This window comes from Convolutriloba macropyga, chromosome 1, assembly GCF_964194025.1.
Source record: "Convolutriloba macropyga chromosome 1, txConMacr16.3, whole genome shotgun sequence".
Classification (NCBI taxonomy): domain Eukaryota; kingdom Metazoa; phylum Xenacoelomorpha; order Acoela; family Convolutidae; genus Convolutriloba; species Convolutriloba macropyga.
This window is the reverse complement of record NC_134468.1, coordinates 7,006,032-7,120,782: the sequence shown is the minus strand read 5'-3', so window position 1 is coordinate 7,120,782 and position 114,751 is coordinate 7,006,032. Positions and strand designations below refer to the sequence as shown.

The 114,751-nt window shown below is 34.8% G+C and overlaps 1 protein-coding gene across 1 annotated transcript; it reads left to right on the top strand.

Moving 5' to 3' along the window:
- Positions 1–14,867: 14,867 nt before the first annotated feature.
- LOC142344519 (uncharacterized) lies at positions 14,868–76,190 on the top strand. Its single transcript, XM_075396244.1, has 4 exons — positions 14,868–15,071; positions 15,488–15,666; positions 52,755–52,948; positions 75,972–76,190. The coding sequence occupies exons 1-4, from the start codon at positions 14,947–14,949 to the stop codon at positions 76,188–76,190; spliced, it is 717 nt and encodes a 238-aa protein (XP_075252359.1). The 5' UTR covers positions 14,868–14,946.
- The last annotated feature ends 38,561 nt before the right edge of the window (positions 76,191–114,751 follow it).

Sequence of the window (114,751 nt, the reverse complement as noted above, 5' to 3'; positions counted from 1 at the left end):
AGAGAGAGAGAGAGAGAGAGGGAGGGAGAGAGAGAGAGAGAGAGAGAGAGACAGAGAGAGAGAGAGAGAGAGAGAGAGAGAGAGAGAGAGAGAGAGAGAGAGAGCGAGAGAACGAGAAAGGGGAGAGAGATAGAGAACGAGAGAACGAGAGAGAGAGAGAGAGAGAGAGAGAGAGAGAAGAATTTCTTAAGAAAAATATGATATTACCCAAAGATAATTGTTTAAAAAGAAAAAATACAAGAAATAACTATTTCATCAGAAGCTTTATTAGTTATAGAGTTCCGCAAAATTAACCAATAAGGTCTCTATAACTGTAATATATTCATTTTAATTACATTTTTTGTTAAAAACATTGTAAAACAAGACACTTTTCAAAAAAAATGTTTTAGTAAAACAATATTTTTTTTCAAAAAACATAAGTCAATTGAAACTTTTACATAGAAAAATTTCAAAAATTGAAAAACGGAAAACTAGAAAAAAAGGACAACAAAAATTGCATTTTTTGTTTAAAACCCCTCAACAACATTTTTGAAAGAAAAACAATTGTAGTAAAACATTTTATTTTTTGAAAAAATCAACAAATGGGCAATTTCACAAGAAAAAAGTTCAAAATCTGAAAATTGGAATAACAGAAAAATAAAAAACATAAAAAATTCTACATTTTTTGTTGAAAATATTATTAAAAAACTACAGTTTTGAAAAAAAAATTTAATTTAGTAAAACAACACTTTTTCTAAAAAAAATTAATTCAATTGAAAATATTACATAAAAAACTTCAAAAATTGAAGAATGAAAAAACCGAGAAATAAAAAAAACAACAAAAAGTGCATTTTTTGTAAAAAACTTTTTGTAAAAAACGGCATTTTTTTGGAATAAAAATTAATCAAGACAATTTTTTTTTCAAAAAAAGTAATAAATTAAAAATTGTACATAAAAAAACTTCAGAACCTGAAAAACGGACAAATAGAATAACAACACAAATAGCATTTTTTGTTAAAAACCCTATGTTAAAAACGACATCTTTGAACGAAAATTTATTCTAGAAAAATATTTTTTTTCAGAGAAAAAAAATTGAAAAATTTTTTGCTGAAAACCTTATGAGAAAAGCGAAAATTTTTAAGAAAAGAATTTTTTTAGAAAAAGAAAATTTTCCAAAGAAAATTACTATCGTCAAAATTTAACATTAAAAATTTTTAAAAGCTGACAAATGGAAAAATGAAAAATAAAAAATATCAAAATCTACATCTTATATAAAAAAAACCTTATGTAAAAAAACAACGCTTAAAAAAATTAGTTTAGTAAATCAACATTTTTTTCAAAACAATAAAAAATGATGTAAACGTTTTTAACTTTTTAAAAAACATTGTATATTTTATTCTTAATGATTTTTATGTGTATCATTATCTAAAAAATCTTAACCAGAAATTCTTCGTCAAAAGACCAGGTAATCTCTTTTCAAAGGCAGCTTGCTTTTTGCAACGTTCTCGTGCAGGATGGTAAAACAGAAATGTGTTGCTCATTTCTACCGAATAAATGTACTCTGGCAACTCATTCAGGGACCTGAGAAACCTGTTGTTAACAAACTTATCCACATGAGAACCTTTCACATATTTTGTGTTCGTATGTCGATTGTAGTCTTTTATCTGATTACCAGATGAACTATTTCCAATCAATTTTATGGTCTCTGCAGCGACAGTTGACTCTGTTCTGATCTCCTTCATGGCAAGCCTCAACAGCATTCTGAAAAAACGATTCAAAGCAGCGGTGGGGAGTGTATCGCAGAAGCCAAAAAAACGGTATCTTTGAAAAAAAACAGATATTTCAAAAACAAGCATTTTTCGACGTTAATCGGCATTTTTGAAAAGAATCAGACATTACAAAAACAAAAATTATTATAAAAACAAACAAAAATGATTTCGAAAATGCATTTTTAAAACTCAATTAAAAATTAGTATCAAAGTATCAATTCTTAAGCATACGTGAAATTCAGCTTCTTCTAAGCTTAAAAACAACAAAATGCAAATTAACCAATCAGTTAGTCATCTCAGAAAAACAAGCTTTAGATTTGAAATTAAACCGGAAACATAAACAAATAATTAGTCACAGGAATAAATTCTCAGCTTGCTTGTTTTTGTTACTATATAACTCAGCTGCTCGTCTCCATTTGCACGATGGAGGACACAATTTGTTTTCGTTTTCATCACCATTTGTAGTTTTTTTATTGACAACAGAAGCCCTTCTCTTGACAGTCTTTTGTGAACAAAACGCCGGAAGAATATGATCTTGGATATGATCAATATACGGAGAAAATATGATCTTGATAACCTACAAATTCATTGACTACTGTACTAAGGACGTTTTTGGCAGACATGAGTGAAGTATTTTCACAGTCGATGCTCCCTGTACTTCTTTCATGGTACCTTGTCCAGTTTCTTTAGAAAAACTCAAAAAGAGTGTTGCCTTGTCAATTTTTTCATTGACAACATTGGGTTCAAGTGCGTTCTCTTCTTTTATACTTGCAATAATACTCTCCGTCAATAATCCGTTTTCCCATTCGTCACAATCCCGATCAGGCTTCTGCTCCTGCAATTTTCGAAACTCTTCAGACACACATCTTATCAATTTAAGTTGCCTCTCCTCCTCAAAAAATGCCAGTTGAATTTCATACATTAGTCTGTGAGACAAATCATAATCACAGAATTGAGCACGGACTGATCTGCTTAGTTCCATGTTTTTCGTAGACGTGTAAAGTTGTGCTTTCGTTAGGTTCTTGTAAGAAGTGTACGGATGTTTGTTTGTATGGTACAGAGACCGCAGGCGAAGCACGTTTGTCTCTCCTTTATAATTGCTACATCGTCATTTAAATCGGGGAAGAAGCAGTGGACCTTGAGATTTTTGTTCAATTTCACATATTTGATATTAATTACTCCAGCCGTTTTTGGATGAAGACGGTTGAACTCCTAAATGAACAAAAGTTAAAGGTATTGCAAGATCTTTCTCTCTGAAGAATTAATATGCATTTCCGAATGAGTACGATTATTATTATAGCCATTTATCAGTTTTTTTCTGGTTTGTTTTTATATTTGACAACAGAGGTGACTTACCTGGAATGGAAAATAGAAAAATGTCTTGGAGATGTAAAATCTTCACGGAAAATTTATAGTTGACAATTTACTTTTGTAGCAAAAGGAGATTGAAACTGTCTCCGGAAAGAATGAAAAAGCTAACTATAGCTGATTTGTTGAAAATAAGGAAAAGAGGCACAATAAGTTGGACTTTTGTTTGCCCACTATATTAAAAAAGACGTCATTATGATGCAATAGTGACGTAATTATTACAATTTTAGGAGTCAGACTCAATCACGTGAGCTGTGCATGTTTTCAAAAAGTAAGAGTAATCATATCGTAAGTAGTATGGATTATTTTTTGTTTACATGAGTTGAGTGAGCCCATACAATACCTAGATATCCGTAAATGTAGGAATCATATGACGTAGGTGGACTAAAAACTTTTGTTCCAAAGAGGTCAGTGGCCCTCCTACAAGGATGAGATCACCTAATTGTTCGTAATTGTGAAGATAGTAGGACGTAACTATTAAATTAATATGATTAAACTGCTACATATAAAGAGTATTTATGGACAATAGTGAAAAATTCGTGACAATTTTGAGCCTATTAAACGTATATCAATCACCTGAAAAGATTCGTCTTCACAAAAGATGATGTCAAAAGTTGATGTTTGTAAGGTCACTAAAGAATTGGATGGTCAGAAAGAACTTAGATGAATACAGATGATGGCATGGTTGTCCAATTTTTGATATATTATGAATAAAAATTTCGTAATTTTTTTTGCTTACAATTTTGGGTGTTTTTTGACAATCCTAAAGAAAACTGGGTAGAATTTGTGTATTTTTTGACAAAGTTTAGCTACTTTGTGGTAAAAATGGGTATTTGTTGGCAAGATTTGTATGTTTTTGTGTGGCAAGTAGCTGGAAGTTTTTACTAGAACTGCGTTCTTTTTTGGCAAGAATCAGGTATTTTAGCCAAATGTAGAAGATTTTCGTAAGAATTTGTTAATGTTTGCTAGAAATTGTGTAATTCTGGTCTAGAAACGGATTTTTGTGGGCTAGAATTGATTCGGTTTGGCAAGAGTTTGGCAATTTCTGGTTTTTTTTGGGTACTTTTGGTAATATTTAAATGTATTGTGTCAAGAATTGGGTGTTTTTTAACCAAGAACTGGGCTTTGTTGGCAATAGTTGGGCACTTTTGCAATAATGATGTTTTTTTTCCAAGAATTGGGAAACTTCTGGCGATAATTGGGTAATTTTTTGTTAATAATAGGGCATTTTGGACAAAAAAGGTTATTTATTAGCAAGAACTAGATACATTGTGTCAAGAATTGGGTATTTTTTGTCAAGAATTGTGAACTTTTTGGCAATAATTGGGTATTTTTGGCCAAAGATTGGGTATTTTTTTGGAAATGAAATGGTTTTTTTTGCAAGATTTGGGTTTTTTTTTACAAGAATTGAGTTTTTTTTGCCAAAAACTTTTTTTGGTTGCGGGTTTCAGAATCTAAAACTTGATTAAATTTGTCTTTTTTTCACGACTTTTAAATTATTTCCAGTGGATTCTGCGTAAAATTTACGCTATAAAGATGTACTGTAGCACAACTTTTCAGAAAAGTAGGTTGAGGTTTAAAGTTTCGAAAACTGAAACTTCGGAAAACCAAAAAGTGTAACTTCATAGGGTTAAGAAAATCACCATCAATTGTTTTGTTTAAAATCAACATATAGACAGTTGATATAGCATACCATTCTCGAAAAAAATATTTTGTACTTTGAGATTTCACAAACTAAAACAACAAAAAACCCAAACCTATAATCTATAACTGACCGTGAAATTACCACCATTAAATTCCATTTTGAAATATACCCTCTAAAGTTGTACTGTAACGTACAATTTCAAACATAAAACTTTTTGAAACTAAAACTACCGAGAATCAAACCAGAATTTACCTAAAAAACTACGCAAAAATTGGTTTCTTGCATACTTTCACATCTTCAGGAGTAAAAAAAATTAAAAAAAATTGAAATATTAAGAAAAAATTCAAAGAACTTTTTTGTGAAAGACTTCCGATAATTTGAAAGTATTCGGAACAAAACTTCCTTAATAATCAAAAATATAAAATTTTTTTGATAATTGAAAAAAGCTATCCTTAAATGAAATGTTTGAAAGTAAACGCTCTGCAGATTGATTTTATTAAGTAGATAAGATTAGACGAAGTGCATTAGAGCTGATAATCTATCTGGATGCATTCCCCTGGGGTAATTAAGATAATTACACCTGGGTAATTACGACAAGATGACAGGTCTATTATTGGCCTCTACTACTTACTTACTTGAGCTATGCGTATGAGTGAACTATTTTGACTGGTCAAATTATCGTCATTAGCTTTTATTTTGCATCTCAAGTTTTCATTGTTTTCGCGCAGCGAATACTTAAAATCATAATCAATGAATTTCTCGTTGATGACATGGCGCAATCAGATGGCTAACATATGCGGAAAAAATCTCTATCGATGAAATATTTTCCGGAAGAAGCTTCAATAGACTGCCTAAAGGACAGCTGCAGAAAAAAATCTGGGAAATTTGACAGCTGCAGGTGAAATTAGCAATCCTCGTCGACATGAAAACAAGCGTTGATAGATTTTTTGCTTTTGAGCGCAAAAACACACAAGAACAAGAAAAAGATATTGAAAAAGACCAAATCAAGCTTCTGTCGGAACGGAAGTAGCAAACGTTGACCAAAACTGGCGTTCTCTGTTTTGATTGATCTTGGTCCTAATATGGCCACGAGTGCGTGTCCTTGATATGTCTTATTGAATTGGCACGGACGAACGCCGAAGTGTTAATCAGAAAAATCCTCACGACATAGTTAACAAAACAAATCACAAGGAAAAATTGGGGAATGTTGGGAGCAACATCCATTTGTCCTCGGAATATGACTTTCGATAGAAAAATTTTCTTCTCCCCAAAACAAAAGACTGGTGAAAGTGTAGGCGCAGTTTTGCAGTACAACTGAAGAGTTAGCTGACAATTTTTGTGGTGAAGTATTTCGGGTAGCAAAATCGACGAAAGATAACAGCCAGCAATATTAAATCGAAAATTTCAAAGGCAATTCAAACATGACAGAAAAGTTTCGGCGAGACAATCAAATGAGACGAGCGGACAAGTAGAAATTGTGGACAGAAAGACAAATCTGGACCGCGGATTACAATCCCTGCTTATAGCGAATAGCAAGAAATGTGATCATTTTGGTTTAACAAAGTATTTCCCTAAAGTATGCGGAAAAAGACTTTGTCTCAACAAACAAAATATATAAAAACCCTAAAAACATCAGTCGAGGTTTCAATGCATTATATCGAGATTTGCAATCAGGAGTACTTTTACAACTACTGTCCATCCAAACATAACTGCGTGGACATTTTAACTAGTCCATTCGAGCACGAAAATGTGACTATAAGAGTTGGAAATACCAATTGCACATTACTTCTGGATTCCGGTATCGGCTGTTCCATAGTAAATTGGTTACTAGCACAAGACAGTCGAACACCTAAATTTTGTGGCTATACAAGACGGTTTCAGATCTCAGATCGGATGCATTATTTTCGACAAATTGGGTAAATGAATAACAAAACAGCAATTTGTGATGTCAGCCGTGGAATGCACCGCAAAACAGTGCCCAATTAAACATCAAATTGATGCCCTAGATGCTCCCTCACCCATCAGTAGAATTTGTAAATCCAATTATTATATAGTCGAACCATCGTCAAAATTTAGCAAAATGAAAGTTAATCTTAATGATGAATTTAAAATTGAATAAGAAAAACTTTGAGCATAGAGGGACAATTTGAAAACTGTGATCGGTCAAAACAAAACTGTCAAATTAAAATTTATTTCAATTTGTTATCACTGTGAAAAAGACAAGTCAAAAATATTTGCTTTAGATTCTAATGTTTTAAATAAATCAATGTGAGAAATAAATAAAAAATGCCGAACATTGAAATCATAAAATAGATTTCACTAAATTTAAATCTTAAAGAACCACCAGAGACAGCATTTTTTTTCACATTTATTGATTTGTAGTACGCATTTGACCAACCTAAATTGCGTTCAGAAAAGGCTTCCCCTTGTAGCATCAACATAATAAGTGTTTGAAGTTACTGGCACATAAAAGTGCAAAACAGGCTGACACTGGCTATCAGATATGCTGAACCGCTAAGAAATAAAACTGATGCCGTTCTTGCAATCAAGCTCCAAAAACCCAAAGACATTGAAAAAGTTAGCTCTTTTTCAGGATCTGTTCACTATTTAGGAAAAGTGATGGAAAATTTAACCCATTTAAGTCTTCCTCTGAGACCAATTTTGAAAATGTTGTTGTAAAACAAGATTTGTTTTTAAAGTGTTTGCAAGTATCCTCTCAAACACGAGTAACTACTAATTGATGCAGTAAATATTTTTCTACGTCACATTTGGTTCTGACCCCTAAATTTGCTAGACTCTTTTCGGACGCCATTTCTATTTTCTCTTTTTATTTACTTTCCGCAAGGTTGAAACAATTGTCTGGTCAGCTCTTCAGTTGAGTTTGTAAATCATGTAATATGCAATCTTTTTGTTGCTGCTTCTTGCGTTCAGTTGCTCATTTTTAAATTTGATCCAGCTCTGCGTTTTTTCCAAGACAAATCTAATGAAAGTAAGTTTCAATCTGATAGCAGTTCTTGCTGACAAAGTCCAAAAAGTTGTTTGACACCGCAAAATACAGCGAAAAATAAAAATTCACAACATAGCTTAGCCAACAGACAACAAAAGAACACCTCGGAGGGTAGACGCTTTCTGGGATAAACCTAGAGGACTGAACCCGATCGGGGAAAATAGAGAACAATTCAAACTTTCCCTAGCCAATGAAATTATCAACTTAGATGCTCTACTTAGTCCAAAATACAAAAATGAGCAATTGCCTTTGGGAGCTTCCTATGAGTAGACAACTAAAGGATCTTCCAGCTCAATCAGATCCTGAACGCAATGCTAGAAACGCGTCAAAAAAGATGAAATGAAGAAAATTTTCAATAAATTGGTGAAGCAGAACTTTTTGTGGGGACAAGCTTTGGGCATTCTTGGAGCGAAAATCAGTCTCATTACTACTCTTAAGTATCCGACTAGAAGAGAGACGCATTTTCAACTGCTGAACCCTCTTACCGAGGTGGAAACTCACCACACTGGATTTATGGAATCCCTTGAACAAAATATCACGTTCGACAGACACGTACTCTTGGTCACTAAGCAACTGAAAGGCAAAGCAGATGGAAATGTGTTTAGGAAGCCCGCGGGTTGTCAGAAAACTTTGATTTTGAAAACAAAGAGGAAACGCTGATCAGGGGCGTGCTTAGAAAAAATAGATAGACCCTGACATTCAAAAAGAACATCTGAAAGAAACTTTTGAACCTCGCATTTTATTAGAACTGGCAAAAAAATATAGCATCGGGAATGAGAGAAAAATCAGCACCACAATCAGTTTTAGTAAAAATTTACTTTCAACTATGGTCAACGCTATCAATTTTCAGAAAAATTAACGCCCATCTGAAAAGCTTTCAGAGAACTTCATACATAAGCCAGGTTTTCGTTGTCCGGCATCACAATATCCGAACTGTGGCTGAAAGTGATGTCCTGGTCATATAGCACAAAACTTTGCAAGAGGCAAATAGTGCAACAATTGCTTCTTGTCAGATCGTTTCATTAATTTGTGTAGAAAATTAATTTTCAAAAGTTCAACTCTACGTTCAATTAGATATGCTCGTTAGAGAACATGTTAGTTGTAATTAAAGAAAGTGTCAAAAGGAGAATCTTTTGATATGACACTCACAATTGGAAACAAAGCAGTCACATTACTTGTAGACTTCGTTTGTGCATGCAGTATTCTGAACGCGTCACCTAACAAGTTTTCGGTGCTGAAAAACTGAGCCAACATCTGTTAATGACGCTCTTAATCGACCCAATTGAGACCCTGGGAGAGCGCCATATATCCTTATGGAGCAATGGATAAAATCTGTAGTAGTGGACGGATTGATCGGGCGGGATTTCTTTGACCAAATAGTCCGGGCTATCAACAAAGCAACCTCTCGAACTTTAAGAGACGAAGAAACTCTGAAATGAGAACCCACACTGCCAGAGAAAGAATTGAAATGGGTTAAAGGAGTGACATTGAGATTGAAAAGGGTATGACAAGAGCTACACGCGAAGCAAATGGCTTAGTAGAACAAACAACAGACTGCAATTTACAATTCATCCGAGCAATAAAAGTTTGCCACCGGAACGCTCTTTCAATCTGGTAAGGAAAACTAAATCTAACGAAAAAACAGGTACAAAAACGCACCAAAAAGAACTAGGAATGCTTATACGGTGTTTTCGCTGTAGGTGAGACTATTATTAAAACGATCCGAACAACTTCGCAGATCAATGAATCGGTCAAATTACCGGTCACAAGGCGCAATAAAGATTTCGAAAATTTTGGTTCGACATATAGAAAAAGACGACATATTTCACTAAAAATCAGGGGTGATAGACGAGGCCCCAGAACAAACGAAAAGATTTTATAGAATAGATCAATGCTGATATAAACAATTACACTTAAAAAGAAGGTTGACAAACGTGTAAAACACAAGAAACGATACCTGGCTGGCGGATTATCGTTTATAACAGGTCAAAACTATCTCGCCCAATGCAAAATGTGTGACGAAAAAGTTTTATTTCTCCACTCTGCCAATAACAATAGAGGAAATTGCAGTTCCTCCGGCCCCGCAAGTAACAAAAATCCCTGCATCTGAAAACTCATATTAACCATCTCCTCAATAAATAGACGCTCAATGTTAACTTCTCGTTCAGGCGACAATGAAAAAGAACCCCCCCCCCCTTATTAAAGAATTTATGAAAATGCTTCCGGTTCTCCAGTGTCTGGCAAACAACTTGAAAACGTCAAGGAGGTAGTGATGTAGAAAACTTTCAACATCAAACAACTCCGCCTTTTACGGTAATTGAGGTAATCTAGGCAACGGATGAAAACTTCTCAAAGTGGAAATCAGTGTAGTACCGGACGGATTGATATCATTGATCGGACGTGAACGCATTGACCAAATAGGTCTCGCCATCACCCATGCAGCCTCTCAAAATTTAACAGACAAAGAAATTGTGACACTTGAACCCATAGGAGTTACATTGAGGTCGAAAAGGGCATGAAAAGAGCTGCTCGGGACGCGAAAGACAGAAAAAAGACAAGCAACAGACGGCAATTAACGATTCTTCAACCAAAGCTGGCAGGAAGAATAAGGGACATAAGCGCGCCAAATTGAAGGTTGGTTTATACAAGGTTTTTGCTGCAGGCTCGCCAATCATTAAAACGAGCCGAACTACTTCGCAGATCAATGAGCTGGATAAATTACAGGTCACTATCAGCAACAGTTTTTGGCACATTTTGGTACGCGAAAGGAACGCCAGAGTTCACTAAACATCTTGGCGATAGACGAGGCCCCATATAGTATAAAAGAACCATAGAAGAATAAATCAATGCTCATGTAAAATGTAAATGTAAACAGAAGGTTGAAAAGGTGTAAATCACAAGAAGGGAAAACCGACAGGAGGATTATCGTTTAACACGTTGAATATATCCCACCCAATTCCAAAATTGGCCGACAAAAAAACCTTATTTCTCCGCTCTAACAATCTCAATATAGGAAAATGAAGAAACTACTGACCCATAAATAACAAAAAATTTTAGCATCTGAGCACGCATTTAAATCAGCTCTTCAGTAAGTAGGCCCTTCATCAGTGAATCCCGCGTTATTGTCTCGCTCTAGGGGACGAAAAGACGAAGCCCTGATTATTATGGAAACCACGAAAATCCTTCCAGTTGCCATATCTTGGACTAATCACTTTAAAAAATTTCTAGCAGCCAGTGATATAGAGAACTTTCAACCCCAAACAACCCTGCCTCTACGGCAATCGAGGTTACTCAGGACACATTAACACAGGTTTCAGTACATGCCAACATTTCTTCGACCATAGGTTTGGTATCTCCTGCTAACGCGCAAATTAAACACCAGAGCGACTAACGTCACCCAACACCAGAGGACCAGAGGTGATACTACCTCTCTTTGTCTGCGAAGATAGACTAAATGGCGAATTTTACTGAAACTCTTACCAAATCTGCAAAAAACGTTTTAAACTGTGACATGTCGCTACCCGTAGCTACTGCTAAGGCAAATTCAGTACTGAGTCAGAGTCTAATTCAGGTCACATTTTGCACTGAATTTGTCTGATTCAATTCTATTTACGTGATTCATTCTGAATTATCTTCTGATTCAGAATAAAACTGAATATTTTGTCTGAATTTTGCTCTGATTTAGAGAAGATCGGAATTCACTTGAGAGTTGGTTCTGAAATCTTTCTGAATCAACACTCAAATTTGAAGTTTCTCTGAAATTGTTCTGAATCAGTACTGATTGTCGCTGAAACTTAGGTACGGGTAGCTAAGAATACTGTTGATACTATATATACGAGATAGAAGTTTTCTTTAAATCCTCGATTAATAAAATTTCAATTCTGTTCACTTTTAGTAAACAACTAGGGGTATGTCATGAATGAGTCATTAAAATTTGACGCAGTAAATCTTAAATTATCATATCGTAATCTGTCATATATATAGTTCACACCCCTAAATTCAGTAGACATATTTCACTTATTTGGTATGCTTTTTTTCTGTTTCTTTAATTTGTTTACTTCACGTATGGCTGTGACGTTTGTCTGCTTAGTTATTTAATTGATTTTGTAGATCAAATAATTTTCCTTCTTTTTGTTTTTGCATCTCGTTTTCAATTGTTCAGTTTTGACTTTGATCTAGCTCAGCAGTCCCACCAAAGAGAATCTAGAGGAAGTAAGTTTCATTCTGATAGCAGTTAGTGGTCCGCAAAGATCGCTGACAAAATTCAAGAAGTGATTTTGCACGGAAAATAACAAGGCAAAGTAATAACCCACGATATATCCGAAAAAGTATTTTGTAAAGAAGTGAATGAATTGAAAAAGAATTTTTTGTGAAGATTGTTCTTTTATATTGGAGGCAGTTAGGCAAAGAAAAAGGCGGCTGATAGAAAAAAAACAAAATAATGCGATTTAGGATATTCTAAAACATGGTTTTACAGTTCCGTGAAAACTTTTGAACCGACTCTTAGCAGAATTTTTTTCCACAATCAAAATGATAAAACGAGCCCATAATTCAGAAAAAAATTTTTGCCAAAGTTTGTCATAATTGAAACATATATTTGTAACTTGAAAGGCACCATTAACCAATCTTGACCACCGTACTTTTTTATACCATATTTAATAATAAAATTATTCAAGTGCAAAATATACTTGATTCCGGACTAGTTTTTGAAAAATTTTGTGGGCAAACAGAGTATTCAGTAGATAAAAAATCTCTTGTTTGCACGAGGTTCACCTGGAAATCAGCAAGCTCAAAAAAACAACGAGTCGAAAGAAAAAACGTGGCTCGAGTCAAAAGCAGCTATTGTTCAACGTACAAGAAGCAGTAACAATTCAGAAAATTGGTGTACCATGAAATTGTTTTTGAAAGGATTTAATCTTCCTTCTTTTTTGTTTTCCATACAAAAGACAGCGAGGTTTTTTAGAGAATGCAATCAAAAATATCAAACTAAAATTCAAAATAATGGTTTATATCTGACACCATTACGTAAATGTAGTGATGATGGTATGTTTTAACTTGTTTTCTCTCTGTAAACACTAGTATAAGTTTGAAAGGTCATACTAAATCCACTGAGTCCGCTTTCAATTGCTGTTCATTTGTTGAGATATGATTTTTTTGTCAAAATTTTATGGTGCTTCGACTTTTCAAATCGGTAACAAGAAGGTGCATTTGTGATTTAACATTGTGCCTGTGAAGAAGTGCGGCTGCGGCCAAGAAAGGCGTGGCTATATATCATCTTAGTAGTTATGTCCCTACTTAGGGCCGTAATTGATAATTTATACGTCTTGTGTTCTCGGATGCCTTTCAAGTAGCAAAATGACGTTTGGTGAGAGTGTGCGTGCTTTTTGTCAGAATTGTGGAGTACAACCAAAATCACCCTCAAAGTTTTATCTAGCGACATCGAAAAAGTTATCAGCAATGTTGAACGCAATTTTTACAAAAAAACCTACAAAGAAGAGGTACCTAATAAACAAACACACCAATATGTAATAATTAAGATATAAAAACCATAATTAATAATTAAAAATCTAACAACAACAATTAATAATTAAAAAACTGTCAGCAAAACTGAATTTATAAAATTAACGGCAAAAATGCTCATACATTTTCATCCACTGTCTTTTACTGCCCGTTTAAAAATCAAATCAAAGTAATTATTATAAGTCAGCGCACGATACGACCTTTCCGATATAAAGAAAAGATTTTGGTGAACCAGAAAAAAACAAATTGCAAAAATTTTGAAACTGTAAGCATTTCTGGAAGTCAAAGCTGGAGGTGATTCTCAAATAGTTGAAATTTTTTTTTGCAAATTTTAGGTATAACATTTTTTAACCACAAAGCAGCTGTTTTGAGCATTTGGAAAATCAGATCACAAAATTTTGCGCACAAACTTGAAAAGTTTCCATAGAGTTGTTTGTTTATACATCGTATACGAATACGTTGGCAGCTTTACTGCTTAATGGCTGTGTTCAAGTAAAAAAAATCAAAAGACTAAATTAATGGTTGTGTTCAAGTAGATACTTTTCAAATCAGAAAACAGTTTGACTCGAAGCCGAAGGGTAGGGTCTTGAGATTATTGTTAAAAAACTGCGCCCTTGCACAAACGTTCAACAACTATAATAGCAGAGTTGGGGGAAAGTTGGTCTTTTTATTCCACTACTCAGGATCCAAAAATTTGGTCTTGCTGGATTCACTATTCTTGTTTTTGGCTTTCATAATCTTTTATGTTTTCAATTTATAACTTTTTCGAACAATTTGAGAAAATCGGATTTTCTGGGGAACTAATTAATTTTAATTGATTGGTTTTGAGTTTAGCTAGCTGCTGTTTTCAAAACTGGATATGAATAATCTGTCAGGTTACACTTAAATAACTTGTAAATTTTGTTTTTTAAAACATAAGCTTTTCAAATTCAACCAAATACTCAAAAATGACCGTTATGCCGAAATTCAATTGAGAGCATTTTAAAGCCTGCAAACTGATCAAAAATTCGCAATTCACAAATTTTTCTGAATTAATTGAGTAAATTTATTCTAAAAAATCCAAAAAAAACCCACTGGGACTAATCAAATTGACCAATTGCTTCCAAATAGTTTGGGGGCTTTCTATTTTGAGCATAAAAATGGTAAAATAGATCAACAAAGTGAGCGCTAAATTTTGATTTCTTATCTGCTGGAGCGTTCTTACTCTTTCACGTGTTTTGATCGCTTGCTGAACGTGAAAAGTTTTTATAAAACCTACTTTTTTCTCAAAACGTCCCGTGATTGTATGGAAATAGTCAAAATTGGATTTTGTTATCAAAAACCCAATTTTTCGGCTAGAAAATACAGAGCATCAGATGGTCAACACAGATGCTCTTGACGTTACTTTTTCACACTATTCGATGGTTGGTGAATGTGGTAAATGTGATGTAAAGTTCTACTTCATTTTCCTCAAAATATCCTATAATTGAATGGAAAGTGAACACTTATAGAAGCGGAGCATGCTGACCGGGTTTAAGTCATGACCGGGTTTAAGTCATGCTATCCATAAAAATATCCTTACTGAAAACTTGAAATTGGTTCTTCGCTGTAACAGGTAATACCAAATAGTTGAGATTTCTCTAAAACAAAAGTTGTTGGTTAATTTTTACGAAATTAACATGTTGATTTCCATTCCGCATTTTGTTTTTCTGGGAATATTTGTTGTCTTTGAAGTTCAAGGTGAACTGAAGTACAGCAGTGAAACATGCCAAAGCGCTTTTGACAACGAAGGAAGCTACACAAGGTAAAAATCAATTCTAAATATGGTCAAAGATTTGTGGTACAACAGAAAGATAACAATAATAATTCATCTCTCAGATTGAGATACTCATTTATTATCAAGTAATAATAACCCTTTGATCTGCCAACTACGAGATCCAAAAGCGAGTGATACCCGAATTTTTATTAATCATTTTGAATTACTCAAATTGTTTAAGATCAGACTTAAAATTGCTTAGGGACGATTGATAAGACTTCAGCTGGTTCAAATGATTTTGTGACCAGATATTACTTAGTTCAAATGACGTTAAAATAAGAGGATTTTTGAGTGCACCCCACTACACTAAGTGCGCGTTTTGATGGTCTTTTGATGGCGTTTTCGATTAGCAATTGTTATGAACGAAGGCCTCAACTTGGGCAATTTTGCAACAACTGTTTTAGCAAAGCTGGGCAGGAACTTGAGGAAAATGATCCGTTCTCCATTGTGGCTCTTTGCTTCCACAACTGGTACAGGGAAGCAGCTAATCTGGATCTGGTTTCATGGAACAGCAATTTGGCTAGGTCTGCTGCTAAGTGGGCTGCTGAATTGCAAAAGGACAAAGGCTGTGCCTACACGCGCTGTAAATTAACAAGTTTCTTTATACTTTCTCTCTCTCCCACACACACACACACACACACACACACACAACACACACATACACATTTTCCTCCCCCAACATACGTTTCCGTCCTCCAAAAAACCTTTTTATTTCCTGATTTCCATTCCGCCAAACCTATTACCATTGAAGATGTTTATGTTTGTTGATTTAATTGAAGAAGTCAGAAGTGGTTGACCTTAAAGTTTGTGTGCCAATGGCGCGAATTGTAATGTATATATAGAGCTTGACTTTCTACCATGGTGGCGTCTTTCAGAAATACAAATATTATTGAAAAGTTGTCTTGGTATGCAAGACTCAGGCCGAAGAGCATCAACAATTTTGGCGTATCCTAGGTTCACAACGGACCCTGAGCCTTGCTCGACTCAGACTGTAGAATTTTTGATTTTATGTAGGGGGAACTTAGACATTTGACACTTTAGCATGTCTTAGCTCTGGTTCAGATAAATTCACAAATTTTTAACCAAAACATCACTATCACAAATGGATCAAATTTATTTTTAGTCTGTCCCTACAAGTGAGCATGAGATGAGAGTTCTCCTGAGAAGGATGCTTGCGTGGGATGCCTAGTCACGGCAGATGAGCTAGCCCTACTTGCAGATTTGAATGTCTCATTTTGAATGCTGGATTTTGATAGGCGTCTAGGTATCTTTGGAACAATATATTTATCTTTCCGCATTAAATTTGAAAGGAGAAGGTCCTCCTCTAGGTGAAATATAAAGCACCACTAACACACACTCACTGACTTAGGATTAGTTGCAAGTTCAGCTTTGCCATTGCTACATTAATGTTTATAGGAACGTGAAGTTATCCCCCATCAGTGTCAATAGACACAGACATTAATCAAAAGTTAGGCACCACAGGTTAGGGTTCTTTCTGCTCAAGAAAATAGGCAACCATATAAACATCACAGTTATCTAAATTTGTACGAACTTCCTTGATTAATGAAAAAGTTTAACTTCATACAACTTCTGATTAGTGAAGCATCACACCTGTAGCAAACAACAGTGATTAGTGATAGCGACAAGCACAAAATTAGCAAAAAATCATTAATAAAAAACATTAAGTAATCACAATAAGCAACAGCCTCATTTGAACAATAAGTTTATTATAACGAAATCAAGAAAAGGGTTGTTATAAGGAAACATTGTGCAGTAACAGTGCAAAATAATCTTGAAACTATGATTGCAAAATAAGACTGTCTTGAAACCCAGTCAACATGTCAAACAAGTTCAAAGCATCATCAACTGCAAAAAACAGCCTCAAGCAACAACTTCACTAGAAAGTGATAGAGTGGAACGCAGTAAAAGGCCTCTTTGAACAAAAAGCAATAGTAACGAAGGTCTACGCATACTACGTGAAACTTTGGAAATCTTGAGGTCACAGACAGAGCACATAGACATAAGTTGCGGTGAACTAATAAAGCTACACATAACATCGAAGAGTTGACACTCTCTAATGAATCTGCAAAGAGAAATATAATCCTGCTGAAAGTTAAACAGAAAGCAAAATCATACAGAACGGATACAGAGACACACAATCTGCGTTTAACACATCAGCAGCGTCTTTCCCTAATATTTCGAGAAAACAGTACCCTTTACGCACGAGAGCACTGAAATATCTGTTTCCAATCTGCAACAATCAGGAAACTAACACCGCTGTCTCGTACGACTCAGAAGACCCTGAGAATTCCTAAACCATTCTGAACATGACCTGCCCTCAAAACTCTGTAACGCATAAAGCAAGAGATTTCATAAGTGGATACTCTTACAATGGGGACTACTACCACGAAACCAACGCTGAACTGACCAGGAAATTCGGCAAACCACAGCTTATTGTTGCTGCATAACTTGATCAGTTAGGAGAAGTCGCCTAAACTCAGATTAGACGCACCAAACACTTTTGTGAGCTTCTCATTTTTCTTGTGGAGGCTGGTACAAACATACCTGCTTTACAACCTCGAAGCTGATCTGATTTATTTAACTGTCTGGAGAATGACCAGAGACAAACTGAACGCTACCATGATAATCAGATGGAATCAACGTACAAGAAGCCAATCTTTGCTGCAGCCTATCCTTGCCCACATTGTTGATTGGATTTACTCCTACGCAGAAGCATGCGAGGACATCTCAACATAACGTAACCAGATAACCAGAGTGAACAAATCTTCTAAACGGGGGCTATTGGATGTGTCATTTCAACTCTGCTCACAAAACCAAAAATTTGGCCGTTTTCCCGAATACTTGAAAAATTCAGTGTTTGACCAACAGGAAGGAGCAGGTTCACTCTCTGTGCCCTAAATCAAAAACAATGTGCTTAGTGGAAAAAAGCAATGGCGTTTATCACTTAAAACTCCATAGGACAGATGCAAGGCAGAAGCAATAATATGCGAAACCAAGGCGGAACTGGAATCAAATCACACAAAACATTATCTTCACAAAACAAACAAACTAAAACCAGTCAAATTATGGAAGTATTTTTAATAATGAAAACCAAAGGCAGCAGACGAGTTCAAGCTAAAACCAACAGCATAGAAACCAAAACAGACAAGGTGGTTCTAACAGCAGCACTTCACAAAGTGGCAGCTGGAATCAAAATGGTTTTCAATCTCAGCCAATGAACACGCTGAACAACAATATCAGACAGCAGAACAACAATCAGAGCACTGTAGCCCAACAGCTGGCAACTACTCCTCAACAAATCTACACCTGCAGCAACCAACAGGAAACTTGTTGAACAGACCGCAGATAAAGCAAGCGATACCAGTAACACTTTTCAAAAACAATGTCTGCATTGAAACCTAAGAACCGCTGGACATGACACTGACAACACTCAAATAACGCGGAAGGTTGCCGATGCACTTCAAGTTCAACAAACCAAAAACACGAACATACCACTAGATTAACTCCATGGAGAACACTTAGTTAAAACAGCAGATGTCATGATCGGCATAGGAGCTTTGTACAGCAGATGACCTGTGATCAAAATCTCCGTGTACACAACAGCAAAGAAGGAGATTCGGATGCCAAGAGTTCAAATTGGAATGTTGAGCGAGATCCAGCAGAGACCATTCTCAGCTCCGGAACATAGGTTTCCCAACAATCAGGGCCAACCGCTAGGAACACTGATTGGAGCAGATGCATTCACAGCAACATTTCCCAGACATTTCACAATTGGACCCATTGGCAACCCATACGGAGTCAACACTCAGAGATACACACAGAAAGTGGGCCGGCCATACTTGTTGTCTTCCTCATTACCCAGTTATTAACACACAGCAGCCGGACAAATTCCGCAGAGTCAAAAACGCTCTTTCAAATTATAAGGGAATCTCACTCAAGCATGCATTGACTGGTCTGGATCTACTTTGCAAGCTGCTTGGCCTTCTCCTCCACTTCAGACAGTATTCAGTAGCAGTCACAGCGGAAATCGAGACATTGTTCATGCAGATTGGCTTCCAACCACAAAACCATGTCTGTCTACGTTTTCTTTGGACAGAGGATGACAATGAAAAGACCTTGAAATACAATTGATTCATTTGTGGACAGAGGTTGACAATGAGAAGACCCATGGACAGAGGATGACAATGAGAAGACTTTGAAATACAATTGATTCATTTGTGGAGCCACATGTTCACCTTCTTGTGCGATCTTTGTTCTGCAGAAGTGTGCAGATGACCACAAAAAAGAGCATCCACAGGCGTACACAGTAATCATGCATCAATTTTAAACGGATTCTTTCACGCAGACCTACCCTTCGGAAGAGGAGGCCCTCAGAAAAGCAGAAGAGATCAAAACTGTTTTGCAGACAGGTTTTATATCTGACAAAGTTCCTATGCAACAAACAACAACATTAGGAAGCCTACACGAAAAAAGATAAGGCAGAAATGAAAACCCAAAGACTCCTTGGTGAAATGCGGACCCAAAAACTGACAACTTCATGTTCACAAAACCAAAGCTTCGCTACACTGGTCAACAGCTGACTCAAAGAAAGGTGCTATCAATGGCGGCTTCGCTGTTCGATCCAGTTGGACTAGTTCCACCCCTTGTCATCCAAATTAGATGCATTCTCCAAAAAATATCAAAAACGGAAATAACTGGGACCAATCAGTGTCAGAATGCTACCAACAGGAATACACGAGTGCATGGAAGAGTTCCACAGCTTGATTTCAACTCTAATTCCTAGATGCCTGAATCCCAAAACCAATGGAACCCATCTCCTTCAAACTTTCACTGATGCCTCAATGAGTGAAATTGCTGCCATACTGTATGTTAGAGCAACCAACAGCGATGAACCAGCAACTTCTACATCCCGATATGTGTTCAGCAAAACAAAAGTGGCACCGATCAAGCAGCTGAGCTTTCCAACACTGAGATTGGAGACGGCAATACCTAGAGCAGAGCTAGCTGGGTTCCGTGAGGGCTAAATGACAATAACCATAAGTTCAAAACATTTTGGACAGACAGCACCACTACCCATGGATAGATCCAATCCAACAAAGCACAGAAGATTGCTAACAGATTGAACAAAATTCATGATAATTCCAACCCCGACAATTGGAGACACATGCCTGGAAAGATGAATACCGCTAGCTGCGGCATTCGAAGCCTCACCTCTGCAGACATCACAATGCTGTGGCTTGAACCACTGGACGTTCTGAGCACACCTCAAGATTCCTGAAATTTCGCCAGGGACAGTGATCCCCACATATGGGCTACACAAGCGACAGAACTTCAAACGCCTGTAATTGAGGTTGAAAAGTTTTCAACATGGAGTCGACTACTCATCTCTGCCAGAATGGTGTTCCAGGAAAAAGACTCTTCGAAGCAAAACTTCAAACGGGAAGACAAAATCACCAGAGACCTCTAACACTGACGACTTTGCATCAGATGAGAAAAGGGCCTGGTACTACCTCATCACAATGTCCCAAAACGAATTTTTCTCAGGAAAATTTTCTTCACTGTTGAAGAGAAGCAATCTTGAGAAAGGAGGCAAGCTGATGTCTTTCACTCCTTTTCTAGATGATGAAGAACTCTCGAGGGGAGGAGCAAAACTCAACAAGGCACCACTAAGCTACAGTGCGAAGCATCCCTTCGTTCTCCATAACAGGAGCAAAATTACAAGACTGCTGATTGAAAAGGCACACCATGACTGTGGCCATCAGGTTGTGGAACATGTGAAGACTCAACTGCAACAGATTTTCCTAACGATTGGATTGAGAAAAATGGTGAAAACTCCGGGGAAATACTGTTTCATTTGCAGACGATGGAGGGCAGTCAACATGATACCAAAGATAACTGATCTGCCTGAATTCACATTTCCAGATGTAAACAAGCTGTACCCTTTCGTCAACACAGGAATGGACATATTTGGACCTTTCTGTATTGAGGACTAGAGAGAGGGCACCGAGATGTACTACATCTGCCTGTTCACATGCTTGGTCACCAGAGCTGTCCTCCTAGAAGTAAGCCATAAATTCTCAATCGTATTTTTGAAAAGTTGTCTTGGTATGTAAGAGTTAGACCGAAGAGCATAAACATGCACAGCACATTCCAAGTTAGGCAAAATAAAGACAATTTTGATTTTGATTATTCCCGAATGAAATATTTGTTCTTGCAACAAAACGAAAGAACCAAATCCAAAAAATGTAAAAGAAAACCCCTCGTTTTGTTCGTTCCGGGCGCGCGAAAACTTAGTCATTGGCTTCTTCGGTAGAGAAATGATCGCATGATCCAATAAATTTATTTTCTAGTCACTGAAATCGTATTTTGGATAACAAATGAACTCATGCATATTTCATACAAAAGATGTCTAATTTGATCAAAATTAAAAGAAAATAAACCAAGAAAAAAATCTGAATCGTTAACTCGATGAAAATCCCAAACCTTGTATCAATTGTTAAAAAGGTTTCAAAAAGATGTACATAGGAGCCACGTCACATTTTTCTGCATTTGCTGACTTCATCTGTTGCATTTATTAATGGGTCGCTTCTGTATATAACTAAATCACTAAACCCGCTTAGCAAGTTTTTTTTGATCAAAAGCCGATAGTTTTATAAATAGTTTGCATTTCAGTATATTACGAGCAAACCATGAATTTTACAAACAATTCGCATTTTCAGTTATTCAGATCAAAATTTAAATTAAAAATTGATTTTTCAAATTTGGATCTGCAATAGTAAACAAGTTAAACGCAAAATTTCAAATTAAAAATATATTTTTGAAATTTGCTGTTTGGGAGGTTTCATCGAGTTTTAAAAGTTTTCTAAACAGTGGCCTCTTTTCCTTTATTTGTTCACAATTCCGAAGATTATGCTCAGATTTTGATAAACTTTTCTGAAAAATTGATAAAAACTGTTAACAATAAAGTTATTGATTTTTTTAGTTAAAGATAAGAGAGAGTCGCTGAGTGGTCTCAGGCCACAAAATTGCCAAGAGAGTGGCTCACACCACTCAGCGACTCTCTCTTATCTTTAACTTAAAAGAATCAATAGATTTATTGTTAACAGTTTTTATCACATTTTCAGAAAAATGTTTAGCAAAATCTGAGCATAATTCCTGGTTAATGTTTCGGCTAATTTTCCTTTTTAAATTCAGTATTTTTCCGATTTTAGATGAAAAACGGCAACAAACATGAGTATTTATTCCACACTATCAAAGATTATCTGTCGTCCAGACATAACTGAAACTGCCGACACAATCTTCGTTAGTTTAGAGGAGGACTATTTTGATGTCCGGTATCCCGGAAATTGTGCTGAAGCTGACATTTTTGCCTTTCGCTAAAATTAATCAATTTTTGTTAAAAAGCAACGATTTTTGTTTTAATTTGTTTTGCTAATTCATCGATTATGCAAGTATCTTGGTCAATAAAGTTTTTTAGGAGCCGCATAGCAATTTCATAGCAATATCCAACTTTAGTCACATTGTGGGTTAATACAAGGCAAACAGGTTCGGTATGATTGGGAGATTTTTTCCTCCCATTTAAAAACAAGTATGTTTAATTTAGAGAGATTTCATTCTATGTTCAATTAATGACAGACCCATTTTTTTTCAAATGAGGCCCAATAAAAAAAATTCTCTCCTAAGTTTCATTTTTTTTGGCTCCAACGAAGTGTTTTTGCATTTTTTTCATGAATTCTTAAGTTTTGCCAACTTGAGGATTTCATTTCAAATCTAATTGATATTGAGTCTTTGAATTTAACACTTATAAGCGAATTTTGAAATCTACCTACCGTTAACCCTTATTTGTGTCAACATGTAGCGTATTCTCATTAGTCGCCTATGCCATATTTTTTTTTAGTTAAGCCAAAGTTATCCTGGTTAGCGTTTTTTTGATTGAACCTAGGCCTCTTATAACTATGATTTTATTTGTCTGAGAAATTTGATTAAGTTTTGAAACTAGCAACATTTTTTTGTAGATTTTTTCTTGTCAACTTGTAGCTAGTTTTTGTTGGGGCCAGTGACTATCTTGATTCAACTAAAAAATAGAGTTCAGCAGAATTTATCTAAACACCCGATTCAAATAACCACTAATGGTATTGAGACTCAGATAACACGAGTTATCACTTTCACTTTCAATAATTTACCTGTAATTATTGTTTCTTTTAGCCCTCTTGTCAGAATATCTCATAGACGAAGGAACAACTGCAATTGAAAAACTCAAAGCTCAAATGATCATTTGTTTAATTCTCTACACCGGTATCAAGGACTAACTAATGGTGTCATGACTCTGATAATACAAGTTATCATTTTCGTTTTTGAATATTATTAGCCTGTAATTTTTGCTTATTTGTTGCCTCATGTCACAATACGTCATAAGCGAAAGACCCGCTGACGATGAAGGAAAGTTTGAATGAATATTTGTATTGTGTTCTGTGAATTGATTAAGGTGTGGACGACTTCGCACATGTTTCAAATTTTTGTTTTTAAATTCAATTTTTTCTGTAATTGATGGTCTTCTTGCAGCCGTATGACATAATGTTGAGAATGACAAAGCTCAATGGATTTCTCTGGAGATATAAGTTGCAGGTATACGTGCTACGTAACTTAAATAAATCTTCCAGATGACAGTTTAGTGTTTTGGTTGGAAATCAGATATCGGCGTGAACAAAGTCTCCGATTTCATCCTTCGTCTACATTTTTGCAACCAAATGCTTTCAAAACTTTCTGATAAACAATGATAACAAACTTTATACTACATGACAACACTATTACAGCCTGAATAAACTTCTTTTTTCATAAATTTTTGATAAATGAAATATCATGTTCCTAATTTTAACTGCATTTTGAAAGATCTGACTGTTTCGTCATTCAAAAACACAGAGAAAATTTATATATTGCGTTTAAAGCTTTTAATATTTACGTTCTCAAGCCAAATGATAATTTTGAATTCTGGCTATGAACACCAATATGATCACGGCGCAAAAATGCTATCAATCTAACCAATTAACAAATTGCTCTTAGATTTTTAAAATTATTTAATTTAAATTCTGAGTGCAAATTTTAACGAATCTTTCAAGTTGGATCTTTGGTCATAGTATTGTACATTTTGATAGCTTCCTTAGTTCAGAACTTGCTTCAGTGCCCAAGAAAGTTTTCATGTGTTTGGTGTTAACTAAAATGTTTGATTTGCAAACGTAGTTAAATTTTCAATTTTTTAGATCTCTTTTTAATAAACTTTTATGATATTTTGAAGGAAATTTAGTAAATCTTTGCATTTAGCAACGTTTGATCTTATTTTTGTCAAATTGTTCCTAGTTTTGAATTAAAGACAACGCCTATCTTATTTCAAAACAACAGTGTTAAGCAGAAATTATTCGAATATCGCTTTTAATTGTGTGAGGACTCTGATAACACGAGTTATCACTTTCACTTTCAATTGTGTACCTCATTAGCGAAGGAACCACTGCAGATGAAAGACTCAGAGCTCAAATGAAGATTTGTTTATTCTTTGTGAATTGATTACGGTTTCAATGACTCCGACACTTGTTTCGCGTTTTTAGTAGTCAATTTTTTTCTATAAATAATGTTTGTTTTGTATTTGTATGACAAAATCTTACTAAGGCCACATCGCAGGTAAAAGATATTTCAAATAGACCCTTCAGTTGACAGTTGATGGTCTTAACAATTTCGAACTTATTAACTTACCTCAATGAAATTTTGAAATATTACTTCTTCTTCTTTTTGTAAACTTTTAATTTAATATTACTTGCGAGAAGTGCCATCAATTTACTGGTGAAGTTAAAAACTAACATATACGTGATTTTGTTTCAATCAATGCTTTTATGATTTAGACACATAGTTTTCAATAAAAATAGTGAGATTTTAATACTGGTCAAAACTGAAACTCCTTTTTTCTCTTTTCACAATGCCTCTACAAATATTGGCCTTCTTTATTTTCAAATGAGACTTCAGTGAAGGTAAATCATCTTTTTTGTTAATAGCTTATGCATTTAATGACTTCAAATCTTTGGAGTTCGTATTTTCTTGTGACTTTCTGTGGTTTTGCAATATAGTGTGATTAAAAACAGGCAATTCTCACGTGATTACATTTATAGTCTTTTACTATTTTCACTTGAGAATTGAAGGCTGATATGAATGACAGAAGTTGTTTTGGTCCATAAAAGTTCAGGACTTTAAATTTTGCCCCCTTTTGTTTTTAGTTTGGTCGAGTTATTACTTAATTTAGTTAAAGACAGGCCTCATTGGTTTTGTAGCAAAGTAGAAGTTATTTTTTTTTAGTTTTGGTTTTGTCTGAAACTATTTCGACTCTGTTACTAACTGCTTCTAAATTGTTTTTTAAATATTATATTTTTGGCACTGACGAAGTGCTTTTGTAATTTTTTCATGAATTCATAAGCTTTGCCTGCATTTTTTTATAGCAGTCTTATGATTTAGTTTTGTTTTCCAATGATATTCATTAACCAAAAGTTTGAGGTTTTCATTTCATACCTAATTGCTCTTGTGTCTTTGAAAATGAAAATTCTCGCCAAATTTTGAATTTTACCGAACTTTTATCCTTATCTGTATCAACATCAAGTGTGTTCTCCTTAGTGACTTATGCCATGGTAATTTTTAATGAGACGAAAACTAATCTGCACAGCGTTTTCGTTTTAACTACTGCCTCTTATAACTTTGACTTCATTTGTATTAGAAAAATTTAGTAACAACAACTAATGGTGATATGACTCTGATAATAACTCATTTTCCTTTTTGAATACTTGCCTGTAATTTTTCTTTATTTTCGACTTCATATCACAATATATATATCATCAGCGAAGGACCCAGTGACATTGAAAGCAGGTTCGAATGGAGGTTTGCATCGTGTTTTGTCAATTAATTAAGGTGTCAACGAATTCATTACTTTCATCGAAAATCTCTTTAAAATTCATTTTTTGCCGTTCATTGATATTTTTTGGAGTAGTAGACGTGAATGTTAAGAATGACGCATCTCAATTGATTTTGCTGGAGAAAAAAGTTGCAGGTATATGTGAATTTAATTAAATCTTTCAGTTGACAGTTGATGGTTTTCATTGATATTTTTTGGAGTAGTAGACGAGAATGTTAAGAATGACGCATCTCAATTGATTTTGCTGGAGAAAAAAGTTGCAGGTATATGTGAATTTATTTAAATCTTTCAGTTGACAGTTGATGATTTTAACAATTTCGAATTTCTTAATTCTCAAAATTGACGTCAAGTATTCACTGCGTTCTCATGAGTTTTTTCACGATTACGTCTGTTTGAAAAACATGACACCAAATTTTGCCTTCACAGGGTAACGGCTGGAAAATCCGTCATCAGGTGAAAAATATTTCGCTCCAATTTGTCCTTCTTCTACATTTTTGCAACCAATTGCTTGCAAATCTTTCTTCAAACCTCTCAAATACAAAAATCCGTGGAGCAATTAAAATAATGAGAAATGCAAAACCAGTTTACTAATTCCAAATGCATTTTGAGAGATCTGACTTTTTCACCATTCAAAAACGTCCAATATGAAAAAATACCGAGAAAATTTAAATAATTTTATGAAAGCTTTTATTATTTACGTTTTCAAACCAAATGATAATTTTGAATTCTGTTGATCAAAACTATTACGATCATTGATCAAATGCTGCAATCAATCTAAGCAATAAAAAAATTTATCGCAAGTTTTCATAATTATCTAATTAAAAATCTGGGCAAAAAATTTAACGACTCGTTCAAACTAGATCATTTTGTTTAGTATTGTAGATTTTGATAGCTTCTTCAGTCCTGAATTCGTTGATTCACAACCCAAGAAAGTTATTGGTGTCTTCGGTGATAGCTGGACATAAACGCAGAAGGCTCTAACTTTATGATTGATATGATTGATAGAATTTTTCTGGTTTCATAAAAGTTTAATGGATGTTTAACTTTTAACCTTTTTGTTTTTAGTTTGGTTGTTTTATTTCTTAAGTTTGCTAATGACAGGCCACATTGGCTGAAGTTATTTTATTTACTTTAGGTTTTGTCACAAACTTTTTCAGAATGCGTTTGAGTATACATCACTTATACAGTGTTATAATCTATACATCACGTACGTCAATTAGACTAGAAGCCTGTTTTCTGATTCCGTGCAAGATTGTCAAAAAGGTTAGCTTAACTACAAGATTCGAGAGATGAATCAATTGTTTATTTCAATTGTTTATTTTGTGAATTGTATACTTTCTAAACAATTAAGCTTTTTAACTAAACGAACGCCTAGCAATTTTCCATAAACAGATTGCTTTACTTTGGCCTCATTCCCTGTGGTATCCGCTATACTGCTGGATGTTTCGCCATTAAAATCTATAAATTGTTTACGATTACTCAAAAACGATGTTAGGGTATTTGATGCTTTACCTCGTAGTACATGGATCTCAAACCTGCTGATTAAGAGTCTATGAACTACAGTATCAAATGCTTTTGATAGATCCAGTGAATCGCAGTGAGCAACCTCTTTTTAGAGCTCAGGTCACGAAAGCGTTCAACTATCGCAAACTAAAAGATAAATTGCTGATCGTTTACTTATAAAGACGATCTGTTCTTTTGACAGTACATCGTTTTCAATTAGGCAAGACATCAATTTTGAGAGCAAGAGTATTTTTGCGATTTTTTCCTAAATACTGCTATAGGTGATATTGGTCGGAAGTACTCGGATTGGCTAGATGACTTTTTGTGTATAAGAAGAGTCTCTTGCAATTTGCAGACCTTCTGGATAGAATTGAGAAACCCATGTGATCTAGGCTGAGTTTAATTTTAAGTTTTTGATTTCCTTTTGAACTTCAATATCTGTAATTGGTTCCAGATATTTTGTGTTGCTATATTCTCTCATGTAGTCTAAGTTCTCATGACAAGCTTGTTTTGCGATGAGCGTTGGTCCACTTCCGGAGAAATAGGAGTTCATATGAGTGGCGGTTATTAGAGTGGATTATTCAGATGTTGTTGACTTTGGTTCCAATTTTTTTGGTCAGAAACTTACTCACAAGCTTGAAAACATTTTTTGTCTTTTTCAACGAAGAAATTTCAAACTTGTTGCTTATCTATCATCTCTGAATTGGTTTTTTTGAGAGTTGTTTAGGAGGTATAACATCGTCTAGAGCAAAAATCAATAGTTCTTCAATGTTACGGAAGGTTTCTTGTGTTGAGCACGGTTTCACTGATTGGTTTATTTCTCTTCATTTAAATGTCAGACTACAATTCAAGTGTGCTTGCATTTTGTGCTATTTTAGTTTCGATGAATTTTTCCAAATTAATTTTTCTTTTCGAGTTTGTATCTTAATTGAGGATATTTTTTTTCAAACCATTAAAATACAGTGATATGCTATGGTAGTTTCAATTACATTTTAATCGGAATTAAAATTGGCCAAACTATGCCAATAATAGTTTTCGAGAAAATTGTATTTAGCGTTCTTTCATTTGGTGTTGAGATTAAGTTGATGCCCAGGTTTGAGATCGTTTTGATAAGTTCTGCACATTCTGTAGACTTTTTTTTGAAACCTTGATGAAATCATATTGTATACGTTTTTGACATTTATCATAAGTTCATCGCATTAAGTGCCTTGCGAGCACATATTTTGAAGCATTAAAGAAATTTTTTTATATGTGAGAAATTTCCCTACCAGTTGCGGTAACATTTAAATCTTTCGTATGGCTTCATGTGTTATCATAACTTGATTTCCGACTTTTCGGGGCAAAATTTTTGGTCAGTGGGCACCAAAACCATGCAAACAATATTGTTCAACAGTAAAAACTCAAGATAAATAGGTTTACTGTTTGCGGATTATCGCATCTAGTAAACCAGGTTTGTCATTCAGTCTTGTTAAAAAACAATAATGTGTCCAAATTGGAAAAAGCGGACAATCGTATGTCGCAAAATGTTCAACTCAAGTCAAATCAGAGATAATGACTCATAACTTTTATTTTGTTTTTGAGATTTTTGCTAAATGCAGACAATCGCATCAGGCAAACTGTTCATATCAACATTTAAATGAATTCAATCATAGAAAAACTTTCTGTTCTTTTTACCTTCTCCCTTACCTCACCTCCAACTCACTCTCCCTTCCCTCCATCCCCTTATCCTTCTTCGCCCTCTACATCCTCTTCGTTCTTTCGTTCTTTCTCTTCCTCTCCTCCCCTCCCTTCACCCTCCCCTCCTCTCTCATCCCCTCCCACTTTAACTTCGTGTTCTTCACTTTTCTTTTTTGAAATTAAATCAGGTGTGAAGATTTTTTCGTGCGGACAATCGCATGTTATAAACTCCACCCTTTAGACAAAACTACGGTTTAAAAAATATGTTTTACTTTTTCTTTTCTTTTCATAGTTTACTGTCTGCTAAGAGTTGCTTCGAGCTAACGATCAAATACCGCTTGAGGTGTATCTCACTATTGTTTAGTGTAAAAAACTCAGTGACAATTTTGAGTAATGAGATCCTTATAAAAATCTACATTTTTCATTCATGGCTCAAAAGTTTACAGCAAGGAAGAGCGATTAGAAAAAAGAAAAATCTAAAAAGAACAAAGAGAAAAGAAAGTCAAAAGAATTCAGGCACAGACGAAAAATGAACAATTTAATTTCGCATTTGTATTGCGCCACTTCTTGAAAAATTTCTAGGTTGTTAGGGAATCTTCAACAATACAAGCGACTGAAATTTGTTTATGTCATTTCAACAGTCAGATAACAGATAACAGTCCTTGCAGAAACTAAGAGAACAGAAAATGTTACCAAGCCATTATAAAATCACAAGAAAAGAATTTGATTTTTAAAATAATGACAGAGGTATATTTATTTAACAAGTTGAAATATATCATCAGACACGACAGTTTCCCGTAGTTTCTAGTCTGAGGTTGCTTTAATAACTTCGGCTCTATCCATACTTCCATCTTTTACTGCAGGTGATTTTCTCTGAAGGGTTTAGGGGTGTTAGTTACATTCTTGCCTGAGTAGTTATGCATTCTATTTTTCTAACAAAATTTATTGATGCCGTTTGCTGGGATCAGAACAGAGGACTGACATTGCACAATTTTAAGTATAAGAGTTTACTTAGTTCATGTCGTCAGCTGCCAAATGGAATATTAATTCAAAAGGAGGCAAAATTTTACCCTGTCGCAGGGCTTCATATGTTATCACAACTTGATCTTTGCCTTTTTTAAACAAAAGTTTTGAACAGTATGCATTAAATTCTATCAGTACAGAAGGATTCGGTTGTATAGCTTATCATACAGTATTCAGTTAACATACAGATAAAATGGTTCAGAGTGAAATTGAAAGTCAGAAGGTACCTGCAAGTACCTGCTAATTCAATTCACTAAGAGTTAGTTCGCTAGTGAGTTTTATGAATAGAGCAAAGTTAACTTAATACAAAATGGCTAATACAGTTTAAACAGAAACTTAAATGTTAAGTTCATGAAGAGTCTGAATAGTGATGTAATGATGAGTTTGATCTACGCATGAATATCCCTGGGGATCGGTGACTCCCTCACCACACACCCCCGTCGTTAAGAAATTTAAGGTACATAAAATCATCTTGGTTGTAGAAATCGCTTGCGTGAATAGTCGAGATCGAGCTTTTGGCAAGGGAGGTGGTTGCTGTTGTGTGGTCTTCGTCGTTTACTGGGAGATCGGCTTCTTGAGCTTCTATGGGGACGTCTTCATTGGCGTCCACATTTGTATTGTCAATAGTTGGTGTATTCTCCGATGAATCGGGATACACTACTTCGATATTCTTGATTGGTGGCTGGGGAAAATCTTCATTTGAGCTATCATCGATGGTTGTTACTTCCTCAGGGTTCGGCTGTTTCCAAATGTTTGTAACTATCCTGTCCATCCGCGGTGTCGATTTCATGGTTCCATGTGGTCGTTGTTCCATTGGTGGTGAATAGGAGCATGATGGTTGGTCAGTTGTACTAGCCTGTGCCGGCTCGTTGTTGTCGTGCATGAAATCGTTTGGATCTGAGGAGGTGAGAATTTTAAACTGCAGGGTCTCTGGGGAGTCGGAACCGATGTTATGTATTATCACCGTCGGTGAGAATTTTAGTTTTGATTTATTTATCGATGTAAAACTCTTATTGTTTGAGGAACTGGAGTAAAGTAACTTTCGGTCTGCGCATGTTTCAGATTCCCTGGATTGTTGCAACGCAGCTGCTTTCGACTTTGTCTTGAATTCCGACGAGCACGACGGCTTGGTGAGCGTGCTTTGGCATCCTTTAGCCATTGGGGTCTTTTTGGGATCCCTGGGGACTTGTGTTTCGGCTGTTGTTGCTGTTTTTGTTTTTGGTGCTGCCTTGCGGGTTGTTTCTTAGTGTTGCGTGGTCTTTTTTGTGCTTGTTGGTTCCTTCTTGTCATTGCCACGACTTCCGCATGTCCCAGAGGTTCAGTATCTATGACGTTCTGGGTTTGTGGAATTGAATTTGTTTGCAGTGGTACTGCTCGTGCTTGTTTGGCTCTCCCTTCCTGTTGCTTAGCTTTCGCTGCTTTTTCTTCTAAACAGAAGTTTTTTATTTTTTCTTTTTTTCGCTTGTATTCGCCGACCGTTTTACATGCTACCATGTGTATTAATCGAGGTTTTGGTTCAGGTTCGGATTCTCGGGGTTTTGTTTCCGTAACAATGGCTAGGTCGTTTTTCCTTATAACCGTATTTTTTCGATTATCAGTGTCTAGTGGTATTTTGTGGGGGAATAGTTCGTTATAGTTCCATCTTGAATTATATTCCATTGTGGTTTTAAAGCTCTCCTAGGTTCTGGTACTTTTCTTGCTAGAGTTTTTCGGGCTTTGTTTTTCTTATTATATATTACCGTAGAAGTTTTCTCCCCAAAAGTAATTTCAAGCCTGTCAGGTATGATCTTACCAGGAACGCGCTTGTGGCTAAGCAGCGGCGCGTTCTCTGAATCATCTGTGTCGTTTGCGTTGGGGGCTGGTTGAGTTTGAGCTTTATACTGAATGTGGAGCTCCAGTTCGCTGTCGTTATCCCAGTCCCATACGATTTCCCTGGGTAGTGCTGGGTGCCGTAGCGGCGCTTGATCTGAAGCATATTTATTTATTTTCTGTATGCTAGATTTTGGCTTGATGGTTTAGTTATTATGTTGGAAAACTCTGTGTTCGTAGGTCTACCAAAGTGGGCTTCGAATGGTTTAATTCTGGTTGTTGTATTTGGACTAAGTCATATTGATTCTATTATCTTAGCTACTAATGTGGCTAGGTCGGTAGATGACCATAAGGGATCATGTTCTATCACAGAAATTCTCCGTTTTGTTGTTTGAATTAATCTTTCTACCATTCCGGTTGCTCTATGGTCTCCCGCGGGAGCTAGTATTAGTTTGATATTTTTGTTTTTGCAAAATAGTTCAAAACCTCTTGCTTTAAATGCTTGCGCTTGGTCACATCTGAGGGACCGTGGTATCCCGCGGAAACGGCAGTATGCCTCTAAGTAATTTAATGCTGTTTGTGAGTCGCAATCTTTAAATACTTGTGCGTGGGGGTATCTTGATAGACGATCTACTGAAACGAGGATGTAGTGTTTTTGTTTATGTTCCCTGAACGGGATTGCTCCCGCAAAGTCTAATTGTACCTCCTCGCTTGGTTCACTTAGTTTAGGTAGTGTCCCTAGGGATTGCTTTGGTAACACCGGTTTTAGGTTTTTACCTTTCTCTATGCAGTCCCCGCATGAATGGGCTTTTGCTGTGACTTCCCTATGGATTCAAGGGAACCCTACGAGGTCTGCCAATTAGAGCATACCCACTTGGCCCGGGTGCGTTAGATGTAAAGAGTTTATAACCAGCTGTTTTAGCGAAGAGGGGACCATTAAACGATTGTCATAAAGTACGCAACCGGTTGGTGTTACTGCCAAGTCTCGTTTTAGGGTGTAAACGTAAGGACTGATTTTTTCGAGTGTATCCCAATCTTTATCCTTAATGAGTTCTATAATCGGGGCTATTTGCTTATCTTTTTGTGTTGCCTCAGCCAAGAATTCTTCGCCGAATACTTGATTGAGGTTTTTTCGATAATGCGGCATGTCGATTGTGTTGCTCAATGGGTAGATTGGTTTACGCGGGTCAGGTCTTATTGCGGATCGTCCTAGTCCGCTGTTGTTATCCTCATCAGTTTGCGTTTCGATTGTTATTTTATCGGAGCTCATCCTTAAGTTGTTTTTGTTTGGTGCTCGTTTACGTTTAATAATTTTTTGCTCAAAGGTGTTAAATTTTGGTTTGCTTCTAGTTGTAACTTGTTCGCTGTAAGTAGGGCCCTGTGGTCAGTTTGTAGTGTAAATTCTGTGCCATACAAATACTGTTTGAAATGTTCGAGTGACCATACAACGGCTAGTAATTCTAATTCGTTTGTACTGTAACAAGATTCATGATTTTTGAGGAATCTGCTTGCGAAAGCTATTGTGTGCCATTCGTTATTATGTTTTTGTTCTATACTGGCTCCCAGTCTTTTCGCGCGTGCGTCATAATTGACTCGTGTTTGTTTAGATGTATCGAACTGTTTGTTTTCGACTATCTGATGTATTTTGATTTTTTTTATGTTTTTAAATGCCGAACTGTGTTCTTCGTTCCCGTTTAGTTTATCGTTTTTTGTTTCGGGATTTTTCTTTAGTAATGGTCGCAGTGGTTCTGACAGTTCTGCGAGGTTCGGTATGATTTTTGTCAGTTGGTGTACGCTCCCTAGGAACGAAATTAGTTGTTTTAACGTTTTAGGGTTTTCGAGGTTCATGATTGCCTCGGTTTTTGTGATGAGTGGGGTAATTCCGCTAGGGGTAATTATGAATTCTAGCCATTCTATATTGTTTTTTGCATGTTCGCATTTTTGTAGATTGATTGCAAGAACTTCGTTGTCTAGATTTTCGAGTATTTTATCTAGTTCCTGTTCATTTTCTTTTATTTTTCCCTTAGTTATGAGTAGAATGTCATCTAGGAACGCGAACTTTGAGGATATGCCTTCCAATGTTTTATCAATTGTTTTCTGGAAAGTAGCTGGCACGTCGTTTAAACCGTAGAAGCCGTTTAGGAATCTGTATGTTCCTGTTGCTTTGCCCCCAAGTATACTGAAATTACAGTGTTTTCCTATCGAATCCTCTAAAGGTATTTGACTGTACTCATATTTTAGGTCTATTTTGGCGAACCAGAATTTCGCTGGGGAATTTTTTCTTTGTGTTATGTATAATGCAACTGCATTGACTAAGTGATCGATGCTTTGCATTTGATATTTGTTTTTGTGAATGGCTTTATTTAATTTTTTCGAGTCTAATGCTATTTTGACTGACTTATCCTTCTTTACCGTTATTACCACGGGGCTTACGAATAGGTCGTCGGGGCATTTTTTGAGTTTTTTGAGTTGTTTGTTTAGTATTAATTTGTCCAATTCTAATTCGACTTTTTCTAGTAAATGTAGTTGTACTCTGCGTCCATTTTGTTGGTTTGGAGTATGATTTTGTTTGAACATTGATTTGGCGATGTGGTTTTTTGATTTTCCTATTCTGGGGCATAAATGAGGGTTTTTTTTGTATATCCATTTTATTATGTTTTTTTGGTTTCAATAGATGATATAGAGTTAATTTTGTCACCTGGGGATTGTTAACAAAATTCTCAGACAAGAATTTTTTGCCAAGAATTCTTCGCCGAATACTTGATTGAGGTTTTTTCGATATTGCGGCATGTCGATTGTGTTGCTCAATGGGTAGATTGGGTTACGCGGGTCAGGTCTTATTGCCGATCGTCCTAGTCCTCTGTTGTTATCCTCATCAGTTTGCGTAGCGATTGTAATTTTATCTGAGCTCATCATTAAGTTGTTATTGTTTGGTGCTCGTTTACGTTTCATAATTTTTTGCTCAAAGGTGCTAAATTTTGGTCTGCTTCTAGTTGTAATTTGGATAGTATTATATCCCTGGGTAAATTCCTTCGAGTTGTTAAAAGAAATTGAATTGACTGATAACTAGTTTGGGGGTAATCCCTGAGGATTTGCGTTTGAAAAGGAGTGATGAAAGATTTTGTGTGGGATAAAATGTTTTCGATTAGATTTACTTGAATTAGATGAAATAGATTGAGAAAGAGAGGGCGACTGTATATTGTTCGGGATAAGGCAAGGAGCGTTGTCGTAATTATACGCGTGCTTACATTTATCCGCTGTTAAGGGGTTTGTATGGTATCTGTCTGTGAAAGTACGCTTAGCCGAAATATGTTTAATCGAATTTCGTGTTAGCATAAACTTAAAGTCATTTATCAAATTGATTATATATTGTGTATTGTCCGACATTGGTGGGGGTGGTTTTTGTTTTGGATGACGACTAAGGTAACCCGCGAAACCCATGTTTTTCCCCGGGATATGTTCTAAGTCGAAATTGAAGGGTAGTAAACTATCTACCCATCTAGTTAGTCTGCTCTGATATGCTTTATTCCCGCGGTTTTCATTGATGGCTGTAAGTAGGTCCCTTTGATCAGTTTGTAGTGTAAATTCTGTGCCATACAAATGGTGTTTGAAATGTTCGAGTGACCATACAACGGCTAGTAATTCTAATTCGTTTGTACTGTAACGAGATTCATGATTTTTTCAGGAATCTGCTTGCGAAAGCTATTGTGTGCCATTCGTTATTATGTTTTTGTTCTATACTGGCTCCCAGTCCTATCGCGCTTGCGTCATATGTGACTCGTGTTTATTTAGATGTTTCGAAATGTTTGGTTTCGACTATCTGATGTATTTTATTTTGTTTATTGTTTTTGATTCAGGATTCTTCTTTAGTATTGGTTGTAGTGGTGGTGTATGCTCCCTAGGAACCACCTTAGTTGTTTTAACGTCTTAGGGTATTCAAGTTTCATGATTGCCTCTGTTTTTGTGATGAGTGGGGTAATTCCGCTAGGGGTGATTGTGAATCCTAGCCCTTCTATATTGTCTTTTGCAAATTCGCATTTTTGTAGATTGATCGCAAGACCTTCGTTATCTGGATTTTTGAGTATTCTATCTAATTCCTGTTCATGTTCTTTTATTGTTCCCTTAGTTATGACTAGAATGTCATCCAGGAACTCAACTTTGAGGATATGCCTTCCAATGTTTTATCAATTGTTTTTTGGAAAGTAGCTGGCATGCCGTCGGTTAAACCGTAGAAGCCGTTTAGGAATTTATATGTTCCTGTTGCTCTGCCCTCAAGTATACTGAAATTACAGAGTTTTTCTATCAAATCGTCTAAAGGTATTTGACTGTACGCGTATTTTAGGTCTTTTTTCGAGAACCAGAATTTCCCTGGGGAATTTTTTCTTTTTGTTATGTATAATGCAAGTGCATCGACTAAGTTTAATTTTTTCGAGTCTAATGCTATTTTGACTGACTTATCCTTGATTGGTTTGTTCTTCGTTGTAGTGAGATTCCCAGTTTTTGCAATATATCTCTTACCATCAAACTGTTTGTTTTGTGTCCAACCAACAGGATTCTGCATTTCTGAGCAGTCCCTGATCCCGATTGAAGGGTGAGAATCAATTCTCCTTCGATCTTTATGTTGTTGTTGTTAAAACATCTACATTTTGTTTGCCCCATTTATGGTTGGAATTGCGTACAGGGATTGTGCTTTAGTACTTTGTTTGCTTGTTTCCAGGTGATGAAACTCCTCGGGGATCCAGTGTCAGCTAGCCATTGTATTTTAAACTTGTTTGTAGTTGTCGTTTCCACCAAGATTTCCTTTAGTTGAGATACATTTAGCTTGATATGTTTTTCTTCTGAGAATGTTTCGGGTGCTATGTGATTTATATCGGCCCAGTCCTCTGAGAGTTCTTTAATATACAGTGCGGACTCCGGATTGACAGACTCGATTTCCTCTTGTTCTTCTAGGAGAATTTCCTGGATTTGTCGTACTTTGAGTTGACTTCCTTGTCCCTGGGGTCGTTGGTAGGTTCCTCTTTGGGGGGGTTCGACGGGCCGGTAGTGGAGGAATTTTGGACTAGCACATTTTGGCAAAATGTCCTGCTTTCTTGCAAATGTTGCACACAGCTTGTTTTGCTGAACATTGATTCATACGAGCTGCTGTGAAAATTCCTCCGCATCTCCATCATTGTTCTTCTGTTTTGTTTGTTTGTTGGCTTTGTTGTTGTTGCAGGCGTGGGGTGGGACGTGAGTTGTTGTTTGCGATTGCGTTTATTTGATTATTCCAGTTTGGGGCCGAAGTACGGAAATTTTTTTTTTCATTCTCCTGACCTCTTTCTTTAGATAATGCGAAGTTTAATTTTTGTGCTGGAGTCCGTACCTTGGATAGGAGCTCCATCTGGATCGCCGAGTTATTCATCTTTGCGATGAAAAAGTCTTTGATTCATCTTTGCGATGAAAAAGGTCTTCTTTTTCATTCCCTAGGGCTGTTTTGGAGCCTAGCTCTCTTAATCTACTGAAGAGTGTCTCCAAATTTTTGTTGGGGTTTTGTAATACAGTGATTAGCTGAAATCTATCAAATGTTAGATTGAGTGGGCGAGTGAAGGTTAAACCGAGCTCGTGCAATAATTTGTTGGTGGAGCAGTGATCGATCAAAGTATGCTGATGAAATATTCTGGTGGCTTCTGTCCCAAGGGACAGATATATCAAACTTCTGACTTTTAAGTCAGCTTCATCCCATGTAAACCTGTCAATCATCGGTCCTCTGTTGCAAATGTGCTTACATTCGTTTTCCCAATCGACTTTTCGTCGCTCGTGTCGTATTTCTCTTTTGCTCGCCTCTTCTTCGCTTGCGTTTTCGACTCAGGAGCTGGTCGACGTGCAGTGCATGTTTTCATTTGCCATGACTGCCATTTTGAAGGTGGAGAACCATGTCTGCCACTCGTTTTTGGGTTGGCTCCGTTTTCCCAAAATAGGGGTACACCAATAGGTGAATTCCTTGACTGTGCCATGTTAAGGCTTATTCAAAACGTTCCAGAGTAATCGAAAATTCTATCAGTACCGAGGGATTCGGTTGTATAGCTTATCATACATTATTCAGTTCACATGCAGATAATATGGTGCAGAGTGAAAATGAAAGTCAGAAGGTACCTGCAAGTACCTGCTAATTCAGTTCACTAAGAGATAGTTCGCTAGTGAGTTTTATGAATAGAGCAAAGTCAACGTGACACAAAATTGCTAATACAGTTTAAACAGAAAATTTAAGTTCAGGAAGAGTCTGAATGGTGATATAATGATGAGTTTGATCTACTCATGAATATCCCTGGGGATTGGTGACTCCTTCACCACAACACTAATAGCTCAAGATGAATAGGTTCACTATTAGCAACTAATCGTAGCTAGTGAGCCACGTATCTGAATCAACTCTGTTAAATAATTGTGATGCGTCCAAATTGCATAACATGGACAATGGTATTTCGCAAAATGTTCAAACTAAGCCTAATCAGAGATAATGACCCCTAGTTTTAACTTGTTTCGAATTTTTTTTTTGCTAAATGCAGATAATCGCGTCAGGCAAACTGTTAGAATCAGCATTTAAAATCAATTCACTCTTGGAAAAACATTCTCTCCTTCTTGCACTCTCCCTTACCTCCCCTCCCAATCCCTCTCCCATTCCCTCCTTCCTTCCGTCTTGTCCTCTCTTCTCCCTTGAACCCTCCCCTCATCTCTATCCCGCTCCCACTTTGCCTTCATCTCTTCCATTTTTTTCTGAAACTGAATCAGGCGTGATAATTGCTTCGTGCCGACATATGCATGTTGTAAACTCCACAAATTCAGCAATTTTACGCATTAAAAAATATGTTATGTTTTCTTTTATTTTACAGTTTACTGTCTGCGGTCTATCGTATCTAGCAAACCTTTTTGGAACGATCAAAGACTGCTTGTCTGGTTTTTCTCTACTGCCTAAAGTAAAGTTGATCCATGTAAAGTTCTGAGTGACAGTTTTGAGTAATGAAGTCCGTATCAAAATCTACATTTTTCATTCTTGGCTCAAAAGTTTACAGCAAGGAAGAGCGTTTAGAAAAAAACAAAAAAAATGTGAGAAGAGTAAAAAGAAAAGAACGTGAAGAAAAATTCAGGCAAAGACGAAAAAAATGAACAATTTAATTTTGCATTTGCATTGTGCCACTTCTAGGAAAATTTCTACGCTGTTAATCTTTAACAATACAAGCGACTGAAATTTGTTTATTTCATTTCAGCGATCAGATAACAGATAACACTCCCTGCAGAAACTAACAGAACAGAAAATTTTACCAATCCAATATAAAATCAAAACAAGAGAATTTAAATTTTGAAAACATAGCAAAGCTATACTTATTTAACAGGTTGAACACTGTAATCAGAAACATCAATTTCACATAGTTTCTTGTCTGAGGGTACTTTAATATTTATTTCTATCCTCAGTACCCTCAGTTTCTTGTCTGAGGGTACTTTAATATTTGAGGGTACTTTAATAGATTCTATCCATATTTCCATCCTTTATTGCGAGTGACTTCCTCTTGAAGGGTTTAGGGGTGCTAATTATATTTTTGCCTGAGTAGTTATGCATTCTATATTTCTATACAACTGGGTTTTGGATCTGATTCAGATCATCAATACTAATTACAGACACAAAATTTATTAATGCCGTTTGCTGGAATCAGAACAGAGGACTGACACTGCGAAATTTTAAGTATAAGAGTTTACTTAGTTCATTTCGTCAGCTGCCAAATGGATTATTGTTCAAAAGGAGGCAAAATTTTACCCTGTCATAGGGCTTCATATGTTATCACAACTTGATTTTTGTCCTTTTTAAAAAAAATTTTTGAACAGTGTGCATTAAAAACATGTAAAGAAAAATTTTAAACATTAATAGCTCGAGGTGAACAGATTTACTATCTGTAAACAATCGCACATAGAAAGCCACGTATGTCAATTCTGTTAAATAGTTGTAATGTGTTCAAATTGCAAAGAACAGGCAATGTCGCAAAATGTTCAGGGCATGTCAAATCAGAGATAATGAAACCCAGTTTTAATTTCTTTTGGGAGTTTTGGCCGACTGCAGACAATTGCGTAAGGCAAACTGTTCAAATCAGCATTTAAAACCAAACCATCAAAGAAAAACGTTCTCCCCTTCTTCCCATTTCCCTTACGTCCTCTCCCACTCCCTCTTCCTTCCTTCTCTTCATCTCCTCCCCTCCCTTCACCCCTCCCCTCATCTCTCTCCCAATCCCAAGTTCACTTCATCTTCTTTACGTTTTATAGAAATTAAATCAGATGTGCAGATTGCTTCCTGCCCACAATCACAAGTTGCAAATTCTACAACTTCGACAAACTTACCATTCTAAAATTACGTTTAATTGTCTTTTCGTGTTATAGTTTACTATTTGCGGAAAATTGCCTCGAGCAAACCTTTTGGAACGATCAAAAACTGTGGTGACTTTCAAAATTGCTTAGTGAAAAAGTTGCTCCATGTAAAGTACTGAGTGACAGATTTGAGTAATGAGTTCCTTATCAAAATATACATTTTTCATTCATGGCTCAAAAATTTACAGCAAGAAAGAGCGTTTAGGAAAAAAAATGTGAAAAAATTAAAAAGAAATGAATTTGAAAAGACTTCAGGCAAAGACGAAAAAATGAACAGTTTAATTTTGTATTTGTATTGCACTACTTCTGGAAAAACTTCGTTGCAGTCTGTTGTTCTTTAACAATACAATCAACTAAATTTTATTCATTTAATATCAATAATCAGATAACAGTCCTTGATGAAACTAAAAGAACAGAAAATTTTACTAATTCAATATAACATTACAACAGGAAAATTTGAATTTCAAAAGCGTAACACAGGTATTTTATTTATCAGGTTAAACACTATCATCAGACACATCAATTTCACATAGTTTTCTATCTGAGGGTGCTTTAATAACTTCAATTTTATCCTTACTTCCATTCTTTACTGTAAGTGATCTGCTTTTGAATTGATTAGGGGTATTAGTTACATTCTTGTCCGAGAGAAATTTTGCATTCTAGTTTTCATTACAACTGGGTTTTGGCTCTGGTTCAGATCATCAATACAAATTACAGGCCCAAAAATTATTGATGCCGTTTGCTGAGATCAGAACAGAGGACTGACACTGCGCATTTTTATGTAGAGTTTACTTAGTTCATGACTTCAGCTGCAATTCTGATCATTGACTCAATAGGAGGCAACATTTTACTCTGTCGTATGGCTTCATGTGTTATCATAAACTGATTTGATTTTCGTCTTTTTGTTACAAAACTTTTTGTCAGTGTGCACTTAAAACATGCAAACAAAATTTATAAACACTAATAGCTCAAGATGAATAGGTTTACTGTTTGCAGAAAATCGCACCTAGTAAGCCACGTATATCAATGAATTCTGTTAAGTAATTGTAAGATGTCCAAACTGCAAAGAACGGACTATCGCATGTCGCGAAATGTTCAACTTATGTCTAATCATAGATTGTGTCAAATAGTTTTAATTTTTTTTGATTTTTTTGCTTATTGCAGTCAAACGCGTCAAGCAAAATGTTCAAATCAGCTTTTAAAACCAATTCAATCAAGGACAAACTTTCTCCCCTTCTTACCCTCTCCCTTACTTCCTCTCCCACTCCCTCTCCCTTCCCTCCTTCCTTCCTTCTCTTCCTCTCCTCCCCCTCCCTTCACCCCTCCCCTTCCCTCCTCTCTCTCCCCCTCCCGCCTTAACTTCATCTTCTTTACTTTTTTGAAAATTAAATGAGGTGTGCAGACTGCTTCGTGCGGACAATCGCATGTTGCAAATTCCACAAATTCGACAGACTTGGGGTTTTAAAAAGACGCTTTTTTCTTTTTTTCTATTGTTCACTGTTTGCGGACAATCGCATTAAGCAAACCTTTTTTGGAACAACCAAAGACTGTTTGTGGTGCATTTCTTTTTGCCTAGTATAAAATGTTGATCCTTGTAAAGTTCTGATTAATAGTTTTGATCAATGAACGCCTTATCAAAACCTATGTTTTTCTCTCATGGCACAAAAGTTCATAGCAAAGAAGAGCGTTGAGAAAAAGGGGGAATGTGTAAAAATGAAAAAGGTAAAAATTGGGAAAGAATTCAGGCAAAGATAGAAAAAAGAACAGTTTAATTTGGTGTTTGTATTGCGTTATTTCATGAAAAGTTTCCAACCTGTCTGTTAACCATTAACAAAAAAGGTACTGAAATTAATTTATGTCATTTCAATGAGCAGCTAACGGTCTTTGCTGAAATTAAAAGAACAGAAAGTTTTACCAAATCAAGATAACATTACAATATGTTTATTACATTTTTCAAAAACATAATACAGGTATACTTATTTAACAGGTTGAACACTATCATCAAACACATCAATTTCACATAGTTCTTTGCCTGAGGATGCTTTAACAACTTCGATTTTGTCCATAATTCCATCCTTCAAGGCAAGTGATGTCCTTTTGAAGGGTTTAGGGTTGTTAGTTAAGTTCTTGCCCGAGTAATTATGCATTCTGTTTTTCTTTACAACTGGATTTTGGATCTGATTCTGATCATCAATACTAATTACAGGCACAAAATTTATTGATGCCGTTTGCTGGGATCAGAACAGAGAAATGACACCGCACAATTTTAAGTATAAGAGTTTACTTAGTTCATTTCGTCAGCTGCCAAATGGAATATTGATTCAAAAAGAGGCAATATTTTACTCTGTCGTATGGGTTCATGTGTTATCATAACTTGATTTTTGTCTTTTTGCAACAAAATTTTTGATGAGTGCGCACAAAAAACATGCAAACAAAAATTTCTAAACACTAATAGCTCAAGATGAAAATGTTCACTTTTAGCAATCAATCGCAACTAGTGAGCCACTTATGTCAATCAACTCTGTTAAAAAATTGTAATGTGTCCAAATTGCATAACATGGACAATCGTATTTCGCAAAATGTTCGACCTAAGCCTAATCAGAGGTAATGATCCCTAGTTTTAACTTGTTGTGGATTTTTTTGCTAAATGTAGATAATCGCATCAGGCAAGCTGTTCAAATCTGCATTTAAAATCAATTCAATCTTGGAAAAATATACTCTCCTTCTTGCACTCTCCCTTACCTTACGTCCCACTCCTTCTCCTATCGCTCCCTCCTTCGTTCTCATCTTCTCCTCCCCCTCCCTTCACCCCTCCCCTTATCTCTCTCCCCTTCGCACCCTCTTCTCATCTTCTTCACTTTTCCTTTTTGAGATTATATCATGTGTGCAGATTGCTTCGTGCGGACAATCGCATGTTGCAAATTCCACATCTTCGACAAACTTACGATTTCAGAAATAGGTTTTTTTCTTTCATTTCATAGCTTACCGTCTGCTGAAAACAGAAGAAGTTTTCAATAAATTCAATATAACACCAGATATGGGAATTAGAATTTTAAAAACACACTACAGGTCTACTTATTTAACAGGTTGAACACCATCATCAGACACAAAAACTTCACATAATTTCTTATCTGAGGGTGCTTTATTATCTTCAATTTTATTCAAACTTCTATCCTATACTGCAAGTGATATCTACTTGAAGGGATTAGGGGTTTTATCTTCTTGCCCGAGTAGTTATGCATTCTATTTTTCTTTACAACTGGTATTGCATTTGATTCAGATCCTCAATACTAATTTTAGGCACAAACCTTCTATTGATTCCATTTGTTTTGCTGGGATCAGAACCGAAGTGTGAAACTGCACATCTTTAAGTAGAGTTTACATAGACCAAGTCTTCAGCTGCAAATTTGATCATCGATGCACTGGGACGTAAGCGCTCATTAATATAAATCAATTTACCATTCGAAGGATTAGCTAGGTATTGGTTGTTTTCGTGATCTGCTTATTACATGGAACTGCATGAATTTTAGAATAACAGGAGGCATAAGATTACCAAGCAGTTTTTGGTGAGTAGCACGTGATAGTTAACATTGCAATTCATCGAAGTTGGGGACTTCATTGTCATATAAGTAATTGACAAGGCTATTCAGAAACAAAAAACAGAATTCGTTTTCTTCAAGTTTGCAAACTTTATCATTTACATGGAACGGCACAAATTTTAAATTAACTGGAGTTTACCATGCAGTACACTTTTGGAGAATAGCACGTGATGCCTTTTCAGATTGATTTCAACATGTCGTAATTTTAAAAACTTTTAAATAATTTCTTGATGTTTTCAAAAACTTCTTCAGTTACCATTTTTTGGCATCAAAGTGTGATTCGTTATGGTCAGTGAGTCATTGGAGCTATACATTTCTTAACTTAAGTCTGCCATTAGAAGTTGCAGGTGTAAATACCTGGCGTCATCTGCTGTTGATCCTTCTTGAAAAAATAACGCTTCTTTCTGGAGCGCTCTTTGATTTCCTCTTATGGCACAGCATCTATGTAGGTCTGATGCTCTTTGTCCATTTCCCAGTTGACATTGCAACTCATCGAAGTTGGGGACTTCATTGTCATATAAGAAATTTGACAAGGTTATTCCAAAACAAAAAGCGGAATTCATTTTCTTCAATTTCGCAAACTTTCTCATGTACATGGAACGGCACGAATTTTAAATTAACTGGAGATTACCATGCAGTACACTTTTGGAGATTAGCACGTGATACCTTTTCAGATTACTTTCAACATGTCATAATTTTAAAAACTTTCAAATAAGTTCTTGATTTTCTCAAAAATATCTTCAGCTACCATTTTTTGGCATCAAAGGGTGATTCCTTATGGTAAGTGAATCATTGGAGCTATACCTTTCTTGAATTAAGTCTGCCATTAGAAGTTGCAGGTGTAAATACCTGGCGTCCTCTGCTGTTGATCCTTCTTGAAAAAATAACGCTTCTTTCTGGAGCGCTCTTTGATTTCCTCACATGGCACAGAATCTATGTACGTCTGATGCTCTTTGTCCATTTCCCAGTTGACATTGCAATTCATCAAAGTTGGGGACTTCATTGTCATATAAGAAATTTGACAAGGTTATTCCTCAACAAAAACGGAATTCATTTTCTTCAATTTCGCAAACTTTATCATGTACATGGAACGGCACGAATTTTAAATTAACTGGAGTTTACCATGCAGTACACTTTTGGAGAATAGCACGTGATGCCTTTTCAGATTAATTTCAACATGTCATAAGTCTAAAAACTTTTAAATAAGTTCTTGATTTTTTCAAAAATATCTTCAGTTACCATTTTTTGGCATCAAAGGGTGATTCCTTATGGTCAGTGAATCATTGGAGCTATACATTTCTTGACGTATGTCTGCAATTAAAAGTTGCAGGTGTAAATACCTGGTGTCATCTGCTGTTGATCCTTCTTGAAAAATATCGCCTCCTTATGGAGCGCTCTTTGATTTCCTCACATGACACAGCATCTATGTTCCTCTGATGCTCTTTGTCCATTTCGCAGTTGACATTGCAATTCATCGAAGTTGCGGACTTCATTGTTATATACGAAATTTGACAAGTTTATTCCCAAATGTGCTTGCATTTTGTGTTGTTTTAGTTTCAATCAATTTTTTCCCAATTTATTTCCTCTTTTCGTGTGTGTATCCTTTTCAAGGTGTTTGTTTGTTCAAACTAGGATAATACAGAGATCTGTTATGGCAATTTCAATTACATTTATTCCCAAATAAAATCTGCAAAGCTATCCCAATAGTTGTTTTTGATCATGTTGTATTTAACGTTCTTTCATTTGGTGTTGCAATTAGTTTAAGCCCAGGATTGAGAATGATGAATGGTTCAATAAGTTCTGTTGATAATGTAGTTTTTTTTGAAATCTTGATTGAAATGCCCAAAAACTAAGTGGTTTGCATTTTGATGGCGTCCAGTTTTTATTAGGTTATTCATCAATTTATCTTGAAATATTACATCTCCCAAATGAGGAGCTTTATAAAGACTGTTATGAACATGATTTGATCAGAAAACGATTTCAATTTCGAGTTTGTAATTATCGTCTCCCTTCCCTCCCCTCCCACTACCTCCCCTTCCCTTTCTTTTCCCTCTCCCTCCCCTCCCTTCCTTCCTTCTCCTCCCCTCAAGCTCCCTTCACCCCTCCCCTCCCCTGTACTGTTTCCCCTCCTCCACTGTCTTCCCCTTCTGCCACCTTCTCTTTCTCTTCTCCTCTTTTCTTTCTAAAATTTAAATCAGGTGTGCAGATTGTTTCGTGCGGTCTATCTTGTGTTGCAATCTCCACGCCTTTGACAAACCTAGAGTTTTAAAAGAAACACTTTAGTTTTCTTTCATTTTATAGTTTACTGTCGGCGGACAATCGCATCAAGCAAATTTTTTTTGAACAACCAAAAACTGTTTGTGTTGCATTTCAATTTTGCTTAGTGTTAAATGTTGCTCCTTGTAAAGTTCTAACTTATTGTTTTGAGTAATGAACGCCTTAAAAATGCCTATGTTTTTCATTCATGGCACACAAGTTTATAGCAAAGACGAGCGTTGAGAAAAAAAGGGGAATGTGGGAAAAGAAAAAAAGTAAAAATTGGGAAAGAATTCAGGTAAAGAGAGAAAAAAGAACAGTTTAATTTTGTGATTGTATTGCGCTATTTCATGAAAAATTTCCAAGCTGTCTGTTAATAATTAACAAAAAACCTACTGAATTAATTTATGTCATTTCAATGATCAGCTAACAGTCTTTGCTGAAATTAAAAGAACAAAAATTTTTCAATTCAACATATCATCACAACAGGAGAATTAGAATCTTAAAAACAAAACACAGGTTATTATTTAACAGGTTGAACACTTTCATCTTCACATAATTTCTTGTTTGAGGCTGTTTTAACATCTTCGGTTTTATACATGTTTCCATCCTTTATTGCAATTGATTTCCTCTTGGTTGCCTCGTGTGCAGATTGTTTCTTGCGGACAATCGCATGTTGCAAATTCCACAACTTCGACGAACTTTTGATTTTAAAAGTACGTTTAATTGTCTTTTCGTTTTATAGTTTACTGTTTGCGGAAATCGCATCGAGCAAAACTTTTTTTGAACGATCAGAGATGTATTTCACTATTGCTTAGGGTAAAAAGTTGCTCCATGTAAAGTTCTGCGTGACAGTTTTAAATAACGAATTCCTTATCAAAATCTACATTTTTGATTCATGGCTCAAAAGTTTACAACAAGAAAGAGCGTTTAGAAAAAGAAAAATGTGAAAAGATTAAAGAAATGAATTTGAAAAGATTTCATGCAAAGAAGAAAAAAAGAACAATTTGGTTTCGTATTTAAATTGCGCCATTTCTTGAAAAATATTTAGGCTGTCAGTTATTCTTTAACAGTACAATCGAATAAAATTTATTTATGTAATTTGAATAATCAGATAACAGTCTTTGATGAAATTAAAAGAACAGAAAATTTTACCAATTCAATATAACATTACAAAATGTCAATTGTATCCATTATTATATCCATAATTCCATCCTTCAATGCAAGTGATTTCCTTTTGAAGGGTTTAGGAGTGTTATATAGGTTCTTGCGCGAGTAGTTATGCATTCTATTTTTCTTTACAACTGGGCAACTGGATATTGGATTTGATTCAGATCATCAAAACTATTTACAGACACGAAATTATCTATGCCATTTGGTTCGCTGGGATCAGAGCAGAGGACTGACACTGCGCTTTTTTAAGTAGACTTTACTTAGTTCATTTCGTCAGCTGCAAATTTGATCATTGATTCAATAGGAGGCAAGAGCTAATTAATATAAATCAATTTACCATTGGCAGGATTTTCTGGGTAGTAGCTGTTGCGAGTAGTTCCTTTACATGGAACTGCACAAACTTTAAAGTAACTGAAGGCATAAAAATACTAGGCAGTAAAGTTTGATGAGTAGAACGTGGTGCGCTTTCAGTTTTGCGAAAGTTTATTTATGCTTTCAAAATTTTGAAAGCATAAATAAACTTGAAAGCTCAGTTCCCATATTTCTGGCCGCAAGGGGGGTTCTTGATGGGTTCTTAGTGAATCGTTGGAGCTATACAATTCTTGATTGCGTACCCTCTCATATATGTCTGCAATTAAAAATCTATTTCTTTTTAAATTACTGCCATTTCTTGGAGCGCTATTTGCTTTCCTCGCATGGCAGAGTATCTGTGTAGCTCTGCAACTCTTTGTCCGCTTCCAAGTTAACATTGCAATCCATCAAAGTTGGTGACTTCACTGTCATATAAGTAATTGACAAGTTTATTCAATAACAAAAAATATAATAAATATTCTTTATGATGGTATTTTGATCTAAAAAGATTCAGTTCAAGATTTATAGAAGGCGGTAAAGAAAGGATTTTTAAGTCTCATATGTTTATCCTTTGACTTTGTAACTAAATGCATTTCAATGGGGTCCAAACGATCCTCTTATACCGCATTTTATATTCAATTAGCCGTTTGAAATTAGAACATTTTTCTTACTTATACGCCAATTGATTTCGATGATTGATTTTTTAAAATATTTTCTAACTCTGCCTCATTTAGTAGACACAAAAGTCAAAATTTGTTTGAACGGGGTCGGAACATTACGTGCGAACACACTTAACCGAGATTCTTCGTTTTTTTTTTTAAATTTTGCTCTCCTTTCTCTTAATTAACCCCCTCATAACATATTGTTGTTTTGTTTTTTTTTTCACGAGAATTGCTGCTGTTTTTTGATGACTACTGTCACTTTTTGCTTCTGAAACAGTTTTTGCTTGACTTAACCAATGCTCAGGTTTTTTTTGCCCCCAGAAAGTCCTTGAGTAAGTCCTCTAACTAAGAAGGGTCGAGAAAAAGTTTTATAGCATAGGCGGTGCATAAGCGGTGCATAAGCATAAGTTGTTTTTTATCACCACAAATTTCATAGACATTTTTGCGGTGAAATGCGCTGAATGCGATTAAATTAGGTAAGGTCAACGCTAGAGTAAGCGATGAACTTACAAAAAATCACCACAGTGCACCGCTTACTACTAGTTACCGTCCTTGCATGGATTCGAACCTCTCACCTCCTGCATGTTAGCCATTTCTTCTTCCACTGCGCTAATAGTTCTCACTACAATCTAGCATATTTCTTCTGAATTAAACTCAAATTCACTCTACTTTTTTTAAAACATACGCTTTGAACTTTTGTAAGATTAGCGGTGAAATTACAAATTTTAGCAGTGAAATGTGGTGATTTTTTGTAAGTTCACCGCTTACTATATTGGTGAAACTACATAAATTCACCGCTTAAAAAAGTTTCAAAAAGATGTATGATTATTCTTGGGTAAATTTTCCGTGCGTCTTTTAATAAATGTATCATAACTTTGTTGAACAAAAGACAATTCGAAGCGTTTTCAAAGCGGTGAATTTATATTATGTCACCACTAAGTTAAGCTGTGATTTTTTTTAAAATTTCATCGCTTTCACTGCTTTTCTCACACCATTTTAACACTTTTTTCTAAGCGGTGGGTTTATGTAATTTCACCACTAAGTTAAGCGGTGAGATTATGTAATTTCACCGCTACCAGACGATAAAGGTTTTTTTTTACCCGCTTTCACCGATTGATTTATGTAATTTGACCACATTCACCTATTACAAAATTTTCCGCATTCACCGCTTATCTTACATAATACTTTGGGTTGAATGGGAGAGGAGATGTTAGCCGTAATTGGGTACCATACGAGTGATCGGAGATCGAACCTTATTTTTCTTTATTCGAAGAGGGGATCGCAAATTTGGGTGGCGGCTTGGGTCGTGCACAGAGGCTAGACCCATTAAACTCAAATTGGCTCTGTCTGCAACCCATTAGATTTGACCTAAGCCAATCTCAACTTTTCGTAGACTGGTTTCTCTCCCCAAGCTAGCTGGGTCTGAAACACTTCTTGTCAGGGCCAAAAATATCAAATAACTTATGTATTGCGGGGTCTTAAAAATCCCTGTTTGCTGCCCCACGACTACAATTTAGTCCAAGGGGGTGCAACAACACGAAGAAATGTTAGGGCTCACGTTGTAAAAATCTCAACCTTTATAGTTCGCTGATTTGAGGTTTTAAATTTTCCCTTTGTTCTCAGGAAGCAACATACCACAGAAATTGTAAATTTTTGATGAAACATTTAATGTGATTACCAAACTGAAACGTAGTACATGTTGTTTTTTCTCTATCTTCAGTTAAAATTTACATGGTTACACATTTTTCTAACTCACCATCAATCTCTTTTTACCCAACTCATTTGGGCAAGCCCTGTGCAGAGGTGTCAACTCTAAAAGACGCAAAAATACGGAAGCTTCCCAGTGAATGCGCTGAATTTATGTGAAATCTAAGCTCAAGCGTAGATTTTACATAAATTCAACGCATTTATTGCTTATTTAACATAATTTTGCGTTGAAATTAGCATAGATCTTACATAATACTTCGCTGAATTTAGTGTAGAACTTAATTTATTTTGCGTTGAATATAGCGTTGATCTTGCATAATTTTGAGTTGAATTAAGGATTGATCTTACATAATTTGGCGTTTCTAAGCGTACATCTTGCATAATTTTGCGTTTAATTTAGCGTTTATTTTACATAACTTTGGGGGGACTAGGTATTGGCTTGTGTGTTAGTGGGAGGGACGGGTTGCGGGGTTTAGCAATAGGTAGTGGGTGTAGTTGGGTACGTTGGGGGTGTTAGGGTTAGGTTACTAAATTTGGGGTCCCAGATGTGACTCAATCAGTGACTATTGGTTGCATTAGGCAAAGTTTCGAGGTTCTATAGACAATTGTTGAGTTTAAATAAATCAAAACTTGAGTTTAAAACGAATTTTGGTGCGCCTAACATGAGTTTGACAAAAAATTACTGGATATTTTCCGTTTGTGCCACCAGCTACAGAGCACGTGTCATTACATAGTAGCATATTATGTAAACAATGTCACGTGCATCGGGGGGTTGCAAATAGTATGCTTAAACGGGGGGAACAAACGGAAAATATCCAATTTTGTAAAACTACGCTTAGAAACGCAAAATTAATTAAAATATGCGCTTGGAAAACGCTATACTATGTAAGAACTGCACTTCGAAACGCCAAAAATTATATGCAACGTGATGTTACAATCAGATTTACAAAGAGTGCCTTTTTCAGAAAACTAGGGTTCTGTGGTACAGTGGTAGTAGGAGACTTGAAAAGTATTAAGGAGGTCAGTGGTATGAGTCGCATACGCAGAGGTCTACGCCTTCTTTTTTTTGTAAGACCAGCTCTAAATTCAACACAAAATTATGTAAGATCTACGCTGAGAAACAAAAAATTTTGTAAGATAAGCGGTAACTAGCGTTGAAAAGCCGCAATTTTTGGATATATTCTGAGTATTTTGTGACCCACCGGTGCACGTGCTAATTTTTTACATAGCAACGTGCTATATAACAACAAATAGTTTGTAACTGGGGGTCATAAAAAACTCTGGGGGGCGAAACAGAATAGATCACTATTTCCTTACATAGTAACGTGCTATATAACAACATATAATTTGTTAATTTGTAACTGGGGGTCATAAAAAACACTGGGAGGCCAAAACAGAATAGATCACTATTTTTTACATAGTAACGTGCTATATAACAAAATATAATTTTTTAATTGGGGGTCATAAAAAACAATGGGGTAGGAAACAGAATATGTCCCAATTTTCCTAGCTAAATTTGCAGTGAATTTTCCAATTTGTCAACGCTACCCAGGCTGAGGTCCCGGACCGAAAATTGATATGTCCAGAACGAAATGAACGCACGAGGGCAGTGTCGTGCGTTCAAATTTACACGGACTGGTAACACGAAGGAACGCACGATAGTGTGGACGATAGTCTGGACATAGTAATTTTGGACCCACGATAGTCTGGACATAAGCAACTTTGAACGCACGAAAGTCTGGACACAGGCAACTCTGCAAGAAAGAAACAAAAGTCTGAACATAGTGACTCTGGAGCGCTCAAAAATTTTTTGAATGGAAAAAGAAGGCCAAAAATTGATAGGCCTATTTTTGACGAAACACTATTACTAGAGTGGTCACTCAAGTGAAAGCTTTCTACCAAGAAAACCTCAACTCACTTGAGTTCAAAACTTACAAAACATCGAACGCAAGAAAAGTCGCATCCAACATTTTGCTTTGTTTTAGACAAAATTATACCTAGAATTGCTGAATTTGCAAAACAAATCAAGCTTTAATAACTTCGTGGCTGGCACCCCCTTCAATACTTTCATCGAGCATCCTTTATTAAATAAAATGTAACAACTGCTAGAGCACCTCATCAAAACCATCACCCTCAGATATCTATACTTGAATTAAATACACTATAAAAACGCACGAACACAATAGTCTGGGCATGAACGCACGAATGTTTAAATTTTGAACGCATGAATTTTTTGGTTTGGAACGCACTAAAGTCTGGAGCGGTCTGGACATAGACATGATTTGTCTGGGACGGTCTGGAAATATGGACTTTCGGTCTGGGACCTCAACCTGGATAGGTGCCGCTAATCTTACATAGTATTGGCAACTTTCCTCGGCCCGGGGCTCAATTAACACACGCTACTTTGATTGAAGTATAGTTAAGTAAAATTTAAAAGTTTTCAAGTGTGATATCCGAGGAAATTATTGATCAACCTATATAAATATATTTCGAAAACAGGGTATATAAAATTGTGGACCAAATGCTTCTCGTTATTAAACGTCTTTTCCGTTTTCAGCGGGTCCCAAGGGAAGAGGCGAAAACCAGGCAATGTTTCACATATCAACTGGTATCAAAGCTAACCATATCCTTAAATTCGGGAAAGAGGCTGTTGTAGGCTGGTTCAATGAGTCACAGTATTACAAATTTGGAGGCGAGTCTGAAAGTTACGAGAAATGCAAAATGACCGGTTTTACTGGCCATTTTACGCAGGTGATATTCAGATCTTGATTATTTTGTTATTCCTCATTCAAAAAGCAATTTAAATATAGAAATTAAATTAAATGTACAAAGTTTTAACAGCACTCCATTGTTAATCCGCTATGATTTGAAATCGTATTCACGTTCTTCTTAGAAGCTTCATCTCTTCGAATTCTATCAGTTTTCAGAAATTTGTCATTTGGACTGCTATTTTTACTCCCCATTACTCGATAGGAACTATTTATTCAAATGTTTTTTTTTTGTTCAGACAAGTTTTTCAGACAATATATTCATCGTAGAGAGTTGTGAGCAGTATCATTAAAAAGCATTTGCGTCCTAGAATACAGAGCTAAAAAGATTATTTTGACTTTCGTTTTTACAGGGAGTTATCGAGGTTTAAATCTTTGTAAATAATCAACAGTTTTATTCACATTTTCAGTAAATTTGGACCAATTATGCTAATATTAAACTTTTAAACGGTAGAGTGTCATTGTTACTGTAAGAGATAGGAGAACATCGCTGAAATTGATTGGAGTTTCGTTGGCTAAAAAGTCCGATAAAATTTTAAAAATTCAGACTTTTTTCTTCAAAAATTGCACAAAATAGGCTTTTTCGGTCCACTTTGTTTAAGTTCGCCGAAAGTGGAGACCAAAACACCGCTGACACAATCTCTTGAAACTCCTCAGGAGAGCTAGTAAGTTGAAACTCGGCGTCATATAGAAGTTCTTTGGAATTAAAAATTTTGCTGTTTTTGTACAAATTTAAGTCGATAACTACAAAAAGTGAATAAATCAGTTTTTTTTTATATTTGAAGTTTTCCGGTCAACAACTGGTCCAATTCGCATACGTTTGAAACACTTGAGCGGTTTGCTGGCCGAGCGGCAGAATCAGGGATGGGTTTGATGTTATAATGGATTCTTACAATCAGAAATTTTTTAATATATATTTTGTTGCTGCCTTTTTTCAAAAAGTTTTGCTTTTGTTTCTTCTATATTAATTACTGGCATATTTTTTATAGACGGCTTCGTTAGTGAAAGCTCTCATTTACGTAACATTGCTGCCAAAAGTAGATACAGTTTGTTTCCAGAGAACCGTATGAATTTTACGGCCTGGAGGAAGAGTTTTAGTAAACTTCAAATGAATTCTTGTATTTTGCCTTCAATTGTTATTCTTTTTGCATTCTAATTACTAAGTTTTGCCATTCAAAGATCCAAATGGCTTCTTCATGAGGTGTAGGTGAACCTGTGCCGTGCATTCGGTTGTTACCTATTGTCTTTTATGTCACTGAATGTATATGTTTCAAGGAAATTTTAGTGTTTTTTGAACTTGTCAATGTTTTATATCATTATTGTTAATCTTTAACTTGTTCTAAGTATACACAAGTCAAGCTCTCTTTTTTATAGGATAAAACTATTTTTGTGGAGGATTGTTTTAGAAAAACGGTTTATTAGTTTTCGGTATCACGAGTTTTCATACAAAAATTTGTGATTTTAGTGCACATTTGCCCATTTTTGCTGTTGTTTTTGTTTTTCTGATAAATTTTCACTTTACTTAACCATTAAACTGAAAAAAGGGTTACACAAATTGTAACTGAATTTTTTAATTTATTTTCATAACATATGATATTAAGGGCGTCGACACCGTTCTCTTGCAGAATTTGGTAGTTTCTTCTGTTTATGTTTTTGTTGTTAGTTTTTGTTGTCGCATGCGAAATATTGGGTATTTAAAAGTCTCAGTGGCCAACTATAGATACATAAATGAAATTTATAACTGATATCGGTATATTATATAGCTAATAATTCTTAACTTCTTCTTAACTTTCAAATTAAACTTTTAGCTTCTTATTTTTTAAGTTAAATTTTATCAAAAAATTAAAAGTGTTCTTCAGCTTATCGCTTTGGCTCTGGTTTGATTTCTTTTCGTACTTTGAAATCTTAGATCATTTTCGTAAATTAGACTCAATACTGAGAGATCTCTTCTATGTTCTGTGTAACCAAACGAAAGTTTTCTGTTGATTAAACATTTTGACTGATCTCTTTAGGGTTTAGATTTTTTTTCACAAAAATCTGGTTATTTCTTATTACTTTTCAATCACCGTGTTTTTTGCTGTCATTTTGAAATGCCGCTTTACGATAAGACTTTATTATGTTCAAAATTTTTGTTCATTTGTCTCGAGGTTATTATTTTATAAATTCATTGGCTTCAACATTGTGGATTCGTTTGCGAAATTCTTCAGATCAGCTTGTAATTAAAGTTATTTTAAGGTTTTATGACTAATTCGCACTAGTAACAGGCGCAATTAGATTTAAAAGAAGTTGCAAGATAAATTGTCTAATCTTTTAGTCGAGCTCCTATGTTGGCCATGGATTTTGAAAATATTTTTTTTAAAGTAAAGACAATGGATTTCCGAGATTTTCTAATCCTATTTCTGGTAACTTGTAATTAGCATCTCTGTAGAAAAGTAACTTACCTTATCTTTTGAACTACAGTTTGCTTTTTTAACGCTTTTATTTTCTTAAGATGGTCTTTGTTCTTGGAACAATCAGTTTTCAAAAAACTTTCGTGAGTGATGCTTATTTGCCCAGTTTTGTAGGTTTTTTTCACAATATTACAACAATGGGAGGTCCCCCGGTCTTCTGAAAGAATGTAATTAGTTTTTTTGCCTTTAATGAGCAGCTTAAGTTATACTTGGCTTGAACATCGTTTTCGTCCAATTTTTTTCTTGCATTTTTTTGCCCGTAGTTGTAGTTTTTTTCTTCTTGGTAGTCGTATGACATATGCTGGATAATGAAAGGTTTCAATTGCCCTCTATGGAGATGAAAAATGTTCTCTCGATGTTTTGAATGTCCATTGTTTATAATGTTTCTTATCAGTTTGATAAAATTTCTTTCCAAAAAAAATCAACGTTTCATCAAACGTGGCCCATTGGCTCATCTCTCGTCGACTTGTTACCAAGTCGCATTAAAGAATAGTCCCGTAATATTTTCTGATGAAGTAAAATGATTATTCTCTAGTATAAGTTTTGTTTGATGCCATTTTGATTTTTGAAAACTATAAATGTTTGATATTTGTCATTTAATGAAAAACAAAAATATTTTTGGGAGAACTTTTCAAAATGAGATTATGGTTTGCACAGTTTTCAGAAAAATAGCCTTTCATTTGTGTGTGATATGCATGCTATCCAAAATATTAACTAATTGACTTTAAACACCCTATCATGAGCAATATTACAATCTATTTTATTTGCTTTAAAGTTTTATTTTTTTCACTTTCTTCAATTTTGTCTTCAGTTCAGCGTCTAAATAAAGTTTTTCAAATATCTATTCCTTCATTTATCAATGACAGCTTGCCCTTTATCAAAATTTTCATTTTTTTCATCTTTAGAAGAAACGAATTTGTAAAATATCTTAGTAGTAATAGTTAAGCTGAGCGGGTGGTTGGTATGTATAAAGATTACCTATAGCCTATTTTCATCAGCTTTATTAAACCGTACCTTAAAAAAGAGAGTGAGAACAATAGACCTGCCAACTTTTATTAATAAATGATCTCCTGCTTCAATACACTTCAGATAAACTTTACTACCTAATAAATTTCATCTGCAAAAATTTTACCTTCAAAAACTTCATTTACGCATAAATTTATCAAATATCAATAGTTTTTTTTAACTTTTGATCATTGAGGAAGTGTTGGTTGAATGATATCAAATTATCTTAAATTTTTCACAAAAAGTTCTGGAAAATTTTTTGAAAATTACGCTTCCATAAATTTTTTTCTACTCCTAATGATTTGAAAGCATTTTTGGTTTTTAGTAGATTCGTATTCTGAAACCTCCAGCTAATTTTTTTTTGCTTTAAAGGTACGTTGTAGTACAAATTTATAGGGTAGTTATCGATGAAAAAATGAATGGTGGTATTTTCAGGGTCAATAAATGATTATAGGTTTGGGTTTTGCAGTTTTCTTTTCTCAAACCTCAAACTACAAAAAAATGTCTTCGAGAAGGGTATGCAATGATAACTTTCTATAGGTTGTTTGTAAACAAAGCATTTGCTGTCGACTTTTTTTAAATCTAAGAAATTCTACTTTTCGATTTTTAACCGAAGTTTCGGCTTCTGAAACATAAAACCTCAAACTATTTTCTTTGGAAATGTATGTTGAAGTACATCTTTATAGCTTAATTTTTGACGCAGAATTCAATAGACTTAAATTAAAGTCGTGAAAAGAGGACAAATTTGTGTTTTTTGACGTTTTAGATACTGAAACTTGAAACCAAAACTATTCTGAAACTATACGACCAAAACATCTTTATATGGTTTACTTTGCGTAATATACAAAGACGAGGAACAATAGACCTGCCGTCTTATAATTATTACCCAGGGGTATTTATCTTAATTACACCTGGGGAATACGACCAGTTGTTATTTTCGGCTCCAATGCACTTCAACTAATTTTAACTAATTAAAGTTTTCAACAAAAAAAATAAATTTTTGATGATTTTTTATTTTTTATTTTGATATATTTTCAGAAGTTAGTTTGTGAAATGTTTTTAGAGTTTTTTTGTGTGAAATTTGTAATTTAAAACTTTTATCTGAAAAAAAAATGGTGTTACTAGAACAAATTTATTTCAAAAATGTCGGTTCTTTCAGTACCGTACTTGTCTTCTTCTTGGTAGTCGTTTGACATATTCTGGCTAATGAAAGGTGCCAATTGCCCTCCATGGAGGTATAAAATATTTTCCCGATGATTTCAATATCCTTTGTTGCATAATGTTTCTTATCAGTTTGATATTATCTTTTTCCAAAAGAAATCAACGATTTATCAAACTTTGCCCTTTTGCTCATTTCTTGTCGACTTGTTACCAAGTCGCATCAAAGAACAGTCCCATAACTTTTGTCTGATGCCATTTTGATTTGGCTATTTTTGGATTTAAAAAATGGACAAAAACTTTTGGTCTTCATTAAAATTTGTAATCATTTCATTTTTGTCGCCGTTTTTGCTAGTAGACTTATTATGGTAGTGACAGGTCTCATTGACCCTATAATGTAGATGGCTTCATCCATTTAGTAGTTTGCTGAACGATATGTTGATATGTTGTTTTACCTCTTCCTTATTTGGCAGACAATTTAGTGAAAAATTTAAATGAGCGGGCTCGGAACTCTATGTGCTCCTTTACCGCGTTTTACCGAGCTTCCTTGTTATACATAAACACAACAGCAGAAACCAGGAATTATGTTTTGAAAAAGATTGGTTTTTAGTAAGGCTGATTGATTGCGACTGTGCTGGTGAAAGATCTTATCTGCTGATCAATAAAAAAAATGCCATATTTTGAAATACAAAAATTTTAATTTTATTTTCAACCGCGCCGTCACAGCAAACGAGAATTTTCATTTCTGTCTCTCAAGACTAAAATGCCCATATTAATGCTCTAACGCCGATATTAATTTATATTTCCCGATATACAAAATTGCTGAAAACGAATTTTGCAAGCTTTCATTGTAAATAAATTTTTTGTAATTTTCTTGTCAAAATTTAAGGATTCCCTCGAGCTAGTAAGAATCATAAATCCTGCAAACTTATCATTACCATTTCTTTTAAAATATTTGTTTCATCTTTAGCACTAAAAGATTTTTTAAAACTGCACCTTGATGTCAATAAAATTTTCAACGCGCCACACAAAATGACTACTTAGGCATATGAATGTTCCTTACGTGAACTTAAGCGAAGAAACGTAAAAACTAAAAAATTTTGATATTTGTCATTATTCTCAAAAACAAAAACAATTCTGCAAGAAATTATCAAAATGAGATTATAGTTTGCACAATTTTCTGAAAATTAGCCTTTCATTTGTGTTTGATATGCTTGCTATCCAAAATATTAACTAATTGACTTTTAACACCTTATCATACGAGCGAAACTACAATTTTTTTAAAAAATTTTCCTTAATGTTTTATTTTCTTCACTGTCTTCAGTTCAGCGTCTAAATTTAGTTTGTCAAAGAGCTATTCCTTCATTTATCAATGACAGCATGTCTTTTATCAAATTTTTCAGTTTTCTCTTTCATCTTTAGCTGAAAACATTTTGTAAAATACTTTAGTAGTAATAGTTTAGCAGAGCGGGGGGGGGGGGGGGGGGGGGGTTAAAAGGACTTACCTATGTATAAAGATTACTTATAGCCTATTTTCATCAATTTTCCAAAAACGTACCTTACAAAAGAGAGTGAGAACAATAGAGCTGCCATCTTTTAATAATAAATGATTTTCCGCTAAAATACACTTCAGATATTCTTTTCTACCTAATAAATTTCGTCGGCAAAAATTTTACCTTCAAAAACTTCATTTACGCATAAATTTATCAAATATCAATATTTTTTTTTAACTTTTGATCATTGAGGAAGTTTTGTTTTGAATGATATCAAATTGTCTTAAGTTTTTTACAAAAAGTTGTGGAAATATTTTCGAAAAATTCACTTCCAAAAATTTTTCTTACTCCTAATGATTTGAAAGCATTTTTGGTTTTTAGTAGATTCGGATTCTGAAACCTCCAGCTAACATTTTTTTTGTTTTAAATGTACGTTGTAGTACAACTTTATAGGGTAGTTATTGAAGAAAAATTGAATGGTGGTAATTTCAGGGTCAAAAAAAGATTATAGGTTTGGGTTTTTTGCAGTTTTATTTTCTCAAACCTCAAACTAGAAAAAAAATGTCCTTGAGAATGGTATGCAATGATAACTTTCTATAGGTTGTTTGTAAGCAAAGCATTTGCTGTCGACTTTTTTTAACTCTAAAAAATTTTATTTTTCGATTTTTAACCGAAGTTTCAGCTTCTGAAACATAAAACCTCAAATTATTTTCTTTGGAAATTTATGTTAAAGTACATCTTTGAAGCGTAATTTTTGACGCAGAATTCCATAGACTTATTTTAAAGTCGTGAAAAGAGGACAAATTTGTGTTTCTTGACGTTTTAGATACTGAAATCTGAAACCAAAATTATTCTGAAACTATAGGACCAAAACATCTTTATATGGCTTACTCTACGTAATATACAAAGACGAGGAACAATAGACCTGCCGTCTTATAATTATTACCCAGGGGTGTTTATCTTAATTTCCCCTGGGAAATACGACCAGTTGTTATTTTCCGCTCCAATGCACTTCAACTATTTTTATCTAATTAATCAAATATATCTGCAGAACTATGGCTTTCATTCACTTCATTATATCTAAGATTTTCAAGAAAAAAACGAATTTTTGATGATTGTTTATTTTTTTTGATATATGTTTAGAAGTTAGTTTGTGAAATGTTTTTGAAGTTTTTTTGTGTAAAAATTTTAATTTATTTTTTTTATCTGAAAACAAAAAAAATAGTGTTACTAAAACAAATTTATTTCAAAAAGGTCGGTTCTTTCAGTACCGTACTTGTCTTCTTCTTGGTAGTCGTTTGACATATTCTGGCTAATGAAAGGTGCCAATTGCCCTCCATGGAGGTATAAAATATTTTCCCGATGATTTCAATATCCTTTGTTGCATAATGTTTCTTATCAGTTTGATATTATCTTTTTCCAAAAGAAATCAACGATTTATCAAACTTTGCCCTTTTGCTCATTTCTTGTCGACTTGTTACCAAGTCGCATCAAAGAATAGTCCCATAACTTTTGTCTGATGCCATTTTGATTTGGCTATTTTTGGATTTAAAAAATGGACAAAAACTTTTGGTCTTCATTAAAATTTGTAATCATTTCATTTTTGTCGCCGTTTTTGCTAGTAGACTTATTATGGTAGTGACAGGTCTCATTGACCCTATAATGTAGATGGTTTCATCGATTTAGTAGTTTGCTGAACGATATGTTGATATGTTTTTTACCTCTTCCTTATTTGGCAGACAATTTAGTGAAAAATTTAGATGAGCGGGCTCGGAACTCTATGTGCTCCTTTACCGCATTTTACCGAGCTTCCTCGTTATACATAAAAACAACAGCAGAAACCAGGAATTATGTTTTGAAAAAGATATGGCTTTTGGTAAGGCTACTGCGACTGTGCTGGTGAAAGATCTTGTCCGCTGACCAATAAAAAAAATGTCACATTTAAAACACAAAAATTTTAATTTTATTTTCAACCGCGTCATCACAGCAAACGAGATTTTTGATTTCTGTCTCTGTCTCTGTTAGGACTACTGCTTTCATTCACTTCATTATATATAAAATTTTTAACAAAATTATAAATTTTTGATGACTTTTATTTTTTCTGTTTTTTATAGGTTAATTTTTGAAGTTTTTTTTGTGTAAAATTTTTAGTTTAATTTTTTTAAAAAATGAAATCGTGTTACTAAAATAATTTAATTTCAAAATTGTTTGTTTTTTTTTCAGAAGAATTTTTACAAAAATTGTAAGTTTTGATGTTTTTTTTCTATTATTCCATTTTTCAGTTTTTGAAATTTTTTTTGCAGATAAAAATTTTAATGCTACTTTTTTTGGAGAAAGAAAACGTTTTCTGAAATAAATTTCCTTCACAAAGGTTGTTTCTTACATACAATTTTCAACAAAAAATGCAAATTTTGATGTTTTTTTATGTTTCTATTTTTCCATTTTTCAGTTTTTGAAAATTTTTTCAAGTAAAAATTTTAATTTAACTTTTTGTCGGAAAAAAAATGTTTTCCTAAAAAAAAATTTCTTTTAAAAATGTCGTTTTTTACATAAGATTTTTAACAAAAAATGTTAAATTTTGATGTTTTTTCTTTTTTTAATTTTCAGTTTTTAAAGTTTTTTATGTATAAAATTCAATTTCAAATTTTTGTTTTGAAAAAAAAACTGTTTTACTATAATAATAAATGTTTTCAAAAGGCTCCCTTTCTCAAAAGTTCTATTTTTGTGCTGGCTCCCTGTATTTAAGGTTCTCTTACTATTTCTGTTAATTTTTTTAATCATATAACTTGTATAATCTATTTTGAAATGAGTTAGAACCGAGAAACTCTGTTCATTTTGTTTTTTGTCTCATTTGAGAAAAGGTGGTCTGAAAAAAAAAACGCAAAAAACACCGACCACTTCTCAGTTCCCTCAACTTGTTTTCTCTCAACACTTCTTTCTGATTTAGATTATGTTGCTAACAACAAAGCACCGAAATTTAAAACTGTAGTTACCGATAAGAACAATGAATAATCCTTTGAGGTGGATTGTACTAGAGTAACAATAAAACCACAAACTCCTGCATTGACATTTTCAAAGGAATTGTGGAGAACATTAGAGGCGGCTAGACATGACAACTTTCACTTAGCCGAAGAAAAGTGAACAATTCAGTACTTTCTCGACGAACTTATTTTCGGACTATTGAAAAAGATTTCGAAATAAACAATGATTTCACCATCTGAAAGACAGCAATGGAATTTTATTTACGTACTCTTCAGACCTAAATAACTACGTTGACTAATGGTTAGAAGAAACGCTCTCTTAACATGCGGATACATTTCTAAAAAAAAACCTGAGGCGATCGTTCTGCCAGATTTCCAAAACCTTTCTTCCTCTTATCCTGGAATGACAATGATGAGAACCAATTGCTTCAAAGGAATGTTGCTTTTTCGAACTACAGATGTTCTTCAATCTAAATCTTAATGACTTGCTTTTGTTACATGCGAAGCTCTCTCTCACATGAATAAATTTAGAAAGCTCATCTTTGACATCAAGTGATATTAAAAAAATAGAAGTGACATAATTTTTGCTTCATGATGTACACTCTATTTTCATTGAATACGAAATTTTATAAAAGATCTCATTGGTCACGAAGTTTATTTTTAGCAATTGTACTCGCGCTTACATAAATTTCATTGGTTCGATATATCCAGCGTTTTCTTGAAGACAACACAATCATTTGTTGTTTTTCGTTTTCAATAATCAGTTACAATTATTTACCCATTTTTTTCTTATTTCGGCTTATAATATAAAACTCATCTTTTACCTACTTAAGATTCTGACACCACAGATGAACGCCAGTTCAGTCTCAGCTGACAGCAAAAAATCCCACGCCTTCCCCTTCAACAAAGGAAACCATAAAAAAACAAGTTATTCCTTCTTCCCAGTCCGATTACCATAATGACAGCTTATATTCGTTGTTTACTGATATCAACGTAAAAACTGAGGACACTGAATCCAAACCAAAAGAGGATCGCCAAAAAAGAACAGCCTTTGGACTTTCCAAGAATACAATAACGGGAAATTTCGAATCAGGATCACGAGCTCGAATTGGGCCCAATTGAAAAAATCTTTTGCAAAATTTCGAAAGTGAATTTGTTCTGCATTAACTTCTTATGCTGTTGGTCTGCGAATTGAAGCTTTTTGTTCAAAAATTAACTGAGACGTTAAAAAAGCACTACATTTTGAACCCAGAGAAGTTAAGGCAAAGTTGGGGGTCAATGAAACTTTGTTCCAACCATGTGATTTGGAGGAAAAGGCAAAATTCGATGTGTTCCAGATCGGTGATATTTCACAATCAAGCTCTTCACGCGAGGGACTGAAAAGGACAGTTTTAAGAGGAATTGCCTGTTTGCGGTCAGAATTGGGGAGTTGCAGAAACTACATCGAATGCGAGATGAAATTATTCCATTGCTGAACAAAGTCAAAAACTGAAATAAAATCACAAAGTGGATATGAGTAACTATAAATTTTTACATTGTTGGTGATGTTGTTTATTAAAATTAGTTCACTTTTCAAAATAAAACCTTCTAAAACAGTTTCTTGACATTAATATTGAGGAAATCGCAAAGTTCTAAAAGAAAATAATTTAACTTTGTTGGAAATACAAAAAAGAAGCATTATTTTTTGCTGTCTGTCGAAGTTTGAGCAAAAATGTAGATCTAGATAAAATCAACAGAGAAATTTTTTATGTGGATTTATAATAGTTGGCAAATCAAAGTTAGAGAAGCTTTTGAACTGTTGAAAAGTTTTTTGGTTTACAGGTCACAGTTCATGATGCCATGAGATAACTGAGAACAAATCTAAATATCGGTCCCGGATACTGTTACATGTTTTACATGGTTCAATTCTTTCGTAAAAGGTTATGCATATTGTTGTTTTCAGAAATAGTCACCACGATTCCATTTAATCAAAGTGTGAATCATTATTTCCTAGAGACGAACGAAAATCAGCTGCACTCTGATAACCAATCTCAATCACGCGTCTGACTTTGTATTCGATAAAAGAAACCAGGAACGAATTCCTTGGAAAATTTGTGGACGCGCTTGCTCTCGATCAGCTTTTTTGTCAATATTTCAATGTTTAGTTGTTTTGATACTTCTTCTCTTTAAAACTTTTAACCTTATTTTTGCCTTGCCAGAACATGCGACGAACGAAGAGTTTTCATTACTTTTTGTTTGAGTGCTGTTGGTTAAACACTTCCAAATCCCAGAACCTAACATGAGCAAGATCATATCTAGCAACGAACGCATTCTGATGTATCTTATTGACCTTTCGGAGCTGGAAAAACAGTTTTCATTAGTGATATGCTGAAAACTTTTGAATGAAAACTTTCGAGGTTCCTTCGATAGAATTTTATACCTTTACAAACATTTTCAATCAATATACGCTACAACGAAGCAGTCAATTGTTGACAGAGTGTTCATTCAAATGTTGATTTTGATTTAACCGATAACTTAACTGCTGACTGCAGAAAGTATTTACTTATAATTGATTATTCATTAGGCCTTTTTTCCGGATTGGAAAAAATCAACGCAATCTCAACAGCTGGCAGACACAGAAATCTATACTGTTTATATATATATATATATATATATATATATATATATATAACATTTTTTTTCCATGAAAACAACGCTGGACGTGATGCCAGGCTGCAGACTACTCACATTGTTTTTTTTTACAAGTCACCCAGAGATGTATATCAAAATAATAAAGTGGGAAGACATCATGGGCTCGAAAAGCAACTGAAGAAATGGTACGATGACGCAACACAATAACCCTATGGACACCTTATGATTGATTTAAGACCATCGACGCCAGATTTGTTGAGATATTGTGCAAATGTAACTTCGTTTCCTTCAATTCATCGCAGCGAACAGTCGTCCTCGTGTTAGTGATAATATTGATAAACACACAGAGTTTATATACTCTGAAGCTCTTTCGGAACCTCAACAAAAACTTAAATTGAGACCACATCTGGTGAAAAAAACAATATGAGGACACGGTATGGTTCACACTGGCTCTATTATAGTTTCCGATAGAATCAAATTGCAGAAGTTTTTGAACGAGAGCCGACCAGATACTTTCGGTTTTCTCAACAAACAACAAAATCAAGTTGAATCAATTGCGAAAAAGTTACAAAATGTTCACAGTCAAAAGATTATTATCAAAAATATAAAGGAATCAGACAAAAATTTCTCCTACTAACAGCGCATGCTCGCTGTACTGATGAGATTCGTTGTTTAGATCTTGCACAAGCGGATAAATATTGAAGATGGAACCGAGGTATCAACTTTTAACTCGCTACAGTAGATTTTTTTCTCAATAATTGCGAATAGAACCATTACGTAGAAAAGGAGCAGAATCAGTGAAAGCGGCTTTTACTAAAATGTTTTTAGAGTAGAACGAGCTCAATTTCCCCAAAAAAATTTTGTTCGACCAATTTAAAGAGTTTTTTTTGGATATATAGACAATTTCTTTGAGGACGTTGGAGTCAAATATTGTCACACTTATAATTAAACAAAAGCAGGTTTTGGCGAGAAACCAATACGAACCTTGAAAAAATTCATATAACGATACGTGGAAGAAAACGACACGTTATCCCACATCAAAGACCTGCAAATGCTTGTTGACGTCATTAACTCTAGAATCAATTGAGTGTTGGTTTGGTTTCCAAACTTGTTGTGAATGCTGACCCTTCGAATATCATGTACAAGCGGACGAGGCTAGAGAAGAACAATAAATCTAATTTTCAGGTGGGTGATAAGGTTAGTTTGCCATTAGTAGATCACAATTTTCAAAAAAGATATAAACCTCAAAATACACACAAAATGTTTCTAATTTGCAAATTAAACAGTTTCGCATCCCTCCCGACATACTTTGTTGTCAATCAGAAAGGTAAAAAAAATTGGCAAAATCTTTTACGAGCAAGAATTGTCAAAAGTTAACAATTCATTTTTCAATTAGTCGCGCTAGAAAATGCATTGTTACAATCTGCTTTAAATTAAAGGAGTTCTTTGTCAGAGAGGGCTTGGCTTTGGAGCCGGGGCTAGAATCGTAGCTAGAACAAGTCCTCCCGTTCTCAAGAAAAAACGTTTAACCTGCCCCATTAAAAATCTGGGAGAGATGTGATCGGGTCATTAATTCCGGAATTTGATGTAATTTTATCAGGAAAGCTTTCGATTAAATAAACAGTGAAGAAGACTGCAAAATCAAGGACACAAAAAAAAGTTGGTGGTGGTATAGAAAACAAGAAAAACATCAGGCAAAGTATCGTTCGGCAAAATATTCGGAAAGAGCATCTGAGGAACCTTGACTAAACACTTTCCCAAACTAACGTCACACAAAACAGACAAAAATCATGAATCCGTTTTAATTGGAATTGGTAGCTGGAATTGGAAAAACATAATTTACCGCTACGTTGAAGAAAACGACACGTTATCCTACATCAAAGACCTGCAAATGCTTGTTGACGTCATTAACTCCAAAATCAATTGAGTATTGTTTTGGTTTCGAAAAATGTAGGTTTGTTGATTTTTTTGCATATCATTTTCAAGCGGCAAAACTACAAAAGAACAAGAAATCTAATTTTCAAGTAGGTGATAAAATTAGTTTGCCATTAGCAGATCACAAACTTCAGAAAGATATAAGCCTCACAATACACACGGAATGTTCCTAATTTGCAAAATAAACCTTTTGGCATCCTTCCCGACATAATTTGTTGTTGATCAGAAAGGTGAAAAAATTGGCAAAATCTTTTACGAGCAAGAATTGTCAAAAGTTAACAATTCATTTTTCAATTTGTCGCGCTAGAAAATGCATTGTTACAATCTGCTTCAGTTTAAAGAATTTCCTTGTCAGAGAAGGCTCAGCTTTGGAGCCGGGGCTAGAACAGTAGCTAGAATAAGTCCTCCCATTCTCAAGGAAAAACGTTTTACCTGCACCAAAAAAATCTGGGAGAGATCTGATCGGGTCATTAGTTCCGGAAATTGGTGGTGATTTATCAGGACAAACTTTGATCAAATAAGCAGTAAAGAAGACTGCAAAATCAAAGACATAAAAAAAAGTTGTTGGAGGTATAGAAAACAAGAAAAACATCAGACAAAATATTGTTCGGCAAATAATTCGGAAAGACCATCCGAGGAGCCTTGACAAATCATTTTCCCAAAATAACGTCACGCAAAACAGACAAAAATCATGAATTCGATTTATCTGGAATTGGTAGCTGGAATTGAAATAACTTAGTTCGCCGCTATGTGGAGGAAAACGACACGATATCCCACATCAAAGACCAGCAAATGCTTGTTGACGTCCTTAACTCTAGAATCAATTGAGTAATGTTTTGGTTTTTAAGTAGGTGATAAAATTAGTTTGCTATTAGTAGATCACAAACTTCAAAAAAGATATAAGCCTAACAATACAAACAAGATGTTCCTAGTTTGCAAAATAAACACTTTGGCATCCTTCCCGACATAATTTGTTGTTGATCAGAAAGGTGAAAACATTGACAAAATCTTTTATGAGCAAGAATTGTCAAAAGTTAACAATTCATTTTTCAATTAGTCGCGCTAGAAAATGGATTGTTATCATGCGCTTTATTTTCAAGGACTTCTTCGTCAGAGAGGGCGTGGTTTTGGAACCGGGGCTAGAACAGTAGCAAGAACAACTCACATTCTCAAGAAAAAACGTTTTACCTGCAGCATAAAAAATCTGGGAGAGATGTGAATGGGTCATTAATTCCGGAAATTGGTGGTGTTTTATCAGGACAGTTTGGATTAAATAAGCAGTAAAAGAGACTGCAATATCAACAACACAAGAACAATCTGGTGGTGGTATAGAAAACAAGAAAAACATCAGACAAAGTAACGTTCGGCAGAAAATTTGGAAATATCTTCTGAGGAACCTTGACTAATCATTTTCCCAAACTAACGTCACACAAAATAGTCAAAAATTATGAATTCTGGAATTGATATCCAAGGCTTCTTGTCAAGTTTATCCTGAAAATACCATGGCTTCGTTCAATAAGTTTCTTCGCGACAAAACTGAACTAGATGGATCGTCGGAAGTAGCTTGAGTTGAAATATCGTACCCCTGTATATGTTATAACATTTGAAGGAAGATTGACATTTCAATATTATGAGAAATTGAAGCATGTTTTCTCCATTCAACCAACAGTTTTTAATTCTATGGACGAATTTGCGAAAAATCTTGTAGATACACTGAAGAAAACACGACATCCCAAAAACTTAGATCCTCAATTTTCTCCCAGCATCAACAAAAAAGTTGTAGACTAACTTTTTTCAATAGATGATCTGAAAAAGTATCATTCGGCAAAAATTTTGCTGCTAACATTGGCGTTGGTGCTGACAAACCTATTAAGCCTTATTCGGAAGGATCATACAATACCAAGTCTTGGGCAACGGCAGACCTCACTTTTGATATTACTGGAACACATACAGTTTTACTCTACTTAGATACATTTGAACCCAATTCAGTGGGTGATGTGAAATGCTCTCTTCTTTGCTCCTTCGCAATCGAACACTGAGAGTTCCATAGTGATAAAATTTTATGAGATCACAGGTTTTGAGTTATTGCGGTTTCGAACACGTAAGATTCCATAAAGTACTAAATTGAATTTCCACAGTATACATGCTGGTTTAAGAAAAGCAGCTGGACACCTTTCTCCCATCCTCCCAAAAACCTTGTCTCACTCTCTAGGTTCGACATTTCTGGAGAATGTTCCAATTTAATACACCATTCTTTGGTCCAATGAACAACAAATATTTCCAACAAATTCACTAAATGAATCAAGAATCGAATTCAAACTGGAAACTGATCGTAATATTTTTTGCTGATTTCAGATCTACTCAGAGGAAAGATTATTAAAGGTGCTCGAACACGTTAGAATAATACCGATGAAACATTATTGGTAAACAATGCTCTTCATTCACTTTTCTCTAATTGTGAACTTTATCTAAACAATGAACAACTTCACAGTGCCATTTCTGTTTATGCCCATCAAGCTTTCGTCTTCGTATAATTTTTTTGGGGACAAAGGGAAGGAAGGAAACCAAGGATATCGTTACAGAATTGAACCAATTGATTTTACAAAAAGAGCTCTTACAGATACTGCTTTTCAAAACGATAAAGATGAATTTATTTTTTTGGTCCATTGGCAATAGGTTTATTTGCTTGTGAAACTTTACTTCACCCAAATGTCAACCACAGACTGAAATTGATCCAATCCTCTTCAGCGTTCTATATGATCTATTCTGCTGGCTTAATTTTTGAAGCTTGCCTTTTTACATGACAAGTAGCGATATCAGATAACTGGATGAGGTGTTTTAAAAGCAGACTGCAGCGAGAACCTGCTATATTTTACTATAAAGAATCACTTTCAAAAACGTTTATTGTTCCTGCTGGCCAAAAATGGTTTAAACACAAAAATTTATATTCGAAAAAAAAACAATCCGAAAGATTGATACTGCTATGAATCTGAATAATGAGTTCAGTGGGAAATACAACAGTAATCTGTTCCATTTTCGTTAATTTGGTGTTCGATAAGTAGGAATTGTGCGTGGAGACCAAACTACAGTAAACATGAAAAAAATTTACGCAAAAGCTTAGGCTGAAATGATGAAAGCTCTCAAGTTTGATGATGACGGCCCTAACATTCAAGGCAAGGATTTTAAAAATAATGTTCCTTCATTTTTCGTTAGTGATGTTATGGTTGTTAGTGATGAAAGTATAAGTTACTTTACACTTGACAAAGAGGGAGCGGTTACTAAAAACGGATAACCAACAACTCTTGCAAATTGTGAACCGGCTCTCGCACCTTAACTTCAAATATCCCGGGTCCTTCCGTGCTGATCTTCGACCAAGATATTTACCTAAAAACACGTTTCGTATAATTAAAACTGATCCGTTTACTCAACCGGGTTCCCACTGGACTTTGCTTGCAAACAAAGGTGAAAAGCTCTTCTACGGATATTCGATGGGAGAAATGTTGCAACATTATAGCAACAAGACAAAATCAAACTTTGTTTCAATAGTACAGGAGAAACTCCAAGATTCAGAATCGTGTGATTTCTACATATTTCGCTCATGTACTATTTGTCGCCTAAATATATAGTTGATTTTCATATAATGAAGTTCTTTGCTGATGTTTTTTAAGTTTTGAAAACCAAAATTTTTAAATGGTTAAACAGTAATCCGTAAAAGAAAATGATACAAACGGTTTCCAAATTTTTCTATTATGGTTTTGTATATTTTGTACTTAATAATTACTGCGTGTATTTGTATCTAAATTTTTTGTTTCAACAAACCATTTGTCGAAAAGACCTTTTGAGAGGTAAATTGTGAATTAAAAACATATCATTTTCACAGGATTTAAGTTTGGAAAAAAAAGATGAAAGTTCCAGTTTCTTTAGTTAATTGGTGCAAACTTTTTCAATCTCAACAACTCTGAAGCCACAATTTGTAGAATAAACTGGCTACTCATCGAAAAGGATTTTTCTATACATGTTTGGGGGCTAACCAATGTTGTTCTTGTTGAGTTCTTGTAAAGTCCAGGAGTTCTCATGTCGAAGACAGAATGTTTTTGCAACATTTTGCTGGGAATATTGTTTTTTGCTGGGAATATTGATGCTGAAGTTTGCTGCAATGTTATCATTGCAGTGGCTCTGTCTCATCCAGTACCACTCTAATCATATTTCTGGTCCAAAGATTTTGTCAAAAACTTCCTCACTAAGAGCCATATAAAGACCATCGGTTTCCATTTCAATGATTTCGTACTTGTATTTATTACAGAAAGAGGAGAAGAGGAAATTGTATATGAGTTGTAGTATTGAAATTTTGGCGTACTGGATGATGAAGAAGCCATCAACTTTGGTTGTTTTTTACCGATACGTGACATGCGCATTTCTACCTCATATACCCGCTCTGGTAGCTCATCATTGTCTTGAAAAACCTATTGTTAATAAATTTTGAATTCCTGTCACATCCTTAGTGTTCGTATGTCGACAACGGTCAGTGATCTGATAACCATACGAACTGTTTCAAATCAGCTTCATTGTCTCAGCAATGACTGATGACTCCTTCTTTTGATCTCATTCGTGGCGGGTATCAACAAAATTCTTAGCCAATGCCTCAAACCAGCGCCAGGGAGTGTATTGCAGAAACCAAAAAACGTCATTTAGGATCACACCATTTTCTAGATAAAATAAAAAGGTAGCGTAATAATAGGTCCCACTTTAAATGTGAAGCTGGAAATCAGCCTTTTTCTGAGTCTTGGTAGTAAATCGTTGCGTTCTGCAAATTTTTTTATGTTGTCTCCAACGTCATGTTGTCCAATATTACAATTCTTGATGATTGGAGGGAAGTCTTCAAAGTAAGGATATATTTCCGATGGAAATTCATCATTTCAATCAACGACACCAAACAATTCTCCATATTTGATTTTCTCAATGAGCGATTTTTTTGAAACGCGTGCTTGGAAGCGATAAATTGACTCCAGAATCTTTTTTACACCATTTGTGTTGTCTTCCCTTGAGTCTCCCAGATATGTTTAACATATAACCCCAATCCTTTCAGGTATTCTCTTCTATCATTGTGACGTTCTCTTCGCTTCAATCTGGTGTCAATATCTCTGAAGAGAAGCGGTTTTTTTCTTGACACGGACAAAAGTGGAAGATGCAACCTACCGCTTCATAAACTTTGTTGCAACTGTTACAAAGAAATCCATTAAAAAACATCTGATATTCTTTCGTTTCTTGTGTGTAAACTGGGTTTGTATTTTACAATTAGTGTGAGTCTGTTGACAGCAGTCCATGACCTGCTGTTCAAAGTAGCTTCTTCAGTTCCTTTTTGGTTGTCATTTTGCAGTCTCTTTATTTTACAGCCACTTAGTTGATTGTCTGTTGGCATCTTGCTGTCATGTCAAAAGGGTGTAAACAAATCATTTTTTTCATAGCCTCAAGTGTAGGTTCGACATCTTTGTTATTGTATTATCTGAGAAAGTTGCAAAACGTCTGCAACGCATTCTCTTTCCCAAGTTTTTTGGAGCTCTGAGTAATTTTCTTCGACGTTTTGCGGAACTTTCTTGAGTTTTAACTTCTTCAAAATTTCATCTTGTTCCATTCCACCGTTTTCCATTTTCACGACATTATTGTAATTGACTGAAAGCACGTTGTGATTCTTCAACTTGCTCCAGAAACTCCCGATTGGTGGCAGTTGGGATACATGTAGCTCCTCAAAAACTGTCGAACCATTCAAAGGGGAAAATTTTTTTCTTCACACGCTCCATAAGCTTTTAGGAAGTTATTCAAAGTTGTCGCTCTTCCCAGGAAGTTTAAAATTTCCAGAAACTGTACACCAAACAAACTCTTTACAAATAAGTATTCCCCATTCGATTCCCTTTGGTAACGACGTTTTTTTACTATTCAGAGATGATGATGGAAATACTTTGATTAAGTTCGAATCGTACCTGGAACTGTTGAAGCCAAACACAGGAATGGTTCTGTAGTAGTTCTCAAATTTGTTTTAATTTTGCAAATAACTTGAGCTCGTTTCTCAGCGTCTGAATTTCAAAGTCTTCATCTGCCCCACCGTCGGGTTCCTCCTAGTTGTCAAATATATTTTCTGCTCCGGTGGGTACCTGCTTGTCCTTCACTGGAACTATCTGTTGATTCGCCTAATATTTTTCCTCCAATTCCAGCACAAAATCATAGAATTTTCTATCACTAGAAGTGTGCTTTTTCTGGTTTATTAGACAAGCTGGATGCAAAAGCACAGATTAGTTGAAGTGTATCTTCGTTACAAATAAAAATTGGCTCAGTGAGGAGTAGATTCGAAGATATTATCACACTAATTGGAACATGTTGTCCTATCCACGAAGTCAATTCTGTGTTACTGAATGTTTTTGGGGACTGTTATTGACGCGAAATCGAAAACAATAAGATGAGAAAACACTCTCACTCGTGAGGAACATAAATTTTAACATCTTCCAACCGGTCAAAAAAGTTTCTAATAAAAGATAGGCGCCTAAAGGATATTGATGTTTGTTTTCTCCAAGCATTTCCTCATATTTTTCACTCCATATTATTCGATTTATCAAAAAGCTATCCCACATGTACCTCCGGAAATTTTGAGGAATTTGTTGATGTCTTCAGCCCAACAGATATGGTTTTCATATCTCAACAACGAAGTTGACTTTGTGCATTTCATCGAGGAGCGATGGGTAAGTTCAGCATATATTTCAGATAAATTTGTTCGAAAATATGAAATAAATTTGAATGTTTCCGTCAACTAGAGCCTCAAGAACCGGAATACGATCTTCATGTATTTTTGGAGAGGTTTCGTCATCTCTCCTTGTCGCAGAGAGAAACATGTGCGCCAATTCCATTGTTTTAAGTTGTAACTCAACACTACCATACAAATCGTTAGCCAAAGCACGGAACACACACAAGTTGTCTTGGTAGGGCTTTTTTCACATTTAGGAAAAAAGTTAACGCGAAAAACACTTAACGTTCCTGATGAGAAATAGAATGAATGTGACATTTGTAATAAAACATAATGTCCATTTCGTGTCCGGTCGTTGATTAATTAGATTTGGTATTTCATCTTCTCTCAGCTTTGATTTGATAAAATGGGAATCTGGGTCATCAGAGAGAACAAGCGGATTTAAGAATACGGGGTTGTTATCTGCTGCACAATAGAATCGAAACTCTTTAGGATTTTGCACATTCTGCAGCACGAATCCAAATGAAATATTAATTTTCGCTGAACTGCATAAATTGTTGGGAACAAAATCCAAATTGTCGATCACTGTTTCAGGGCTGAATTCAAGTAACTTGAAATTATTCACTTTCTTTCTGGATAATTCAAGCACCGCGTCTTGTAAAAAGTGTTTGATTGTTCCGAGCTCACTTTGCATATAGATTCTCCGCATACAGATAAGTCAACGTCATCGTAAGCCAGGAGGCTGGTGATTGTTTCGTTTGTGATGAATAAGTTGATAATATGTGGAGAGCGATGGATTGCAGCAATTGAAAAAACAATTCGTTTTTGAATGAGAGATGGTGCATGTTTAGAAGCAATGTGACTCTGCAGTTTCTAGTTGTCCGGAAGTGACTGGGAGCATTGTAAGCAAACTCTCGCGTGAAGCTTCTGATTTTTGCTCATACTTGATTTCAAAATAAGCTTATCGCAAGAACTTCGAAGTTGTATATGGTCCGACTTTTGGAGCATCTCAGGAAAGGAAATAAAATTTAAGATTAGATGTGAGAAAGGAGGAGTAGCAAAAATTGTTAAAATGGAGGTTGCACTGCAATGAAATAATTGTCAGAAGTTGTGAAGATTATCGTACTCAACTGAACAAATAAATCTGAAATATGAAAACAAACGGAAATCAAAAGTCCTTTATTTAATATGACATAATTGTGACCACAGAGTGACTTAACTGTCACGTTATTATGGCGTAGTTATGACGCCACTATGACGTGATTGTGATGTTGAGTAATTGTGACGAAAACAGAGTGAATAATTGTCCTATCATGTGAGAATTTTATGATCATTAAAATATGACACAGTAGATTTGTTGTCAAGTATTCATCAGACTTCACAAAGCAGTGGTCATTCACCTTGAAACAAAATTACTGGGATCACGTGAGAGATTTGGTTATTACAATTCAGATTTTGAAACTTTTAAAGTTGTGAAGTTACGAAATTGTGGGAATAATCGGAAGAATAAATTAGGAAAAAATTGAGTAATTTGTTTTTGAATTTTGGAAATTTTTGGAATATGCTGATAAAAATGGGTATTTTTGGCTCAAACGTGTTAATCTCTTCAGAAATTGGGTATTTTGGTAAGAATTGAGTATTTTTTGGCAAGAATTGGGTATTTTTTTTGCCAAGAAATGGATATTTCTTGGCAATAATTGGGTCAATTTTGGCAACAGTCGAACAGTCGAGTGTTTTTTGCACAAGAATTGGACTTTTTGGAAATAATTGGGTATTTTTTGCCAAAAAATATGGTATTTTTTGGTAGGAATTGGGTATTTTTTGGCAACAATTGGGTGTTTTTTGACGAGAATTGGGTATTTTTGGCAAAGAATGGTCAAATTGGAAAAATTTAGGTATATCAGCCCCAAATCAGTTAAACTCTAGTACAAATTGACTGAATTGCCATGAAAAATGATGAAATAGTGTTCTCCTGGCGTAAACGAACAAAACAAAATTATAATTGTGAAAATTATGCGCGAATAAAGTGTCTGAGAAAATGATTAAAAGTAAAAGTTCCGCAGATACATTTTACTAAGTAGAAGGTTTTATTAAGGTTAGCTGAAGTGCATTAGAGCGGAAAATCACGACTGGATGCATTCCCCGGGGTAATTGTGATTAGATGACAGGTCTATTGTTCTCAATCACTTTTTTCAGGTACCTACGTCTTTGGAAAATTGATGAAAATAGGCTATACGTAATCTTTATACATATGTACGTCCTTTTATCCCCCCCCCAAGTCTGCTTAACTATTACTACTTATCTTGTTGCCAATATAATTTTCAACGGAGTACACCAAATCACTACTCAGGACTATCACAGCTTGTCAAGTATAATTAATGGATTTTTTCAAGCTTTGTCGTTGTTCAAGAAAATTATATTTTCCAAAAAAGCTGTTTTGAAAAAAGATCATTGTTATCATAGTTTTTTAAGCAAAAATTGAGTTTTGATTGTGTCGCTTTTCAAAGAGGACACCAAAATATTAACACCGTTTCGACGTGCATTAAATCAACTTTCAGTTTGAAGTTTTCATTTCAAACATAATCAGTTTCATCTACAGATGAATGTGTTTTTTTTCTAGTTAATGTGGCAAAGCTCGACATATATTGGTTGCGCATACGCCGTGTGTGGAATCCTAATGGATGTAGTGTGCCACTATATTGACATGGGCAATATGTTCTACGTTCCAGTGTTCAAAGACGACAACTTCTGTGCTCTCAATGAGAAAATGAGCAGCTTGAAGGCACCAGTTGACTCGATGGGCACTTGCTCGGATTTCGATGGATGCCAAAGAAAATGAACTAATGTTGGATCTTGCGGCTTTTCTGTTGGAAATTAACCTGAACATCCCCCTACATCGACGGGCAACTGATATTTATAACAAATGAACTCCGTATTTTCACATTAGATAATATAGGACTTGGGGCATTGAACGACAATGAAGAGGGGTCGCTCGCAAACATCTCTGATTGGACTATTGAATTTCTTCTATTTGGTTTCGGTGTTCTGAAGTCTATCATTGTTTTGGGAAAGGAAATGGTTGGTGTCTATAATTTTTTCCAGCTAAGTTGAGGTTTTTGTTCACAAGCAGAGAGGGCATTTTATCAACAGAGGTGACATTCAATTAAATTGATCATGTCTGCTGTATCGACCGAGAAAAGCAACGAAAATTCAATGCAACAATTGTGGAAATCATGTTTTTGTGACTTTTTGTGTGCAACTGAACGCATATTATCCAGTTATCGATCCAATGAAATAAGGCAGCCGTTAGAACAGTGGAAACAGAGTCTATTAAACTTAATTCTCGACTGAGTGCAAATCCGGCACTTTTCATTTTTGATTTTTTGGTTAACTCGATATACGTTGTATCATCAAATTTTTGCGTGATTGTTCAAAATGAGGGGTGGTAGCTGACAGGAAATATGATTAAGTTAAGATCACATAATAAAATGGTGTCCTGTTTTTTCACCCCTGATTTTTTAGCCCTCTATCAGTTAAAGCCTCAATAAATTAACCCCTATATTGTTTCAGCCCGATTTTAAGCGTTCAATAATTGAGGACAATTAGGTCTGAATTATTTTAGTCGAATTAGTCGAATTAATAGAGTTTAAAATCGGAGTAAAAAGAACGAGGTGCGAATATAGATTCTAGACTAGGGCAGTTTCTGAACTTTTTGATTCAAAAGAAATTGAAAACAAAGAGGTCAGACTGGTCAAGTGATACTTTTCGATCAAAGGCATTGCGATAAAAAATTCAGTCTGGTAATTATTCTTCAGTTTCAAACAAACCTAAGATATTCAGTGCTGCACTCTTGAACATCATTAGTTTTGTGATCCCTAGACGAGACCAAATGGTTATCTTGCAAGATTCTGCCAGAATCTTGCAAAATATGGTTATCTTGCAAGATTCTGGCAGAAAAATGGTCATCTTGCAAGATCTGCCAGAAAAATGGCTATCTTGCAAGATATAGAAGAAAAAGGGTCTAAGCATTAAAATAACCAAATGAGTGGAAAATTTTTATTGAAAAAGTGGAAAAACTGACTCTATTAACTATATTGCTCAGTTCACCTTGGGATTTTGTTATATAAAAAGTGATAAAATAAACTTTTCTAAAGTTTTAAATATGCATGTGCTACAAACCGTATTGCTAAACGTATTCCTAAGGTAAACCTTTGTATAAGTAAAGATGAGATTAAAGTTACCTTAACTTTAGTTTAACTTGAGTCATAAAAAGCATCCGGAGCGTTCCAGCTGATGATATATAATGTTTTAATCGACTTTTTGTTCTGTACATGAGACTTTTCTGTGATTCCTTTCAGTTTGGATTATTAATAGTTAGCAAGGACACAAAAAACCAATTGTCAGTACTCAATTGAGAGAGAAGAAACACATAGTAACCGCAATATAATCAATCAAGCCTTTTGTATTGCGATACTACAACGTTTCTCAATGATTAGAGTTGTACCTGGCGAAAATCGTAAACGGTCACATTTCACAACCTTCCAATCCCTTCTAAACTCATCCTATAGCAGAACGGCACTCCTACTGAAGCCATCACACAGTTTAAGAAAGAAAAATCGGGTTCAAAATTTTTTTGCCCTAAATTTAATTTTCTCTCGGGCCTAATCGGAAAGTTTCATATCAAATTTACTGTCAATAACGTGTTTGAAAAACTCGTTTCCGCAAAACAGGTTCAATGATCGTTTCAATAGTTCTTTCTGTTCACAACAAGTGTGAGCCACTTGCTAAGCACCATAAAAGGTCATAAAAAAGCATCCGGAGTGTTCCAGCTGATGATATATAATGTTTTAATCGACTTTTTCTCTTTTTTTTTTTGCTTTATTTTTCTCCATGTTACAGCCGAGGAAGTTCAGGCGGTCTGCAACCCATCTTCAACCCATCTGCAACCCATCTTCAACCCATCTGCAACCCATCTTCAACCCATCTACAACCAAGAAAACAAAGTCAAGAAATGAACCAAGAGAAAGAAAAAACTTTTCAAGAAAACAAAGTCAAGAAATGAAACAAGAAAGCGAAAAGTTGAAAGGACTCCTTTTCTGATGCCTTAGATTAATATTTTTCTGATGTCTCTTGTTTTTCTCTTGATTTTGTCGATGCCCAGAATATGTGTACATTCAAATATTGAGACATTAATTATTTTCATTTTCAAGGGCTTAGGAGTGGATTCAGCGCGTTTTTCAAGTGTAAAATGTAGTTGAGAAAATGGCTATCTTGTAAGATTCTGGCAGAAAAAAAATGGCTATTTTGTAAGATTCTGGCAGAAAAAATGGCTATCTTGTAAGATTCTGGCAGAAAAAATGGCTATCTTGTAAGATTCTGGCAGAAAAAATGGCTATCTTGTAAGATTCTGGCAGAAAAATGGTTATCTTGCAAGATTCTGGCAGAAATCTTGCAAGAATATGCATATTCTTGCAAGATTCTGGCAGAATCTGGCAGAATCTTGCAAGATAACCATTTGATTTCGACCCGGGATATTTAAGTCCTTCGAACTTTATCTTTGCTAATTGTTTTTTAGCACAAAACTACTGACCTTCAAGAGTGCAGCACTGAACAGCTTAGGTTTGTTCGAAATCAAAGAATAATGACCAGGCGGATTTTTTTTATCGCAATGCCTTTGATCGAAAAATATCACTTGACCAGTCTGACCTCTTTTATGTTCACTTTGATTTGAACCAAAAAGTTCAGAAACTTTCCTAGTCTCGAATCTATATTCACACCCCGTTCTTTTTACTCCAATTTTAAACTCTATTAATTCAACTAATTCGACTAAAAATGACTCAGACCTATTTATCCTCGATTATTGAAGGCTTAAAATCGGGATGAAACACTATAGGGGTTAAATTATTGAGGGGTGAAATGATATAGGGCTAAAAAATTAGGGGTGCAAAAACAGGACACCATTTTATTATGTGATCTTACCTTAATTATATATCACGATTACTATACCAGTAGTGTTATGTAATTCTTCTTACTACAATGCGGGAGTTACGTAGTACTCGTGACCTTGTCTTCTTAACTGCGTTAACGTACTTTAAATGTTTTTTTTTAAAATTTACTTCATACATTTAGTATCTTCCCTGCGAAATTATGACGGTAGTCTCATTGACCCTCTAGATCTTATGTACTATTAGAGTTACTCTGATGGAAGAAAATACCCGATTTTTCCGTATTCCGTACTAATGTATTAACCTACGATATTTTTGCAACTCAGTCTTCAAGAAGGAGTCTTCGAGAAGACCTTCGGCTATTTAGATGATCTGGGAAAGTTCGTCACAATAGCCAAGAATCGGCACCGTTTGAAAGATATTGATTCAACAAATTTTATTGGTCCTAATCCTAAAGTCAGAGATACTTCGTTCAAGCCCCTGTACGAAGGTCCTAGTCCTGATCCAACGCCAATCCTTGAACGCAAAAACGACTAGAAATATGGAACTCATAATAAATTAGCAAATAAGATTGCGCAAGACAATCGGAAAAGCTTTAATGTGTGGAAATGAATCGAGGAAACCAACAGATCAAAGGGCCTTTTCTCTGAAAAAGTAAAATGAGCAAACAAACTAGCATTAGATTAGCCAATCGAAACGAATGGGCAGAATAAGCTGTATTTTACAAAAAAGCATTTTGATTTGAGGTCAATAAAAATTTAATTTAGCTTTAAATAAATTGGGAAGTTGAGAATTTTACCAAATAAATTGAGTGTCTGCAGTGGCGTAACTGACATGCATTCATAACATTGTTTTTCCTCGATTTGTCAGTCTGATATAAAAGCAATACTCTTAAGGATGTTTTGGTCAAATAAGCAACATTCTTTCCATATAGATTTCCAATAATCTTTGAGTGAAAAAAAATGTCCTGAAGGAGTGCATATTATCAAATTTTTTCAATGTTGCGGCTGCTCAAGAATCTCAGCGGAACCGATATATCACAGCCTGGTTCTCGAGTTTTACGCCGGCGTGGTTCTTCACTGGGTTCGATTGACTAACAATCTCGCAGAAATAATTTGTCGCCCGGACGTATTAAAGGACTGTAACTTTAATTTTGTTGATTGAAGTTAAGAAAATCCTTAGTGATAATCTATGTTCAATCGCGTGTTGAAGTTTGTAAAGCTTCAACCAGTGTTAGTAATGTTGCTAACTTCTCTTCAAGTAAGCTCAACTAACTTAAAACTCGCAAGATCTTAAGATCTAGCAAAACTTAGCATAAAAGAATAAAGTTGTTAAAGAATCAAATTTTTGTCAATCTGAGAGCCAACTGCTCTGGGTAACAGTTTCTAATGGTTCTAAAAACAATTCGGTTTCACTATTCAAACAATTGGGTTAAAGTAAATAATCAAATAATTCTCATTTATAACATCATCGCTACTTGTTTCTGATTGGTTAATCAAGAAAATGATTTAGGTCATTGTTTACATAGTAAATGTCAAATTACTGCAATATTTATTTTTATTGACATAAGCGCGTATGGTTATTACGTGGCTCTAAATGCCTCGAATGTACGGTATTTCACCTTTAATGGTCATCTAAAATAGCATAAAATGAACAACTTAAGAAATTTAACAATAAATAACAAAATATCAAAAAATGCCAACTTTGCACCATATAAGTGCTTATAGCCACACTTGTGGGTCTGATGCAGTAACGTTCATTGGGTCCGTGAGTAGGTTAGAGGTAACCCTAACCGTTTGACATAACCTCGGGTTGCTCGGGTTTTGCCTTCCTAAAATCGGGGGGGGGGGTGTGTACAGATTTTCGGTCCCAACTTGTAAATTTTTTCAGTTTTGACCATTTCTGAGTTTTGACAAATTTCAAGTTTTTTTCAGTTTTGATTTCGTTTTGGTTGGTCTGATGGCTCATGTTTCTGTTCTTTAGTGGCGTCAACATCGCCGGCCCTGTTTTCGTTCTCGGAAACCTCATCATAGAAGACTGGCACCAATTTCACTACTGGCCTGTTGAATTCGCCATGTGCCATCTTGACTCTCGCTGATCCTACGACACCATTGTGGCCTTTAAAGACTTGGATGACTCGTCCCATCTTGTACTCACATCGTCTCACTGACTCGTCCACCATCCAAACAAGTTCTCCTTCTCTCAGGTTTCTCACATGTTCCTTTGACTACTTTGACCCCTGGTTCCATTCTGGAAGATATTCACGGGTCCATCTTTTCCAGATCATGTCGGCATATGCTTGAGCCGTTTTGAAAGATTTTTTCAGGTCATGGTAGCGTTCATTGGATGGCATAAAGGGTGCATTCTCGTTCTCTCGCCCTAGCAAGAAATGATTAGTTGTGAGTGCTGTCAAATCTTCAGGGTCGTCACTTACTGCTGTCAGGGGTCTTGCGTTGAGAGTCTGCTCTACAACACACATGGTTGTACTAAGCACCTCGTCGGTGAGGCTTCTGTTGTCCAAGATTGCAATCATGACCTTCTTGCAACTTTGAACCAGTCTTTCCCAGATTCCACCAAAGTGAGGAGCTCCGGGAGGATTACACTTCCAAACAATATTTTTCTGTGCTAAGTCACTCTCAATTTTAGCCATGTCCCACTCGTTCATGAATGCTTTCAACTCATTGGCTGCTCCAGCAAAGTTTGTTCCGTTATCACTAATGATGGTGTTCGGGTAGCCACGTCTTGCAATGAATCCTGTCACTGCGGCTAGACATGACTCGGTGTCCAATGACTGCGCAACTTTGATGTGTATTGCTCTCGTTGTCAAGCAAGTGAAGAGGCAGCACCATTTCTTCAGGGTACGTCGTAGGAACTTGAATTCAAAGGGTCCGAAGTAGTCGACTCCGGTATGGGTGAATGGGAAAACATGTTCATCAAGTCGTTCTCGGGGTAGATCCGCAATCGGTGGGTGGATTGGGTTGGCGTTCCTGTGTCTGCATTTGATAAATCTTGACTTGATTTTTCTTAAAGCATTTCTCAGACCAATGATCCAGTATTTCTGTTGGAGCATGTTTCTCACGTATTCTGTGCCCTCATGTAGGTTGTCTTGGTGCGCTTTCTCCAACAGAAGTTGTACAACTGGGTGTTTTGCTGTTAACAATATTGGGTGTTTTGCATTGTAGTCAAGGTTTGAATGCTTCAGTCGGCCATTCACTCTAACTGTTCCATCCTTCTCTATGAATGGTGAAAATTTGGCGATATTCAATGTCTTGGAGATTTCCTTGCTGTTTGTTATCGACTTCGAAACATTCGCGAAGCTCTCGGCTTGAACAAATCGCAACAGAATTTGTTCTGCTCCATGGATCTCGTCTGCTTTGAGAGGTCCCTTCTGCTTCGTCTTGAACCTCATGCAGTAGGCAATAAAGTTTCTGATTCTATTGACGCTGCTGTAGCGGTCCCAATCAAATGTTTGATGCAATTTAGTTTCTGCGGCTACAGTACTTGTAGCTTGCTCAGCTTCAACTTTGTTCGCTTGGCACCACGGCTTTGGCCATTTTTCTTCATCTGTGTGGAGCCATGCCGGCCCGTTTAACCACACGAACTCCTTGAGGCCTGCGATAGACATTCTTCTAGTGCCGATATCTGCTGGGTTTTTGATGCCTTTGACTTGTCTCCATTGATCCATGGAAGAGATTTCCAATACTTCCGCTGCTCTGTTCGCAACGAACACTTGTTGTTTCTCGTGTAAAGACTTGGACTGCCTATTTTCTGTGCCAGCTATCATATTGCCACCGCCAGCAATTGACATGGCGTCATCCGTATTGCAAATTGCTGGGATAAGTTTTCCGTTGTGAAGAATCAGTTTCTCCACTGACTGCAAGGTATGATTTTGATTTAAGGCATGTCTTTCGGAGATTTTGGGCTCACCACGTTCATCATGTTGAGTCTTTGCTGTGTCTCTGGAACTGTCTTCTGCTACTATGGAACAATTTCCTCCGCATATCTGTTGAGATGTTTTTGTTGCTATGACATTCTCATCAGTTTTGTGGTGAGGTTTGCTTGAACAATTTGTTTCAGTTTCCTCCACAATGTTTCTAAACTTTTCTGTTTGGCACAAGGGTACTTCATACCGTTTCCAATCTGAGAGTCTTTGCCGTTGCTGAACATAGTGCAGTTGACATGGTTCGTTAACCCAATGAATCTCATGCACCAGATCGGGTTTTTCGACAATTTCGGAAATGAGTGAGTAGTATATCTGCTCTTCGGTTATCTCCTTTGTGATTTCTGCTGGGTTAGCCTTCTTCTGTGCAGAATCAATTCGTTCTTCAATTCACTTCATTTGTTCGTCGAGTTCCTCAATTGCTTCATTGAGAGTCTCTAGACGCTTCTGTTTTCGTTTGAACAGCTTTCTGTCTTGCTTGGTAGCAACTGTTTGTACCAGCTGAGTCTCATACTCCTTTCTCTGTCTGTCAAACGAATGTGATTGCTGCTGTAGCTCATGCAGCTCTTCTGTTAAAGACACAATATCCAAATCTCTTGGTTTCTTCTTTTCTTGAACTGAAGTTTCCTCTGATTTTGATCTGGGGTTAGTTTGACTCATTTTGCAAGTTGAGATTTGCTCAGCTACCGCTAGCTGTTTACTGCTCTCAGACTCTGTCCTCTGCTGCTTGCGAGATTTTGTACGTCTTGCCTGGAAACAACTAACTTGAAGAAGTTGCTCTTCTACTACTCCATGACTGACAATTGGAGCTACTGGAATTTGAAATTGCCCCCACTTCAGTTCTCTGCACTTGTAAGTTGCTGCATCCTTTGACACTACTGGGACATATTTGTAACCCACTGAACCACTCGGAAAAATGTTTTGTCTTCTTGTTTCCAGCTGTACTGAAGTTGACAATGGAGAGTTCAATAACTCATACTCCTTCACCTTCTGATCAATGATTTTCTCAAGCTCTGCAATTTCTTTCTCCGATTTATAAAACGTGTCACACATTTCGTCCATTTTTCGACAAACTTCGCTGTTTGCCCGAGAACGTTTGTAAGCATCATTGTGCTTTACTGCATAGTTGATACATTCTTGTCTTTTTTCAATTTCACGGCTGAGTTCAATTTGAAGAGTCGATATCTCTTCCTCTAGTCGAGCAGACAACTGCGCCATTTGCCAGTTCGTCCTCTCTAAGGCCGTTCTCACTAAGTTGTATTTTTCATTGTTTCTCTCAATGTTTTCACTGATTTCTTTTTCGATCCTGTAATACCGGTAGATATCAACGTAAGGGTTTTCGTCCCAATGATTTCGTTGCCGTTCACGTAACACACCGTGTTTCTGGCTGACTGTTGCCAGTTCTGTTTCCAGACGACTTCGTTCAGTTACTAGGTTGAACATCTTGCTGTTAACTGTCAATAATTCTGTTGCGTTGTTGTCACCCATGTGTGACAAGAAAGGTGCTTGAATGCAACGCTCAAGTCTTTTCCACACTAAGTTTGTTTACTGATTGTCAAGATTGTCCAAAATAACAGCTGTGTTGTTATCGTCCGGATCCTGTTGTTTGAGTTGGTCTACCAATTCGAATTAACATTCGTTGCTGTTCGTATCTTTGTTCTTGTCCGTGTCCTGTTGCTGTGGTCCGGATCGTGTTGCTGTTGTCCGGGTCGTGTTGCTGTTGTCCGGGTCGTTGTTGCTGTTGTCCGGGTCGGCGGACCAAATATTGCGGCTGCTCAAGAACCTCAGCGGAACCGATATATCACAGCCTGGTTCTCGAGTTTTACGCCGGCTTGGTTCTTCACTGGGTTCGATTGAATAACAATCTCGCAGAAATAATTAGTCGCTCGGACGTATTAAAGGACTGTAACTTTAATTTTGTTGATTGAAGTTAAGAAAATCCTTATTGATAATCTATGTTCAATCTCGTATTGAAGTTTGTAAAGCTTCGACCAGTGTTAGTAATGTTGCTAACTTCTCTTCAAGTCAGCTCAACTAACTTAAAACTCGCAAGATCTTAAGATCTAGCAAAACTTAGCATAAAAGACTAAAGTTGTTAAAGAATCAAATTTTTGTCAATCTGAGAGCCAACTGCTCTTGGTAACAGTTTCTAATGGTTCTAATTACAATTCGGTTTCACTATTCAAACAATTGGGTTAAAGTAAATAATCAATAATTATCAGTTATAACATCATCGCTACTTGTTTCTGATTGGTTAATCAAGAAAATGATTTAGGTCATTGTTTACATAGTAAATGTCAAATTACTGCAATATTTACTTTTATTGACATAAGCGCGTATGGTTATTACGTGGCTCTAAATGCCTCGAATGTACGGTATTTTACCTTTAATGGTCATCTAAAATATCATAAAATGAACAACTTAAGAAATTTAACAATAAATAACAAAATATCAAAAGATGCCAATTTTGCACAATATAAGTGCTTATAGCCACACTTGTGGGTCTGATGCAATAACGTTCGTTGGGTCCGTGAGTAGCTTAGAGGTAACCCTAACTGTCTGCCATAACCTGGGGTTGCTCGGGTTTTACGTTCCCAAAATCGGGGGGGGGGGAGTGTACAGATTTTCGGTCCCAACTTGTAAATTTTTTCAGTTTTGACCATTTCTGAGTTTTGACAAATTTCAAGTTTTTTTTCAGTTTTGATTTCGTTTTGGTTGGTCTGATGGTTCATGTTTCTGTTCTTTAGTGGCGCCAACATTCAATATTTGTGCCATTTGTTTGAAATGGTGCATTGAGATGTCCTGAAATCTGCTCCAATTCCACTTGGCAGATATTTGTGCCATTTGTTTGAAATGGTGCATTGAGATGTCCTGAAAACTGCTCTAATTCCACTTGGCAGATTAAAGCAAGATTCTATTGACCAATTTGCAAATGTATTATGCCACGGAAAACTGAAAAGGATAATAGCTGCTATTATTAGCTAAATCAAACCATCATCAGGGTATGAAAAGCAATTAATTGCTTTTCAATGTTTACAGCTAGAGAAAATTTGCTTACCAATCTTAGCATTTCAACACTTATGCTGCTTCAAAATAGATTTCAAACGACAGGAGGGGCTATTTGATTTAAAGGGGGCTGGAGTCTAGTCAGAGTTTCTGCACAAAAATAAACTTGCGTATCAGACTTAAACATTAACTGCTCGGCATCACTGTCCTTTAACTTTCCATCTTATCTTTGTTTTTTTAGCAGCAGATTTAATTTTCGATGAAGAGCAATTTAGATCACCTTAAAAATTAAAGCGTTTTCACAAAAAATCGAGATTAGAAATCAAAAAAAAAATTCTAGAAATAAAGCGCAAAACTTACTCTAGAATTAAAAAGCCAAAATAAAGCGCTCTCGTTCGAGAGCAATTAAGCATGAATTTTGGTTCTTGTTAGCTTTTGTTTGTGAACTTGTACTTGTATCAGCAGAAAAGAGAGTCAGCGGCCTTCAAATATTTCCCAAAACCCTCTAGCGCTCGTCTTTTGTTCTTCAGCATCGCAGATCTATCTAATTATGAATGAGGTAACCTCTTATGACTTTTGTCTTTAAAAGACCTTTGCTGAATGCACTAGTGTTTCTGTTCAGTGAAGTCTTTAGAATATATCCTCAGAATTTTGCAAAACAAAGAAGTAGTGTGCCTGATCAGCTGAGAAACACGCATGGCCCACTGGTAGAACGTCAATTTTTGGCGCATTTGCAACCTTCTACAACCTTAACTAAAGAAAAGCCAATTGTGCTAAATGTCCTTAATTTGAAGGAAACTACTATTAGGACATTGGTATGGTTGAAAACGCAATTTGAGGTCAATTTTATTTAGCTAAAATCAAGACATATTTTATTCTCCAGCCAATTTCTAGGACACTTTATTCGTCCAGCTAAATTCCAGGATACGTTTTATTGTTTAGCCAAGTGCCAGGACACGGTTTTATTAGATAGCCCAGTCTGATGACACGTTTTGCCTAGCCAATTTACAGCACAGTTTTTAATGTCCAGCCAAATTCCAGGACACATTTCATTTTCAATCTGAATCCCAGGATACGTCTTATTGTTCAGCTAAGTAGCAGGACAAGTTTTGTTGTCGATCCAATTTCCAGCAGCACGCGTTTTCTTAGCTAGCCAAAATTGATAACATTTTTTAGTATCTAGCCAACTTTCAGGACATGTTTTACTGTCCAGCCAAATTCGAGGACACACGTCATTGTCCAGCTAAATCCCAGGTTACGTTTTATTGTTCAGCCAAGTACCAGGACAGGGTTTTATTAGCTATCCAAGTCTGATGACTCGATCTATTATCTAGCCAATTTCCACAACAATTTGTATTGTCCAGCCGAATTCCAGGAAACATTTCATTGCCCAGCTAAATCCCAGAAACGTTTTATTGTTCAGCCAGACTCCAGGACGAGTTTTTTTTAGCTAGCCAAATCTCATGACAAGTTTTATTATCTAGCCAATTTCCAGCACAATTTTGATTGTCCAGCTAAATTGGAGGACCTGTTTTATTGTCTAGCCAAATGTCGAGACAAATTTTCTTGTCCAGCCCAGTTCCAGAACACATTTTTGTCCAGCTACATTCCAGGACTGGTTTTATTAGCAAGCCAAAATTCCAGGACACTTTTCATTGACCAGCTAAACTCCAGGACGTTTTTTAATGTCCAGCAAAATTCAGAGACTTCTTTTATTGTCCAATCAACTTCCAGGACACATTTTATTGTCCAGCTAAATTCGAGGACATATTTTATTTTCCAGACAAGTTCCAGGACACATTTTATGGGCTGACCGGTTTTGATGACAGGCTTTATTATCTAGTCTACTTTGAGGACGGTTGTTTTAGTTCCAGCCGAAGTCAAGGACACTACTTAAAGTCCAGACATTTTTTTATACCAAAAATCTTTCAAGGACAAGCGTTTCATGCCTTATATCGGTGGAGGACGATCTTTCGATAACTCCAGGTATAGACTAAGGTCCCCATTTACCTCAACGCATGAAAAAAATGTTAATTTGATTAACAGTCAAGGATCAACGGCGCTTTAGTGCACACTTTGGACACCACCTCAATGCAGTCCAGAATAGTTTTGTAAAAATGGACACATCGTCCTCTGTTAGTTGTGCCACGCTGTAAAATGTGGTCTTTGATACCGGGAGGAAACTCGTGAATACATACCGCCAATCACGCACTAGGAAAATGTTGACAGAATCTTTCTCAATGACTTCTTCATATCTCCCATTCATTGTGTAGAAGAAGTCTTTCACAATTTTCTCTTTGGACGTGTCTTCTTGTAATTGTTTGATGACGGTCTTTGTATTGTAGCCAGGTGTAATGGGCACGCTTGCCATCTCTCCCAGTTGTTCCGAGTTGTTGATGTACATACTATATTTAACAAAGTATTTTTTAAAATTCCTACTTAAAATTTGTTGTGTCAAATTTGTTAGGAATATGTCAAAATGGGGATAAGTGTAGTAAAATTAAAACGAACAATCTAATGTGATTTATCAATTTAATTCTTCAAATGATATACTACGTGTTTTGAATCATATGGATTGACATGTAAATGTAAAGGCTGTGGTCACAGGCATACAATTTACATGTTTGAGTTGAAAAAATACATATTGCACTTTGAATTACGCAATAAGATTTCACAATCAAAGATAAAATCATATAGTTCCAAATCAACTCGAAATTGTACTTAAAACTTTATTGATTTTACTTTGACTCACGAAAAAGAAAGCGTTAAATCAACGCTTGTAAATTGAATATTTTTGTTCTTTAAAATCGTTTCAATGGTTAACAAAGATCATCTTTCATGCATTGGATTAATGAATTTTCTGTTAATTTCTGTTAATGAATTTTCTGATGATGATTTTTCTGTTTTCATTTAATGAGTCTAAAAAATCAGTATTTTTCTTAAGTACAGCTTTGAGTTCAATCGGAGCAAAACTATGTGACGATTGTTAATTATAATTTTATAGCGCAATTTACGTTTTTTAGTGCCATTTGAGGCACTAAAATATAGCTTTAACTGTATTCGTTTAAGTTTCTTAAATGCATTTTTTTTCAGATTGAACAGAGTAAACATATCATGTTAGCATTCGAAATTTGCGCCCAGCATAAACTTCAATTAAGGTGACCATATTTAAGTCCAAGTTTTAAAGAAGAGGTACTATAATTAGGCCAAATTTGAAAGAAGAGGTACTATTTTAAGCCCAAATTTTAAAGTTGAGGTACTATATTTAAGCACAAATTTGAAACAAGAGGTACTATATTTAAACTTAAATTTTACAGTAGTCGTACTATTATAAAGCCCAAATTTTAAAGTTGAGATACTATTTTTAGGCCCAAAAAGAAGAGGTAATATTTTTATGTTCAAACTGTAAAGAAGAAGTACTATATTTAAGCCCAAATTTTGAGGTTTAGGTAGTATATTTCAGCCCAAATTTTAAAGTAGAGGTACTATATTTAAGCCCAAGTTTTAAAGTAGTGGTACTATAATTAGGCCCAGATTTGAAAGAAGAGGTACCATATTCAAGCCCAGATTTTGAAGTAGAGGTACTGTAATTAAGTCTAAGTTTTAAAAGAGAGGTACTATGTTTAAGCCCAAATTTCAAAGTAGAGGTACTATATTTAAGCTCTAATTTGAAAGAAGAGGTACTAGAGTTCAGCCTAAATTTTAAAGTAGATTTATCTTATTTAAGCCCAATTTTGAAAGAAGAGGTACTATTTTTAGGCCCAAATTTTAAACTAGAGGTACTATATTTCAGCCCAAATTTTGCATTAGAGGTACTATTTTTAATTCCAGGTTTTAAAGAAGAGGTACTAAATTTAAGCTCAAACTTTAAAGAAGAGGTACTATTGTTAAGCCAAAATTTTGATGTAGATATACTATTTTTAAGCACAAATTTTAAAGCAAAACGACTATATTAACGCCCAATGTTGAAAGAACAGGTACTATAATAAAGCCCAAATTGCAACGAAGAGGTACTATATCTAGGCCCCAATTTTAAAGTAGATAAACTATATTTAAGCCAAATTTTGAAAGAAGAGATACTATATTTAAGCCCAAATTTTAAAGTAGAGGTACTATATATGGCCCAAATTTTGAATTAGAGGTACTATATTTAATCCCAGGTTTTAAAGAAGAGGTACTTAATTTAAGCGCAAATATCAACGAAGAGGTAATATATTTAAGCCCAAATTTTAAATAAGAGGTATTATATTTAAGCTCAATTTTGAAAGAAGTGGTACTATTTTCATGTTCAAATTGTAAAGAAGAGGTACTATATATAAGCCCAAATTTTAAGTAGAAGTACTAAATTTCAGCCCCATTTTGGAGAAGAGGTACTACATTTAAGGCCAAATTGTAAAGAAGAGGTACTATATTTTAGTCAAATTTCAAAGTTGAGGCGCTATTTTTCAGCCCAATTTTTAAAATAGAGGTACTATATTAAAGCCTAAGTTTTAAAGTAGCGGTACTAAATTTAAGCCCTAATTTCAGAGAAGAGTGACTATATTTAAGACCAAATTTTAAAGAACAGGTACTATGTTTAAGTCGAATTTTGAAAGACGAGTTACTATATTTTGCCCAAATTTGAAAGTACAATTACTATATTTCAGCCCAAATTTTAAAGTAGAGGTACTATATTTAAACTCAAGCTTTAAAGTAGAGTTAAAATTTTTATGCCCACATTTTATTGTAGAAGTACAATATGTGAGCCCAAATTGGAAAAAATAGGTACTATGTATTATCCCAAATTGTAAAAAAACTGGTAAATTAAAGCACAGATCTGAAAAAAGAGGTACTGTAATTAGCCCAATTTTTAAATTAGAAGTACTATATTTAAGCACAATTGTTAAAAAGAGGTTCTATATTTAAGCCAAAATTGTAAAGACGAGGTAGGTACTATATTTTGGCCCAAATTTTAAAGAAGTGCTATATTTTAGCTCAAATTTTTAGGTAGAGGTACTATATTTAGGCATAAGTTTTAAAGTAGAGGTAGTATACCAGAGCACAGATCTGAAAGAAGAGGTACTATAATTTAGCACAAATTTTAAAGTAGAATTGCTATATTTAAGCACAAATTTGAAACAAGAGGTACTATATTTAAACTCAAATTTTACAGTAGTCGTACTATTATAAAGCCCAAATTTTAAAGTTGAGATACTATTTTTAGGCCCAAAAAGAAGAGGTAATATTTTTATGTTCAAATTGTAAAGAAGAAGTACTATATTTAAGCCCAAATTTTAAAGTAGAGGTACTATATATGGCCCAAATTTTGAATTAGAGGTACTATATTTAATCCCAGGTTTTAAAGAAGAGGTACTTAATTTAAGCGCAAATATCAACGAAGAGGTACTATATTTAAGCCCAAATTTTAAATAAGAGGTATTATATTTAAGCTCAATTTCGAAAGAAGTGGTACTATTTTCATGTTCAAATTGTAAAGAAGAGGTACTATATATAAGCCCAAATTTTAAGTAGAAGTACTAAATTTCAGCCCCATTTTGAAGAAGAGGTACTACATTTAAGGCCAAATTGTAAAGAAGAGGTACTATATTTTAGTCAAATTTCAAAGTTGAGGCGCTATTTTTCAGCCCAATTTTTAAAATAGAGGTACTATATTAAAGCCTAAGTTTTAAAGTAGCGGTACTAAATTTAAGCCCTAATTTCAGAGAAGAGTGACTATATTTAAGACCAAATTTTAAAGAACAGGTACTATGTTTAAGTCGAATTTTGAAAGACGAGTTACTATATTTTGCCCAAATTTGAAAGTACAATTACTATATTTCAGCCCAAATTTTAAAGTAGAGGTACTATATTTAAACTCAAGCTTTAAAGTAGAGTTAAAATTTTTATGCCCACATTTTATTGTAGAAGTACAATATGTGAGCCCAAATTGGAAAAAATAGGTACTATGTATTATCCCAAATTGTAAAAAAACTGGTAAATTAAAGCACAGATCTGAAAAAAGAGGTACTGTAATTAGCCCAATTTTTAAATTAGAAGTACTATATTTAAGCACAATTGTTAAAAAGAGGTTCTATATTTAAGCCAAAATTGTAAAGACGAGGTAGGTACTATATTTTGGCCCAAATTTTAAAGAAGTGCTATATTTTAGCTCAAATTTTTAGGTAGAGGTACTATATTTAGGCATAAGTTTTAAAGTAGAGGTAGTATACCAGAGCACAGATCTGAAAGAAGAGGTACTATAATTTAGCACAAATTTTAAAGTAGAATTGCTATATTTAAGCACAAATTTGAAACAAGAGGTACTATATTTAAACTCAAATTTTACAGTAGTCGTACTATTATAAAGCCCAAATTTTAAAGTTGAGATACTATTTTTAGGCCCAAAAAGAAGAGGTAATATTTTTATGTTCAAATTGTAAAGAAGAAGTACTATATTTAAGCCCAAATTTTGAGGTTTAGGTAGTATATTTCAGCCCAATTTTTAAAGTAGAGGTATATATTTAAGCCCAAGTTTTAAAGTAGTGGTAAAATAATTAGGCCCAGATTTGAAAGAAGAGGTACCATATTCAAGCCCAGATTTTGAAGTAGAGGTAGTGTAATTAAGTCTAAGTTTTAAAAGAGAGGTACTATGTTTAAGCCCAAATTTCAAAGTAGAGGTACTATTTTTATGCTCTAATTTGAAAGAAGAGGTACTATATTTAAGCCCAAATTGTAAAGAAGGGGTACTATATTAAAGCCCAAATTAAAAAGAATAGGTACTATATTTCAACCCAATTTTTGAAATAGAGGTACTATATTTATGCCCAAATTTCAAAGTAGAAGTGCTATATTTCAGCTCAAATTTTAAAGTAGGTGAGCCATATTAAAGCATAAGTAATAACAACTTTGAAAGAAGAGGTACTATATTCCAGCCCAAATTTTAAAGTAAGGGTACTGTATTTAAGCCTAAATTTTAAAGTAGAGATACTATATTTAAGCCCAAATTTTAAAGCAGAAGCATTATTTCGAAGCCCAATTTTGAAAGAAGACGTACTATACTTAAGCCCAATTTTTAAAGAAGAAGTACTATGTTTAAGCTCAGATATTGAATTAGAGGTACTATATTTAATCCAAGGTTTTAAAGAAGAGGTACTATGTTTAAGCCCAAGTTTTAGAGAAGAGGTACTATATTTAAACCCAATTTTTAAAGATGAAGTACTCAATTTAAGCCCAATTTTGAAAGAAGAGGTACTATATTTTTGCCCAAATTTTGATTTAGAGGTACTATATTCGATCCCAGGTTTTAAAGAAGAGGAATTATATTTAAGCCCAAGTTTTCAAAATGAGGTACTGTATTTAAGCCCAAACTTTAAAGGAGAGGTACTGTATTTAAGACCAGTTTTGAAAGAAGAGGTACTAATATTAAGCTCAAATTGTAAAGAAGAGGTACTATATTTGAGCCCAAATTTTAAAGTAGATGTACTATATTTCAGACCCAATTTTTAAATAGAGGTACTATGTTAAAGCTCAAGTTTTAAAGTACAGATACTATATTTCAACCCAAATTTGGAAGAAGAGTTACTATATTTAAGCGCAAAATGTAAAGAAAAGGTACTATAGTTAAGCCCAAATTTTAAAGTAAACGAACTATATTCCGGCCCAAATTTTGAAGTTGAAGTACCATAATTGAGCCCAAGTTTTAAAGTAGAGCTACTATATTTAATTCTAATTTTTAAAGTAGAGATACTATATTTAAGCCCAAATTTGAAAAAAAAAGATGTAATATTTTTAAGCTCAAATTGTAAAAAAAGAGGTACCATATTTAAGACCAAGTTTTAATTTAGAGGTACTAATTCAAGCCAAGTTTGAATGAAGAGGTACTATATTTCGGCCCAAATGTTAAAGAAGAAGTACTATATTTAAGACCAATTTTGAAAGAAGAGGTACTATGTTTAAGCTCAAATTGTAAAGCAGAGGTACCATATTTAAGTCCAATTTTTAAAAAGAGGTTTTAAATTTAAGCCCAAATTTGAAAGAAGAGGTACTAGGTTTTTGCCCAAATTTTAAAAAAGAGGTAATATATATAAGACCAATTTTGAAAGAAGAGGTAAAATATTAAAGCTCAAATTGTAAAGAAGAGGTGCCATACTTAAGCCCAATTTTTAAAAAGAGCTATTCTATTTAAGCCCGAATTTGATAAAAGAGCACCATATTCAAGCCCAAATTTTAAAGTAAAGGTACTATTTAAGACTAAATTTCAAAGTAGAGATACTATATTTAAGCCCAAATTTTAAAGTAGAAGCATTATTTTTAAGCCCAAATTTGAAAGAAGAGGTAATATATTTAATCTAAATTTTGAACGAAAAGGTACTATAGTTAAGCTCAAATTGTAAAGAGGAGGTACTGTAATTGAGCCCAAATTTTAAAGTAGATGTGCTATATTTGCGCCAAAATTTCAAAATAGAGGTACTATATATAAATCCAAGTTTTAAAGTAGAGTTGCTATATTTCAGCCAAAATTATAACGTAGTAGTACTATATTTAAGCCCAAATTTGAAAAAAGCTACTATACTTAAGCCCAAACTTCAAAGTGGAACTACTCTATTTAAGCACAATTTTGAAAGAAGGTGTACTATATTTAAGCCCAATTTGAAAAAAAAAGAGTAACTACATTTCAGCCCATTTTTCAAAGTAGAGGTACTATGTGAAAGCCCAAATTTGACAGAAGAGATTCTATTTTTCAGCACAGATTTTAAAGAAGAGTTATTATATTTAAGCCCAAATGTGAAAGAAGAGGTACTATATTTAAGCCAAAATTTTAAAGTTGAAGTACTCTATTTGAGCCCAATTCTGAAAAAAGAGGTACTGTATTTAAACTCAAATTGTAAAGAAGAGGTACCATATTTCAGCACATGTTTGAAAGAAGAGGTACTATATTTCAGCCCAAATGTTAAAGAAGAGATACTATATTTAAGACCAATTTTGAAAGAAGTTGTACTATGTTTAAGCTCAAATTGTAAAGAAGAGGTATCATATTTAAGTAAAATTTTTAAAAGGAGGTATTATATTTCAAGCCCGAATTCGAAAGAAGAGGTACTATATTTAAGCCCACATTTTAGAGTACAGGTACTATATAAGACTAAGTTTCAAAGTAGAGGTACTACCTTTAAGCCTAAATTTTAAAGTAGAAGCATTATTTTTAAGCCAAAATTTGAAAGAAGAGGTAATTTATTTAAGCTCAAATTGTAAAGGAGAGGAGCCATAATTAAGCCCAGTTTTTAAAAAGAGGTATTCTATTTAAGCCCAAATTTGAAAGAAGAGGTACCACATTTAAGCCCAAATTTTAGAGTACAGGTACTATTTAAGACTAAATTTCAAAGTAGAGATACTACCTTTAAGCCTAAATTTTAAAGTAGAAGCATTATTTTTAAGCCCAAATTTGAAAGAAGAGGTAATATAGTTAAGCTCAATTTGTGAAGAAGAGGTACTAAATTTCAGCTCAAATTTTAAAGTAGATGCACTATATTTCAGCCCAAATTTGAAAATAGAGGTACTATATATAAGCCCAAGTTTTAAAGTAGAGTTGCTATTTTTCAGCCAAAATTATAAATTAGTAGTACTATATTTAAGCTCAAATTGTAAAGAAGAGGTACCATATTTCAGCCCAAGTTTGAAAAAAGAGGTACTATATTTAAGCCCAAATTCTAAAGTGGAACTACTATATTTAATCCCAATTCTGAAAGAAGGTGTACGATATTTAAGCCCAAATTGGAAAGAAGAGGTACTATATTTCACCCCAAATTTCAAAGTAGAGGTACTATACTTAGGCCCAACCTTTAAAGTAGAGGTACTATATTTGCGCCTAAATTTGAAAGAAGAGGTTCTATATTTCAGCACAGATTTTAAACAAGAGCTATTATATTTAGGCCCAAATTTGAGAGAAGAGGTACTAAACTTAAGCTCAATTTTGAAAGAAGAGGTACTATATTAGAGAACAAATTTTAAAGAAGAGGTACTGCTTTAAAGCCCAAAATTTAAAGAAGAGGTACTATATTTCACCCCAAATTACAAAGTAGAGGTACTATATTTCAGCCCCAAATTGAAAACAGAGGTTCTATTTTTCAGCCCAATTTTAAAAGTAGAGTTACTATATTTAACCACAAGTTCGAAAAAAGAGGTACTATATTTAAGCCCAAATTGTAAAGAAGAGGTACTATATTTGAGCCCAAATTTTAAAGCAGATGTGCTATATTTCAGCCCAGTTTTTAAAATAGAGGTACTATATTTAAGGCCAAGTTTTAAAGTAGAAGTACTACATTTAAGTCCAAATTTAAAAGAATAGGTACTTTTTTAAGCCCAAATTTTAAAGTGGAACTACTATTTTTAAGCCCAATTTTGAAAGAAGGTGTACTATATATAAGCCTAATTTGAAAAAAAGAGTAACAACATTTAAGCCCATATTTCAAAGTAGAGGCACTATATTTAAGCCTAAATTTGAAAGAAGAGGTTCTATATTTCAGCACAGATTTTAAACATGAGCTATTATATATAGGCCCGAAATTGAGAGAAGAGGTACTATACTTAAGCTCAATTTTGAAAGAAGAGGTACTATATTAGAGAACAAATTTTGAAGAAGAGGTACTGTTTTAAAGCCCAAAATTTACAGCCCCAAATTGAAAACAGAGGTTCTATTTTTCAGCCCAAATTTCAAAGTAGAGTTACTATATTTAAGCCCAAGTTCAAAAAAAGAGGTACTATTTTTAAGCTCAAATTGTAAAGAAGAGGTACAATATTTGAGCGCAAATTTTAAAGCAGATTTACTATTTTTCAGCCCAGTTTTTAAAATAGAGGTACTATATCTAAGGCCAAGTTTTAAAGTAGAAGTACTACATTTAAGTCCAAACTTAAAAGAATAGGTACTTTTTTTTGCCCAAATTCTAAAGTGGAACTACTATATTTAATCCCAATTTTGAAAGAAGGTGTACGATATTTAAGCCCAAATTGGAAAGAAGAGGTACTATATTTCACCCCAAATTTCAAAGTAGAGGTACTATACTTAGGCCCAACCTTTAAAGTAGAGGTACTATATTTGCGCCTAAATTTGAAAGAAGAGGTTCTATATTTCAGCACAGATTTTAAACAAGAGCTATTATATTTAGGCCCAAATTTGAGAGAAGAGGTACTATACTTAAGCTCAATTTTGAAAGAAGAGGTACTATATTAGAGAACAAATTTTAAAGAAGAGGTACTGCTTTAAAGCCCAAAATTTAAAGAAGAGGTACTATATTTCACCCCAAATTACAAAGTAGAGGTACTATATTTCAGCCCCAAATTGAAAACAGAGGTTCTATTTTTCAGCCCAATTTTAAAAGTAGAGTTACTATATTTAACCACAAGTTCGAAAAAAGAGGTACTATATTTAAGCCCAAATTGTAAAGAAGAGGTACTATATTTGAGCCCAAATTTTAAAGCAGATGTGCTATATTTCAGCCCAGTTTTTAAAATAGAGGTACTATATTTAAGGCCAAGTTTTAAAGTAGAAGTACTACATTTAAGTCCAAATTTAAAAGAATAGGTTTTTTTTAAGCCCAAATTTTAAAGTGGAACTACTATATTCAATACCAATTTTGAAAGAAGGTGTTCGATATTTAAGCCCAAATTGGAAAGAAGAGGTACTATACTTAAGCTCAACTTTTAAAGTAGAGGTACTATATTTACGCCCAGATTTGAAAGAAGAGTTATGATATTTAAGCCTAAATTTTAAAGTACAAGCATTATATTTAAGCCCAAATTTGAAAGAAGAGGTACTATAGTTAAACTCAAATTGTAAAGAAGAGGTATTAAATTTCAGCTCAAACTTTAAAGTAGATGTAGTATATTTCAGCCCAAATTTTAAAATAGAGGTACTATATATAAGCCCAAGTTTTAAAGTAGAGTTGCTATTTTTCAGCCAAAATTATAAATTAGTAGTACTATATTTAAGCTCAAATTGTAAAGACGAGGTACCATATTTCAGCCCAAGTTTGAAAAAAGAGGTACAGTTTTAAAGCCCAAAATTTAAAGAAGAGGTACTATATTTCACCCCAAATTTCAAAGTAGAGGTACTATATTTCAGCCCCAAATTGAAAACAGAGGTTCTGTTTTTCAGCCCAAATTTTAAAGTAGAGTTACTATATTTAAGCCCGTGTTCGAAAGAAGAGGTACTATATTTAAGCCCAAATTGTAAAGAAGAGGTACTATATTTGAGCCCAAATTTTAAAGCAGATGTACTATATTTCAGCCCAGTTTTTAAAATAGAGGTACTATATTTAAGGCCAAGTTTTAAAGTAGAAGTACTGCATTTAAGTTCAAATTTAAAAGAATAGGTACTTTTTCAAGCCCAAATTTTAAAGTGGAACTACTATATTTAATCCCAATTTTGAAAGAAGGTGTACGATATTTAAGCCCAAACTGGAAAGAAGCGGTACTATATTGAAGCCCAAATTTCAAAGCAGAGGTACTGTCTTAAAGCCCAATTTTGAATGAAGAGGTTATATTTTTCAGCCGCGATTTTAAAGAAGAGTTATTATATTTAAGCCCAAATTTGAAAGAAGAGGTACTATGTTTAAACTCAATTTTGAAAGAAGAGGTACTATATTTAAGCACAAATTTTAGAGAAGAGGTACAATATTAAAACCCAAATTTTAAAGAAGAGGTACTATATTTCAACCCAAATTTTAAAATAGAGGTACTATATTTAGGCCCAATTTTTAAAGTAGAGTTACTATATTTAAGCCCAAGTTCGATAAAAAGAGGTACTATGTTTAAGCCCGCATTTCAACGTAGAGGTAATATATTTCAGCCCCAAACTGAAAACAGAGGTTCTATTTTTCAGCTCAAATTTTAAAGTAGAGTTACTATATTTAAGCCCAAGTTCGAAAGAAGAGGTAGTATATTTCAGCCCAAATTTCAAAGAAGAGGTACTATATTTAAGACCAATTTTGAAAGAAGAGGTCTTATATTTTAGCTCATATTGTAAAGAAGAGGTACTATATTTGAGCCCAAATTTTAAAGCAGATGTACTATATTTCAGCCCAATTTTTAAAATAGAGGTACTATAATTAAGGCCAAGTTTTAAAGTAGAAGTACTACATTTAAGCCCAAACATGAAAGATTAGGTACTATTTTAAGCCCAAATTTTAAAGTGGAACTACTATATGTAATCCCAATTTTGAAAGTAGGTGTACGATTTTTAAGCCCAAATTGAAAAGAAGAGGTACTATATTTAAGCACAAAGTTCAAAGTAGAGGTACTGTACTAAAGCCCAATTTTGAATGAAGAGGTTATATTTTTCAGCCGAGATTGTAAAGCAGAGTTTTTATATTTAAGCCCAAATTTGAAAGAAGAGGTACTATATTTAAACTCAATTTTGAAAGAAGAGGTACTATATTTAAGCACAAATTTTAAAGAAGAGGTACTATATTAAAGCCCAAATTAAAAGGAATAGGTACTATATTTCAACCCAATTTTTGAAATAGAGGTAATATATTTAGGCCCAATTTTTAAAGTAGAGGTGCTATATTTACGCCCAGATTTTAAAAAAGAGTTATTATGTTTCAGCCAAATTATTAAAGTAGAAGTACTACATTTAAGCTCAAAATTGAAGAAAAGTACTATATTTAAGCCCCAGTTTCAAAGTAGAGGTACAACATTTCAGACCAAATTTGAAAGCAGAGGTTCTTTATTTCAGCCCAAATTATAAAGTAGAGTTACTGTATTTAAGCCCAAGTTCGAAAGAAAAAGTACTGTTTTTAAGCCCAAATTTGAAAGAATAGGTACTATATTTAAGCTCAATTTTGAAAGAAGAGGTACTATATTTAAGCACAAATTTTAAAGAAGAGGTACTATATTAAAGCCCAAATTAAAAGGAATAGGTACTATATTTCAACCCAATTTTTGAAATAGAGGTAATATATTTAGGCCCAATTTTTAAAGTAGAGGTGCTATATTTACGCCCAGATTTTAAAAAAGAGTTATTATGTTTCAGCCAAATTATTAAAGTAGAAGTACTACATTTAAGCTCAAAATTGAAGAAAAGTACTATATTTAAGCCCCAGTTTCAAAGTAGAGGTACAACATTTCAGACCAAATTTGAAAGCAGAGGTTCTTTATTTCAGCCCAAATTATAAAGTAGAGTTACTGTATTTAAGCCCAAGTTCGAAAGAAAAAGTACTGTTTTTAAGCCCAAATTTAAAAGAAGAGGTACTAGATTTAAGATCAAATTCTAAAGTAGATGTACTATATTTCAGCCCAATTTTTAAAATAGAGGTAATATGTTTAAGGCCAAGTTTTAAAGTAGATATACTATATTTCAGCCAAAACTTTAAAGTAGAAGTACTACATTTAAGCCCAAATTTGAAAGAAGAGGTACTATATTTAAGCCCAAATTTTGAAGTGGAACTTCTATATTTAATCCCAATTTTGAGAGAAGGTGTACTATATTTCAAAGAAGAGGTGCTATATTTCAACCCAAATTTTAATGTAGAGGTATTATATTGATGCCCAATTTTTAAAGTAGATGTGCTATATTTACGCCCAGATTTGAAAGAAGAGTTATTATATTTCAGCCAAAATATCAAAGTAGAAGTACTACATTTAAGCTCAAATTTTAAGAAAGGTACTATATTTAAGTCCAAATTTTAATGTAGAGATAATATATTTAAGCCCCACTTTCAAAGTAGAGGTACTAAATTTCAGACCAAATTTGAAAACAGAGGTTTTGTATTTCAGCCCAAATTTTAAAGTAGAGTTACTATATTTAAGCCCAAGTTCGAAAGAAGAGGTACTATTTTTAAGCCCAAATATTAAAGGAGAGGTACTAGATTTAAGACCCATTTTGAAAGAAGAGGTGCTATATTTAAGCGCAAATTTTAAAGAAGAGAAACTATAATTAAGCCCAAATTTTAAAGAAGAGGTATTATATTTAAGCCCAAATTTCAAAGTAGAGGTACTATATTAAAGACCAAATTCGAATGAAGAGGTTTTATTTTTCAACCGAGATTTTAAAGAAGAGTTATTATATTCAAGCCCAAATTTGAAAGAAGAGGTACAATATTTAAGCTCAATTTTGAAAGAAGAGGTACTACTTTTAAGCACAAATTTTAAAGAAGAGGCACTATATTAAAGCCCAAATTTTAAAGAAGAGGTACTTTTTTTCAAACCAAATTTTAATGTAGAGGTACTATATTTAAGCCCAATTTTTAAAGTAGAGGTGCTATATTTACGCCCAGATTTGGAAGAAGAGTTATTATATTTCAGCCAAAATATTAAAGTAGAAGTACTACAATTAAGCTCAAATTTTAAGAAAGGTACTATATTTAAGCCCAAACTTTAAAGTAGAGATACTATATTTAAGCCCCACTTTCAAAGTAGAGGTACAAAATTTCAGACCAAATTTGAAAGCAGAGGTTCTTTATTTCAGCCCAAATTATAAAGTAGAGTTACTGTATTTAAGCCCAAGTTCGAAAGAAAAAGTACTGTTTTTAAGCCCAAATTTGAAAGAATAGGTACTATATTTAAGCTCAATTTTGAAAGAAGAGGTACTATATTTAAGCACAAATTTTAAAGAAGAGGTACTGTATTAAAACCCAAATTTTAAAGAAGAGGTACTATATTTCAACCCAAATTTTTAAAATAGAGGTACTATATTTAAAGCCAAGTTTTAAAGTAGAAATACTATATTTCAGCCAAGACTTTAAAGTAGAAGTACTACATTTAAGCCCAAATTTGAAAGAAAAGATACTATATTTAAGCTCAAATTTTGAAGTGGAAATACTTTACTTATTCCAAATTTTGAAAGAAGGTGTACTATATCTAAGCCCCAATTGAAAAGAAGAGGCTCTATATTTAAGCACAAATTTCAAAGTAGAGGTACTATATTAAAGCCCAAATTTGAATGAAGAGGTTCTATTTTTCAGCCGAGATTTTAAAGAAGAGTTCTTATATAGAAAAAGTATTATTTTTAAGCTCAATTGTGAAAGAAGAGTTACTATATTAAAGCACAAATTTTAAAGAAGAGGTACTATATTTCAACTCAAATATTAAAGTAGAGGTACTATATTTAAGCCCAATTTTTAAAGTAGAGGTGCTATATTTACGCCCAGATTTGAACGAAGAGTTATTATATTACAGCTAAAATATTAAAATAGATGTAATACATTTAAGCTCAAATTTTAAGAAAGGTACTATATTTAAGCCCAAATTTTAATGTAGAGATACCATTTTTCAGCCCCACTTTCAAAGTACCACATTTCAGCCCAATTTTGAAAGAACAGGTACTATATTTCAGCCCAAAATTTAAAGAAGAGGTACTATATTTCAGAACAAACTTTTAAGTAGAGGTACTATATTTAAGCCCAAATTTTAAAAAAATTGGGAACGAACCCTGGATCTGGGAACGAACCAGATGTTTATCTGGACCATTATTAATATCAGTCAATCCAGTTATCAAATGTAGCTAAAAGTTGGGCAATCTGAAATCAGATTCAATATTAAGAAAAGAAAGTGAAAATTGAATCATTGTAAGCATGATTTGCTTGAAAGCCTGGAAAAAAGTTTCAAGACCGAATTCTTTGTTGTTTTCTTTACTTAAACAGAAACGAATCTTAGACCGTTTTTTGTTACTGTTTGTCATTTTGTTACACTACGCAATGTCGGATTGTAATATTGAATAAAATAAAGCATTTTTACACTCTCAGAAATACAAAATTGCACCAAGAAACGCTGCAAAAAGTCAGTTTGAAGACCAATAGCAAGTTTTTTTGTCGAAATGGTGTATCAAAATGCCCCTTTTGGTAGAACGTTTTTGATTGAGAAGACTTGAGCGCACTTCTCCAGCGACTCCAGCGATCGAATTGTTCAAGCTTTCAAAGGCATCAAGATTGTTCAGAAAAGCAATTAGTTTTCAGACTAGCAGACAGTATTGTTTTTGGATAGAGTACAGTCCCATAGACTAAAAAATGTTGTTTCCAAATCTGTACGAAAAAAAGTGTCAAATAATGCTAAAATTTTTAGTTTATCTATATTTCTCTGTTGCGGAAATAAGAAAAAAGTTTATTTGTTCCAAAAAAGAGTGGAAGATGTTGGGGTGCTCGACATATATTGTGAATACAATACATAAATCTGAATCCAATAGCAAATATGTGCAGACGTCTAAAAATCTGAAGGCGTTACTAGAGAGAATTATTTGAACTAAAAGTGTTACGTATACTGTTTTTAACGTTTTTTTAAAGTATTCTGTGTCCGTTACCGTTTTGGTACTATACAGAGTAGGTATCAAAATGAAGTTATGAAAAATTGGCAAAAATAGCTCTTGATATGACACCTTCACAAATTGTTGTACCAATAAACTGTCATTACTTTCAAAATACGCAACAACTTTTTAAATTTTTTTCTCCGAAAATTATAAATGCACGAGAATAGATCTGAATCTAATTGCCCGACTTTGAAAGGTAAGAGAATATTACCAACTTCAAATTTTGTAGTACAGTGCTCGAATGAACTCACGATCCCTACTAAACATTGCTCGGTATCATAATCTCGAAGATCAGCAATTATGTTAATCAGTAAAGAAAGTGCAAACTTGAGTGTCATCAAACTTCAATTGGTTCTCTTGGAATAAAATCAAATTGATAATGAAATAAGGACAAAAATCTTGTATATTTTGTATAATTTTTGCAAACGTTATATTTGAAGGGGAAATTTTCATTAAAATTTTTTTGTTTGGATCCCTAAATAAATTTCACCCTTAGAAGCTAGAGATATTAATTTTCATAAAAGTTATGGCGTCACAAAATTTGAGAAAAAGCAGTTTTTTTACGGAGGAACATGTAACTACAATTTTTTTGAATTTCGTTGGTGCAAATTAATTGTACCGGATTGAGTTTGTGTTTCACCCTAATTCGGATATTGCCAACTTCAGACAATGAAATCTGATTATCTTTCTAATCGTCTTTAAGATAGAAAACGAGGAAACACAAACAGTTTTAAGTTTATCGAACCTCTGCGTTCTATGCTGTAAATTTAAATGATTGGTAGCACTGTCAGTTGAACAAATTATCATTTGAACACTTGAACAGATTATCATTAAATGGTTGGTAAAATTTGGAGGGCGTTAAAATATTTTGATGCTAGGGAAAATATAGGGGAAAAACAAATAACGAGAAATTTATCAGACGAAAACTGCAAGAACAATCGAAACCAGCAGTTTGAAGCTCAGCAAGAAAATTGTAACAAATTCAAGTGTCTCCGGCGATCTCCACATTTTGTTTTTTCTTTGAAAAAATTTTGTTTGAAAACGACTTAAATAAAAATTTTTAACAAGATGTGATGATTAGATTAAAAACTGAATAGTCAATGATTGTCAGATTTAAAATACAATTGTCAAACAACTTCTCTGTGACACCTAGCAAAAACTTTTTTCCTAAACCTTCCGGCAAAAACTGCTAAAAACTACCACCAGAAAAAAAAATTTGCCAGTCTTAGAAATCAGTACGCTACATTTTGGAGCATTTTTTATCTTTTTTTGCTTGAACAGTTACAACTTTCGTAAATCCTTCCTTATTAAATTAAAATTTTTGATTCTCTCTCTCTCTCTCCCCTTTTGCCTCTCCCCCTCTCTCTCTCACACACAAATTAAAACAATTTGTGTGATTTTGATATAAAAAAATTATCCGGAAGTTTTAAAATGTGAACCCTGAGTTTTCAAAATTTGATCATAAACTTTTGTAGTACACGTATTTGGCATCAACCGGAAATTGAGGCATTTTACACTTTTGTCACATGTAAATTTCTGTGAAAGAAATACATGTTATTTAAATCTTAAGATCTGAACGCGTATCTTTAAGCAATTGGTGGCCACCTGTTGTCCCTAGTGGAACGAATTCCTTCAAAAAATCAATTGGCTGTCTAAAGGTTGTATTTTTAATTTCTGTAGTTGCTATTCCAGTTAGATTATTCAGACAAATTTAGAGAAAAATACCCTTGTTCATACTTAAATGAAAAACTTTATATCAATTTGTAACGCCTAATGTTGTTGCGTAGTTGTTATAATTTTGTTTCTTGCACAGATAGCTGCACTCTATGTTAAATTTTTGATCAGGAAAAGAAAAGAAAACTCTGGAAATTTTGTATTTTATTTTCAGAACTATTTTAATGGCTTTTTTTTATCAAAGTAAAAATCATGCAACATTGTTTTTGGCACCAAAACCACTCGATTTACTATTTGAAGTTAGACTAACTTCCTTTTTCCGAGTTGAATAACCATCGTGTGTCCAAAAGGCGATTTCTTTCCATTTCATAAGTTTCTGTTCTTGAGCAACAGGTTTTTTAATCAGTTATTTTGGCATCGTTTTTTGTGTTGGTTGTGTAAACAAGAATCCGGATTTTTAAAGAAAAATAAAAATACAGACGGTGAACAGTTTCAGAAACATAACGCTTTTATTGATTTAATTCTCACTTAGTTTTGTTTTTGGAAGTTTTTTGGGAAGTTAAATTGCTAGTTTGATTAAGGGTTCTGATGAGGTTCATAACTGGCAGTCATTTAAAAAAAACAGCTGAAGCATACTAAAGGAAAATGAAACAACGAAGGTAGAAAGTCTGCAATTGAAGCAAACGGTGAAAAAATCCTCAAAAAGCGTGAAAATGGCTTCAAAATAACAAAAGATCACCAAAGCTTGCATTCTCGCGCATTTTAAGCGGGAATGGAAGCCGCAATGTCAACTTTTTGATTACGTGCTGTGAACAAAATTGAATCGAGAAGGATGTACTTCCATGGAATCGTGGTTTTAAACCGAGCATTGATGTTATTATAAGCTCAAGTTGAATCAGTTGAAATTATTGCCGCTGCCTAAGTCAATTCTTCTGATCTTCTCGCATCCAAATTTTCCCGCCACTCTTTTACTATCCAAATAATCAGACAAAATTTTATTAGCTCCCCAGTCATTGGGAGAGACATCAAAAAGACATCAGTATTGACCGTCCCCCGTTCATTAGGTGACAAATTTCTCGAAGAAGACGCCACTTATAAAGGACGAGACAAAGATTCAAAGGCTTGCTAGCATTTCACATGTTCTATATTTTTGCGTCTCTTGCAGTCAACATGACTGCAGAAGAGCAAATATCTCTAACAGTGACGATTGAGATAGCTAGCTGGAGACAATCCAGCAGGCTCAAAACTTCTGCTATCAGTCGGAATGGCGGTTCGCTTGAAGGACGTACAAACAGTGTTTAAAATTGCCCTAAAATTATTGGGAGGCTGAAGGAATGGACTCTCTACCAACGCTATATTTTTGAGCGTAATCGTATTTCTCCTTCGAATTTGCGGTAATATTTGGCTGCAAGAGAGAAGTGGCTCTAAAATCATATAGAGCTGACTCACCCGCATTCCATATAGGCAGGATTACGTCTCTCGGTCTGGGATTGTTATCGGTTAATAAACTTTTGCTCACATATGGGTGAAAAGCTTGCACTCGTGCAGGCTGGCATAAATGTCTCGAAAATGTAAATTCAAATGATTGGTAGCACTGTCAGTTGAACAAATTATCATTTGAACACTTGAACAGATTATCATTAAATGGTTGGTAAAATTTGGGGGGCGTTAAAATATTTTGATGCTAGGGAAAATATAGGGGAAAAACAAATAACGAGAAATTTATCAGACGAAAACTGCAAGAACAATCGAAACCAGCAGTTTGAAGCTCAGCAAGAAAATTGTAACAAATTCAAGTGTCTCCGGCGATCTCCACATTTTGTTTTTTCTTTGAAAAAATTTTGTTTGAAAACGACTTAAATAAAAATTTTTAACAAAATGTGATGATTAGATTAAAAACTGAATAGTCAATGATTGTCAGATTTAAAATACAATTGTCAAACAACTTCTCTGTGACACCTAGCAAAAACTTTTTTCCTAAACCTTCCGGCAAAAACTGCTAAAAACTACCACCAGAAAAAAAAATTTGCCAGTCTTAGAAATCAGTACGCTACATTTTGGAGCATTTTTTATCTTTTTTTGCTTGAACAGTTACAACTTTCGTAAATCCTTCCTTATTAAATTAAAATTTTTGATTCTCTCTCTCTCTCTCTCCCCTTTTGCCTCTCCCCCTCTCTCTCTCACACACAAATTAAAACAATTTGTGTGATTTTGATATAAAAAAATTATCCGGGAGTTTTAAAATGTGAACCCTGAGTTTTCAAAATTTGATCATAAACTTTTGTAGTACACGTATTTTGCATCAACCGGAAATTGAGGCATTTTACACTTTTGTCACATGTAAATTTCTGTGAAAGAAATACATGTTATTTAAATCCTAAGATCTGAACGCGTATCTTTAAGCAATTGGTGGCCACCTGTTGTCCCTAGTGGAACGAATTCCTTCAAATAATCAATTGGCTGTCTAAAGGTTGTATTTTTAATTTCTGTAGTTGCTATTCCAGTTAGATTATTCAGACAAATTTAGAGAAAAATACCCTTGTTCATACTTAAATGAAAAACTTTATATCAATTTGTAACGCCTAATGTTGTTGCGTAGTTGTTATAATTTTGTTTCTTGCACAGATAGCTGCACTCTATGTTAAATTTTTGATCAGGAAAAGAAAAGAAAACTCTGGAAATTTTGTATTTTATTTTCAGAACTATTTTAATGGCTTTTTTTTATCAAAGTAAAAATCATGCAACATTGTTTTTGGCACCAAAACCACTCGATTTACTATTTGAAGTTAGACTAACTTCCTTTTTCCGAGTTGAATAACCATCGTGTGTCCAAAAGGCGATTTCTTTCCATTTCATAAGTTTCTGTTCTTGAGCAACAGGTTTTTTAATCAGTTATTTTGGCATCGTTTTTTGTGTTGGTTGTGTAAACAAGAATCCGGATTTTTAAAGAAAAATAAAAATACAGACGGTGAACAGTTTCAGAAATATAACGCTTTTATTGATTTAATTCTCACTTAGTTTTGTTTTTGGAAGTTTTTTGGGAAGTTAAATTGCTAGTTTGATTAAGGGTTCTGATGAGGTTCATAACTGGCAGTCATTTAAAAAAAAACAGCTGAAGCATACTAAAGGAAAATGAAACAACGAAGGTAGAAAGTCTGCAATTGAAGCAAACGGTGAAAAAATCCTCAAAAAGCGTGAAAATGGCTTCAAAATAACAAAAGATCACCAAAGCTTGCATTCTCGCGCATTTTAAGCGGGAATGGAAGCCGCAATGTCAACTTTTTGATTACGTGCTGTGAACAAAATTGAATCGAGAAGGATGTACTTCCATGGAATCGTGGTTTTAAACCGAGCATTGATGTTATTATAAGCTCAAGTTGAATCAGTTGAAATTATTGCCGCTGCCTAAGTCAATTCTTCTGATCTTCTCGCATCCAAATTTTCCCGCCACTCTTTTACTATCCAAATAATCAGACAAAATTTTATTAGCTCCCCAGTCATTGGGAGAGACATCAAAAAGACATCAGTATTGACCGTCCCCCGTTCATTAGGTGACAAATTTCTCGAAGAAGACGCCACTTATAAAGGACGAGACAAAGATTCAAAGGCTTGCTAGCATTTCACATGTTCTATATTTTTGCGTCTCTTGCAGTCAACATGACTGCAGAAGAGCAAATATCTCTAACAGTGACGATTGAGATAGCTAGCTGGAGACAATCCAGCAGGCTCAAAACTTCTGCTATCAGTCGGAATGGCGGTTCGCTTGAAGGACGTACAAACAGTGTTTAAAATTGCCCTAAAATTATTGGGAGGCTGAAGGAATGGACTCTCTACCAACGCTATATTTTTGAGCGTAATCGTATTTCTCCTCCGAATTTGCGGTAATATTTGGCTGCAAGAGAGAAGTGGTTCTAAAATCATATAGAGCTGACTCACCCGCATTCCATATAGGCAGGATTACGTCTCTCGGTCTGGGATTGTTATCGGTTAATAAACTTTTGCTCACATATGGGTGAAAAGCTTGCACTCGTGCAGGCTGGCATAAATGTCTCGTATACAATTATGACAAGCTATCATATCACCTCGACGAAGGCACGATTGCCCATTGCATACAGAGTGCTAGATAAACAAAAAAGACATTTTGCGTCGTTTTCGTACAATTTTACAACCAGTCGGTGGTTAAAAGCAGCACGGAAATCATTCAAAGTTGAATTAATCTCTAGAGCAAAAATGGGATAATCAGACACTTGATTTCTGTAGAGGAAGAGATAGCAAACCAGCTTTCTTTTTTGCGGAAATAGGTTTCCCTAACAAGTTGTCACAAGCTGAGATGTAATTTTTCCTGAAATTTTATTTGAGAAGGGAACGTGGTCGCAATTTCACATAGTTTTTCAATTGCGTTTCTGATTGAGATATTTGCAGTGTGTTATGTCCTGTTAGATTTTCTTCCAGATTGGAATATTGAAAAATAGAACCAAAAAATGCAGCTTGAACTTGATCAGCATATGTTTTTAGTACAACACTGGATTTGCTAATTGGAACGAATACTTTACTCCTTTCCATGAAGTAACCGACAAAAAAGCGCCTAAAACGCCTTCAAAAATTGCGCGCGGAAGTTAATAAAAATATTTGCAGGATCTTTTTCTTGGTCGGATGAAGAGTTGGTCTGATGGGTAAGATGGAGAACTGTATCGCAAAGAATCGACCAATTTTAGTGCACCGACAGAGTAATACAGGATACCGAGAACACATTGTGGATCATCTTAATATACTAAACTGTCGAAATATTCCTCTAATTCCTTGACGCTTTCCAGCAAACAAGAGGAAACGAGATTATCAGATCCTATAGCTGCCCCTACGACGTCAACTCCTTCAGTGCTGTTCCTCTTCAAATAAAATTTATTCTGTGCACACCATAGATTGGCCATAGCTTGCGTTTATTCTTACAAAGTTCCAACCACAATATGCGCCTGCTATTGTAATTATTTTTAACTCTTTTCATAGTTCAACTTCAAACCTGTAATCATGCCTTCATCAAAATACTAGCACGTTCGGAGATAATCAGAATTTTGCTTTTAATTTCAAAAATAAAAGCCAGAGGGCGAGGGAAAACAAAAAGGGAACCAATGGACCTCCTTGTTGCACTCACCATTGAGACCAAACTGTTGACTTAGTGAAAAATAGCTATGCTGAGACTAACAAAAATAGGGAAAGGAGAGTGTACTAAGCATTAGATATTTTTTTGAGTTGAGACAACACTGAACAAGGGGACATTGAGCTTGTCGAGATTCTGCACGCATTTGAAATAAGTCAGTTTCCGAAATCAATTTGGAGTTTGCCCCCACTTTTCGTTTTCTGGTTTTTCAAAAATTGTTTTGGGAAGCTCATTATGCTCTCCACCCCTCCCTTGACTGAAGCTCAAAGTCGCTTCACTGCAAATAATTCAACCGCCACTAAAGCTGCTTTTTTTGCGATACAATTGACATTGAGCCGCAGATTAACATCACATACAGCAATAGATCTAACACAAGATTTTCTACCAAATCTGTTTGTTGTTGACACACGGCAACAAATTGGAGCGACAAAACTTGGAAGCTTGGTAGGATTTCTCATTGTCTGCTTGAATTGATTGGATATTGAACAATTGACTGCGTGAAGTGACTGGAAAAAGACTGAAGTGGTTAAAACACTTTTGCCTCACCAAATTGATATTTTTTTGCAACTGTTGTCTTTTATCGGATCAAGGGTTTCTGTTTCACTTTGATGTAGTTGTCTAGTTTGATGAGGTTTTTTCTGTTGTTGGGTGCTAAGCCCTTTGATGCAAAACTTTTGCTGCTTTGTCAAATTCTCCTGGGAGATGAAGTGCCTTGGCTCTGGAGGCATGCGGCACTACTGTTTCGTTGCTTCATATATATTTTGCTGGCTTCGTTGACTCTTAACCGTTTCAATGTGCGCTTTTTAAATTATCCGTCTGCTGCTGATGATTTTTACGCCTCTGTTGAAAGCGCACAGAGGACATATGATCCTTTTGCAAAAAACTTCTTCGAATTATTATCACAACCAACCATTTTAGAAGCAGGCTTTTACGATAAGCGTAAAAATTTCGGACCTCCGCTATTGAAATTTCACTGTGTTCTATCGCACTGTTGAAATCTTTTTTCGGCAAAATGTTTGTAGATCTGGTCATTTGTTTGCTTTTTTACTCGTCTGATGAATCATTTTGGGGTATTTCAGTTTGAACCAACTTATCTATGCGAGCAGATCTTAATTTCATTATCTTTATTGCTGTTGACATTTTTAGACGGAATTGCGAATATGCCCAATTTTCTTCGAGCAGACCCCTCACCTTAATTTGAACACCTTGGATTTTATTAGATTGTGCTCCATTATTGTGATTCTTTAAAAAATATCTTTTTAATTGGTTAAAATTGTATTGTTCCAACCCATATCTGGAAGCTAGCTCTGCCATCATTAATTTTCAGTTCTCCAATGTGCAGTAATAAGCAGGTAACTTAATCGAACACAAGGCTCCTTCCTGAACTGTTTTTAGTTTGTTCTTGTGAGCTACTATTTTGCGGGGGGAAAGAAATTCGCAACGTCTCACTGAATATCAAAGAACATTGATTAGGTTGCTGACTGCTTGATTATATCAATATTGTCTTCAAAGTGATCGAACTGATCCGAAAGTGATTTTGCTATTGGGTTGTATTGCATGTCTGCGAGAGCACTCCAAAAACCAAACCGTTCTTTGAATTGTGTTCTAGATCTGATAAACAGGAAGTGGGGATGAAAAGTCAGGACCCAAAAAATCTTTTTGGGCTTCAGCGGCCTCAACTCAATGATCCGTCTTCACGCTTCCAGTCCACAACAAAACTTCGATGAAAAAATGGTAAGGATTTCAAGACGGTTCCTAAAGTTGTTAAATGTAGTTTTTAATTTCAGACCAAAAAATTACCAAATATTAAAAAACGTTGACAGCTTAGCTCTTTCTCTCCGTAAAAGTGTCGATACGAGTTTCTGCTCTTTTTGGGAAGCCGAACCTATCGAATATTTTGCACGTTCAAAAATCAGCGTTCAGAACTTGTCTAGCTAAATTTCGCTATTCTTGCATGAGTTCGGCGTTCTTGCAAAAATAACTAAAGCTTTTTTGTTGGAAAGAGATAAATTGTGAAAAGCAGATATTTGAAGTTATGACAAGTTTATATAGCTATTGAAAGGATGTACAATTAGTTTTAACGGTATTAGCTAAATTTGAACTAAGATTCTAACTTTGAGTACAATAAATCGTTTCAATTTGTTTGACAAATTACATCAGATTGTATTAGAACTTGATTCAGATCGAAATTGAAATACATCCAAGTTTGAGGTGCCATGTGGACTTGACTTCTGATCAGACCGATCCAGACGAAAGTTACATCTGATCACACCATATCAGACCAAAGTAATCTCCGATCAGACGAAAGTGCGCTCGAAACACCGTGTGCGCTCGAAGTGCCGTCGAAACTCTCTACTCAGACTTTCCCAGACAGAAGTGACCTCTGGTCAGACCGAAATCAGCCCATTGTCCAGACGATTGTGCTACCATGGCCCAGACCAAACTCAGACCATCGTCCAGACAAATGTGCGCTCAAAATCACTTCTGATCAGACTATTGTGCGCTCAAAAGTCTCTCCCAATCAGAATATTGTGCGCTCCAAATCACCTTTGATCAGACTCAATTTCGCTCAAAATAGTCTGATCAGTGAACGGTTTTCACTATGAACGAATTTCTTTAGTTTTGATATAATAGATTCATTTCATAAAAATTGATGTTTCCATTATTAAATTCATCGAAAGAAAAGACCATTCTAAAAGTATTGCTAATGAAAATAATCCTACTGCTGAGAGAAAAATTTTTAGTATACAATTAGTTAATAAATGAATCTTCGAAGTTAATAGATGAATCTAGACAGCTTTCCACATAAAACTTCGTGCTCTACAGTTAATAAAAATCTCCTTTTAAGGGGACCGGCATTTTCTATCAGCTTGATTCATTTGGTTCTGATCAATGCCATCAGACTCTAGATGTGTCTGTGATCAGAATGCTGCTATTTGCTGCCGCTTGACAGAGCCAACATCTCTCAGTAAAAAAATAATCAAAAGAAAAATTTTCCGTTCTAAATGGTCTCTGATCAGAACCAGTTGCGCTCAAAATCCTCTCTGATCAGACTGATGTGCTCTTGAATCTGCCTCTGATCAGACGATTCCCATCATGAAGTTACCTCTGATCATACCATTCCCAGACCGAAGTGACCTCTTATCATACCATCCCCATACCGAAGTGACCTCTGATCATACCATTCCCAGATTGAAGTGACCACTGATTATACTATTGTGCGCTCGAACCAAATCCCAGACCCTGTAATTTTGGTCTGGGAATACACCGTGTGCGTTGGAGTTGGTCTGATCAGATGTCACTTCCGGGTGGCACCTCAAACCGGGATATAATAATTTAGTATGTTTAAAATAACTAGCAAGTTTCAAGTGCAAGAATTGTCTGTGGGACTCGATGTGAAACCGTCACCACTGAATATGAGATCAAACTAGTCATTTAAAGGAACCCGATTCCGACTTTCAAAAGTAAGTTGTATCGGCGTTTGAAACGAATTTGTTATAGCAATACCCTGGTCGAGACCTGGAAATATTATAAGACCGTCCTCGACAGATTCAGGGTACGAAAAGAATGTCCCCGACAGATATTGGGTATGAAAAGAATTCGTTTGGACCTAACGTGATGTTCTGGACTTTGGCTGGAACTAAAGCAACCAATCTAGAATTTGGCTGGAACTAAAACATACGACCTGGAATTTGGCTGGACAATAAATGTATTCTGGAATTTGGCTGGACAATAAAATATGTCCTGGAATTACGCTCGCGACCGCTATAATGACTTGTTTTCATTTTCCTTCAAATTTAAGGACAAGTAGCGCAATTGGTTGAGAACTGGACAAGAATGGAGAAGGTCAAGAGATCGAAACCAGGTGTTGTCGGGACTTTTTAGTTTGCCTCATTTTTGCATATGAAAAGAATTTGGCTGGACTTATGGAAAGAGTTAGCCTCTAATTTAACTAGGGTCCTCAAACGTGTAGTTTAATTCAGTATTTAACCCGCACCTGGAGTTAATAGATCTTTTCATAAATTCCATGTCTCGACTAGGGTAGAAAAGTCTGAGCTGTCAGTAATCTCCAAGATCAAAGTGATCAATCAACTTTATTTCGTAGTAAAACGTCTAGAGGACTAAAAAGTTATAACTAATTTTAATTACACCACAATGTTATGTTCGAAGGAAAATGATTACTGCGCAACGCTAAGCGAAACCGAGTAATACAAACTAAACTGCCCGACGCTAAGCCAAACTGGCTGATGAACCCAGGTTGCTCTATCGCTCAAGAAAAGAAGTTTACCGAGAGAACATATAATTGACATTTGACCACACGATCGGTAATTTAAAAATGATGCAACATTAAATTGTCTTATAGATTTCTTTATCTTACCCTTGTAAGAACTCTATAAGGTATTATTAG

Bases quoted from the DNA above. Each gene is read 5' to 3' on its own strand.
- LOC142344519 (XM_075396244.1), top strand. From the start codon at position 14,947: ATGTTGATTTCCATTCCGCATTTTGTTTTTCTGGGAATATTTGTTGTC. The intron at 15,072-15,487 runs GTAAAAATCAAT...CAACTGTTTTAG, and splicing joins AACGAAGGAAGCTACACAAG to CAAAGCTGGGCAGGAACTTG. The intron at 52,949-75,971 runs GTGATATTCAGA...TTTTTTTTCTAG, and splicing joins TTACTGGCCATTTTACGCAG to TTAATGTGGCAAAGCTCGAC.